General features: G+C 40.9%; 1 protein-coding gene across 4 annotated transcripts; it reads right to left on the reverse strand.

Annotated features, from left to right (window-relative positions):
• Positions 1 to 23,922: 23,922 nt before the first annotated feature.
• Positions 23,923 to 105,045, reverse strand: ATG4C (autophagy related 4C cysteine peptidase). 4 transcript variants are annotated; one of them, XM_074221269.1, is made up of 12 exons: positions 104,998 to 105,045; positions 93,814 to 93,974; positions 78,661 to 78,796; positions 76,471 to 76,554; positions 74,373 to 74,612; positions 70,659 to 70,986; positions 67,198 to 67,268; positions 55,553 to 55,689; positions 49,492 to 49,570; positions 48,751 to 48,827; positions 40,575 to 40,694; positions 23,934 to 25,404 (listed from the first exon to the last, which is right to left on the reverse strand). In XM_074221269.1, exons 3-12 carry the CDS (start codon positions 78,734 to 78,736, stop codon positions 25,237 to 25,239), a joined length of 1,380 nt encoding a protein of 459 aa, XP_074077370.1. In that variant the 5' UTR covers positions 78,737 to 78,796; positions 93,814 to 93,974; positions 104,998 to 105,045; the 3' UTR covers positions 23,934 to 25,236. The 4 variants fall into 4 exon arrangements, with proteins under 4 accessions (XP_074077372.1, XP_074077370.1, XP_074077371.1 ...); XM_074221270.1 differs by lacking the exon at positions 104,998 to 105,045 and adding an exon at positions 104,634 to 104,692; XM_074221268.1 differs by lacking the exon at positions 104,998 to 105,045 and adding an exon at positions 104,236 to 104,315.
• Between the last annotated feature and the right edge of the window lie 39,134 nt (positions 105,046 to 144,179).

Consider the following 144,179-nt stretch of genomic DNA (forward strand, 5'->3'; position numbering starts at 1 on the left):
TGTAGGCTTCACCAAACTGCCCAAGGAATCCCTGACCCAAAGAAGGTTAAAAAAAAAACCAAACCAACTCTTGCCTAATCAGTCACATGATAAGGATGCTAAAGAGCAGCAGACTCAGGTACTTCAATAGGTCCTCCAGGTAAGTGAAGGAGGCAGCCTGTGAACTAACTAGCTCTTTTTTTTTTTTTGCAAGGCAATGGGGTTAAGTGATTTGCCCAAGATCACATAGCTAGGTAATTATTAGGTTCTGGGGCTGGATTTGAACTCAGGTCCTCCTGATTCCAGGGCTGGTGCTCTATCCACTGTGCCACCTAGCTGCCCCCAACCATCTCTTCAGATATATCAATGGTAGGTAGCCACTACTCACGAGGGCATTCAGCTTTGCTTCTTATTTTCCTTATACTGCTCTACAGAGATCCAAGACTCTAAAAAGCAAACTAAGTGGCCAATGTCTGGGGGCTTTTTCCTAAATAGATTCGGCATCATTTTTCCCACTAATCATTGATCCAAATGCACGAGGTATCATGATCCCCAAAAAGGAAAAGAAGCATCTACCACTAAAGCTTCATTAGCATGAAACCCTTTCTGAAGGGAAAGACATTGAAAATCAAGCAAAATATAGGGTGACTTTCTTTTCAAATCATCTTAGATGTGTATAGTCAAATTACCTGCAATAGTCTTAACACCCTTCCCAAAGGGAACTGGATAATGTAATGGATGGAAAGACTGAGTTAGGCAGATCTAGTTTCAAATCCAACCTGAGACACTTGCTAACTGTACAACCCTAGGCAAGTCACTCAGAGCTTTTCTGCCTCTGTTTCTTCAACTGTAAAATGGGAGTAATAAAAGCACCCACCTCAAAGGGTCACTGGGAGGATCAGCACAGTGTTTAGCACATATCAGTGTTCCCTTGTTTCCTGTACTACATTGCTCCAATAGCTGTGATCTCATTAATGTGGATAATCCTCGTAACCCATTCATACCTACCCATTCTGTGAGTTTCATTCATGTTTTCTTATAAATCACCCACAGGTGTCAACCCAATGTACTGGGACCTTCATTTAATTCTCATGACAATTGTCTGGATAGCAATGATGCACGCAATTCACCATTAGTTCTCCCTCACTCTTGTACTGTGACAAGCCCAACTTCCTTCCCTATAAGCATTTCTCTGGTGGTGTCCTTAGACCACTCTTTCTGTGAGATTCAGCTGAAATGGGTTGCAGTTTAATCATGTCCATTGTGTTCCCTTCCATTGCCCTTTGGATACGCCCTTTCTTCAATTCTTCAGAAACTATTCCACAGATAGAGAACACAACCAAAACATTTTTGGTGTTGAAAAGACCAACCATCCAAAATAATTGATTTCTCTGAGCTAAGAGAAAAATGTATACAATGATTTGGGTGAACAGTTGGGTTCAAAGGCAAAGTGTACTCAGCATCCTCATCGCCCACCAGGATCAATCAAGCCACAGGCAGTGAATGAATTCCTACTATGAGGCAGAAACTAATGCTAGGTGTTGGAGATAAGAAAATCAGCTATAAAGCATTTATTAAGTGCCTACTATATATCATATCCTTTGGATACAATACAAAGGATCATCTTTAATCCAGAGAACGCTATCTCCATATGCTCATGGAGGAAAAAAAAAGAAAACAAATAACAAATGTTTTGAGTATGCTGTTCCCTAAATTTCAGAGGACTGGATGCCTGCATAGCTTTCTAACCATAAATAAAATATAATCTAAAAGTCTTTTTCCTTTTGGGTCTCAATTTGTTATAGGTAAAGCAAGCTGTTTTAAAGAAAACCAAAAAACATGAAAATCTACCCCATAGCATGTTCCAAAATATACAATCCATACCCAGCTCTTTGAAGCAAGGTAAGGAATAGCTGCTAACTCCAGGGCCCGGGACCTTGTCCAAAGCAAATTACAAACTATTACTGCTTTTCTGGAACATTGTAAGCTCTATCTAAATACTAGCTATAATTATTCATCTTTTTTATTATTATTGTCACTCAATAAGTTTGTTTATAGTGACCAGATTGACTTGTTTTCTTGAACAAATTTGATGCCCTATTTATTGAGTGACTCCACACAATGGCCAGAACACTTTGCTAGATGTGGCACTGGAGATAGTAAGTTTAGACACTGCCCTCATAAAGCTTTACCATCCACTGGGCAACAGATTAAAGAGAGTACAAAATAAGACACCATAATAAAAGCATCCAAATGAGCATGTCTTTCTTATGGCTATTTTCATAATCAAAATTTTATGTTCTTTTTTCTAGATTGGCATTTGTTTTCATAAATTATGTGAGGTTCTAGATCATATAATTCCATAGTTTTTAACCCCCTCTTTTTTCTATCAAGGACTCCTCCTAGAGGCTAGGGAAGGCCATGGATGCTTCTCATAGTCCTGTTTTTAAATACATGTGATTACAAAGGAAACAAACTATAATGAAATCCTCTTATTAAAATCAAGTCCACTGATGGAAGAGTTGATGTTCCGGTCCAATGCCTTCCTTTGATCAATGAAGAAACGAGTCTAGAGGGGAGACACCTAAGGACAACTTTAGACCCGGAAACCAGGTGTCTTGACTCCCAGCCCACTCCCACACCTTGACTTCTTTCCCCTCATCCCCTCCTGATGACTTTTTCTGGTTTCCCCATTCATTTTCCAATCTCATTTGGCCTTCTGAGATCACTTTCTAAAAATCTCAATTCATATTTGACTTCCACTAATTCCTGGTTTTTTCTCTTAATTCCTCTTCCTTGATTAGCCCCAGGTAACATAAGCATCTATTGGGAATTCCAAAAGAGTTCTCCACCCCTTCACACCCTCAGCATGCTTTAGTGGCTTGAGCATCTCCATAAGAAAAAGAGACGCTCATTGTTCTGGTAGACATCCATGAAAACTTAGCAGCTGCATGGCAGGAGTTCCTTGAATTCAGACTTCCAATACTAAAAGCCATGGGATCAGTCAATGTCAGAGTGTTTTGGCCATGAGAAAGGACTCAGGGGAGTGAAACAATTAGGATAGGCTTTTAGAGCTAAGCAACCCACTGCAGAAATGTCCCTCTCATTCAAGATATAAGGCTTTTTGACTTAGTAGGTGGGATCTGCATGAAAAAGTTATCGAATGCCAGTAAGAGCCATCCTTCCCCTCCTCTTTCCTTCCCTCTCCTCCAACCCCACTTCAGCCCATATTCCAAATGGGAAGAAATTTGAAGTGAGAGTCATGGACTCCAATTCTGCCACTGAATGAAGTTTCACCAGGCATTCCTCAACCACTGTTCTAGAGTCTTCTCTGCCCTACTAGTCTCTCTCCAGACCCCAGACTCTGACATCTGAAGCCCCCACTAGACCTTTCCATCCAAGCTGTGGCTGAACTTTCTTACCTGAAAGGTCTTCCTCAAATGGACTGTGGACTCCTGGAGAGCAGGCACTGTCTCCCTTTTTCTACTTGTAGCCAGGAGGTACTTTTTGTTTTTTCATTCATTTATTCATTCCTCCTACTGACTCATGAGCTTATGCCTTTTGGGGAGGGAGATTGCAAAGCAATGGGGTTAAATGACTTGCCTAAGGTCACACTGCTCTAAATTGCCACCTAGCTGCACCATGAGATTATTCCTAAAGCAAATTATTACTGAAATACCTGAATCTAGTACAATGCAGTCACATGACCTGATCTGTTTTACTTTAAATGACAAGACCAACATAGAGCAAAAAATGCTTATCAGCACTTTCTGTGATAGCAAAGAACTAGAGAAGAAGGCACCCATAGGTGGGGCAAGGCTGAACAAGCTGGGAGAAGGTGATGGAATATCCCTAAATGTTCTGAATAGAGAAGATTTGCATGAGAAGATTTGTATAAACTCTTGCAAAGTGAAAGGAATGGGACCAAGTGTCCATTATATGGAGCACTGACTAAAACAAAGTAAATAAAAAACCACAAAGAGGAAGGTAAATTCTGAAAAATAGCAATCCCAGAAATTGAATATGGAAACAATTCCCAAGAAATGCCACACCTCAAATTGGCTTGGGAGAGCTGATTGTTAAATTTTCAGTGTGATCCCATACACCTCAGAAGTCTGCAAATGCTACAAACCAAAGTTTTATTTATAGTCTTGGTGGCTATATATGTTTTGTTGGGGGGGGGGATTTTTGTGAGCAATAGGATTAAATGACTTGCCCAAGGTCACATAGCTATAGCTAGTGAGTGTCAAGTGACTGAGGCCGAATTTGACCCAAGTTCAAATCCAGGATCAGTGCTCTATCCACTGCACTACCTAGTTGCTCTGGTTATACAGACTTTTAAAATCAGTGAAAAAAATGCCTCCCCTTCCCAAATGAATAATCCCAAAATAAATAAATAGCACAAGAGTTTATGTGTCCAAATGAATCTGTTCTCCTTCAAATCTTAGACCACATCCCCCATCTAATCATGTTTCTACTTTCCAAATACTTCTGACCTTTTGGGGATTGCATCAGTAGGCACTGGAATATTCCAGTAATGACGAATCTATATCACTATAGGTTATACTTAAATGTCTTAGAAAGAGACTAAAGTCAAAAGGATGGAGACCTGCTGAACAGGTGGGGGAGAGATGCAAAAAGGTAGATTAAGGCTTGATATGCCAAGAAAAAATCTTTCCTAGAATAGAATAGACAGAACATTTTTCTTTTGATAAGGCTATAAGATTAGTAAATTTCATTGAATATTGGGAACTAGCATGATATTTTTGGAAATAATATTAGGAATTAGGAATAATTTAGAAATAATTTTAGGAAAAAATCCTAAATTTGGATTCAAAGGAACTGGATTCGGATCCTAACTGTGCTATTCACCATTATAACCTAAAGATAAATCACAGTTTCTCTGGGATTCCATTTCCTACTACATAATATAAGGGGGTCAGACTATGGTTCCTTACAGTTCTAAATAACAAAATCTCAAAGAAAGGACCCCATGAGTCAACAGCAAGTAAGGAAGAAAGGAAAAAAGAAAAGAAGAAAGGAAGGAAGGAAGGAAGGAAGGAAGGAAGGAAGGAAGGAAGGAAGGAAGGAAGGAAGGAAGGAAGGAAGGAGGGAAGGAGGGAAGGAAGGGAGGGAGGGAGGGAGGGAGGGAGGAAGGGAGGAAGGAAGGAAGGAAGGGAGGAAGGAAGGAAGGAAGGGAAGGAAGGAAGGAAGGAAGGAAGGAAGGAGGAAGGAAGGAAGGAAGGGGGAGGGAGGGAGGGAGGGAGGGAGGAAGGGGAAGGAAGGAAGGAAGGAAGGAAGGAAGGAAGGAAGGAAGGAAGGAAGGAAGGAAGGAAGGAAGGAAGGAAGGAAGGAAGAAGCTATGATAGTTCCCAAAATGTCCCTGGGAAAGTTGCTTAATCTCTCACCCTCAGTTTCCTAATCTACAAAATAAGATACTTTGTAGACTTGTTGGATAAAGTGAGCTAATATATGTAAAGCATTTTGCAAAACTTAAAAGGGGTATATAAATGTTGGCTATTATTATTATTATTAATACTAGTGGAACTTTTAAGGGTTTTTTGACACGGAAGAGGGAATGTATTTGTTTTGCTTGTTCAAAAGGCAGAACAAAAAAACAGTGGAAGGAAATTATAGGAAAGATTACTTTGGTTCAGCATTTGGAGTTTTCCAAAAAATAGAATTGTTTAGAATCCTCAAGAGCCCCTTCTCTCTGGAGGTCTACAAGCAAAGGTTGGATGCCCATTTGTCGGGGGTGTCCATAGAAGAGATTCTTGTACAAATATTGATTGGATCAGATGAAGTTTAAGATTTAGGAATCACCATTTTCAGGAATGTCTGAACCATGGCTGTATAAGGCCCATGGAATCCTTTGGTTTGACTCTGTCATAGCAACCATAGGTGGGACTCAGAATTCAAAAAATTCAGGAACTTTTTAGGAGCTAATTAAATTAAATATTGTGCTGTTGATGTCATAAATATCCAAATGGCCCTTTGCAGAAAAAAAAGATTAGATGATCTTCAAGTTGGCCATCAACGATGCCACTAAAACCAGGCGAGACTAGTGACAGGGATGGTCCTATGTGGCCAGTCCAATGTAGATTCAAACATGCAGCTTGAGGTATACATAACATACTACTAGTATGATCAGTGTTGTTTTTAGATCAAATTATACAGAGTTTGAAATTATAACAACCAGATCCAAGCTGAGAAGAGCCTCTTTAATGAGCATGACTAAAGAGCACTAAAATGCTAAGTACTGAAAAATCAAACCAAGCCCAAAACATCACCACCATGGTAAATGCGATCAGCTCCTTTTGTAAGCCCACTAGCCAGGCTCCATGATGAGATCAATGGGAGGATGTGTTTGTGTGTGTATATGTATGTCTAGGTTTGAGGGAAGAGGGAGGGATATTGCTAAGAATAAAAACCAGAAGGAAAAAAGGCAGAATATCTGGAAAAGAATTCTAGAAATGCTTGCCAATACACATGCAGACAACAGCCAGATACATACAGATAGCAACTAGATGGCACCATCAGATTTCAAGCAGTTTCACTTCAGAACCTTCCTGTTTATGGAGGGGATGAAAATCAGGTAGTGGAAAGCTGAGGAAAGTCGTTTAATTCTATTCAATATATATTTATTAAGTCTATTATGTTATAGACACTGTGCCAGGCTCTTGGCAGATACAAGACAGGTGGAGGGTAGGGATTATTGGAAGAGGTGGCTGAATGAACAGAATCCTGCCCTCATAGAACTTAGACTCTCCTGGGGTATATTATATGTAACAGATAAATTTCAAAGCTTATTCAAGGTAATGATCATAATAAATAACATTAATATAACATATCTCCCCACTCCAAGCCATCCTTCACTCAGTTGTCAAACTAGTCATCCTAAAGACTTGGTCTGATCATGTCACCTCCATAGCCAATAAACTCCAGTGGCTCCCTATTCCCTCTAGGAACAACTATAAAAATCCACTGTTTGGCTTTTAAAAACCCTTCAAAGTCTGATTACTTCCTATTTTTTTCCAGTCTTCCTCTACCTCAGTCTATTTCACCAGCCTCCTAGCTGTTTCTCATGCTTAACATTCCATCTTCCTGCTTTGGGAATTCTCACTGGCCATCACCATGCCTGGAATTTTCTCCCTCCTCATCTGCAACTTGGCTTCCTTCAAGACTTAAAGTCCAGCGCAGCTAGGTGGTGTTAGGGGTAGCTAGGTGGCGCAGTGAATAAAGCGCGGGCCCTGGAGTCAGGAGTACCTGGGTTCAAATCTGGTCTCAGACACTTGATAATTACCTAGATGTGTGGACTTAACACCATTTGCCTTGTAAAAAAAAAAAACCTAAAAGAAAAAAAAGACTTAAAGTCCTAGTTTTCACAAAAATGTTCCTCCTTACTCTTTTTCTCTGAGATTATCTCAAATTTCTTCATATATTTCTTGATGTTATAAATATCCAATATATTGCATAATAATAAATATCCAATCTATTGTATATAGTTGCTTGCATGTGCCCATACCCATTGGGGTGTGGATTCCTTCAGAGCAGGAACTGGGGTTTTTTTCTTTTTTTATATCCCTAGTGTGACCTGAAAATACAAGCAAGCAAGATAATCCCTGCCCTCAAGTAAATGATATATTATAGTAGAAACAACACATAAAGAGAAAGTGAAAAGAGAGAGAGAGCAGAAAAATGAAAGCCTGGTAAGAAGTCCAGAGAAGATCCAAACATGGGAGTGGGGTAGAGGAATGGACAATGGTCAGTTTAGACCATTCCCCAACATGGATGCTCTGGGAAGAACACACTCATGGGAGATGGGAGCTATAGTACAAAAGGATGCAACATGGGAGAAGGCAATTTAGGCACAGGTAATCCTGAAACCAAATCGGGTCACCCCAGAATCCCAGATTCCTAAACTAACCAAAAGGATCTGAGTTTGTAGATTTAGGTATATTTAGGGATTTTAAAGGGACTTACATAAAGGTGAGTCACTGCAGTCTTTTCATTATTAAATGCTCACTGTGATAAGCACTAAGGACAGAAATTCAAAAAACAACAAAACCAGTTCCTAACTTCAAGGTAATAATCATAATCCCCAACATGGATGCTCTGGAAAGAACACATTCATGAGAGAAGGGAGTTATAGTATGGAAGGATGCAATATGGGAGAAGGCAATTTAGGCACAAACATTCCTGAAAGTAAACCAGGTCACCCTGGAAACCCAGATTCCTAAGGCCTCCCTGCGTTCTATTCTAATAAGAAATGTTAATATTTATAGGGAAGTAACCACCAAGGCGGGAGTTTAGGATCTGGGAAGTTGCAGAATGGTGAATGGAGGCTTGGACAACGGATGAATTTCCTTTTCAGTTGAGTGTTGATTGAATGGTGGCCACGAAGGTGGCCGCTGAGCAAGATAGCAGGTCTGGGTTGGACTCAATAGGGACGACTTCTCATCAGTCAGAAATCCCAGCCTCAGGATGGTTGCTATGGGGGGGGGGGGTGGCAGCCTTCCTCTCTAGGCACATTTGTGTGAGGCTTTGGAAGAAGGTGCCATGAATCCAAAATGAGCGCCCGCTCCAATCTGGAGCTCTCGGAGCTCTCTTCCTGGATTACTGATCACCCCAGCCCCTCATGGCTAGGCTGCTGTATACACCTATATTAAATGTACATAAAAAGTATCTTAATCCAATTCTATCTCAACAGATTTAATTCTTAAATGCTACATATAATACTTGTTTAATCTCTCATTTTAAAAGTAGAAAAGGTTAGATTATAACATCAGGTTAGCTCTCTTTGAAGCAGGTAATAATTAAGTTGATTCACTGTTGCAATTACTGTCAAATCCCCCTTAATTACCCAAGATTTTATAGCAGCTTCATTATACGTCTCTGTAATGCATCGTGGCCCAAAGGAGAAGGGTTGCAGGAAATTCTGCATTGCATGTATAATTCTAACCTGCAGTTATAGCTTCCAGTGAAAGCGCTGGCACTAAATTTATCTTTTTTTGACATTTCCCCCTGTTACTTAAGCAGTTTAACTGGAGTAACATCACTAAAATATCTGCCTAACTTTGTAAGGGAGAATTGATCTCTTCATAGATATGAGATACAAAAATGAGATAGATTTAGGGTAAATTAGCAGCTAATTATTTCTGAAAATGTACTAAGTCAAATGTAATGATGAATCTCAAATGTGGGATTTAAAGAGAGATGGGGAAGGGGGGAGGTTAACCCACCCACAACAAAAATTGTACTGTTTTCTATTTCTATTTTACTAGATTAAAAATGAGTAGTTATTACTTTGTGACCAGCCAAATGGTTTTGAAAGCATTTTAGACAATCATGCTGAAATAATCCTTTATGTCATATACTCCCATTTCAGAAAATTATCCTCCCCCACACACACACACACACACCACTCCCACCCTTCCCTTTACAGTTGACTTCTGAACTAACTTCTCTGAAAAGCAACCAAAAAAAAAGGCAGTTTTACAGCTCCCCCGATTTCTGCTTATTTCCATTGGAAAAATCTTTACAAATCCAAGTCTGTAAATTGGACTTGCAACAGTTCAAAACAGATAACTGAATAAGGTCCTTCACAGATCCTGTTCTCACCAAAGAATGCATTCTCCCAAATGGATTAGATTCCGAAGGGGCTGCAATGTCAATAATCCTACTGAGCGCTGGGTTAACAGTTAAGGGGCAGGCTTTGTAAAGCTTACAGTTATTAAATTTCTCCAGAGACCGTGACTCATTAATCAAATATTCATACATCTCTGTAAATACACACGAAACAGAGAATACCCTCAGAACCCGGCATCCCCCCAGTACAAGCAGTCTTTCATAGAACCCTGACAGAATCTGGAGAACATGCTGTTATGGTTTGCATTTCTAATTCTCTATGTCCTCTTCAGTCCCATTTCCTAAAAACAGAACACAAGTGTTGGAGGGTTACAATTAAAATGGTTCCACTATTGCTTCATCCCATCTTTTTTTAAAAGAAGGACAGGGGACCAATTCTTCCACCCTCTGTTTACCATCTTGCCAGTAACTTTTTCCCATACAGCTGAAGGAAGTGAGGGTCAGCCTTCTATTAATACAAGAATTTGTGTTAGCATGAAAACAAGCCACTAGTCAGACTGAGCAAGCCAACTGTGGCGAGGCTCCATTACAGCTGGGAACTTGTTATATTTTATAAAGCTTTCAATCTGCTTTGTGCTCATGGGGTCTTATACCTATTATTGGGTGACAGAAGGTCCCCTCTTCACTAGACTCTGAACAAGGGCTAAAGGCCTAAGGAAGATCATTCAGCCTGGAAAGGAAAAGGAAAGCCAAGGAGTTGTGCCTCAGGTTCTCTGCTCAGGGCAGGATAATATGCTCTAGAGAAGGTGATGAGAAAAGAGGATTTCTTCAACAAATGTGCTGAACAAGGAGGTGGCTAAGTGGTGCAGTGGATAGAGCACCAGCCCTGGAGTCAGGAGTACCTGAGTTCAAATCCGGCCTCAGACACTTAATAATGACCTAGCTGTGTGGCCTTGGGCAAGCCACTTAACCCCATTGCCTCGCAAAAACCTAAAAGAAAATGTGCTGTACAAACATGTAGTCAACATGGGCACTGGTTCCCCTTTCCCTCCATAGCAGGAAGGAAAGCTACTTTAGATGGCCAGTCACAAGAAAGAAAGAAAATAAATCTATGTCAGTTGATGAAGGTTCAAAAAAGAAATCCTCATCAGAGTCATCTGCAAATGTTTCCAATAATTTGCATGGAAATATTTGGATATTGTACTTATAAAGACAACATCAATACACCTACACAGGGAGAGATATTTATATAAAAAAAATATAGATTTAGAGCTCAAAGGGATTTTAGGTCAGCTAGGTGCTGCAGGAGATAGAGTACTAGCTTGGAGTTAAGAGGACCTGAGTTCAAATCTAGCCTCAGACACTTGACTCTTACTAGCTGTGTGACCTTGGACATGTACCTTTACCCTGATTGTCATTTCCTGTCATCCTGATCCATGTCTGACTGGATACAAATGACTCTGGAGGAGAAAGTGAGGCTGGTGACAGCACAGCATCCCCTCACTCAAATCCAATTCACTTGTCAAATAACATCATAGATTTCTTCGAGAATGAAGGACAATCATCATCAGAAATCATTGAATTCATTCCCCTCATTAAGCTACTTATCTACTATGTCAGATATCCCCTAACCCCACATTTTACAGATAAGGAAACTGAGGTCCCATGATTTGCCTTAGACTACAAGATGTCATTAGAATGCATTGATCTGTAATCCGAAACCAGTTCATATTGTTTCTTCAGTATTTTTAAGCTTGCAGAACATAATATTCTCTAGACTCTCTCACTCAGTGTGTAGTTATTCTCACAGGAATAGTCATAAGATTGCAGGGTCATAGGATCAATAATGGGAAATGATTGGAAACATTTTGCAGGCTTACTCTGACAAGGGTTTTTTTGGAAACTTCATCAGTTGATGCAGATTTTTTTTTTCCTTGCTTTCTTGTGGCTGGCCATCTAAAGTAACTTTTCTTCCTGTTTTGGAGGGAAAGAGCTTGGAAATTATTGAATCCAATCCCCCAACCACTTCACATATGGCAAAACTGAGACCCATTGAGGGGATATATAAGCAGTAAGTGGGAAAGCTAGGATTCAAACCCAGGTTGCCTGACTCCAAATCCAACCCTCTTTCCATCACACTACACTGCTTCCAATCCTAAGAGTTTCTGTGGCTTTCATTAAACAGGGGGAAAAATTCACAAACAGAAATAAGTCTATATCAGGTCCTTTTACAGGGACCTGTGCAAAGCCAGTTTGGGAGGATTCTCTGAGTAAGCATGCGAAGACCTCCTCAACCTCATTATGACAGTGATTCTGCTACAGCACACCCCACTGACATGGAGTTAGGAGTCTGCCTCCTGAGCTCTGACGGTATCATAATTAATAGCTGCTGCCCCTCAGGCTGTTTGGAAGGGTTAGAACTGAAAAGGGAGGGATAAATAATTCCTTGCCCTTCTCCCTCTGGACTGTATTCAGAACAAGAGTGGCCCAGGAGGCTGTTGATGGGACTTTGTGTTGATTCATAATATGTTGATTCCATTTTTTTGTCCTAATTAAAACAAGACCTCTTTCATTCAAAAATGCTCACTCCTAGGAGGAGGGAAGGACACTGCCCCCCAACATGCTTGAAACAGGCACAGGATGCCCTCCACCCAAGAAGACAAGACCCTAGCAGAGGATAAACCAAGGAGCATACAGAACTTGAAGATCATGACCTTCTTTGGCATCCCTCTCTCCTCTCTTCTCCAGCTAAGCCAGTGGGGTCTTCACAATGCTTGTGTCCTGGACCTCTTTGCTATGAAGCCTATGGTCCCCTTCTCAGAAATAAGAAATTTAAATGAATAAAAAAAAAAAGACAAAGAATGATGAAAGGAACTGATTTTTATCAAAGGACTATTTACAAAATATATATTTTATTAAAAAGAAGATAAATTCATGGAACAAAGGTTAAGAATTTCTGATCTAAGGCAACTCATTTTATAGATGAGGAAAATGTTCCAAAGAGAAGGTCACACAGTTCAGGAATGGGAAAGCTAGGATTCAAACTGAGGTTTTTAAATCCTTAAAATAAAAATCAAAGAAGCAATAACCCTTTAAAAGCAATTTAAAATGGACATTTCTAAGTTGGAAATGTCCAGAAGAGGTTAGCAGAGTGATGAAAGGCCCTAAGTTTATGCCCTATAAGAAAACAGTGGAGCAAAATGGGTTTATTTGCTCTGGAGAAGAGACGCCAATGACACAAGATGGTGGCTTTTAATTATCTGGAAGGCCATGGAGGGATTAGACTTGTTCTGATTGACCTCAGAGGGCAGAAATGAGGAGCATTGAATGGTAGGACAAATTTAGGCCAAGTAGAAAATTGAGTTTAATACAATTAGAGCTGGTCTAAAGGTGAATGAGCTGTCTCAGTAGGCAATAGATTCCCCTTTCCTGGAAGAATATAAAGCAAAAGTCAGATAACTACTTCTCACATGGCTAGAATATTTTTTCAATTCTGCGTTTAACTAGATACCATTGTAGGCCTTCCTAATTCTAAAATTCTCTTTCTCCCTCCATCCAAATGACTTGTTTCCCCTTGGAAAGATAGAACAGTAGGGAGTATCGTGATTCATTCATCATCTTTATAGAAAACAATTTTTCTCTTCTCCTTCTTCCTTCTTCCTCTCCTCCTCTTCCTCATCTCCTGCCTCTCCCTCCTCATCATCCCCCCTCCTTAACAAACAAAAATAACTCACATTTATATAACACTTTCTGGAGTATCTTTTAACTGATCGACACAGAGTTAGCCATCAAATGAAATACAAGGATGCATAAGACACAGTTCTTGATCTCGATGAGATAATTATCTGGTAGAGCAGGAAAGGTGGGTACTGAAGTCAATGCTAATGAAAATCATATAATAATATAATTTCATAATGGAGTTAATAATATAATTATATTGTTTTTATAATAATATAATTACATATACTATAAATGCTAATAATAATGATATAAGAAAAGTATTAAGAGCTATGAGTTCAGACAAAAAAAGAAATCCCCTCTAACTTTGGGGACAGGAATATGAAATCAGGGAAGGCTTAAGGAGGAAATTAGGAGGACAGTAGTATTTGAACTGGACTCTTAAGGATGAGCATGATTTCATCAGGTAGAGGTAATAGGAAGGGTTGGGAAATGGAACAAGCACCTATTAAACACCTACTGCTTGTTAGTAAAAAATGTGGAGTCAATAGCTTCTCGGCCTTTTGGCTAAGATCAAGTGTAAAAAAATGTGGAGGCAAGAGAACAATGTTCATGTTTAGAGAATGGCAAGTCTGTTAGCATATCATGAGGATGTAAATATAAATAAGACTAGAATGATACTGCAGAGAGCCTTGATGTCAAAATAATATTTTATTTGATAGTCAACAGAGAGCCACTGAAGTATTTTTAACAGGAGAAAATATGGTCAGAGCTTCAAGAAGTATATATTGCCTTGAACATAACAGATGCTTAATAAATATTTGTTGAAAGGAAAATTATATGAAACTTTGTGCTAATGGATAGGATATAGGAGGGACTACAACAGGGAAAGGTCAGTCAATCAAGAAAACTCCTAGAAAGGAGTTGGGTCAGGCAGCAGCAGCAAGATAAGGGCTAAAGGAGACCTGAGTCTGTGAATAAGCACAGGAGAAGCTAGCTGATTGGTTGAAGATTGATACTGTTGTAGGGGAGGGGAAAGGGAACTAATAATTGATGGAACAGAGTTCTAAAAATCTGAGATTAAGAAATCAAATTCACAGCTCAAGAACTCTTCTTGTAAATGTTACCTTTCAGAAGAAACACTTAAAGAAGTAGATTAAAAGAGGAGAGGAGGGGCAGCTAGGTGGCGCAGTAGATAGAGTACCAGCCCTGGAGTCAGGAGGACCTGAGTTCAAATCCGACCTCAGACACTTAATAATTACCTAGCTGTGTGGCCTTGGGCAAGTCACTTAACCCCATTTGCTTTGCAAAAAAAAAAAAAGAGGAGAGGAGAGGAAGAGAGAAAATACTAAAAGATACCAAGATAGGATAAGGGTAGTTGAGGGTATTCACAGTTTAGTGAATATAGGAAACAAGTGTTTCCTATTCAGAATGAGTGAGGAACAGAGGATGAGATGGGGACCTCAAGAAAAAAAAAGAAGGCTTAAAATAAGAGAATTCAAGTAACAAAGTTTACTTCCATTGAGTTCCTCTTCCCAATGTTGGTAGTACTGGCACAACAGAAACTTTTAATTCACGTTTTCTAACCTGGATAACAGCCAACATTGATGCCATACATCCAGTGAGCACTCAAGATGCTGCTAACTGATGATGCCAGTTTTCTGATCGTTTTATTATCATGTCTCTCTATTAGATCTCCATTCTGAACTAGCTTTTCTCCTTAACATCTCCTGAACATAAATTCTCAATAGTCATGAATTTGGTTGGGCTGCTTTCCAACCTGGAAAATGATGCTGGGTTGAATTTCTTCTTTTAAGATCAACTCTTGAAATGTGACCCAGAATTTGGCCTTTGTTGAGAACACCCTGGGGCCTTGGGTTCTTCAAGGTATAAGAGTGAGGGGCATCAAAAGAAAATTTTTCTACTGAACTGATAATGCTCATTGTATCCCTTCCAAATAATCAGTTTCTAACCAATTTTTCCTGTCATGGTGAGGGAAGAAGTGAAATTTTACAACTGCAGCTGTGAATGTTTTGGACCATTGCTTGCCACCAATAATGTTGAAGAGGATTGTAAACGGAAAGAGAGGAAAATGCTAGCACAGAAACATATCTGCAATCCTGGCTCTAAATATAATATTTTTCAAAGTTTATAGGCTAGGAGAAAGTCTTTAAATAACTATGAAAACCACACAAAAGTGCTTAGGCTTTCTAAACTGACTTAGGATTCAAACTAAAATATGACAGGAATTTGTTTTCCAGGACCATTAGGCTGTGTCCAATTTCTCCCCATCTCCTATTTTACCTTTTTCAATCTGGGATCCTATGAAACATTGAGGAGAAAACTGAGATTTGGCCTAACGACCCACGTGAACAATAGTCTATAATCATCCCTGATTGTCAAGATTAAGCTACAGATGATGTCAAATGATAAATGTTTATTTGTCTATCATTTCTTTGAGACAGAAAGGTACTTTTCTTTTCATGGATGGTAATTTCCACTTTTGTGTCCAAATAACAGCCTGAATAAGGCATCATGAATAGCCTACTTCTATTTCTCCATTATTTTTATTCTCAATTTCCCCCTCACCTCATGTCTATTCCATTTTCACCTCTCTCATCTTTTTCTCCAGTTTTTGCAAGCCCTTCCTAGATAGCATATTTTGTTATTTTCTTCCTTTCTCCCTTCTAAAAGTTAGTCTAGTCTTTATAGGTGAGTCTAACTGCTATTATGTGTTTCATATCAAAGATACAGCACATCACGCACATTATCAGCAGTGAAATTGTGATAAACCAGTACAATTACACTTTTAGCTACATAGCATTTCTGAATAGCAAATAATAGGAAATAAAACCAGGAAATCGTATATGGCACCAGGCGCTATCCTAGGTGCTAGAGATACAAACATAAAAATGAAACAGTCCTTGTTTTTGAGGAGCCACATTCTACTGGGAAGAAACAATATACACAGAGTAGTCAATAGAAAATATACACAGAATCTTCCACACGGGTAAAACAGATAATAAGGCGAGATCTCTAAACAGCCAAGGCAGGGAAACGCTAGTGGTAAACAGTTTTCAGATAGACAGTGAGTTTATCTTTGGAGATTATGAGAAGAGTCTAAAAATGCTCAGAAAAATTGTTTCTTTAACTCTTAAAAAGAAAATTCACCATTTTTCATCTGAAAGGTAACATTTACAAGAAGAGTTCTTAAGATTTGAATTGGATTTCTTAATCTCAGATTTTTAAAACATCAATTATTAGTTCCCTTTCCCCTCCCCTCCAACAGTATCAACCTTCAACTAATCCACTAGCTTCTCCTGTGCTATCCACAGACTCAGGTCTCCTTTAGCCCTTGTCTTGATGCTGCTGCCTGACCCAACTCCTTTCTAGGAGTCTTCTTGACTGACTGACCTTTCCCTCTTGAGGTCCCTGTGCCATGTTTTTCTCTTTCAGTTGTTAAGCACCTTCACGTTAGGACTGCCCAATCCATTCATCTTTTGTTAACCTTTACAGAACTTGGGACTATTGGCAACAATCAATGGTAAACACGTTTCTTCTAAGGAAACAGTTGGAATTCATCTTCTTTCAAGTCATAAGATGCCAAAGAATACAGAAAAGAGACTTGGAATCAACTGAAATGGTGAGATTTCTTCTTTTAATTTTAAAACAATAAAAGCAGGATAAATTCTATAGTTTATAAATATATAGATTATATGTATCTGTATGCATATATATTTATATATGTGCATATACTTCTAGATGTATTTGCCCTTGTAAGATCTTAAGTCCTACAGGGAACAGAATATAGAAATGACCTTAATTTTTAACCCTCTGAAGTTCTCTTTTCAAGTACAGTTTTAATGGAATTGGTTAATGTAAAGACAGAAAAAATGAATACCTCCAGGAAAAAATTTTGATATTACTTATACTATAAAGGATCTTTTCATTCAGTCACTTGGCAAATGATCACTCTCCAGGTTGCCTGCTGGTGGTTAACACATGACAAAAGGGAATTTAAAGTATCAAATCTCATGAAGAAGCGAGAGGAAAAATCGTAACCATCCAAAAGTTCCATTAAGAATTTTAAAAATTCATTTCTGAAATGTTAATGTTCAGATCCTGAGTCTCACAATTGTTGCTTAAACTGAGGATTCTTCTAAAGTGATTTCTCACAGCACACCTGTCTCAGACGCCTGTCCTTTCCCACTTCCTTTGATTCCTAGCTGAAAGAGACCATCCATCAGTTTTACTGAGTTTACCCACTGTCAGATCCTGAAAGAAAAAAATCTAAGTTCAAAATAAAATCAAAACCCAGAATATACAGTATCTCTGAATCTAGTGATAGGAAGGAAAAACTACAGCCTCCCAGAGTGTGCCTTTATCATAATCTTCATTGTGACATTTGGTTGGCCCTCCATAGAGAAGTTGTCTAAAAGTATGAACCATTATCATTCAGGTTCATATTTCCTATAGACAGTGTTGTACTCTATTATATTCTAGAACCATCAGTTAGAATCACAGGATTGTGAATTTGGAGGTGGAAGAGACCAAAGATATCATCAGATTTAAACCTCCCAATTTACAGAAAAATCGAAGTTCAAGAAAGTATTACCTGAACTCATTTAGGGAGTTAGTAAGCTACAGAAGTAAGATTTGAAGCCTCCAATTACAAATCCTCCCCATTTTTCATTCTGTAACAATTATAGAAATCTCAACATTTCTGGCAAGGTAATAAATGTCTACGAATCTGGTAAAACAATATACTATATACTTCTTTTGGGGAAGAGGATAGGTTCTTAGATTATTGGGAATGGCACTGGGGGGGGGGAATAATCTTGTTTAGTTGTTTCAATTGTGTCCAACTCTTCACAATCCCATTTGGGGTTTTCTTGGCAAAGAGACTGGACTGGTTTGCCATTTCCTTCTCCAGCTCATTTTACAGTTGAGGAAACTGAAGCAGATAGGGTGAAGTACTTGGCCAGAGTCATATGGCTAATAGGTGTCTGAGACTGGATTTGAACTCAGGAAGAAGAGTCTTCTTGACTCCCAACCATCATGTATGCACCATGGTACCAACTAATGGGTACTGCTTTCATGTTAATCCATTAATTTTTAAATCAATAAGGGCAGCCTTATAAGATTGAAATAAATTGTAGTAAAAATGAAAAGCAGGAATTAGTGACAAGAAAGATGACCTCAAAGCCAGACCCAGTTTCAAGACATGCCCTATCTCACATACTAGCTGTGTGACCTTGGGCAAGTCATTTAACTTCTCCATGTTCTAGACATCTAAGAATATAAATAGGGGCAGCTAGGTGGCACAGTGAATAGAGCACCAGCCCTGGAGTCAGGAGGACCTGAGTACAAATCCGACTCAGACACTTAATAATTACCTAGCTGTGTGCCTTGGGCAAGCCACTTAACCCCATTGCCTTGCAAAAACTTAAAAAGAAGAAGAAAGAAGGAGGAGGAGGAGGAGGAGGAGGAGGAAGAGGAGAAGGAGAAGAAGAAGAAAGAAAGAAAGAAAGAAAGAAAGAAAGAAAGAAAGAAAGAAAGAAAGAAAGAAAGAAAGAAAGAAAGAAAGAAAGAAAGAAAGAAAGAAAGAATATAAGAATATAAACAGAGTAGGTGCTGACCTGCATAGGCAGAGGAAATTTCTCACTGCAAGGTCCCTGTGCCATGTTTTTCTCTTTCAGTTGTTAAGTACCTTCATGTTAGGACTGCCCAATCCATTCATCTTTTGTTAACTTTTATAAAGAACTATTATTTTGAAAGTCTAAAACAAATCTACAAACAGCTTAGCTCAGTTTCTAAAGACAAAAAGGTCTCAGTTTAAATGCAAAAGAAATGCAGCATGAACATTTCTACTAAATAGTGGCAAATTCTGAATTTTGAAATCAATAAGGGTAGTCATAAAAGTTTGAAGAAATTCAAGTATGTCCTAGATAGGGAGCTCAGTCGTTCAGTGGGTAGAATACTAGACTTGAGTCAGAAAAATCTGAGTTCTAAACCTGCCTTAGGCAGTTAGAGCAGTATGATCCAGGCAAGTCACAACCTCTATCTGCCTCAGTTTCCTCATCTAGAGAAGAGATAACACCAACATCAGAGGATTGTTGTATGATAACATGTGGAACACTTTGTAAATCTTAAAATTCTATATAAATACTATTAGACCAAAGAAATCAACAGGCCTATTATGTATAAACATGATTGTCCATTTGGATCTTCTTGGCTTTTCAATGGAATACATTTAATATTCTAGTTTTCAACCATCAAATCCATTTAATGCGATTAAAGTAAGGGTGGTAACTGCAGAGTATTTTGGGGATAAAAATTAAAAGAAAAAATAAACCCTATCCCTTAGGAAATTGTTTATCATCTTGCACAGGCCAGATGAATGCATCAGCCTCCATACTCATACGCTTCATTCATTGTCTATCCATCACTGTAACCAGAATCACTAAATTTGAGTTGGAAAGGACCTCAAAAGCCATCTTCTAGTCCTACCTATCACCTGGGAAAGAATTCCCTTTAATACATAAATACTGGACTGCTAGGTGGTGGTATAATGGCTAGAGCACCAGTCCTGGAATCAGGAGGATTGGAGTTTAAATCCACTCTCACACTTTCTAGCTATGTAATCCTGGGCAAATCACTTTACCCCCTATTTCCTCCAAAAATATAACAAACATATCCCCCAAAATGAGAGATCTCCTGGGAAGAGGAGCCTATACCCTCCAGAGGTATCCCATTCCACATTGGGGTGGCTCTCATTGTTCTAGGAACTTTTCCTTGATACAATGACTGTTTACCTCTCTGACACATCCTCCTCCTGCTCCTAGGTCTGCCTTCTGGGGTTCAACTTGAAAAAAATCTAATCTTCCCTTAGATCTTTTGAAATGGCTCTCATATTCTCCCTGAGTTCTTTGGGCTAAAACCCCAGTTTTAACCGATCTATATATGAAATAAAACACTCAGCCCTTCACCATAATGATTGCCCTTTTTTGTGGATACTCTTCCAAAAAGTGGCCCCAGAACTGAGCATATACCACAGTAACAGTCTGACCAGTCATTCACTCACCTCCTAAATCTTGAATTTTATACCTTAGGATGTCATGCAATACTTTAATTTTCTCGGTAACATAGCACACAATTAACTCATATTAAACTTGTTGTACACTAAAACTCCCATATATCTATCTTTTTCAGAAAAAAAGTATTGCCTGACCACATTCCTCTCATATAAATATAGATGAACATAATTTCCTGAACCCAGATGTGAACTTCACATTTATCCACACTGAATTTCATCTTATTAGACTCAGCCTGATGCTCGAGTCTGCCAAGATCATTTTTGGATCCTGACTCTCTCACCCAGTATATTAGCTTCCCTCCCAGCTTGGTGTCATCAGCAAATGAGATAACCATGCCATCCATGCCTTTATCTAAGCAATCGATAACATCATTAAACAGGACAAGGCCCAGAATAAATCCTTTTGGCACTCTCCCACTAGGCACCTTCAACGTTATCACGGCATCATTGGGATTCAACCAGTCTTAAGTCCACTTGACTGAACCATTCAACCTCCACGTGGCTGTCACCTTCTACAAGAATGTTTTTGCAGAGATAGTGTCAAATACTGTGCTACTGTGCTAGAAAGGACAAGGTAGGGAGCTGAAATAGAAAGTCACTGCAATGTTGTAGGAGATGAGTGATAAGGGCCTGGACCAGGAGTATGCTAGTAAACATTTAACAACTGGCTCTCTGAAAAGCAGGACAAACTTTAAAAACGTAATTTGCCTTATGATGAACATTTTCTTAAATCTAGTCAAACAACAGTACAGTTAACCAAGTCTTGGTTTATAAGTGTTGTTTTCCAAGGAGTAAGTAAATATTCATGCTGAAAACTTAACAAGTGGTTCAAGGGACAATTAGATGGTACAATGGATAGTGGACTCCAGCCCTGAAGTCAGGAGGACCTGAGTTCAAATCCAGCTTCATACACTTAATAATTATCTAGCTGTGTGACCCTGGGCAAGACACTTAACCTTGCTGCCTTGCAAAAAAAAAATGATCATTTTGGAATAATTGAGTGGTGCAGAGGATAGAGCCTTGACCCTGGAGTCAGAAGAACCCGAGTTCAAATCTGACCTCAGACACTTAATAGTAACTGCCTAGCTCTGTGACCTTGGGCAAGTCACTTAACCCCATTGCCTTGCAAGAACAAACAAACAAACAAAAAACCAATTGGCTCAGCTGATAAAAGTTGGCTGTTCAGAACTAAGGAAGCAGTTGCATGAGTGGAGGAAAGAGCCTAGAGATGTAGAAACAGCAAGATTTGGCCAATGACTGAATATTTAGAAAATTAAAGATAACACCAAGATTACAAACTTGGAAGGCTTAGAAAGGTTGAGCTTCTAACAGAAATAGGAAAATTTGGAGGAAGAAAGTATTTGGGGAGAAAGAACATGCTCCATTTTGGCCCTTTTGAGTCTGAAATGTTGATGGACAATTAATGATGAAAGATTGAATTCAGGGGAAGGATAAGAACCAGACACGTTGTTCTGAGAGTCAGTGGCTCGGTGATGATAATTTAACCCCTAAGAGTGGTTGAGTTCACCAAGAAAAAAAAATGGTAAGAGGGCCCAAGAAAGTTCCTTGGGAAACTCTCACCATTAGTGGGGCATGATAGGAATCATTAACCAGTAAGGAGACTGAGTAATAGTCAAAAAAAGAAGCAACAGAATCGTGGCCAGAGAGAAATTTCTCTCAGTCAGAGGACAGACAAGTGTCAAACGTAGTCGATTTGTAGAAAGGATGAGGCCTGAAAGTCATCAGATTTTGTAATGAAGCGATTATTGGGAATTATGGGAAGTCAGGCAAATGATGTCAGAAGTCATTGCAAAGGGTTGAGAAATAGGAAGAGAGGAAATGGTCAATAGTTTGACTGGAGAGGGGAAGAGACAATGGTAAAGGGATAAAAAAATCTATTTTTTAAAGATGTGGAGATGGGCATGTTTGGAGACAACGGGAAAGGAACTAGTAAATAGAGGTTAAAGATTAGAGAGAGTAACACTTTGCCAATTGAGATTACAATCTAGAGAAGACAGGAAGGGATTCAGGTTAAATGCCATTTTCCATTGGGCTGGATTCCTTTGGAAGGTCACCATTGCCAGGAAACTCATCATCCCACAAGATTGCATCCATCTTGGTCCCCATCCATAGTCAGTACCCTTAGAACTCTTGTCCCTTGCATTGGAAGGGGTCAAAGACCTCTTCCCAAAGCCTCCATTTATAAGGAGAGTACCCAGTCCAGCAGTCTCTTCCTCTCCCACCCACCTGTGCCTCTCCCTCTCCCTTTTCAGCTCCCTGGGAGTGGCCTCTTGTAGACTTCTACCCCTAGCTCTTAGCACAGTATCTGATATAGTAGGGAGTTCCTGCTTATTGTCAGACTGTCACATATAGAAGTCTTAGTCTGGGAAAGAAGGGACACTTCATTTTCATATGGGAAGAGGAGGGAAAGGGGTGGGACTCAGCTTTGAGGTAGGGGGCACAGATGCAGGTGCAGGCCAGGGATAGTGGTCCAGGAAGGAGTTGAGACTGCAGCAGAACCAAAAGTTTAATGTCACACAAACCTAGAGAGCAGCAGGGACAGGTGATCAATAGTGGCCAATGCAGTCTATATATTCAATCATCTATGGGATGATGTTGGAAAACTAGTGTCCTTAGGATATAAGTGAAAGAGTTTAGCTAAGTCTGCAAAGTTATCTTCTAAACCCCTATGCCAATTAATAACAAAATACTCTGAAACACTAGTGTTTTCTTCCTCTTTCTACTCCTAACCCTATGGTCATAGGCACTGAATAAGTCAGCCCCTAGAGAGCTACCTGTTTGATGAGTTTGTTGCTGAGGACAGTGACCAGGACAAGCTTTCAGGGGATGCCCATCTCTTAAAAAGAGCAACACACATCATTGATGACTCTAATCTCTATTAATCATGCTCAACTTCGGGTGTTATGCTTTACAAAGGGGTTTGATAAATGGAGTGTCCAGAATGGGGGAAACCAGAATTGCAAAGGACTTTGAGTCTATTCCAAATGAGAACACTGAAGGAAATGTGTTGATTGGCCTGGAAAAGAGAAGATTCAGGGTCAACATGATGACTGTCTTTGCATCTTGGAAAGGGATGTGTGAACAGGGATAAGTTTTCTTCAATGAAAGGCAACGGGAAGAAATGCAGGACCAAATTGAAGCTTCGTATCAGGAAAAACGTGAATAATTAGAGCAATCTAAAGTGGAATCATGTAATCTTTACAGCTGGAAGACCCCAAAATGACCATTTCATCCAATTCAATCCCCAGTACCTGATAAATGGTCACCAAGCTTTGACTTAAAGACATCACTCCCCCCACTGCCCCCCAGGAGGAAGAATGGGCGACTCCAAAGGGTGGCGGGCTCCAGCTCAAGGACGAGTTGGATAACCACTGGCTGGGTGGTGAGGACTTTTTGGGGGGTTAAATGAGAGAACTATCCTTGTCCTCCCAGCTCTGAAATTCTTTGGTCTAATTTTCTGTTGGTCGAAGGAACAATCTGGGATATTAGAATGTTTTCTTTATTGTAGTAAAAACCATCTTCACTCCAAAATGTTGCACGGGTCTTACTTAAAAACAATTTACCCCACATAGTTGGTGTTCCAGTTGTTGTAGACAAACAAGTCACCTTTATGAGATCGATGACTTCAGAGGACACACAAACGCCTTTGCAAATATGCCCCCTTTTCCACTGAGCCATGAAGCGCCATAAAAAAGTTAATATTTTGCTTATAGAGCAATAATACTATTTGCCTTTATTACAAATCAACAGGATTCATTTGAGAAATGATTCAAATGAAAGGACTAAAATAATCCCTACATTAAAACCAAAGCAAAGGCATTTAATGTTCTCACATCTTTATTAATGCATTTGTTTTACAATCCTGGCTCCATTATAGCTCTGGTACTTTTAAATCACAAATTTGCTCTTAGTGAAAGCATACTACTACTTAAGGAAGATTTACCTCGTAGGTAACCTCGGTGACGGAACGCTCGCACAAATGCTCGCTGATTTACAGCCTCAGCAGAGGGACCAGAGGATGGACGGCTCCCCAACAAGGATATTTACTGGCTTCCCCTTCCAGGTTTTCGGCCTACACTGGAATGCTACAACAGCACAAGTGGAGTCTTAATAAAATTACATGGTTGAGACAGGAAACAAACATCGTTCCCTTGTAATAATTGCCTTTATCTGGCTTGATTGGTTGCAGTTAATATTAATAACACCGGCTTTAAAAAATGTGGGGAAAGCCAATACTTCATCGTCACTTCTCATAAGAAGGCTCCATGTTAAGCTGAGGAGCGGCCATTCCGAAATCACACTGCCAAGGAGCATCTTAACTCACAATTCTGCCGATATAATTGTACCTGCTACAGTGAGGAACTGCTATCCAGACTGAACAAGGAACACCTGGATGGATCCTTTGGTTGTATTAACATGTAGAGGGGAAGGCGAGGTGGCATCAGGGGTTCATTGTCCAGTGTCGTCCATCAGCAAGACAAGCTGAAATCCCAGACGGTGTGTAGTAGCCTCGGGCTCCAGGATCACAGATGGGCAAAACAAAACCCCCAGGCTGCTCACAGTAAACAGGTCCCAGATCTATAGGACTGTGGGGGATTCTCTTGGAAAACACATCCACCACCCACCCAGCAATATTAGCCAGGACTGCCAGACTTTCATTAGCAACAAAGATTCTTTCAATCATTCACTTTCTGAAGTACATACATCTTTAAAAATGTATATTTTCAAATGCTCTTTTGTGAAAGAACGTAAAAAAATCACTAAAATATTTACAAAAATAGATCAGTTTCTGTGTTTTAAGTTTCTCTTATTTTTTTTCTTTATTTTCAAAGAAGTGTTCTGAGTAACTACAAATATTCTAATGCAAAATGTCCTCAAAGCAAGACGAACTCTTCTGTGCTAAATCTTTTCAATCTTTTCTTTTCTTCTTCTGAGAAAAGGTCATCTTCATTGGTTGGAGTAGAGGTAAAATCATAGTCTCTGGCATGACCCTTGACAAAAGTAAATAAAGGATATTTCTCTCTGGAGGAGGCTTTCAGTACCTGCAAAAAACACAGAGAACACACAAAATCAGACTTCATGGTGGCAAATCTCCTTGGAGCAGCCTCTCCCTTGGTACCACCTGCACGTACATTTCCCTGCTTACCAAAACCTCTGTGCCTGAGCCGGTTGAGTTCATTCCTTCCTCCTTTCCTAACTCAAGGCCACCCCCAGAGCTGCCCAAGGCCAAGGAGTCTTTCTTTCCAGGCTCAGATTTGAGCAGAAGCTGGGCTGACTCTATAAGCCCAGTTCTCAGTGGCCACATGTCTGCCTATGAGGGGGCACAGCCATTCCCTCTCCTTGGGTACCATGCTTGGGCCCTGGGGGCACTTTAATAAAGGGCACAGGACTATGAGGAGTCAGAAGAGCCAGGTCAATGTGTCCTTGGGGACAAGCTATTTTCAGATTCATCCCTCAGAGGAGAAAAACACACCTCAACTGCCTCCACCTGAGAATCATCTATCCTTAGAGCTGGAAGGGGAGGCACCTCACTCAACCCAAAAATGATCCAGGATCTTCCCTACATTCTCCCTGGCAAGCAGTCCTCTAGCCTTTGTTTAAAGACCTAAAATGAAGAGGGAGCCCTTTGTTTTCTCTTCAATTGGGAGCTTTTCATCAAATTACTCCTCCTGGTTCAGTCTTCTGGTGCCAGACAGAACCAGTCCTTCCTATGTCAGCCTTCGAATACTTAGGGAATGCTATTAGGGTCTCCCTCAGAAGGTCACTGGAAGGAAATCACTTTATAAATGAATGGTTTCTCTCCTTTGATAGCATTTCTTCTTCAAAGCCTGTGATAATCAAGTCAATTATAATTGAGAGGAGTCATGTTCATTGTGGCTAACAGTCAAGTGGAGTCATCCTAGACAGCCGCCTTCTATTGAAGCATGTGTCATTTGGACTGCAGATTTGAACTTCCCCGTATTCACAACTAAAGTAGCCTACCCACCTTGGAAATAGTCATTAACTGATTCAGCAGCTACTTCTAAGTTAAACCAAATTCCATTAAAAAAAAAATCAATCAACTTTCATGAGTACATGAGATAAGATTTGAATTAAGACTAACCTTCAAAGCCCAATTAACAATAAACACACTCTCTCCTCAAAGAAAGGTTCTGCATGGGTTCTCTATACAGGAGAAAAGAATATTCAACGCAAAAGAACTGTATAATGTGGCTGGGATCACTTCAATTGTAATTTGTTTAAAAAAAAAAAACAGTTCAACAGATAAAATGAAATCCCCTAAAATGACAACATGCAATGTATTGGATCCTCAACAATGTTTTAAAATTTTGTTTACTACTCCTTTTAAAGTTTAACTATGCATATGTATACTGCAACATACATATGTAACCTATAATTTGAAAAAAAACTAAACTTTGATGAGATCAATGAAATGCTAAGCTACCTAGATAGAAAGACCTATTTAGAAAACCATCAAGTGTTGTAAAATCAAACTTGAAATAAAAATCAGAATCTACAGTTTTCATAATACCTTTCTATTTTAGACTTTAATCGATATAATTACATCCTACCAAAAGAAAGAGGGAAGGGGGGGGAGTGAATAATCAGAGAGAAAGACCAAAAATGTGCAAAAGTTTGAAAAATAAGAGACTGGGGACAGAGGATGAAAGTCTTCATATCCAATCAGGGATTTTTCCCCTCCTGGTCCCTGATTCCAAGGCAATGCCTGGGATTCTGCCCAAAGTTATTGCCATTTTATGAACATTTGATGGCATTGATAAAAATCCAGTATCTAATGGGCAGGTATCCACATCATTTGTTCAGAAGCAGTTCAGGGAAAGCCAATAATAATCATGGCTTATGGGCCTTTTTTCAAGTTCAAGAAAAGTCTTTGGTTCCTGAGTCTTAATTTTTGAGACCAGGAGGCTTGGAGATGCCACACCCTGGGCAGAGTTTAGAAAGAGTTCTTTCCACCTAGTGCCCCTTGAAAAATTAAATTCGTTGCCCCATCCACCAAAAAAAAATATGGAAGGTAGAGGGACAGGACTTCATACTAGATAGAAAGGTAACCTCAGAGTCCCTGACACTGACTATGAACATGGACCCTTCACCTCTTAGCACCTTCCAGAATTCTCTTGGTCAGTCAGACACAGTTAGGGTACAGATACAGATAGATGGAAGGAATTCCCACTCTGCTCCAAAAATCCAGTAAGAGAACATGGTGCTTATCCAGTATGCTCCCTTGAATGCAGAGATCTGTTCCCCAAAAGCAGTCTTAGTTTTATAAATCAAATTGCATTTCCCTTTTGACCAACATCAGAATTTCCAAAAAGCTTCAATTCATTTTGGATTGATCTTCAATTGTCAAAGGATTCTAGTGTTCTTAGCTTTATGCTCCTTCATCTCCGTCAAACTTGGACACATGCTAACAGAACTTGCTATTACTGGAAATCTTTTTTTGTACTGCAAATAACCACCTTAGAATTCATCTATTTAACTTTTTCCTGTGCAATTTCTTAAAGAAGACAATACAGTACAAAGAGGACATAGGATTAGAGGTCAAAGGGCCTGGCTTCTGGGTCCACTTCCCCTCTACATGGCTTAAGGACAAATCTCTCCTAATTTCTCTGTGCCTCATTTTCCTCAATTAAATAATAAAGCCTGCTCTAATAGAATCGAGATTCTAGAGAGATAGTTAAAAAAAATCATATGTGATAGCCCATTATGGCCCTGTAGTATGAGGATGGCCTGTAAAGAACAAATGGATAGCATTCTAAGTTGGATAAATACAAACAACCCCACTACTGAAACAACAGTGTCTATCTGTACAAAGTGGCTCGCTTGGGGTGGGGACTGAGAGGAGGCAATAGGGAGACATGTGAAGGTGGGGGAGTTGGCCCTGCCTGCCCCTCCTGGGCACATCCTGCCTGACTCCACAGTACCAGTGCCCCCTCACCCAGATTAATTTCCCCCCATGGGGAGGGTGATTTGGCCTTGCCACTCCATCAAAGGGTTTGCTCAACATCTATGACAAGCTTCTGCAAGTCATACCCAATGATTCCAGCTTGCTCTACAAACTCCTCGCAATGATTGGCTAATGAAGGCTCCACAGGTCAGTTTTCTTCTCTAATATGATCCACAGACAACACCCCATCCAATACTCCATAGGGAAGATGTTCAGGGCCAGCCCCAGGGCTGGTTGGTGAGCAAATTAGACCTGACCTCTGAAGAGAACCAAGGCAGAACCAACTTTCCAAAGGGCCTCTGCAGCCTGGATTCCCAGCTTTTGTAAAAGTCGCCTCTGGGTGGAGACCCCAACTGAAAAGGAGCTTGGATAGGAGTCCAAAGTATCTGAATGAAACTGTCTCAATATGACTATGAATCCTATGAAGACTCTAGCTCCAAGAGCCTACAAGACTCTTCCCTGTCTCAGGATATCCGGATAGAAAGAGCTATTTAGAAAACCATCAAGTGTTGTAAAATCAAAATTGAAATAAAAATCAGAATATACAATTTTCATAATACCTTTCGATTTTAGACTTTAATCTAATCTATATAATTAGATCCTACCAAAAGAAAGAGGAAAGGGGGGGGGAAGTGAATAATTAGAGAGAAAAACCAGAAATGTACAAAAGTTTGAAAAATAAGAGACTGGGGACAGAGGATGAAAGTCCTCAAGTCTAATCATGGTGGCAAATCTCCTTGGAGCAGTCTCTTCCTTGGTACCACCTAAATCTCCCTTCTCTGGTTACCCACTTGGCCTCTGAATTCAAATGTAGATTGAAGCTCTGGGGGCAAGGCTGGCACTCGTGGCAGACACTCCCTTTCTCAAGCACTGGCCTCTCCTCAACCCTGTGAACCAACCAGACAAGACAAGCAGGAACCCTCCAGGTTTACCAGTTGATGAAGTTGACCTGTGGAAATCCTAGTTTAAAAGCATAGTGGGGTTCAGTGGATAGAGATGACTTAGTTTCAGAAGACTCCCATGAGCTTGGCCTGTTTCCTCACTTGAGGGGCAAATAGCTTGAGTAGACAGAGCTCCAGACTTCGAGACAGGGAACCATGCAGACATGGATTCAAATCCTGTCTCAAACTCCGAGCAGTTGTACACACCAATCCTGGGTAAATAATACTCCTCCATCCCAGTACTGTCATGATCAAACTAGATAGATGCACACAAAACTATATGTTGACTTTAAGGACCTCTATAAATATTAACCATCTGCAGCAGATTACAGGGAAGACATTTAACTTCTTGAGGCCTCAGGTCCCTCATCTGTAAAATGACAAGATTTGATAAGATGGCATCTTAAGGCCTTTCCAGATCAAAATCTATGAAAAATATTAATTGAAACCCAAAATAAGTGAAACTCAGATCAAGAGTCTCTATCGCAATCATGGAATGGTAAGGGATGACGATCTTCTGATTAAACATGATGTGCTCATTTTGCTACAAACCACTGGCAGCTCAGAGGTATTTTTCAGATCAAATATCAATAATTTCAGCACTCTGGAAATAGGATTTAAGCTTTTCACTTCTTTACTCTCTAGTTCTTTACTCCTAAAACTATCTTCATAATAATAGACTGTTTCAATAACAAACTTTAATGCTTTGTTTCTTAAATTTGTTATCAAATGATCCATTTTTGTCACACTGTCTTCATAAGATATCTTTGAACAACAGGACTGGCAAGTAAAATCTAAAGACCTCAAGATGAGGACTTGGGACCCCAGAAGTAAAATCCTCCATCCAGAGTCATACAGCTAGTTCACAGCTCACAGAACCACTCGGTTTTGTTCTGTCATCTCCAGACCACTGCACTGGCCTTTCCCCAATACCAGGCTTGCATCCACCCGAACCATATCCAGAGTGAAACCATCACACCAGACCCCGGTCACCTCAAAGCCATGTTGTTATTACCACCCACTTACCCTTTGGCCCCTGGCAATGTGGCTTTTTGCCTCAATCATTCTCCTGATATTCTTCTAGTCATCAAACTCTTAAATCACTGAAATCAATATGCTTTTCAGTCCTCACTCACAAGATTACATATAGGATTTTAGAGTTGGACAAGACCTTATAGAACAGCTAATCCTAAGAAAAGAAAATGGAAGACCATAAAGATGTCATTCTTTTTCAGAATTTTCTCAAAATTTCAAATAAAGCTAGGCAAAGGAGCCCCCCCACCAAGAGCCGAAATAATGCCTTCAGATGAGCAGACCCTTGGACATATCCTTAGAAAATGGGTTTGTGGCACAGGGCAGACAAAGGAAGGAAGTTATGTGAAGACAAGGGAGATGGGTCTAGCTCTGAAAGCCACAGTCAGAACCATCACTCAGGAGCCACAGCATCTCTGGGCAGGCTGAGTTATCCAAAGGAAGGTAAGAGAATAGAGAAAAGTCTGGGAAAAGGCTCTGGGCAACATGGCTGAGGAAGTTAACATTCTAGCCTTTAGCCTAGACAAGAGGACACTAGAGAACTCTATCTGTAGGAGTCTAGGGGGGTCATGTGTGCAGGGGGTCCCAGGAAACCCACCTGGCCTCCATATACAGATCTCTGTGGAATCAGAGTCTCGACAATGGCAGAGTCCAGAGGAGATCAAAATTGTTTTAAGTATTCAAATGGAGGCTGAGCCACCATATAGTCAGAATGCTTTTAATTCTTATATTGCATAAGAGATTACACTAAATGATCCAAGTTCCTTTTCAACTCTTAAGATCCATTGATTCAAAAATAAATCTTAGGACTCCAGAAACATAGTTCACATGTAACATTATTTAAACCCTGATCCATTCTATCACCAGGTGATTCTTCTCAAACTTTTGGTTTTTTATTTTTGATTATCTAATCTCAAATTAATGTACAAATTAGTAAATAATTATACATGCAAAGTAAAATTATTCTGTATTGTAAATTATGAATGCTAGTCTGGTAAAAATGTAAATTCTCATCAGTTAGCCCATGCCATTTGTTAAACATTTAATTTCTAGACTATGGGGTATGTACCTGGTCATTAACCTTAAGGACCTTATTATATAATGAAAGGCAAAGGACAAAAAAGGGAGAACTACTTAAGAGGCAGGAAATACTATCTTTGGGGTTGTGCTGCCCATGTGAAAACCCCTCCTGATGAGCTCCCTTTCCTGCTCTCAGCAACAAAATTCCTGTACATACGGAGTAGAGATTTGCTGAGATGGAACAAGAACAGGAAGGAGACAAGGAGCTGGGAGTGAAGACGGAAGGAGGCCAAGACAAAGGGAGGTGGCAGGAGAAGCATCCAATGTCACATGGAGCTTTGCTTTTTTGCATCCACGTCAAATCGACCCCATAAAACGTTCTCTTGGTTCGTCGTCTTTGTATCCTCTGGCACAAAGCAGGGAAAGGTCACCGAGTTGAGGAAGGGTACAGTTGTGAGGAGAGAGCTTCTAATCCAAACAGCAAAGTTCTCACTCCACTTTCCAAGGCAGAGAAATAACAAGGAAGGCCCTGGAGCCACAGGGTAGGGAGTCAACACCCTGGAAGAGACTCTGATATTCAGTTGAGGCTTTCTCCAGAGGAGAGTCGATTCCAGCCCATCCTGCACAACCCCTGACCAAAGGCCAGACTCCTGGGGGTCAGCCTTTAGACCCCCAATATTACATGGGTGCTGCTATAAGCTCTGGGCTGTCCTGGGGCATCCCACACTCTTGTTTCCATCATCATCATACAGCTGCTACTTCATCATCAGTCATACACTACATCCTAGAAATGACCCCTGAACAACTGTTGGGTGCCTTTTGGGGAATCCACAATTTTAATTTCTTGAAGATTATAGTATTACATGATTTACAGTATCACTGGAAAAAGACAGGTATTAAAAAGATGGATTTTGCCTATATCAGATTACTTGCTGTCTTGGGAAGGGAAAAAAGAAGAGGAGGGAGAAATTTCTACAAAAATGAATGTGTAAACTATCTCTAACATGCAATTGGGAAAAAAATTAAAAATAAATTTTAAAAATATGGGTTTCATTTTAAGGATAAATTTCATAATGTTGGGGGGAGAGGAGAGGAGAAGGAAAACAAACCAGAATTCACTATTTCTTCTCCAAAACACTTCAATCTTCTCAAATTTCCTCTTACAGCTGAAGACATTATCATCTCAATCGAACCAACTCAGCATTCTATTCAACTGATCACCTCTTGCTCTCCCCTTATAATCAAATAAATAGCAAATTTTATCATTTCTACCCTTACGAGCTCTTATACAATCCTATTTTCTCTACTCTCCACTCAGACACCTCCATTGTTCAGGGCCACATCTCCCCACATCTCTCCTCCAAAAAGAGGAGGGGTTGCCAAAGTGAGGACATCAGCTTCCTCCCTGCCCACCCCACTCACCCAAGAAGCTCCTGAGTAGGTCCCAGACCAAACCCACAGTCCCCTGGCTGGCAACCTCAATCCTCAGGAGCTTGGCTTGTCCCTGGCATTCAAGTCTTCCTCCACTCCCATGTCTGCCGTGGCCTTGGCTACCCTGCCTCCCTTCCTCGCCTCCACTATCTAGTCTCCTGACTTCCTTCGGGATCCATGTCAAACACCACCTTCATGGAAGCCTTTCCTCCCCTGCTGCTAGCACCTTCTGAGGCTTCCTTCCATCTACTCCGTGGGACCTGGTATGGGCCTCCATGGGGTCTCTGTGGTCTCCCTCATTAGAGGGTGAGCTCTTTGAGGGCAGGGGTTGTCTATACCTTTTCCTCCATCTCCTGCCCTTATCTCAGGCTGGCTACACAGTAAATAGCTATGGAAAGCCTTGGAGCATTTCTCAGGTGCTCACCATCCACCTACAGCAGTCACCTGAGAGAGAAGTACTCACAGACCAACTCAGAGAGCTGGCCAAGAAGGGGACAAAGGGAAGCTTCTGACCTGTACAGTTCTATAAGTCCCTGAGACTGGGAAGGGTGCTGACAAAGCCAGGAAGGTACCTAGGACAGGGAGGGACCCAAAGCAATACCATCACACTGGAAACACCTGTAGGAGCCACTGGGTCAGCCCTACCTCCTAAGAACTCCCTCTGGGGAACTCCAAAGAAACCCAATGAGAGAGCCTTCCAGAGGAGCCCTGCACTTAGGGAAGCCCCCATTGTTTCTTCCATACATCAAGCTAAAGTCTTCTTTTCTGACACATCCCACCCACCCAGTTCTGCCCTCAGGGCCAGTGGACTGTTCTCATGCTCCCCAAATCACCTCCTTTCCCCTAATCATCAAGCCCAATTCCTTCAACTTGCTCCTCTCCAAGGACAGTGGAGCCTCCTCCAGATGCTCTCCACCTTGTCAATCCAGAAGTCAGAACTGAGCACAAGAACCCAGAGCCCTGGGCCTTGAGTCAGGAAGATGGAATTCAAATCTGGCTGTGTGATCCTGGAAAAGTCATTTCTCCTCTACCCGCCTCCACTTTCTCAACTGTCAAAGGGGAATAATATGTAGTACCTGCCCATCAGCGTTGTCATGAGGATTAAATGAGATGTTTGTAGCATGCTCAGTTGAGCCTGACCCAGTGGGACCCCAGAACTTTTGTCTGTGGAGTATTCTTGGCGAAGATATTCAAGAGTTCTCCATTTCCTGCACCCCCATTTTACAGATGAGGATCTGAGATCAACACGAGTGAAGGAGCAAGTTAGTGACTGAGACCAGATCTGAATTCTGATCCTCCTGACTCCAAGTCAAGGGCTCCCCCTAAGCTCTCTATAAATGCTTCTTTTCTCACAGACACACACCCCCTGATCCTCATTAAATGTCACTGTATAAGATTCAGTTCACCTTTCCACTCTGGTTAATGTTGGTTCTCTGGGCCCTTCCTCTGTCAGAAACCTCTGGGACAACTCCTTGCTATTTTTCTTATCTTTGAGTCACCCCACTCAGAATTGGGTGACCCATGAGAAGCAAATAACTACCCCTTTACTCAAATCATGATTAAATATAACAAAGTTCATGACCGAGAACAGTCCTGAAGGTTCAGGTCAGACGCCCCAAGCTGGCATCAAACCATGAAATGTCTGTCACTCAGTGGAGTCAGCCTTTCCATCGAGCTTGAATCCACCTGAACACCCACACCTTCCATTTCCCACAAATGGCACCGACACTCTCCCAGAGTCCTCTAACTAGCAGCCAGGGACCCTGTCAAAAAAAGAGGGCTTGCTATGCATGATGACTTCTCAAGGGCACCACGCTGAGTTGATGATCTCACAGGGGATCCTTCAGGTGGTCACTGACCAGCCCAAGGTAATAGGGTCCAGATTCATTGGCTACAGCTTGCAAGCACGATTCTCCTTCCTCTTTGAAAGAGCAGGACAGGGGCGGCTAGGTGGCGTAGTGGATAAAGCACTGGCCCTGGAGTCAGGAGTACCTGGGTTCAAATCCAGTCTCAGACACTTAATCATTACCTAGCTGTGTGGCCTTGGGCAAGCCACTTAACCCCATTTGCCTTGCAAAAACCTAAAAAAAAAAAGAGAGAGAGAGAGAGAGAGAGAGGATGGCTGACCTTGGTCTTGTGCCTCCTCCCCTTCTTTCACAATCCCAAGGATAAGGCTATAAGTTTGGGCTGGCTAGGTTTTCTGTGTTCTCATTCATGTTAAGATTCAACTATTTGCTAACCACTTTGTTTGGCTGCCTTTAATAGTACAAGGATCCTTCTCAGAGAAAACAGAGTGAAATGGGGGGAATTCTATCTTCTCAAATACCAAAAGCTCTTACACCCAGAGGAGTGGCACTATCTGCTCCAGGAATGGCCTGTCTCTGTAAGTGCTGAGTTTCAACAATGGGGGCCTACATGAACAAACGCAACGACCACTCATCAGAGACTTGAGTGTAAAAGACCCCTGCCTAAAAGAGTCTAGCTCACGTGATCTCTGGGGTACTTTTCAACTCTAAGATCCTATGACCCTATGAACCACTTGAATCACAAAATTTCAGTTTTACAGGGTCAGGTTATTAACTGACAATGCATTTTTAGTGTCATTACCAAAATAATTCATTTTAATTTAACAATAATATTACTTAGAGGTAACTAGGTCCTGGAGTCAGGAGGACCTGAGTTCAAATCTGCCCTCAGAGTCTTAATACTTACCCATATGACCTTAGGCAATACTTGTGATTACCTTGCCAAAAACAAAAACCAAAGAGGCCCAAAATATATTATTACTTAGTAGAAGTTAGCTGATCATAGAAGAACAACAATTGCCTTCAATAAATGCCTTAATTTGTTTTCTGCCTATCTTAAATTTGCCTACAAAGAAGCATTAGCCCAAAGACAGTAAAAATAAGGCATTTTTGATTGGTATGATGCCAAGGAAGTAATTTAAAAGGTTCATTCCATTTAACCCAGAGATCACAAATAAAACATATACCTCAAGGAGAGGAATAATAAAAAGAAAAGCAGTCATATATACCAAATACTTATTACTGAATTTTTTAAATAGCAAAACTAGAAATAAAAAGATGCTCATTAATGGGAGAATGGCTAAGGAAAGTGTGATATGTGAATGAAATGAAATGTTGTTAGACATTTAAGAACTATAGCTAAATGAAAAAACCATTTATTAAGTCTTTACTACATGCAAAGCCCAGTAACAGAAATGCAGAGAAACACGGGAAGACTTGTTTGAACTGACACTGAATAAAGAGAATCACAAAATGAAAGACACAATGCCTAAAATGTAAATGGTAAGAACAACAATACCATGAAATTAGAATAACTGAGTTTGATCCCTAAAAAGATATATGAGAATGTGTCACTCTCACTCCTTTGCAGAGGGGGGAGGATGGGGAACAGTGTACAAAATGTCAAGCTTGACTGATATGCTATTTGGGCAGAAGCATTTTTAAAATTATTTTTTGGTAAGGGATGGCTCTTCTAAAAAGGGATAATTCAGAAATCAAGCAAAAAAAATGTAAAAGCAAAAAGTAAAACTAATTTTTAAAAAGTGATGTAATCCCAAGGCGAGGTGGAATGAGGGAATCTTTGCCCTCATCAGAGGTGGCTAGTAGAGGAAACAGCATATATACTCAATGGGGTATAGACATCTGTAGTAAGAAGGAGAGAAGGGGCACAGAGGGAAGGGGGGTGATGTGAGTGATGGAGGAGAGGATGGACCATGTGGGGAGAGTGGTCAAATATAACACATTTTCTTTTTTACTTCTTGCAAGGGGCTGGGATTGGATGGCCTGTCCGGGACCATAGGGCCGGGTGGATGCTGGGTAAGGGGTGGTATGTGGGTTCAGGGCCTCTTGGCCCCAGGGCTGGGGATCTGTCTGCTGCGCCACTCAGCTACCCTACAGCAGAGTCAGAGTGAAAGGAGAGAGAAAATATAGTTCATGGTAGTAGAGAAGTATGAATGGAGTTGCAATCAGCAATGGCAACAGTGGAAAAATATGGAAGTAACTTTTGTGATGGACTTATCCTAAAGAATGTGATTCACCCACGACAGAGTTTGTTGGTGTTGGAACAAAGACTGAAGCACATGTTTTATTATTATTATTTTCTGGGGGGAGCTGCAGGGCAAATGGGACTGGGTAGCCTGCCTGGGGCTGCACAGCTGGGTGATTGTTGGGTGTCTGAGGTCGGATTTGGACCTGGGTGCTCCTGACTCAGTAATCTGTCTGCCACCCAGCCGCCCCTACTATTATAATTACTATTTTATTTTATTTTGGATCTTTTTTTTTTGTTTTTTGTAGGGCAATGGGATTGGGGTGGCTTACATGGGGTCACACAACTGGGTGATTGTTGGGTATCTGGGGACAGATTTGGACTTGGGTACTCCTGGTTCCAGGGCTGGTGCTCTGTTCACTGCACCACCTGACCATACCTACAATTATTATTTTTTTGTTTTAATTTTAATTTTTTTCTCTTCCCTTTATCACTTATGTGGGTCTATATTTTCTTGGGGGGAGGGGGCATTACGTTTACTCTTAAACAAGAATATTTTAGTAATGTATAAAAAAACATTATTTGTACAAAATAAGAATAAATTAATTAAAGAAAAAAATAAAAAGTGATATAATCCAAAGCTTTCCCCTCTAGAAAGACCATAACTGCTGGCTTATTAAAGCCTCTTAGGCTATGGGCTTTATAGCATGATCTCTGAGTAAAAAAGGAGAGAACCAGAGTACACAGTTAATTCTCACATCGAGTTTCTTTTTTCTACCCAAGAAATTAAATAAAAGTCTGTTGTATGGTCTTGAAAACATCCACTATGCGTTTTGCTATATGTCACAGAATAACAGATAGGGTCATTGAACCCAACCCATCACTTTACAGATTAGGACATGGTAGCTGAGAGAACAGGAGGGATGTATGAGGGGCTTTCCCAGGAAAGACTCTTAGCCACCACACACAGAGCACTCTGCCAGTCTACCCCAGTTAAGGAGTGTTTCATAGATTTCAAAACTTTCGTACAAATATCATTTCATTTGATCCATAAAATTTCCTATGTGGTAGAGACAACAGAGATCATTAACCCCTTTTTAAAGGTGAACAAACTGAAGATAAGGCCTAGTAAGGGACAGGAGGACTCACACTCTTTGACCCAGGCCTTCTGAATCCAAGTCCAGGGCTCTTTTCATTTTGTGGTACATTTCTCAAGTGAGGTAGGGAGTTAAAGGAAAAAACACCTCTCTCTCTCTCTCTCTCTCTCTCTCTCTGTGTGTGTGTGTGTGTGTGTGTGTGTAGATCTATATATAGATATATATCTATATCTATCTATATCTATCCATCTGTATATATATATACATATATATATATATATATATATATAACTATATATAATATGTGTATGTTTGTCTTCTGAAAAAAAGCCAAGCCACACAGCACACAGGGTTGTTGTGACTTCACCCGCTTGCTTTCCGTGCCAAGGGCTGCAAAGATCCCTGTAAGATACTGAAAGCTGGAGTCTGTCCTGTGAAAGGCATCCTTTCCAGTGGCCCTCTATAGATACTGGCATCTTCACTGGCAGCAGAGAGGTGCCGCACTACCCAGAGCCCAGGGCCCGGAGTCCAGAAGGCTTGAGCTTCAATCCAGCCTCTGACACACATTAGTCATGGGACCCTGGACAAGTCCTTCCACTCTGCCTTATTTTCCTCATCTGTAGAGAGTAATAATAATGGCTCCTACCTCCTAGGGTTGTGGGGGGATAAAGTAGAAAATATTTGAAAAGCAATTTGAGAACATGAAGCACTATAGAAATGCTAACTTTGCAGCCCTGTTTGTAGTGGCAAAGAATTGGAAATTAAGTGAACGTCCTTCAATTGGAGAATGGCTTAACAAACTGTGGTATATGCATGTCATGGAACACTATTGTTCTATTAGAAACCAGGAGGGATGGGAATTCAGGGAAGCCTGGAAGTATTTGCATGAACTGATGCTGAGTGAGATGAGCAGAACCAGAAGAACATTGTACACCCTGATGGTAGCATGGGGGTGATGATCAACCTTGATGGACTTGCTCATTCCATCAGTGCAACCATCAGGAAAAATTAGGGGCTGTCTGCGATGGAGAATACCATCTGTATCCAGAGAAAGAACTGTGGAGTTTGAACAAAGACCAAGGACTATTACCTTTAATTTAGGGGGAAAAAAACTGATATCTTATTGTCTGATCTTGCTATCTCTTTTACTTTATTTTTCTTCCTTAAGGATATGATTTCTCTCTCATCACATTCAATTTGGATCAAGGCATACCATGAAAACAATGTAAAGATTGGCAAATTGCCTTCTGTGGGGGATGGGGAGAGGGAAGTAAGATTGGGGGGAAAATTGTAAAACTCAAAATAAATAAAACCTTTATAATTCAAAAAAAGAAAGAAAGAAAGTTAGCTCTGTTATCATCATTACCCTTATATAAGTGTTTCTGACTTAGCACTTGCTTTACAAGTTTATCAAGACCAAAAAGGCCCCATTCCATTGACTAATAGTTTTCAGTAGAGGCTCTATCTACTACTGTCAAATAGTAGACACCAGAACCAGGAAATTAGACATTTCAGTGTTCAATGCCTGCCATGTTCAAAAAAGAGAGACTGAAAAGGAAGACAACTGAAAAATGAAGCAGAAGAAAAAGTTCTCACATAGCTCATTTTCTCTTCTCCTCATTCATTTTTCTGTCATGATCCAGTTAAATTTCTTCTTTTACATGGCAGATCATGTAAACTAAACATAGCTTACAGGAAACTTTTGATTTAACTTTAATCATTTGATTTTTTTCATTGTTGAAAAATGGTGTTGCATCCTTGGAGTCATTTTGTCAGATTAAAAATTAATCAGCAATAAAAATTAGCCATAAGCTCCTGATCACTGTATCTAGCTCGAGTTTAGGAACATCATTGTGTTTTTTTTTTTCAAAAAGCCGGGCCCAGAACCTAGCTTAGAATGACAAGGGAGCCCACGGTTCTCCAGCCCTGGCCTGCTGAGCTAATCTCTGGATGTTCGGTCGCAGAAGCATTATCTATGGCCATTACAGTGTAGGAAATTTGCAGCAAGACTTAGAAAAAAACAGAAGAATGGACAAGTTTAAAGAGAACGAGAAGAAGTTAGGTAAACCTATTTCAAATATCCTTCAAATGAAATAAACAGATTGGATTCGGGAAGTTTACTGGAAGGTAACAATACTACTTAGTTCTGCAGAATCCAAAAATACCATTTTCTCTTTTAAAAATCAAAGAAGCACTTAGACTAACAAGAAATAATGCACAATTTTGGTTTGATCAAATCCTTCATTAATTTTTTCTTCTCCCCCTAAGGGATTGCCCTTTTAAAATCCTCTTCAAATAGAACATAATCTAATTGCTTGGAGAAGGTGGCAGCAGCAGGCAGGAGTACTCTTATTCAACAGTGCCACCTAGTGGTCCTGGTGCCAGCTGGTCACCCCAGGTGGCGGGACTGCTCCATTTGCTATTTCCAATTCACCAATTCAATCATATCGTTAATACATGTGTGTGCCCATGTTTGTGCATGTATTTGCATGCACACGTGTGCGTGTGTGTGTGTGTGTGTGTGTGTGTGGAGAGAGAGAGAGAGAGAGAGAGAGAGAGAGAGAGAGAGAAAGAGAGTTCAATAAGATAAAATTTCTCAAGTGCAGAGGTGGTCATCTTTTAATAAGTGACCCTTAAAAAGAACCCCATTTGCTGCTGTTGCGGCAGCATTTAGAACATGATTGCCCACATACCAAACAAAGGTTCATCGTTACCTTTGTGATTTCTTCCGAAGCTCGCTCAAAGTCTTGGGTGTTTCTACAGTAAAATCCTACTGTACAACTAGGATCCATTTTTCTGAATGACATCTTTTTGGGGGAAGGACAATGAAATGACTGCAATGAAAAAAAAAACCTTTAGGAGATTAAAGCAATCACGATTTTCTTTTTAGGGGCTCTGCATTATGGGAACCAGGATTTGGGATGGTTAACATGCCTGTGCTTCCCACTTCCCAGACTTAAATTCAAGAACACAAACATTTCTGTCCTGTCCTCTGCAAAGCACAGAACTACAGCACTGACATTGTCTGAATATTCATTCCTCACAAATCTGCTTCATTCATTATTAATTATTAGTGCCATTTTGGAGATAAGGCAAATGGATCCCCCCTCAAAAAAGTTTGCAGTCCTAAGCCTTTCCCTATTGCTACTGCTCAGCACCCTACTCCAGCTCTCGCCCCATTGCCTAGAAAACCCTTCTCCTCTCCCCTCCTTCCTCTCCCTTCTTTTTCCTCTCCCTCCTCCCCTTCTTCCTCTTCCTTCCCCTTCTCCTCTCCATCTTCTTCCTCCTTTCAATCCTCCCCCCTTCTTCCCTCTTTTCCTCATCTTCTTTCTCCCCAGATTCTTCCTCCACTTCCCATCAAGGAGAGCCTTGCTCACAGAACAAATCTAGGACAGGACAACCCAGAAGTCCTAGTGCAGTTTTCAGCATCAATAGTTGAAGGCTGCACTAAAATTTAGGGTATGCCCTGTATTGAAATCACAACCAAGTTAGTTGATGAGAGGTACAAACAAGATCCAATCACGATCCAAAGCCAGAAGATTGTAAAAGCCTTCACATCAAGCATAAAGGCAGACATAAAACAAAACCTCTTGACAGCACCTAATTTATTAATGGCTTTATTTAATGAGTCCACATGATATTCCTGGTCCTCAGGAAACCGACTCCTTTCCCTCAACCCCCAGTTCTCACACAAGGAAGGCCAAGCTCTTCCCCAGAGCTTACAAGCAGCTGAGAAAGTCCAGACCCTCTAAGAGAACCGCATCCCTTCAGGCTGCATCTCTTCTCTGCCCAGGCCCCAAGGGACGGGAGTCCATGGGAGACGGTTTTGGTGGGCAGTGGGCAATGGCATAGACTCTGCTTCTGCCCTGGACTGGGGCTGTGTAGGAGATCCTCTTTTAGGGGGTGCCGCAGCTTGGCAAGGGGACAACATTTGCTGCCTCAATTTCCTGAGTGTCAGACCCAAAAATCTGAATTTGGTTCTGACTCCATCAGTCTTCACTACACAGTCTTCTGTTCTGACTCTCTGAAATCATTCTGAACACTAAATGTTAAAGTATAGATAACGTTTCCTAAAAAAACCAAGTTCATTTCCCTTAACCGAGTCCAGAATGAACCTGGGCTGGATCTAAAGGCATAACTTCAAGGGGCAACAAGACCTCACCCACTTGGTGGGGACTGCTTAATATTAAAATGTTTGAATGCCTGGTTCTTGGCCAGCCCATAATAGAGGACTCTCTGGCCTACACTAGCTGGGGGGGGGGGGGGGGGGGCTCCTAAGGAGGGTCCTGAGCTCCACTACCTTTCTCAGTCTAACACTTATCACAAACACAAAGCGCTTCTTTGGGTTAAACTCCATCTGTTGTTTGTTAAGACTTTGGTCACATGCCTCACCAAAAGATGGCAACAGAGACCCATGCCAGCAGGAAGTTGCGTCAAGATGGCCTCTGGGCTGTTCAACCTGAGTCTGCTCTCCTGGAAGCCGAGAGGCTTCTCCAGAGGCCCAGGAAAGACTGGGGGGGTGGGGGGCTCCTCAGGGGAAGTGCTCTCACAGGTCCCATCATTCTTACTGTGAAAACTGCTAAAAGCCCAAGTCGAAAAGGTGAGTAGAATTCCCTTAAGAGCTCCACTCCACACTTCCACATTTACTTCCTGGCACCACCAACCTTTCGAAAGAAAATACCCAGCAGGGCAGCTAGGTAGCACAGCGGATAAAGCACCGGCCCTGGAGTCAGGAGTACCTGGGTTCAAATCCGGTCTCAGACACTTAATAATGACCTAGCTGTGTGGCCTTGGGCAAGCCACTTAACCCCATTTACCTTACAAAAAAAACTTTAAAAAATACCCAGCTTGGCATCAGTCTTTCTCACACCAAATCTGCCATGGACATCACCACCTGTACTACTCGCTGGAGGGCCAGTCCTCGGGCCTTTCCCTTGAATCATCTTTCCTGTCTACAGATTCCTGAAGAAGCCACCATTCATGGGGGGAGGCCAAGAAGACACGGGTCCAAGACCCTGGGCAATTACTGAACTTCCTGCTGCCTCCAAGAAAGTCCCTCTGAGTCTGATCTGCCAAGAAGGGGCCACCCCTCCCGAAGTGCCTCATGCCAAAGACATTGCCGGCCTTGACCCTCACTCTCTGCCAGGCAGGCAACGAGGCCTGACTTGCAACAGTCAACTGTCCTCAATGGTGTCTGACCACAAGGCAGCAATGAGAGGAGGGGGAGATGTCCAGTGTAAGGGACTCAGTGCAGAACCAGTTGGCAATGCCTGGTGCTCACCCTGTCTTAGCAAAGGGAGGTCTTCCTGGACAGTGGACCCCAGAGCAATGCCAGTGGAAGAAGGGAGGGAGGGAGGAGGGAGGAAGGGGTAAAAATGCCTGCCGGCTCTCCCTATTTCAGACTCCCCCTTTCACATCATCCACCTTGCAGACAACAGATCCATGGCCTGGCTTCTGATGCCCTGCCTTGGTCCAGGTTGCTGCTCATCCCTGGAATATTCAAGCAGATTCTGAACTCAAAGAGAAATGTACCAATTTATAATTCAGATTGATTTCTGCTTATTACAGGTCAAATCAGTTCTCAAAATATTGTCCAATCAACCATATAAAACACCACATTGTGTTTAAATACAACCCTACAGTAGTGGGCTGCCAACTTACATTGATAAATCAAGATGGATTAATACACTAACAGTTAGGTTCTAAAAGGTTTCCATTTTTAAATGCTTCTATCTCACATTTTAAGAGGACTAATGTCTATGATATAACCCCCTGCTGTAATGCTTTTTTTTTAATTGAAAAATTAATATTAAAAGTCACCCCGGATTTGAACAGCTTCTACAAAGAGGGACCTCGCCTGATTGTCCTTTTAAAAAAAGTCACCCTCCCATTCAAATAAGTATATTTTTATTACTATATTATACAACTGATTAGTAGGAAACTTTCTAAGAATCCTCTGGAAAGCAGGCCCATTTGCACGCCCCAAGCTGCAATGGTTTCAATTCTCTGGAATGTCGTTGACATTTATCATTTTTACTAGCTAGTGTGGGCATCTGCTTCCTCATCTACTTCTATCACAAGTGTCCGGCAATATTCACTCCCACTGTCCTTTGGAAAAGAATATTAATTCGATTAATGCAGCATCCTCAGGTTCACAACAAGTCCATGAAACAGGTAGTGGAAGGATGGTCCTCATCCTTGTATTGATGAAGAGGCTGAAGGCTCAGGGAAGGCAAGGTGACCACAGAAGTGACCACACAGCTGGAAGGGGAGAGTTGGCATGTAAACAAAAAGTCCCAGCTCCAGACTCATCAATGTTCAGCCCTGGAACTAAGGACTGGAGGAGATGACCATCCAGTTAGGGCACAGATGCAGGACAAGAAGTCACCTGCTCCCATATGTTCATCATCTCTCAGAACTTGGGGAAAACTCAGATGTTGCCACCTAAAGGACATGTGGTCCCCAACAATGGATCAGATGACTCAACACAGACTTGTCTACATCAGCGTTGCCCCTGCTCTGGTTCCCCACCACTGACTCCTCTTCACCAGCAGCCTTATGTCCCCAAGACTGGGTTCTCCCCAGAATTTTACACCCCTCCTCAGACCTTTCAGAGCTTCCTCTTCCCTTCAAGTCTGGTCTGGATGATCATAGGAACCAGGGAAGAGGGCACACCATGGGATGTAACCTGGTAACCTGAGCCTGCTCCCCGAAGGCACAGATGGCCCCAAAGATAGGAGTTTCTCTTCTGGACCCTCTTCCCTTCTCCTTTCTCTCCAGCTCTCAAGGATTTAAGGACCATCTCTGCACTGAGGATTCTGCCCCAATCTCTCTGCTGTCCTCCAATCTCACATCTCTTTAAAATGGATGTCCAGTAGACATTTTAAACTCACTACCTACAATGGAGGAATCATGACCTTTCTCTCTTAGCCCTCCCCCACTCCTACCAAGAAATCAACATCTGGATCAAAACTCACAGTCTGGCCCTAACCAAAAGACCAAAGTCAGGAGGGAGGCTAGTAGAACAAGCAAACAAATAAAAAAAAAAGAAATCCCTAACATAAAAATCTATTGTGGTGATGAGGAAGTTAAGACATCAACCCAGAAGAAGAGAACAGCTCCAAAACATCTGCAAGCAAACCCTCCAAGACAAACTCAATTGGGACACAAACTCAACTCATATTCCTACAAGAGATGAAGCAAGAGTTGTTTTGATGGTTTTTTTAAAAGAGCTAAAAAACTTATAAATGAAATGAGAAGACTGAAGAAAAGAAAAGGAATTAGAACTATGGAAGAAAGAATTAAAAAGCAAATTGACAGTTTAGTACTATAAAATACAAAACTTGACCCAAACAACTCCTTGTAAATTAGATAACCCAACAGAAGTTACAGATTCTATGAGAAAGGCAATATTAAAACAAAGTCAAAAGATTGAAAAAAATATATGTACATGTATATGTGTGTATGTATGTGTGTGTGTACATATAAATATTTTTTTAATTTAATTTATTTAAGGCAATGGGGTTAAGTGATTTGCCCAAAGTCACACAGCTAGGCAATTATTAAGTGGATTTGAACTCAGGGCCTCCTGACTCCAAGGCCGGTACTCTATCCTAGCTGCCCCACAATAATTGTACATATAATTTAAGAAATATTAAGCTACCTGAACACCATGATCAACAAAAGAGTCTGGATATTGCATTTCAAGAATCTTGGAACTAGAGGATAAAATAAAAATAGCAGCCGCTCCCTGAAAGAAATCCCAAAATGAAAACTCCCAGGAACATAACAGATGACATTCAGAGCTTCCAGGTTAAAGAAAAAAAAATACCACAAGCAGCCAAAAAGAAAGGATTCAAGTACCAACAAAAAAAAAAAAAATGGAACTTCAATGAAAACAGAAGATTTCTAAGCATTCCGGATGAAAAAGATCAGAGTGCATGGCAACTTTGAAGGACAAACACAGGAGTCAAGAGAAACACAAGAAAGTGAAGCAAAAGTAAGTAATCATAAAAGATTATGCAAAGATAAATGTTTATGAGATGATACATATGTCACCTCTGAACTCCATCTTTATTGGGGTTTAGAAGAAGACTAATATGATAGAGGGCCTAGGAGTGATGCGTTATTATGATCTCAGATGAAGAATGGAAGGGGAAAAGAAGAGAAATACACTTAGAGGGAGAACTTGTAGAAGGGAGAGGAAAGATGGGGAAAATAATCACCTAACTGCACAAAAGAATTATATACAATAAAGGAGGAAATGGTGTAGGGATTGGTGGATAGACTGAATCTAATTCATCTGAATTGGTCAAAGGAGAAAAATATACAAACACATTCACATAGTTAGGAAAAGAATACCTTTTTTATTTAAGACAGAAACAAATAAAAGGGGAGAAAAAAGAGTAAGCAGATTAAAGGAGGGAATAGCTCTAAAGAAAATTAACTCTAAAGGATATATAAAAATATTTATAACAATTCTTGGTGTGGTAGAAAACATTTGGAAACTGAGGAGGGGCCCATCAATCAGGAAACAGTCAAACAAGGAATGTAATATAATGGGATGGAATCTGGCATTGTAAGAAGTGAGTAAAGGGATGGTTTCAGAGAAATCTGGGAAGACATGAATGAACTGATAAACAGTTAGGTCAGCAGAACCAGAAGAACAATTTATATAATAACAATAATATTGGAAAGATGCACAACTTTAAAAGACTTTGGAACTCTGATCAATGGAATGATCAGATTCAAGAGGCTTCAGGATTAAACATGCTACTCACTCAGGGTGCAGACCAAGACCTATGTTTTTTGGACATGGCTATTGTAAGTTTCGCCTGAGAATACACATCTACAAAAGAGGTTTTGGGGTTGGGTTTTTTTTCCTGTCCTCAAGCTGGAGGTAAGATGGAACATGGGAGATAGAAAAGGTGAATTTCTTTTGATTAAAAAAAATTAATAAAAAAGAAAACAAAATTAAAACATCAAAACTCTGATCAATACAATAACCAGAACAGCCTCCAGAGAATTGTTAAGATTCTCTTCTCTTAAAGGAAAGTAGACCACAGCTATGTAAGTAGGCTCACAGTCTGACATGATTAAGATGCAAAATTGTTTCACTTCTTTCTCACAAGGGATGGTGCTGATGGGGTGGTAGGTTTTTTTCATATTTTTAGGTGGTTTTTTTTGCAAGGCAATGGGGTTAAATGGGGTTAATTGGCTTGCCAGGTCACACAGCTAGGTGATTATTAAGTGTCTGAGGTCAGATTTGAACTAGGTACTCCTGACTCCAGGGCTGGTGTTCTATACACCGCACCACCTAGATGCCCAGGGTGGTGGTTTTGAGGGTGAAAACAAGGCTTAAAAAAAAAAACCCAGGGCAGCTAGGTGACACGGTGGATAGAGTACCAGCCCTGGAGTCAGGAGGACCTGAGTTCAAATCTGCCCTCAGACACTTACTAATCACCTAGCTGTGTGGCCTTGGGCAAGCCACTTAACCCCATTGCCTTGCAAAAACCTAAGGAAAAAAAAAACACCTCATTTTTGAAAGAATAAAAGATGCTGTAGAAAACCCAACCAGTCAAGCACAAACCTCACCAAGCCATCAGCAACAAATATACCCTTTCTAGCTTCACACCAGGCCCCTGAAATTTATTAATCCATTCAGATAACATGGTTAAAAAGAATTTTAAAAAAACAAGCCACCTACTGGAGCCAGAATATAATGACTTCAGCAATGTAAACGGAGAGCAACCACAAAGCAGTCCAAAGAGAATGCTGCAAAATTTCCAAGAATAAGTTCAACTCTGAAAGTGATCTGAGAAGACACCGCTCTGTTGGTGGGAGAGATAGATCCCTAGCTTGTGGGATATTGCACACAGTTTTAGAATTTTTTAAATGTATTGATCAGTTTTGCTGACTTTTTTCCTCAAAAATGTTATTTGTTATATAAGTTGGTTTTCTGGGAGGAGGAACAGAAAAGGATGTTGGGGAAAATTCATTACTATTTTAAAAATTAATAAAATTTGTTTTAAAAAATGTTTTCAAATCCTAATAGTAGCCACTCTGAAGAGAACCATAACCATGTGCTTCATTTACATAAACTAAAATTTCTAATTCATGGTACTAGAGAGAATGATAGAGGCATTAAAAATACTAGAGAGCATGAATTCTTACTTTGGATTTCCTTTTTAAATATTTGGATAATCACTTCAATAGAATTGGTTTCCTTTGTGAATTTGATTTTATGCATCTAAAAATATTACTTGGCTTCTTGAGACTCCCCAACAAAGAAGTCCAGGTCACACAAAAAGACAAAGAACCCTTAGACTAGAGCAAACAACTAAAGCCAACAATTTAAAAACCTTGAAAATTCCTTTTAAGAAGAAATCAAATCATAATTAACATAGTATACTTAAAACTAGTGAAACTGACATGCCTGTCCCCCTCACACGGTACATTTTCCTCCCTCACTCTATCACCCCAGACCTTCCCCACTTTTTGCTCTCTTTATGTTTTTCCTTTTTTATTCCTCCTTAAATCTGCCTAATCCTGTAAGGTCTTTGGTACAACCCAGCTGTCTTCAAGAAAATTACTTGGAGTCTTGATCATTTGTATTAAGGGATTGGGGGGAGGTGGGGGAGCAGGGAGGTTCTGGTATCCACAAGAAAGAGACAGAGATAAATGAAGTCTTAAGCATATCATAAATTAAAATTCTGCACCAAGCATTTAACCTCTGGCCATTTTTGTTTATGATGGTCTTACAAGGAGTAAAACAGCACTTAGGAGAGGTAACCCTAATGCCATAGAAGCACCACTTCCTGGCACATTTCTAAATAATTAGCATTTGATTCATATGGAAGGAAAACAGGACCAACTCCTTAGCTGTAGTACCTCAAGAGGGAAATCCTTTATGCTGACGTCTACAAAAGACTGGCAGTAATGAGGGTCCATGTATATCAAACTGTCATCTACAAGGACAAAACAGAAGACAAGTGATTCACAAAACACCTTATTATTACACTGCTTACAATCCAATTTCTATGTAGAACAGTTTTTTTTAAGCCTCCTACAAGAACCAGCTTGCCAGACTGATATTCATTGGCTGAAACATAGGTTTTCACAGGACAGATTAACTTCTGCATAATCAAATATGCTTGTATAAGCAGAATTTTTATAAAGTGATGAGACTGTCACTTAATTTTTGGTGATAAAATTACTTTTACAAACACACAATTATATTCCAGAGTTTGTATATGAAAAATGTATTGCGCTACATTATCCTGACAGGGAGCTCGTAGTGCTTGTCATTTTAACATCAACCCGCACCACTAAAAACTGCTAAAAAGTGGATCCGTAAAGAACAACCATCAGACTGGAACGGCAACAGCTTCCAAAGTTTGGGAAAGCCATCAATTCTTCCTTGTTTATGCAACTACTGAAATTAAACATACATTTTACAGAATCCAATTACTTCATGGGGCAAATGACAAATGAGTGGGCTTGAGTGAGCTGATGAATTAATAAGGCTCTCGTTTTGCTAGTTTAATCATCTTGTTTCCAAGTGATCCCATATTAACTTACTGGGTTTTTAAAGAAAATTGTGAAGAAACATAATCTTATTAAATCACTAACCTTGAAATCCAGCGAAGTAATATGATTGCTTGGGTTTTCCACCAATGATGCCCACGCAATATTCAAGGCTTAAGATTCCCTGCCAATAAAAATTAATTTATATTTAATGAAAGTCAACAGAAAAATGGAAGTTAATTTTTAAGGTGACAAAGGTGTTTCTACCAAGGCTTTTAATAATGTTATGTTCATTTTGCAAATATTATTTACACTGAATTGTTTGAGGTAAAAAATCAAGACTGAAAAATAAAGGAATACATTTATTAAAAGAATTGGGGCCTATGACATTTTGTCCCACCTATCCCAAAAACCCAGAGACCCACAGGATCATTAAGACAGAACTAGAAGAGTCATTGGAGGCCACTGAACCCAATCTCTTCATTTTACATATGAAGAAACTGAGGTACAAAGAAGGTCTCACACCAGAATTCCCAGATCACATTGAGATCAAGAAAAGAGAATAAAAAATGTCAACACTTTCCAAGAGAGTATTTAGATTCTACATAACATCAATCAAAATAACAAGCTATTTCTTAGAATGGGAAGGACTAGATCAACTCATTTCAAAATTAAGAAATGATTATAAAAATGCTCTGGATCCTAAATTCTCTTCCATTAGGCAATTTCCCTAATTTTCCAGTATCAACATGTATAATGTTAGCATTTGATAAGAAACATGCTTGAAAATCATGAGTTAAAAATAAGTTGGGGAGGGGCAGCTAGGTGGCATAGTGGATAAAGCACCGGCCCTGGAGTCAGGAGTACCTGGGTTCAAATCCAGTCTCAGACACTTAATAATTATCTAGCTGTGTGGCCTTGGGCAAGCCACTTAACCCCATTTGCCTTGCAAAAAAAAAGAAAAAAACCTAAAAAAATAAGTTGGGGAAAACTGGATAGTCATATAATCATGTAGAACTATTTCTCAAACTATGTGACAAAATAAATGCTAACTGGGTAAGTGACTTTTTTTGTTTAATTCTTTTCATTTTAAACTGGAAAAAGGAAAGAAAGAAAATTATTAATCGAGTGGAAGATTTAGAGCAAAACCAATAACTTTAATTATCTAAAAAAAAGAATTTTGTCTAACATAAGGCATAAAACGAAAATAAAGGAAAGAGACTGGAGAAAAATATTTTCTGTAAATATAACAGATAATGCAAAATCTAAAATTAGGAATTTCTATCTTTCTTAGAATCTGAATACCCAGAAAGTAGGACAGGATAGGCATTTAATACCTGCTTGTTGACTATCTTTCTGTTTGGTAAATGTATTTCCAAAATTAATAAAATCACTCTGCAATAGAGTGATGTTCAAAGAACATGATAAGCTGTTTACAAAGGAAGCAAATGTTAGTCACAAGAAAAGGTACTTCTCATAACTCCTAGTAATCAGAAAATACAAAGCAAAGAGTTTATGTATGTAAGAATGACAAGAATAACAAAAAATTATAAAATTCAAAGTTACTAGGGCTATAGGGAAATAAGCATTTTGGGGGGGACTTAAGATTAGTGGTAAATATTTTGGGGAACACTAGGATAATATACAACACAAGGGACAAAATGGATTTTATCTTTTGGTCCTGAAATTCAGTCCTAGGACACAATCCTAAAATTACAAAGAAGAAAAAGAGTCCCCATCAGTACAAAAAATATTCTTAAACCTATTCATTTATAACAGGAAAAACCAGAAATAATAAATACAAAGTTATTTGTTCATAGATGCATACATACAGTAAAGTGACTGACTAAATACATTATGGTATATTATTGTAATAAAATGCGAGCAAAGAAATGTATAAATATGAGAAACATGGGAAGACTTTTATGAAAAGATGCAAGGTGAAATTAGCAAAACAGAAACCAGAAGCATGCTCTTTATATATTTTAAAAGAAATTAAGTTAAAGATAGGGGAACTTCTGACAGAATTGGAAAGATTTAGACTCACTGGGTTTTTTTAATTTTACTTTCAATTCGTTTAGCTTTGCTTTGTTCAAGGTTAAGAGTTCTATACAATATTATGTTTCTTTGATTACTATTATTAATATTTTGTTATCTATTTTTTATTATTTTATTTTAATGGTTAAGTTTCTAATAATTTTTAAATGACAGTATCAACTCAAAAGATTATGCACTATACCCTCTCTATATATAGTATTCCACCTAAGATCTTCCAGTTTACTATATAATAGATTCTTTTTTTTTGTTTTTGTTTTTTGCAAGGCAATGGAGCTAAGTGCCCAAGGTCACACAGATAATTATTAAGTGTCTGAGGCCAGATTTGAACTCAGATCCTCTTGACTCCACTGTGCCACCTAGTTGTCCCTATATGATTTTCTTTAAAATATCCATGAAGGCTTCCTATTATATAAAACAATCATACCATGTAAGAAGATCCTAATCCTCTAAAACTGGAGTCTCATCATTTTAAATGCCTGCAGTGTTATGAAAACCCAAGAAAACTAACCAGTCACCTAAACCACCATGTTCCAAGCAAAAGAGGCACCTTAATGTAAGAGGAATAAACATAAGTTTAATAGGTACTCAAAGTCCTTAACTAGCAACCAAATGAGTTTCCTTTAACAAGGCAAATATTTTAAAATCAGAGGAATCTTCCTTGTCATCACATAATTAAGATTACTAATAAATGAGATTTCAAATGTAGTAACATCTTAGAACTAGGTGGATTTTTAATAAGGTAACACATAAAATAGAACTGCTTCCTGTTACCTGCGTGGTTTGCCAGGAAGGATTCGCCGTTGCTGCCCACTCCCCGCCCATTTCTGCCCACTCCCTGCCCATAGCTGTTCACTCCCGGTTCTTCGCAACTTCCAGCAGATGAGCCCTTTTAATTCCTTCCTTCATTGGAGAGTGAGACAAGAGACTGTTCTTCTGGGCTGGGCCATGTTCTGCCTCTTTTTGCACGCCCACACTTAATACCTGCTTGTTGACTATCTTTCTATTTGGTAAATATCTTTCCAAAATTAATAAAAACACAGTAGGCATTTAATAAGTGGCTTGGTGCTTGGTTGAGGGAAGTCTAGTCTTCATTTTTCTTTCACACTCTGAATAGTGAGAATGTTCAATTCCCTCATAACAAGAGAAAACAAAGAAAATGGGCCCCCAAGTGCCTGGTGAACTCTCACAAAAGCCAACAGTTCTAAAAGATGAATGGGTAGGGTTTGGGCAGCCCCAGCCCCTCCTGCATCAGACCACGAAAAGGGTCTTGGTTTGCTTGGAGAAAGGCATACGAAGGAGGCCATTTGTGGAAACACCCCAGTTTGCTGTGTTCCTGCTGCTTTTTTTTTTTTTAGGTTTTTTCAAGGCAATGGGCTTGCCCAAGGCCACACAGCTAGGTAATCATGAAGTGTCTGAGGCTGGCTTTGAACTCAGGTCCTCCTGACTCCAGGGTCACTGAGCCACCCAGCTGCCCCCTTCCTGCTGCTTCTTAAGGACAAACTCGAACAGGAGCAAGTGCCAGATGAGAAGTTCACATGAGGTTCCAATCAGATCCCAATAGATCAATCAAGTGGAACAAGTCTGGGTTCAGCACTAGCATTTTAGCAGGACTGACCATATGGTGGCAGCCCCTTCCTTCAGGCCTGGACTGGACAAGAGGTCAGGGAGGTCCTTCCCTTCAGTGAGAGCTCTGCATGAGCTTCCACTCTTCTTTTCAGCGAGAGGAATGGGCTGGGAGACTGGAGCACTCCACTGAAGTGATGGGGAGCCAGGGGGCTTACCCAGAGCGTATTTGTATGGGAGGGCTGGGTGTGGGGGTAGGACGGGGAGAAGGGGACTGTGATCAGATCGAGGCTTTGGGAAGACCACCTTGGAGCAGAGGATGGGCTGCCCCCCAGCAGCTATTTCAATGATCCAGGCCTGAGGGGAGGAGGGCAGTCAGAGAAGAGGGGGCTGATGAACAGAAGTTCTGAAGCCCAAAGCAAAAGGCCTGGGAAATAGACTGTATGAGTGGGGGGAGGGAGAGGGACAGTCCAGAATGACAAATGAAGTTCAAGCCTGGATGACTTGAGGATGGGGGTCTCTTTGAAGGTGATAACAAAGTTAGAAAGAGAACAAGTTCAGTTGTGGACATGCAGAGTATAAGATGTCTATGGACCACCTGGTTCACAATACTACCCACACCAGCTGCTTATGAGCACAGACAGGGGTTTCTAGGATTTAACTCCAGATTCTAACTCTTTCCTGGTGGGAGAGAACCAGGGGACTCAGCTGAGATTCTTTCAAAATTTCCCCAAGAACACAGCCATACCCTAAGCCAGATCTCTCTAAGAAGCCCCCCCGGCATAGACACTGGGACAAAGTGTGCCTCAGGTCAGCTGACATTTAAACTACTTGGGTTTCAGCCCACAATTACTGGGCAATGCCCCCCGAAGCAGACCTAAACTTTCTCTTTGAAAGGTTTCCAGGATCCATCCTCCTACTTCTCAGAAAGTTACAACCATGAATCCAAAGGTACCTTTTGAGAGTCACCCAAGTAGAATAACACCTAGAGAAGCCCAGTCCGCAGCCCAGGGGTCCACAGTGACTGAAGACCAGACACACCACAAGAGGCTTGAGGCCATCCTCACAGAAGATTAACAGAAAGCCCAAGATAGGAGCCGTGCAGGAAGAAAAGCCTACCCGTAGGAGGGGAGCCCACCGGGAGACCACAGCACCCAAAGGAACATTCCCTTCACCACAGTGACCAAGTGAGGTGGGGTCAATATTATAGGGAAACAACAGGAAAAAAAGGGTGCGTAGCTACAGTCAAAATACTTCCTAAACAAGGCCAAAATACTGTTCTCTGAGCCTCCCCAGCTCTTAGAAAGATCTTGAGTTTTAAAAAGAGAGAACCTCACAAAGATTCATCAGGAGAGGAGGGAGAAGGTTTATGGCGTACGGGACTCCATCAGGGCTGCAATGGTGCACCAGGGCTGCCAGGAAAAATCACTCCACAGGTAGAAGAGAACTGGATCAAGTCTCTTGGTGGAGGGAGAAAAATTAAATGTGGCCCTTGGAAGGGCCAGCACCTTGCAGGTTGGGGCCTCAACTTGCCCCAGCCCAACACCCTGAGGCCAAGCGGGGTTAGGGGAGGACACTTCTGGACCTCAGGGAGGCAAGGCTGGGTCAAGCCCCCGCCAAGGGCCTTGACAACCTGAGAATTCTCCAGGAAGGGCTGCCCAAACCCCAGTGTGACCTCTGCACCCCAACTGGCCCTAGGTGAGGCTTTCATGGGAGATGGAATAGCTTTCAAGCAGATGTGTCAAACCCACCTCTCCAACCCTAGAAACAGACAAAAATGTCACAAAAGAAATAAAATGCAACAGAAGATAGATAATGTTCATCTGTGGTTTTTTGAGTCAATAGGCAGGGATCCCTACATATGGTTTGGTGGTCCCTGTTTTTACTTGAGTTGGACACTACAGCTTTAAACTATGAGTTTTAAAAACACAGTGAAAATTCAAAGCAATAACCCTGACTAATTAAAATTAAATGTAGCTTTTTTCAGATTTTTTCTTTACCCTTCCACTAAGCATTTTTCACAGCATTACTAGTTCAGATGGTAGCCAACCTCATCACTTCTACCTTTATAAAAAGCCCTTCTAATCTTCTCTTATTGACCTCATGGTAGCACCAGAAAACAAATCAATAATAAGAAAAAATAATTTGATGTCAACAGAAAAGTCTCTTTTTTCGATATTTGATCACTTTCGGGTGGTTTAATTTAATCTGAGTTATACACAAGGCATTTATCTACACCTTAAAAAGCCACAAAGGAAGGTGATCTGAATGTAATGAGAATTTATTTGTACTTATTGCTTCTCTTCAGGTAGCTCTGAAGAAACTAAAGTAGATATTTCCACTTTACCACAGAACACTGTGTGCTCTTCCATGACATCTGGGCTCATAATATTGAAATTTAAAATCTCTAAAGTCAAACATTACAACTTAGACCTATAAACTCATCACTACACATTTAATGGAAGGAAGACTGCCAATTAGGATTTTCTCATATTTACCACTATGGATGGCTGTTTTAAAAAATGATGGAACTCTTATGTCATACCTTTACAAATTCTAAGTAGTCCATGTTGGTTCTCTCCCCTCCAAGTCTAACAGGAACTAGTATAATAACCGCTTTGTCTTCGGTGTTCTCAGAGCCTGTAGAAATGCACTGCTTGTCAATGACATCAGCCTTGTACACTGGAAAAAACACAATTAGCACACATTAGACTTCCACACAAAGGACTCCGAGACCACTTGTCTCTGGACTTCTTTCCACCACCCGGCAAATGTCTCTCTATCCCCTGGGACAGTCCCAACAACATCTTAACCTCTTTTTAAGATAAATGCAACAGATCCTCAAGAGTCCTTTAAAGTTTCTTTGCTGGGCAAACACCTAGGTCAGTTGTCCTGGACTTCCAGAGCCTCATTGCTGATCACCCTCACCAGGTGAGCATCCTTCAGAACTGCCTACTCCCCCCCCCCACCCAACACCCCTCATCTTGGATCTGCTCCATGGAAACCTGCTCCTCAGCCTTTCCGGTTCCATATCCTCATTCAAATGGAGCCTGAGTCACATACTACAGCCTCTGGCTTCTACCACCTCACCTCACCTTCTCAGAGGTGCTCACTGGAGAGAACACAATAAAATGGGAAGAACACTGATTTGGAGTAAAGAAGGTCCTGGGCTCAATCCCTTCTCTGACCGCCCACTCTGGGTCTGAGGTCACTTATCTATGAAATGAAGGAGCCAGATGGCATGACTCCCAAAGCCCCTTCAAGTTTGCCATGTATGATATGATGATAGTTTCTTACCAAAGTCATTTACTCTGGCTTTCCAAGGACCTCCTAACTTCTACTACTCCATTCTCCCAATTCATTCCTGTCAAGTGAATTTCCATTTCTAAGAGGCTTCTATTATCTATATAAACTAGCATCCAACTAAGAAGACAAACTAACAGTTCTATTGGCATGTCCAACAAAGAGTGGCACATAAAAATACCACTGGCTTCCTCCAACTCCACTGACATTCTCAATTGACTCAGAACAAACAACAAGCATTGTTCCTATAAAATTCACAGGCCTTGATAGGAAAATCTTTAAAATATACTTCAAGTAAAAGAGTTTACTCAAATTCAAATTCAACAAACATTTATTAAGGAGGGAAGAAACAAATACTATCAAGCTTCTACTGTGCATCAGACCCTGCCCTAGTAAGCACTTTACAAATCACATCTCATTTAATGCTCACAACAATCTTTCAAGGTAAACAGTCAAACAGAGGAGGAAACCAAGTCAGATAGAGAGTAATAGAGTCTTAGTACTTACTTAAGTAAGACTCAAAATCAGGATTTGAACTCAGGTCTACAGACCATGCCATCATCTGTCTCTGCTAACTTATTATGTCAGGACCTGGGTTTCAAAAATGAAAAATGACCATCTATGGCCATTCAGGAATTGACCATCCAATATGAGGGTGAAACATACAAAAAGCTCTAAGTCACCTTAGAAAAGCCATTCCTCCCAGAACCTGGGAAGAGCAGTCTGAGCCAGAGGTGGATAATATGAAGATCCAGTGGGCCAGGAAGAAGGCCAGCTGCCAAGATGGGACTGCAAGATGGGAGGACATCCATGCCACTCATGGAGGACCATATACACAGCAGAGGGGCTAAGATCAGAAAAAGAGTGCATACTCCTTTTGAGATGGAAGGAAGAGGCTTATTCTACCAAAAGGGTTGGAAATGGTCAAGTCTTAGAGGCCACAAAGGTCAGAAGAGAGTTTGTACTTTATTTAGTAGGCAAAGAAAACCACCAAAAGGTTTCTGAGCAGAAGAATAAATGAAGTCTAATCAACTCATTAGAAAAATTATATTAACAAGCTGGAGAAAAATAGTGTACAAGTCTGAGAAACATGAGATGTAAACACTAAAGACCAATTATAAGGGGCTTAATAAAGTCAAATTGTTTTCTTCTTATATGGGAAAGTGTTATTTGTAACTTTTAAGAACACCATCATTACTGGAGTAGTTTGAAAGAGTATACAGACAAAAGACCTGGGGTTGAGTAGAGTATGATAAGATGATCCTAAAACGAAAATTGGGTAGGCAGAGGTAAGATGGAGCAATTATCTCATACAGAAAGGCTTGAATGGAAGAACAGTTACAGTGGAGACAGGAGGGGGTGGAGGATTCATACAGCTAGAACTTTAATCTCACCAGAACAACTAAATAAATCAAATACTGACAATATATCTAAAAGGGTAGATTAGTCTTAACAAAGTTAATTCTTAACTTACAAAGAAATAGGAGGGTTAGGGAAAAGGACAAGAGGACTTTTTAAAAGGTTTGCAATTCTATATCCAGAGAAAGAATTGTGGAGTTTGAACAAAGACCAAAGACTATTACCTTTAATTAAAAAAAAAAAAGTTATATAATTTGCTATCTCTCATACTTTATTTTTCTTCCTTAAGGATATGATTCCTCTCTCATCCCATTCAACTTAGATCAATGTATACCATGGAAACAATGTAAAGACTAACAGACTGCCTTCTGTGGGGGGGGGGGGGTGAGGGGAGGGAAGCAAGATTGGGGGGAAAATTGTAAAATTCAAAATAAATAAACAAATAACTTTAAAAAATAGAAAGTTAGGAGGGACTTTTAAGGGGTGTGGATTGAGGGGGAAGTGGTACAAGTAAATTAGAACTTTGAGGAGAGAACAGGGTAAAAAGAGAGAAAGAAAGATAAACAATGAGGAAACAGGATGGAGAGAAATATACAGCTAGTAATTATAACTTTGAATGTAATGGGACGAACTCATCCATAAAACAGAAATAGAGAGCAGAATGGATTAAAAACCAACAACAATATGTTGTTTATAAGAAACACATTTAAAAAGAAAAAGTAAAAACAAAGGGCTAAAGTAGAATTTATTATGCTTCAGCCAATGCAAAAAAAGTAAGAGTAGCTATCATAATCTCAGATAAAGCTAAATCTAAAATAGATTTAATTAAAAGAGATAAACAGGAAAACCAAATTTTACCATAATGAAAGGTGCCATAAATAAAGAAGTAATAGGGGGCGGAGCCAAAATGGCGATAAGAAGGGGTCAAGTCTTAGGAGCTCTCTGATAAAATTCATCAGCTAAGGACTCTAAACTTTCAAGAGACAGAACCCACAAAGGGACCCAGTGAGGCAGTTCTCCTACTCAAGGTAACCTGGAAAAGAGCAGAAAGGCTCTGCTCCCCGGGGTTGGAGGGGCGGCTGCCAGAGGGTTGGCCCACCAGAGCCAAAGAACCTCAGCCTCCCGGAGGCAGCCCCAGGGTGCTGGGGGTCTCAGCTCACAGTAGCGGGGGAGTCTCCTGAGCTGCACCCTGAGGAGCACCGGGCACAATGTGGGGGAACAGCGGGGGACCTCTGCCAGAGGGAGCATTTGGAGCCCAGCCCTCAGGGCACACAGCAAGCTGCATCTTCTTTCCCCAGCCCTGATCCAGGAAACAGAAGCAGGCGGAGCCGGTAAGCAGGAGCCCCCAGGGCATGAGCCCATTGAGCTGAGGGAGGGGAGTGAAGAGAGATTGCAGAGCTCTGTCCTCTGCCTCTGGAACAGGACTCTGGGGCTCTGACCACATTCAGATCCTGATCCCAGTCTAGGCCCCCCCATAGAACAGCAGCCCCCCCCACCTCAGCCCCTTGGCAGAGGGGGTCGCTTATGGTCATTCACAGACCAGGAGGGAGAACAGAGCCTCACACACTGAGACCCTTGTGGGAGTGTCCCAAAAGCTCAGGAAGCACCCCAAACCAGGCCCAGGCTGGGAAAATGAGCAAACAGAAAAACAAAAAGAAGACTATTGAGAAATATTTTGCAAGTGAGCCCAAGAAGGACCAAAATACTCAGTCTGAAGATGAGGAAGCACAAGCTCCTGCATCTAAAGACTCTAAGAAAAACAGAAATTGGGCTCAGGCTATGATAGAGCTCAAAAAAGACTTTCAAAATCAAATCAGGGAGTTGGAAGAAAAACTGGGAAAAGAAAGGAGAGAGATGCAGGAAAAACATGAAAATGAAGTCAGCAGCTTAGTCAAGGAAATCCAAAAAAAAGCTGAAGAAAATAGCATGCTAAAAACCAGCTTAGGTCAAATGGATAAAACAGTTCAAAAAGTTATTGAGGAGAAGAATGCCTTAAAAAGCAAAATTGGCCAGATGGAAAAAGAGATAAGAAAACTCTCTGAGGAGAACAAATCCTTCAGACAAAGAATAGAATTCAGGGAGATTGATGAATTTAACAGAAATCAGGAATCAATACTTCAAAACAAAAAAAATGAAAAATTAGAAGAAAATGTGAAATATCTCATTGAAAAAACAACTGATATGGAAAACAGACTTAGGAAAGATAATTTAAAAATTATTGGAATACCTGAAAGTCATGATCAGGAAAAGAGCCTTGACATCATTTTCAAAGAATTACTACAGGAAAATTGCCCTGATATTCTAGAAGCAGAGGGCAAAATAGAAATGGAGAGAATCTACCTATCCCCCCAAGAAAGAGATCCTACAAAACCAACCCCTAGGAATATTATAGCCAAGTTCCAGAACTCCCAAGTCAGAGAGAAAATATTACAAGCAGCCAGAAGGACACAATTCAAATATCGTGGAGCTGCAGTCAGGATCACACAGGACTTAGCAGCAGCTACATTGGAAGCTCGTAGGGCTTGGAATACAATATACCGGAAGGCAAGAGAGCTTAGAATGCAACCTAGAATCAACTACCCAGCAAGGCTGAATGTCCTCTTCCAGGGAAAAAGATGGACTTTCAATGAACCAGGGGAATTTCAAATGTTCCTTTTGGAATGGCCAGAGCTGAACAGAAGGTTTGATCTTCAGATACAGGACTCAGCTGAAGCATGGAGATTGGAGGAGAGGGGGAAGATATGAGGGACTTAATGAGGATGAACTGAATGTATTCCTGCATAGAAAAATGACACTGATAATACTCATATGAACCTTCTCAGTTAATAGAGCAGGTAGAGAGAGCTTTTATAGTTGAAGCACAGGAGAAAGCTGAATTTGAAGATAAAATATGGTGTAAAAATAGAGACAATAGAAAAAAAAGGGAAATGGAATGGGAGAAAGAAAAAGGAGAGGGGGAATAGTCCAAGATATTTCACATAAGATTTTTTTTATTACAATGAGTTATTGCAATGATATGGAAGGGGGGAGGCAAGGGGGAATGAGGGAAAATTTGCTCTCATCAGAGATGGCTAGGAGAGGAAATAGCAAATATACTTAACAGGGTATAGACATCTGGAGTAAGAAGGAGGGGGGAGCAGGGGGAAGGGGTGGGGATGTGAATAAAGGAGGAGAGGATGGACCATGGCTGACAGTGGTCAGATATAACACATTTTCTTTCTTACTTCTTGCAAGGGGCTGGGAATGGAAGGCCTGCCCAGGACCACAGGGCCAGGTGGATTCTGGGCCTAAGGGGTGGTATGGGGGCTCAGGGCTTCTTGGCCCCGGGACCAGGGATCTATCTGCTATGCCACTCAGTGACCCTACAGCAGAGTCAGAGTGAAAGGAGAGAGAAAATAGAGTACATGGTAGTGGAGAAATAAGAAAGAAGGGAGTTGCGATCAGCAATGGCAAAGGTGGAAAAATATGGAAATAACTTTTGTGATGGACTTATCATAAAGAATGAGATCCACCCAAGACAGAGTTGTTGGTGTTGGAACAAAGACTCAAGCACATTTTTTTGTTATGATTATTTGGGGGAGGGTGCAGGGCAAGTAGGGCTGGATGGCCTGCCTGGGGCCACATAGCGGGGTGATCTTTGGGTGTCTGGGGCCGGATTTGGACCCAGGTGCTCCTGGCTCAAGGGCCAATGCTCTGTCTGCTACCCAGCCACCCCTACTATTATTACTATTTTATTTTATTTTGGGGTCTTTTTTTTCTTTCTTTTTTTTTTTTTTTTTTTGCAGGGCAGTGGGGATCGGGTGGCTTGCATGTCACATGGCTGGGTGATTGTTGGGTTTATGAGGCTGGATATGGACTCGGGTGCTCATGGCTCCAGGGCTGGTGCTTCGTCCATTGCGCCACCTGGCCATACCTACAATTATTACTATTATTATTTTTTTATTTTAATTTTTTTCTCTCCCCTTTACTTTTTTCACCCAAACAAGTCTATCCATATTCATGGGGGAGGAGGGGTATTTTGTTTACTTGTAAACAAGAATATTTTATTAATGTAAAAAAAATTTGTACAAAATGAGAATAAAAAATAAATTTAAAAAATAAAGAAGTAATATAAATATTAAGCCTAAATGCACTAAAAGCTATTGCATTCAAATTTTTAAAGGAAAAGTTAAATGAATTACAGATAGAACTAGAAAGCAAAACTATAATAGTAGGAGACTTCAACCTTCCCCTCTCAGAACTGGTTAAATCTAGCCAAAAAAATAAAATAACTCCAGGAGATGAAAAAAAAAATCTTAGATAAACCTTGATGTGATAGATATCTGGAAAGAACTGAATGGGAATAGAAAGGAATATATCCTTTTCCCAGTGGTACATGGTAACTGAACAAAAATTAACCATAGGTTAGTGCATAAAAAAACTTTATAGGTAAAGGCAAGAAAACAGAAATATTAAATTTATCTTTTTTTCAGATCACAATGCAATAAAAATCATATTTAATAAGAGACCATGAAAATACATTAAAAATTAATTGAAGACTAAAAAAACCTAATCTTAAAGAATGAGTAAGTTAAAGAACAAATCATGGAAATAATAATTTCATTATAGAGATTAACAAACAATAACAAGACTACATACCAAAAGATATGGAATGTAGCAAAAAAGAACAATAAATGGAAAATTTATATATCTAAATGATTATATCAATGAAATAAAAAAGAGCAGACCAATAAATTGGATATGCAATTAAAAAACTAAGAAAAAGAAATTTAAAATCTCCAATTAATCATCAAATTTTAAATCCTAAAAAATTAAAGGTGAAATTAATAAAATTGAATATTAAGAAAACCATTGAATTAATAAATAAAACTAGGAGTTGGAAAAGAAGAAAATCACTAGTATCAAAAATGAAAAGGGTGAATATACCACAAATGAAGTTGAAATCAAAACAATTATAAGGGGTTATTTTGTTCATTTATATGACAATAAATTTAACAATTTAAGTGAAATGGAAGAATGCTTAGAAAAATATAAACTACTCAGATTAACAGAATATCTGTTAACAGAATATCTAAATAAACCTATTTTAGAAAAAGGAAACTGAACAGGTCACAAATAAACTTCATAAGAAAAAGTATGGATTTTCAAGAGAATTCTACTAAACATTTTAAAGATCAATTGATTCTAAAATAAATATATTATTTGGAATAATAAGCAAAGAAGGAATTCTACCAAACTCCTTTTAGGAAATAGATATGGTACTGATACTAAAAAGAACAAAAATGGAGAACAAAAATCATAGGCCAATTTCATTAATGAATATGGATACAAAAATTCTTAAAAAAAACTCACTAGAAGACTACAAGGCCAGAGCCTTGCTGCTGATATATTACAAAGATTATACATTGTGACCAAGTGGGATTTTTAATAGGAATGTAGGGATGGCTAAGACAAAGAAAACTATTAACATAATTGATTATATCAGTAATAAAAGTAATAAAAATGATAATTATATCAATAGATGCAGAAAAAGCTTTTTGACAAAATACAACACTCATCACTCTTAAAAACACTTGAAAGCATAGGTATAAATGAATTTTTCTTTTAAATGATAAGAAACATCTACCTAAAACCATCAGCAAGCATTACTTATAATGGAAATAAATAGAAGACTTCCCAATAAGATCAAGAGTGAAACAAAGATGCCCAATGTCACTAATATTTTCATACTGTATCAGAAATGTGAGTAATAGCAATAAGAGAAGTAAAAGAGATTAAAGGAATCCAAATGGGTAATGAGGTAATAAAACTATCACTTTTATAGAAGAAATGATATAGTTGGAAAATTCTAGAGATTCAACTAAAAAGTTAGTGGAAACAATAATTTTAGTAAAGTAGCAGGATATAAAATAAACCCACATAAATCATCAGTACTTCTTTATATTAACAATAAAAGAGGAGATCATAATAGACATCCCATTTAAAATAATTATAGACAGTATAAAATACCTGGGAGTAAACCTGCCAAGACAAACCCAGAACTATATGAACATAATTATAAAACACTTTATATACAAATAAAGACATTTAAATAACTAGATAAATATTGATTGTTCATGGGTAGGCAGAGCCAATATAATAAAAAGACAATTCTACCTAATCTACTTATTCAAAGCCATCCCAATTAAATTACCAAAAGATTATTTTATTGAGATAGAAAAAATAATTACAAAATTTATTGGAAAAACAAAAGGTCAAGAATTACCAAAGACATTAATGAAAAAAATGTAAAAGAAGGAAATTTAGCATTACCAGATCCTTTTTCATTTTTTTTAGTTTTTGCAAGGCAATTAGGGTTAAATGACTCAACCAAAGTAGTTAGGTAATTATTGTCTGAGATTGGATTTGAACTCAACTATCTGGATCAGTGGAACAGATTGGACATATAATACGCAATAGAAACTGATTGTAAGTAATCTTATATTTGACAAATGTAAAGATTCAAGTTTTGGGGATAAGAATTCATTATTTGGCAAAAACATTATTTGGGAAAGCTAGAAAAGTAGTTTGGAAGAAATTGAGTATAGACCAATATCTTATACATTTTACCAAGAAAAGGTCAAAATGAATACATGACCTAGATATAAAGGGAGATATCAAAAAAAAAAGATTAGAAGAACATGGAACATATTACTTACTAGACTTAATGGATAGGAAATAAATTTATGAATAAGCAAGAAATGGAAAGCATTGTGAGGTGTTAAAATGGATAATTTTTATTACATTAAATCTGAAAAGGTCTGTACAAATAAAACCAATGTAGTCAGGATGAGAATGAAAGCAGAAAACTGAGGAAAAATTCTAGACAGTTTCTCAGATAAAGGTCTCATAACTCCAATATATAGAGACCTTTGACAAATTTATAAGAATATGACTGATTCCCCAAATGAAAAATGGTGAAAGGATATGAACAGGCAGTTATTTAATGAAGAAATTAAAACTTAATATGGTCATATGAAAAATGCATTTATTATTACTGATTAGAGAAATGCAAATAAAAACAATTTTGAGATATCATCTCACATCTATTAGATTGGTTTTGGAGAGCAATCTGGAATTCTGCCCAAAGAGTTATAACACTGTGTATAACACCTTTAACCCAGCAATACCACTCCAATATTACATTTGTTTCCCAAGGTGATCAGGGGGAAAAGAGTAGAAACTTCTATGCTCTAAAATATTTCTAGCAACTCTCTTTGTGGCAGCAAAAAACTGGAAACTGAGGAGATGCCCTTCAGTTAGAGAATGGCTGAACAAGTTGTCATATGTGACTGTGATAGAATACTGTTGTACTGTAAGAAATGACGAGCAGATTAATTTTAAAAAACACATTAAGACTTGCCAGAAGTCATGAAGAGTGAAATGCATAGAACCAAGAGAATATTGTTTACAATAACAGCAATACTGTTCAAAGAACAACTGTGAGCAAATAAGTTATTTTCATTGTTACACATACTCAGATCAACTATTTAGGACCTATGAAAGAAGACATTATCTAGCTCCAGAGAAAGAAGTGGTAAACAGAAATATGCATAGTAGGGTTTTGCATATATAAACGTATCTATATCTAATGGTGGCCTTCTCTAGTATGGGGTGGAGAGGAAAGGAGACAAAAATGAAAATGCAAAGCAGAGAACAAAAGAAAACTCAGAAGGAAGCACAGAAAAGTAGAGTAGTTTTGAAAAATGATGTGTAGTATTTATTACGTAATTTTTCAAAAAAGTAATCCATGTAAAACAGAAATTTGTGGTTTCACATTGAATCCTCTGTGTTGTACTGTATATATGGAAATGTTTTTGTTCTTTTTACTTTTTGTACTTAAATTCAAAATGAATTTTAAAAAACAAATTGCCATCCACATCCAGAGGGAAAAAAAACATGGAATCTGAATGTTTACCATGTTCACATTTTTTAAATTTCTCCTGTTTTTCCTTCCTGTCTCAGTTTTCTTTCTTTCCCCTTAGTTGTAATTCCTTTTATATAAAATGACTAATATGTAAATATGTTAACTTTTACCAGATTGTTCACCTCTATTGGGGGGAGGGAGAGAAGGAAGAGAGGGTGGTAGAAAAATGGGTTAACTCAAAAATTTGAAAATGAATGAATGTTCAAAAACTACCACAGCATGTAATCAGAAAACCATATGCTTGCTAATCTTCCCTCAGTAATCAAAGGTCCATGATATACCTGAGAGAACCTAAAGAATCTCATTGCCTGAGTCTCTAAAAGAGAAGTTGAATAAAAAGCAATGACCAAAACTTTTCCCACACAATCACTAATGATTCCAATTAAGAAAAAACAAGGGAGTGTCTGAAGAGACAGAGGCTCAAATTTTAAGAGGACAGGAACAACAGCCAGAATGTGGCAGGGTCTTTGGGGGGAGGAGAGGAAGGGCATGAGGCCAACCAACTCCAGCACAAATCACATGAAAGGAGTCTTCTGCAGGATCAGGAGAGATCTTTCTGATTCTAACAAGGAAGGAGTCAGAGAGCTCCAGAATCAAGGAAGGAAATCACATTCGAAGCAGCATGAAGGAGGAGATAAAACACCCCGCCCCATGATGGGCTGCACTCCTGCATCTCTAGAATCCAGAACGGGGGAACCGACAGAACCGTGGGAGACTGCTCTGGGGAGACCGCCACAGCCATCATGTATCAGGAGAATATTCACAGACTAAACCACATCCACAGGAGGATGGCCAGGATGGTAAGGCCATACAAGGACTGGCTGAAACAACAAAGGGACTCACCTTGACCTCTGAATAACTATTTGAAGGATTATCACATAAAAGAGGAATAATCAGATTCCTTCTAGGTGGCAACCCAGAGCAAAATTAGGCACAATCAATCACTTCCTCAGGGTCATGTCTACTCTAAACATCAAAAAGTACATGAGAACTCAAATACTATCCGTGACAAAAAAAAATTTAACTTTTAGAATATTTAAATATATTGAAAGCATTAGTATTATTCTTGAGAGAAAAAAAAAACTACCTCTACATGGGTATCTGCAATTGGACATTTGTTTTTAATTTTCTCAGGAAACCAAGGTCTCTATTTCAAACTCAATAAAATTCCAAAATATTTTTATCTATTAATGATTAGTTAAAAAATAACACAGACAGCAAATAAGAAGCACAGAAATAGTCACAGATAGCAAGATTTTACTGCTAAGCCACATGACATAGTTCCTTGAAAGATGATGTGAGAATACTTTCTTTCCTAAAAATCATTATCTTAGTGAAGTTACCTTGAAAATTTTTTCCTAGATGTATAATAAATATTTTAATGTTCAGCTTTTATGAGAGAAATTAATGTTACAGTATTGACTTTTTTAATCAATAAAAATTTCCTGAATGTATCCTATGTGTGAGGTACAAAGACACAGCATCACTTCTCTCAAAGAGCTCACAAATCCTATTGGGAATATGTAAATTTGACAAAGGCTAGAATTAACTGTACAACTTACCTGTACAATCCTGAGCAACATAAATCGTTATTCCTTGTAAATCTGGGTGTCTTGCCTCTTCAACTGCTTTTCTATAAAATAAGAGCAAATATGTGATTCTCCTTTAAAATATTAAACAGAATTTTCAGTCAGTAACAAAAGCCCACTTGAACTCAACCAAACCCAAGTGAGCAATTCCCATAACCTCTCTCAGCCACAGTATCTTCACCAGTAAAGTCAGGATAATAATAGAACTTACCTCCCAGTATTGTCATAAAGGTCTAATAACCTATAAAACACATTGCATCATTTCAATTATCATTTAACTGGTTTAACTGATAAACAATTTAATGGATCATTCTAAATTATCACCCTAATGACTTCAATTCAACAAAAGCATTTTTTAAAGGTCCTACTACATACAGGGTAAACAATTTCAGAATTCATTTCAAGGGAGTTAAACTACATTAAACTTTTCAAAGAAAAACAGTAATGGATCCAATTTCACACATTAATAAGAATTCCTGCTGCTGAGACAGAGATGAGCATCATAGGCTGACCAGGACAGGACCTCTGGGAGGGGCTGCCCAGCTCAAAGGCTTTGGGTGTGGTCCAGGGATAGAGCAGGGCAGAGCCAGGACCCTGACCTTGGTGCTGAATTTTCTGGCCATAATAGCCCAAGAACCAAAGACAAATAAAAATGAGCTGCTGTGGTTCCTTTTCCAATACTGACAGTGACATAAAGGCAGAGAAGAGGTCAGAGTGTGAGAATCCTAGTTGATGCACCATCTATAAACTTTAACTTGCTTGTCATTCTCTAGAACAATTCAATCTAGAAAACATAAAGATATCCTGGATAACATCAGGAGAAATACTTTTTGGTACTAGAGCCAATCTCTCTCTATGGTTATTTTCTTTATGAATCTTGTCACAGCTCATATACCTTCAGTTGGAAACTCGCTTCTTCAGGTCATAAGAGTTCCTGAATAAATTTTTAAAATACGGCTTCTCCTTGTACTGTGCTTGTCCAATGATCAGTGAGTACAGGAAATGAATCACATTCATCTTGACATTCTCACTATAAACAAAATCAGAATGAGAAAGGAAAATGCAGCTAAATGGAAGGTCCAGATCATAGGTTCTCCTTAAAGAGGAGAGCAAAGAACCAAGCAGAGTGGGTTTTACAGTGTCCAAAGGCAACAAGAAATAACATTTCAATGATCACAGAAACTGGCAAGAAAAACCACCAAGAAAATAATGTCAGTATATATACAAACAGTAATAGCCCACATTTTACGTATGTGATGCTTTAAGGTTTGCAAAGTACTTTAAAAATATGTTCCCACTTAATTCATTTTACAGCTGGGGAAACTGAGGCAGATAATGTCTTGGGTCACACAGCTGTTAAGTGTTTAAGAATTACTGGTAGATAGGGGCGGCTAGGTGGCGTAGTGGATAAAGCACCAGCCTTGGAGTCAGGAGTACCTGGGTTCAAATCCGGTCTCAGACACTTAATAATTACCTAGCTGTGTGGCCTTGGGCAAGCCACTTAACCCCATTTGCCTTACAAAAAAAAAAACCTAAAAAAAAAAGAATTACTGGTAGAATAATTCTACAAAGAATTTCAAAAAGACCTTCCAAAGGAAATTAATATAAACTTTGATACCATACAAATATGGAAATAAAAAATATATCAGAAAGCATAGGTCAAGAATAATGAATGAGAGACTCAAAAGATGTGTGTACTAACCACAAGTCTCAGATTTATATATCAGGAATATAGATTTATTATTAACGAGGAAAGGTAAGAGGATGGGAAGAAGGGAGGAAAGAGAAGAAGAGAATGAGGCAAGGGAAGAAAGAACATAAGGGAAGGCAGGATGAAAGAAAAGGAAGAGATGGGGGGAGGAAGAAGAGTAGAAGGGAGAGGGGAAGAGGAAAAGGAGGGGGAAAGGAGGAAGAAAGGAGAGAAATCAAATTCATTAGTCCATCAGTCAGTTCACCTCAAGGTGAGGAGATGCCTAGCCAGCAAAGAGTAGAGTCTACCAATTGCTCTCAAGTTCTAAAGGCTTCAGCTTTGAGGCCAAGAATGTAAGGATGTGGGTGGCTGTAGCTGGAGGTGTGGCCTGAGGACGAGTCTTCTGACTAAGTTGGCCACAGGGCAATGAAATTCGGGGCCAAACCCAATCTCTCTCCAAGACCACTTGGGGAGCACCCATTCCAATAGCATCTTTGAGGTATGGAAGCAGAAAGGGAAATATGTCTCTATAGGGAGTGTATATCCATATTACAGTCTTTTCCCTGAGCTCTTTTAATAGAAACTGTATTTTTAAAAATTGCTTCAGGACCCTTATGATCTGAAGAGGCAAGTGTCCAACTGAAGAAGTACAAGCTCTGACAAGATTCACATGGGAAATAACTATCAGGAGAGCCTGGGTCAACTCCTCAAAAGTCTTTCTGGTGATGCAATTCTAAGAGATGGTCTATGCTCTTAAAATGAGAGGAAAGCCAAAAACATAGAAGGAGCATTAGGAATGACTCTTCTGATAAATCCTATGGCAATTTGGGAATAATAAATATCCCTTGATTATTATGCTGATGAAACAAAAACTAGACAACAGGAACCAATCCTGCCATTTTAATAGTTTGGTTTCTAAAATGTCTAAGTGTAGGAAGCCACGAGTCAAGATTTAAGAAAAATTTAAAATTGATCGATGTGTCTAACTGGAATAATTTACACCTGCACCTTGACCTCTTATACTTGGATGACATATTAATGATTCAGTTTATGACAATACTGGGACACGCACAGAACACCTAAGACCATAAAAAACAAAAAATCAAGTAGTATCCAAATAAATGGCACATAAAAAGACAAAGTATAGTGAAATTTGACTTTCGACTTTTTTCCGCCCACATTGAATGTCACAGACCCTTTACTTTTACTATGATATAATTATAATATTAATAGTCCCATACATTTACAGTTCACAAGAATTTGATGTGTGCAAAAAAATGCTGAAAACATCAATTTTAGCTCTGACATTTCATTACACTATCAGTACATTACAGCCCCCAGGTTACAGTATTAAAAAAAATCTATAATGTTATGCATGTTCCAAGGTTGAAAGAGTTGTTAGTTTTGAGAACATTTCAATAAGGTGCTCTATCGACTGAAAGTCTGAGCTTTAAAGAGACCTTGGCCATTTGTGACCAATAAGGGGGAAAGTGGCATGTCTCAGTAAATAAACTGAGTGGGGTATGAGTTGGCAGGCAGGCTAGGCTGAAATTCTACTGAGTATTTCCTGCTTTGTAAAAGAAAAAGAATTTATAGTAATGTTAAAAATTAAAAACTCAACCACATCTGGAGAAAAATTCTTAACATCCTCTCCCCCTCCCTCTCTCTGTCTTTCCTCCCCCCTTGTTCTCTCAGTCTGACTGACAGCTATGGCATGGGATGAGAATTTTTAAGAGAACATCACCTTAAAATGTGGGCAACAACAGCCGGGCCATACCAATCGCCAGCTGTTTTTCCAGACTTCTTCCCATATTCAATTAGCTGATGCAAGCCAAAGCAGGCCGGTGGAGAGTCACCGAACCACGAGACAATCTTCCTGTGGCAGGTCTCATTTTTGCCTTCATCATCCAAGTCCCTCCTGCATGTTTCTTTAAGAACGGACGCTGGGACTTTGGGGGCTCTTTCTCCCGTTAGGGAGGCTTCAAATGACGCAGTGAGTTTTTTCACAGTGTGAGAAGTCCAGGATTCAGAATCAGAGTTTTCAAAGTCCAATGCATCTGGCCAGGTCCAGGCTAGAGGAGTTTTAAGACAAGGTGTTCATTGGTCTTAAACAATCAAATTTTAACAAACAAACTTTAATTTTAACATTCATACCCTTCCTGGCCTCAAGGCTGAAGCCTTGAGTAGACCACAATTTTCAAATTATATTTGCAACCCTCTCTAGCTATTTCTATCAAAAATCAAAGCAAATTTAGCAAGTGGGTATAACAACTGCAAATAGCAAAACAATCCTAAAAGAATGAGATTTTTCTGTAACTTAAAGATCAAATTTGAGGCTTTTTTTTCCTATAAGGTTTTCTTTTTCCAGAAAAAAATGATAGAAGCCTCACAATGTGGTACAGTTGAAGGACAGCCTGGCCAGGCCTGAGGCCAACTGAGCTTTGGCCACATGTGTCCCAACTCCACCCTGATGTTTGACCTTGAGAGAGTCCTGACCTCCCTGTGTCTCAGTAGGGAAGAAGCCTATTCAGGGAATTCACAAGGCCCATGAACTTGGAGGGGGGAAAAATGTCATCTTTATTCTCCTTAAATCTCTAGATAACATTTAGCATTTCCTTCTATTCACTCAAAGTACAACGCTGAATCCAGGCCCAAAGGTTTCACCAAACTACCAAAGGGCCCAGGCCATGGAGAAGGTGAAGCACCCCAGACTAAAAGCTCCCTGGCAGTGACCACGTTCTCTGACTCTCATCCTTGGGAAGGGGGGACCTCTCTACTTCTTCAGTCAAACTCCAAGGGGAAAGTCTGGTCCTGGCTTCAGAAGACAGAAGATGCCTCCCCCTTCTCAGCCAAGAGAGACCAACCTGCAATGTGGGGGTAATATTACCCAAGCTGTCAGATCCACTCACTTCAGGAAGAGATGAGTAGGGGAAGAGGCTTAAAGAAGTGACTGAAGGATAGAAAACACTTTCAAGAAACCCTAAGACACACAGTGAGCTGCATGGCCAAGACAGGAACTTCACAGAGCATCAGACAGCAGAGGCCAAGGAGGTCTTCCAACTGTGAGGACAAACAGGGGATGGAAAGCTGTCCTACAGACAGGTTGAGAACTGCTCCCCTTTCTACAAAGAACCCCCTTCTTTCTTAGTGTCCCTGAAACAACTAGCCCCATGTTCAGGGTGACAGCATCCCTACTTCCAACCCACCAGGGGTCCTTGGCCTGTTGACTCTGCTTTCCCTTGCCGTCTGCCCTCCAAACAATAAATGGATCCTCTTCTGCAAGGCCTCCATGCCCATACTCACAGCTGGTCAGGACAGGCTGGAGCAGAGCAGCAAACCCAAGCTTCTCTGCAGTCCACAAAATGAGTCACAGAATCAGAAAGAAGCAAAGAGCTTAAGGGGCCTTAAGAAATCATGTGGGATTGGTTCTCCATCACACAGGACTACACTGAACTACCTCAGAAAAATAAAAAGATTTTCAAAGAAAATGATTTTACCACTTCCTTTCCTAAGCTATTGCATTATTTTAAAACACTTCTATTAGTAAAATGATAGGAAATATTCTTATACTGAAGTCTATGTATATTCACAACCATAATTTATACACACACATGTTAAAAGTTTGAAAACTCAGGTCCCCAGTACATGCTTTGGTAAATAAATATTGGAGCAACATAATCAGATAATGGAGTTAACCTAAAAAAAAATTTAACTGAACACATGACTAACCCATGAATTTTCTCAAAGTTTAATGGTAAAAGAACAAAAAGATTAGTATTAGAGGAAAGAATTATGAAATAAATCAAATCAAAATGTACCCCATTATTTAGGTAGGAAAGATTCTAAACTAGCCAAAATATTACCAAAAAACAACTTTCAAGTTAAACATCCCCATGACAGCTTGTCACTACAATTCATATAGGCTTTCCAAATCCTGATGATGAATAGCAATTTAATCATGAAAAGGATAATGAGTAAAAGCATCTTTACATACAATTAACAAGAAAGATGACTCACTTAAGAGTCAATGTATTCCCAAAGCAACAAGGCTCAAACACCAATGGAGGACAGAAACAGGAGAGACTGCCCTGCAGGATGGCTCCCTCATCATCATCATACTGCCTTTTCTCTACAGTTTAGACTTAGGAGTGGGTGAAAGGGCCTGTCCACTATCCCACAGCCAGGATGGTTAGAGGCAGGACTTGAATCCAGGTCTTTCTGTTTCTGCAGCCAGGTATCTCTGGCCACTCTCACAAAGGCCCTCTTTAAAAAAAAATAGAGGGGCGGCTAGGTGGCGCAGTGGATGAAGCACCAGCCTTGGAGTCAGGAGTACCTGGGTTCAAATCCGGTCTCAGACACTTAGTAATTACCTAGCTGTGTGGACTTGGGCAAGCCACTTAACCCCATTTGCCTTGAAAAAACCTAAAAAGAAAAAAAAAGAAAAAAATGGAAAATAGCTGGTTGGGAAAGCAAGCTGAGTGAACAAAGCTCAAAGGACCTTTCCTGCCCGTGACCAGGAAAGACAGAACATAAGTAGTGGAAGAAAAGGAAACTTCCAGAAAATGTACAATCTGAAGAGACATGGTTGACCAGGCAGGAAGGATGGCAGACCTGAGGGCCACACCTGAGTCACCGAAGAAGACCCCAGCACAGGGCAAAGGACAGAAGATGGGGATGGGCAGCTATCGGCACAGCGTGAAGTGGGAACACGTGTCTGTCCCAGATACAAGGAAGGACTGGAAAAGAGCTGGCATCAGCTGAATGCCAGTGGGTGCCAAAGGAAGAACTCGTGACCAGCAGGTGATGAACTTCAATTACACAACAAGAGGATAATGGAAAATGTGGCAAAGTCTAAGTGCTCTCCCAGCCCCTAGAAACAGGGGTCGTCAGAGGGAAAGGGGGCCAGATTTAACTAGGGGGCCTGGGCTGGGCTGGAACCTCAGAGCCTACCCAACCAAAGGTGAACGTATGAACTGAAAGAAGCCGAACCAGGAAAATCATACACCCAGGGATGAGAGAAAGACAAAGAAGAAAAGAGGAAAGGAGGGGAGGGAAGGGAGAGGAGGGGAGGGAAGGGAGAGGTGGGGAGGGGAAGGGAGAGGTTGGGGTGGAGGGTGAAGGAGAGGTGGGGAGAGGGGTAAGGGAGTGGCAAGGGATAAGAAATACTGTATATACCATTAGAAGTGGTCATTGTTTCCACTAGTTCTGCTAAAAAAAAAAAAAGTTCTTTAGTACCGGAAAACTCTTGGGGAAGGGGAGGGTTAACCAGAAATACAGGGAAATTTTTTAAAAGGCTTAGATAAAAAAATTTTAGGAGGAAGGCAGTAGGGAGGAGGAATGCTACACATTAATCATCCTGGAGCAAGGCAGTCCTTGCCACAGGTTTGAGAGATGGGAATGGTCTGGGGGGGGGGGGGGTGACAAGAGAACAGGAACAATGGAAAGGGGGTGACTTTACCTCGGCCAAGGAAATGGAGAATGAGGCCCTGCGCCAAGAGCATCTGGCCTGTCCTCAGCGTGCAGCCCCAGCCACAGTCCGTGGTCAAGGTGGAGCCCTCCAACTGGGGAAACTCTTCCCGGTAGGTCAGCCATATCCTAGAAATGAAATCTCTCCGGAATTCTTCAACGTTCCCAGAAATGATGACATGGTCCTTTTCTACTGGCCATTTCGATCGGACAGGCGCCGTTTCATTTTCTTCTGTAAGACAAAAACATAAGGCTCATGCTCCATCCAGGTGACCAGCCTGTGAGGAAGACCACTGAAACCCAACCCTAGGCAGCAGACCCCTGCCCAGCTGACACCAAGTGGCTGTGGAATACCAGACAAGCCCTCCTACACCAAACTGTGGCAAGGACCCCAGGAGACTCTAAACAAAAGCACCTGGTAAACTGTTCCATAAACAGAAACATAATTATGAATTTCTTTCTCATTAGCAATCATGACGATGGGTGTGCTTCATTTTCTATATCACCAACTCTAAGACAACATGGGTCACTGGTGGGCCATCTGTAAATGGAATAGAGGAAGCTTCAATGGCTCAAACTCAAAATTTACAGACCAATCAGGGTAGGCTAGAGCACAAGAGGAGAATGCCACAGCCCCCATGTGTTCATTGCCATTCTTTGGTTTCTAAGAGGAGGGGCTGCACCGGAGCTCCTCTGGAAGAGTCTCCTAAGGGGCAGGTATCTTTTATCTCCTGTGTTCCAGGATGCTGCCACAGGAAGGGCTGTGGCAATCTAATCCCCATGACCCAGCTTGTCATGCCACATCTTCTAATTTCCACCAAAAGGCTCTTCCTGGCCCCTCTCTGGATGGTGTCTCTCTCTCTCTCTCTCTCTCTCTCTGCAGTTTTTGCAGCACAGTCCCTTGACTGACTACACTCATCCCCCACAAGAACATCATCCTGGGGTCAAGGACCCCTCTGTTTCTGCATCTGGCCCCTTTGGGGCTTGGCTATTAGGCCCAAAGAAGGCACCTCATTGATGGTGCTGCTTTTGTCCCTTCACTTGCCTCCACCTCTAGGAATCCCTCTCTCCATTTCCAGTTCCCACAGGGTGGTTCTCTGGGTATCCTCCTTGAGCCCTGCCCAGTTTCCCATGGGCTCCCTGGTTTTCACTGCAAGTCCCCAGCACCTAGCTCCCAATCTGGCCCATGGCAGGACTTCATCAATCTGTCCATTTAAATTGTTAAATTCAACAACACAAAACCTTCTTGGTGGAATCATGGCAACATAAAGGAGGTCAGTGAAACCAAAGGCTAGCCAGACTCAAAATGCGGACTGCTCAGAAACATGCAGCTGGATGGGTGCCCGTCTCATGAGACCCCCCCCCAACATGTCTCTCTTGAGGAAGGACTCCAGATGGAGAATAGCCTGAGTCCAGAATGGAGGAGTAGGACATCTGGCTTGGGAAATCTCAAGATACTTCCAATGACTCCCAATGGCCTGCCAGCACAAAAGCCTTCTTCTCAAATCCCAGCCCTCCTCTGGCTAACCATTGGAGCTCTGGGAAGATGGGCAGCGAGAGACCGGGAGGTGGCCATCAAGAGGTCCTTGGTGATCCTGGAGTTTCTGTGGGACAATGAGACTAGAACCCACACAGCAAAGACTCAAGAAGGCTGTCCTTGTGCCAAGAGCTTCCTCTGCATCTAGCAGACCTAAGACAGGATCTTCTCCTTCCCTCTGAGCCCTAACACCAGAGGACCCACACACACACTCTTGCCCCCACCCAGTTTCTCCTGTGCCACCCTCCCTATCAGACTGGCAGCTCCTTGAAGGCAGGCTTGGCCTTTCTTTTCCATTTCCAACATGCAGCACAGCCCTGGCCCACTCCTCATTTCTGAAGGGGCCAAAGAAACCAGGCCTGGCTCTGCCTTATACTGAGGTGGAGAGAAAAGAGAACACTCATGAAGTGGGAGCAAAGGAGAGAGCGCAGTACAAACACTGCAGCAGGTGGGCCAAACTCAAATCATGGAACAGGGAAAATGAGAGATGCCAATATTCACTGAATTTCCAGAAAAAAACCTTCAAAGTTGTTTACAGATTTTGGACTCTCACCTTCAGATTTGAAATGATAACATTTCCCCAGAAGTAACACTGGTGAATTCCTGCTGAAATATGTCTTTGTCTTCAACACCCAACCTAAAGGAGAGAGAGAGAGAGAGAGAGAGAGAGAGAGAGAGAGAGAGAGAGAATGAACGCTTGGTCATGAAAACAGGCCAAGTCAAAAATCACCAAAGTATTTTCTCTGCCAACTCCAGGATGCTGACAATTATCACTCTATGTGTGAGGAGGAGGGAAAATATCTGAACTCAAATCAAAACAAAGCTCTTTTGTGTTCACTCATTTTCACTACAATCTAGTGTTCCAAAGAAAGCCCCATTGTATTAACACAGAAAATGGCAGAAGGGGCACGAGACTGCAAATTCTCCACTCTACAGCATTCCCCATGAAGCCATACCCTCTTTTCTTTCCAAATGCTTTGTGCCTTCGCTGCTCATGACTTGTCAGCCCCAGTCCCGCCTGCCCACCCCACCTGACCACCCCTTCTGACTGCCCCATTTGACTTCCCAGACCAACTGCCCTACCTGACCGCTGGGCTGCCCTGCCTGACCAGCGCCCTCCACCTCCTCTGGACAACCTCACTGCCACTAAACTGAACTGGGGAGATCAGGTGACCATGCTGAACAGGTGTTTCTTCACCTCAAGGTAGCCCTTTGACTTCTCCCACTGACCCCTCAATTACCACCCCCAGACAAATTTCCAAACATCCCCTTCTCCCTTCAGGCCTCCTAGGAATTCCTTCTCCCCCTTTGCTCAAACAATCGACAGGTGCTTATGAAATTCTGATATCTTCTCCAAGTCACCCCCACGCTTTTTCCAAGGTTCTCTAATGAGGAGGGGCCACCAGGAGCCACCCTCCATGTCCGGCAGCTGACTGGCCTCTCTCTAACCCTAACCTTCCCTCCCCCCCACCCCCAGCTCCTTCCCTATTTCCTAGAAATATGCTGAAGCCCCTCAAATCTCCTCACTTCCCCCTCTTCCAACTAAATTTGCTTTCCTCTCTGTTGCCTCCTCCTCTTCCCTCCTACTCCTCAGCTCAGTCTCTGAGTGACCAAGGAGCTCTTAAATGCCAGACCTGAAGCTCTTTCCTGGGGTCCCACTAGATGCCACTGCCCACCCTGGCCACCCTCTCCTGTGGACAACTCTCTGCTCCTTGGCCTGGTTCTCCTCTGACCTGTCTGATGTCAGCTCCCCTCCATCTCCTCACTGGCTCTTCACCCTCCCTTCCCCAGGCCCCCCTCTCTCCTGGTTCTCTTCTTTAGTCTCCACAGGTTGAACTCTCATCTCCAAGCAGATGGTCCACAGAGCCCCTCATCCAGGGCTATCTCTCCCCTGCTTTTCAGTCCACATTTCAAACTCAACAGAACCCAGGCTGAGACTGAGTGCTCCCCCAAGCCACTGCTCCTCTAAACTTCCCAAGAGCTGCCCAAGGCACCCTTCATGGACCCTCCAGGGTGGCCACAGCTGTCATTATTCATCATCTGCCAAGGCTTGTTACCTGCACCTCCACAACCTCTGCTCTTTCCTCCCTCTGTCGCCCCTTTGCCTCCTCACTGGTCTCCCTGCCTTCAAGTCTTCACCCTCCCCTCCACTCCATCGTCCCACAGAGCTTCTAAAGGATCTTTCCAAAGGGTCCTGTCCCCCACCCAAGGTGCCCCTTTCTTGGCTAAAAGCATCTAGACCTTTCCATCTTTCAGCTGCTCCTGCCACAGCCTGGACTTAAGGTAGAATCTGTACAGTGCTAGACAAAGATCAGCTCTTCACTTTACCTCCCAGCTCTTTCCTTAAGAATTGACTCAATGAGAAAACAGCCATCCACTCCGAGGGTCCATGTCAGAGGAACCCCCTGCAATACTCCCTCCCTGGGGAATGCACAGAGGAGAAGGCAGATGCAAAGCATCTCTAACCTGAAGTGGAGCTGGGTCAAGCTGCAGCCCTCGACACTTTCCACCACATCTTCTAAACAATTATTACCTCATTTGATTCTCACAGCAAACCCATGAGGCTGCTGCTATTACAATCCTCATTTTACAGATGGGGAAATTGAGGACAGGAGGGCTGATGTGTCTGTGGAAAGGTTCGAGCTCACTCCTTTCCACCGGCTGACTTGTCCAGTGACATTACAATTGTGTAAAGATGGTTGTTTGGCGTCAGTGATTTCACAATAATGATAATGACACTTACTGTATTTCATGTTGTTCCAGGCTGACATAAATTTTGTTTTGAGCTTGTCGACTTCATCTGTCCCCGTGGCTTCCATAGTCAGTGGGAGACAAAGCCATCCCTCAGTCACATTCTTTGGTGAAGCGTGCTTGGCTTCCTTTACAGATACACAAACACAAGGAATCACAAATGGTCATCAACATCTCTATTCAACATAAACCCATGTACACGTGTGTGCTCCAAACACACAAACAAGGGGGACAGCTAGAGCACCAGCCCTGGAGTCAGGAGGACCTGAGTTCAAATCCAGACTCAGACACTTAATAATTGCCTAGCTGTGTGGCCTTGGGCTAGTCACTTAACCCTACTGCCTAGCAAAAACTAAAACGAAAAAATAAAAAATCAAGTACAGTAAATGATGCCAACTTGTCTCATGATACTTAAATGGGAAGCACAACTAGGAAAGGGGCTTTCAAAAGCTTCAATTTATAGAAACAGAAAATGATCAGATGTTCTATGAATATTTAAGTAACAAAAACATTTAATTCAAAATACACAACTATAAAATTATCACATAAAGGCAAACCAAAAATCTCTTCCAATCGCTCTCAACTGCACAACAAACCTGGCAAAAGTATACCTCCCCCACTCTGGGGCTCATGAGCTTCCCTCAATTTTATTTAGAGAAGGCTAGTAGAATCCTCATAAAAATAGGATATTTTCACAATTGAACCATTTATATATATATATATATATATATATATATATATATATATATACATACATTTATGAAATAGATTATGATTTTCATATGAATTTGAAACATTTTTTTTAATTGAGACATTTCCTCCCATTCCCAAACTCTCCATCACTGAAAGAGACAAACAATGTGGAGCAACAGATCCACCCGCATAACACCATAGGATCTGCAGCTTGGAAGCAAGACCTCTTGGAGTTTTCCAAGGCAAATCAGAGTCAAAATCAAGAGTGAGGGATATATTCTGAAGGGAAAATAAATTATATCTGAAAATACTTGCAGTTAGTTGAAATAGTACATAGTTTACTTTCCATGGAAAGAATATTTCACAGAACATTAACCTTTTAAGTTATAAAGATCTCCTCAAAGGTATTGATAAAATTATTCTTATAACAATACATTCTATTTTTCAATGTGCATTGTAAGTACAAAATGCTACTAATTATGCTTTTTGTTTTGACATAAAGTTCCTTCCTCTTAGCCTTAAAATAAGCCGTCCATTTTGTAATAAAGTTCATTCAGGTCAGGTTGAGAATGTTAGTAGTAGCAGCCCAGGCTTTGCTCTCTTCCAATGCATATTTTCAAAGAAAGCTATTTTACTTAGTGGTCAAGGAAAAAGGAAGAAGTGGGGGGAGGGAAGCAAAGAACTGATTCGGAGAAATCATCCTATAAATACTCAATTTTCCACTTACATGACTTTTCATGACCAGGATAATTACATAATGACTCATACTACACAAATATTAGAGGACACTGATAAATTATAATAATTACTAGAGAACTTCTTGTTTGCAAAATGCTTTAGATACATTAACTCATTTCACAAGAACTCTGTGAGATAGTATGATTGCTGTTTCTATTTTACAGATAAGAAATCTGAAGCAGAGAGATTAAAAGACTTGGATCACAGAGCTAAATGAGTGAGACTGGACTCTGTTGTTCTTTTAAAGTCAGGAGCCAGGGCCAGCACCTGAACTTCACTACTGAGAAAACTCCTCTAGCAGTGCACTCCACCTAGAGACTTACCTGTGTGCGAAGTGCCCCTCCAGGCTGCCCCGGCCTGAGGTGCCACAGGCAGGCAGGGGCAGAGGCTGCCAACCTGCTCTATCCTACCCTGTGAGTGCCTTCAGGGGGCTATAGTGTAAAAGCTTTATCACTAAGGAGCTTCAGGATTCAGATGGAGAACGTAAGCACTGGAAATGTAACCCAAAATGCAAACCATCAGCTCTACAATCTACCACAGGTTATGGTCTCAAAGATCATGAGTGAATATGTGGTTTGGAACTGTGTGGGAAAACCATCTTTCCAGACAAATGTTACAAATTTTGTTTCGAGTTCCAGACTAGCCCACAAACATCTATTTAAGTCATCTTAGAAAACAATACTCCTATAATGCTAGCAAGTAAATCACACAGGATAATGATAAACTCTGAGATAGTTTTGCTTCCTTTTGTGAATGCTGACAACATGAGAAAAAACAATTTTAACTGGAGGAAGATGAAAAGATGGATGAGATATTTAGAAAGATTCTGAATATAATTTCTGGTTACTTTCAAGAATATTAGAGAATATCATTGGTTCTTTGCCACATCTAATTTCATTTTTAAAATGTTTTCTTCCATATCAAAACAACACGGCAGGTGTTTGTCAGACATTCTGCTAAAAGGAAGATGGTTAGGAGAATGTATAAATGCCAGAAAAATGACAGCTGGCATTATTTCTAGCCTAAAATTGCCTGAAAGAGGAAAACCAGAGACTGAAACTTGGAGTGAGGCAGTTCTCCCAAGTGGCTCCAAACAGCACCATCAGCTCAGGCCCCTCTCTGGCTGCGGTACAGAAAGAAGGTGGGCAAGAGGGGCGGTAGGGAGGGAGGGAGGGGAGGCCAGAAAGGAGGCAGGGAACGAATGACCACTAATATAGACAGGAAGTTCACAACCTGAGGGTTCCTATATGGCACAGTGGAATCGGTCTGACTCATCTTCCTAAATTCAAATCTGGCTTCAGACTCACTAGCTATGTGACCCCTGGGCAAGTCACTTCAACCTGCTTGCCTCATTTAAAATGAGCTAAAGAAAAAAAATGGCAAACCATCCTAATATCTCTGCCAAGAAAAGCCCAAATGAGGTCAGTCAGAGATGACTGGAAAAATGACCGAATAATATATACATATGTATGTATATGTATAAATAGGTTATACATATGTGACTATATACACAAATAAATGTTAATTGTTTATATATAGCTTTTATACCATACTTTATCAGAACAACTTGCTACAAAAAAAACAAGGATGTTTTTTGCCATTCGACCACTTCCCTTCTCATTCTAGATTCACTCACTTTGTGCAGAAGCTTCTCAGTTCCATAGAAGCAGGTATCTATTTATCTTCTATAATTGCCTCTAACCTTTAATTAAGATTAAATCTCTCACACAGCTGTAAGGTATGTTCCTCTTCTTTTATTTTTCAACTGTGAGTTTTAATATTAAGGTTATTTATGCATTTAGAACATAATGTGGAATATAATGTTAAGTTTTAATCCAAATAAGTGATCTAATTTCTCAGTTTTCTCAATAATTTTACTCAATGTTTAATACAAATGTGTAGGTACAATATTAACCTGACTGTTCACCACTGAGGGGAGGGGGGTGGGAAGAGAGGGCGGAAGGAAATTCTGTAACAAAAATAAAATATCAACAAAAACAATTTTACTCAAATAGGGTTTCTTTCCCAAATAACTTTTGTTTCGTGCTTCATTAAACACTGGGTTGTAAAGTTCCAGTGTTTCTGACTCTCCATAGTCCAGTCTGGTCCATTGATCTAAGTTCTATTTTTTTAAGATACTACCTAGTCTAGTCTGGTCCTTTGATCTTCCTCTGCTTTTTAAGTAATACCAAATGGTTTTGATGACTTTTGCTTTATAATATAGTTTGAGATCTGGAAGTGCTGTTTGTTCCACTTTCATCCCTACCTCTTTTCATTATTTCCTTTGATATTTTAGATCTCTTGTTTTCTCAAGGAACTTTTTTATTATTTTAGTAAGTTCAAGTATCACTTTATGATTTAAAAGTATATATTAACCATGGTGGTGTTACTGTTTTTATTATACTGATATAATCAAACCATCAACATTTAAAATTCTTTCAGTCATTTATTTTTTAGGAGTTATTTTTTAATTGAATCGATAAAAGTATTGTTTTAGTGGATTCTCAAATATTTTATTTATTTTCTAGTTAATTGGAATGGGATTTTCCTTTCTGTTATTGCCTCGTGATTTTATCATTTTGAAATATTGTTGATTTGGGGGGAGGAGGAGGCCATCAGGGTTAAGTGACTTGGCCTGGGTCACACAGATAGTAAGGATCTGAGGTCAAATTTGAACTCAGGGCCTCAAGGGTCAGTGCTCTATCCACTGTACCACCTGGCTGCCCCAACGCTGATGATTTTTGTAGATTTTGTAGTTTGCAACTTATTGAAGCTATTGTCTCAATGTCTTTTTTTTTGATTCCCTAAGATTTTCTAAATTAACCATCATATAGTCAGCAAACAAGGATAGTTTTTTCTTCACTTTACCTCTTTGCACTTTTAATTTCTTTCTGTTATTTTATTGCTATTGATAGCATTTCCAGGACTATATCAAGTAATAGTGGAGAGGGTGGGCAACTCTGTGCTTTACTTCTATGTGAATTTTACTTCTATATGGAATCTATGTGGTACTAGAAAAGGTTCTAGTTTTTTTTCTCAATATGATTCATGGCTTCAGTTTTGAATACTTTCTATGATTTTTTTTAAAAGTCCCTCTATACCTACATGCTGAATTTTGTTAAAGGCTTTTCTGTATCTATTGAGACAATTCTGTACTTTCAGACATTTTTCTTCTTAATGCTGAATATGTTGAATATATATAATGTTGAACTATCCTGGGATAAATCACTATAGTCTTGATTTTGAATCAATATTCATTAATAATATTAGTCTATAGTTCTCTGCTTCGTCCCTCCTTGATTTGGCTATCTTTGTCTCATAAGAGGATTCTAGTGGATTTCCTAATTTTTGAGAATAACTTTTACAGCACTGGAACAAAATGTTCTTCACAAGTTTATAGAAACTTTGTTTCCCCACTCCAGTAGCCCTTTATAGCTAGTTCCATTTCCTTTTCTGAGGTTGGATTACATAAGACTTCTGCTTAGTCTTCTGTTGAAGACAGAGGTATTCCCCTCATTTGTGTTCTCAATTTTGTGAATAACTGCTGTAGTAGGTTTTGATCATTCTTTTTATTTCTCATTGTTGTGTTAATTCAGTCATTTTCTTGATCTTATTTTTGTCCTTAAAAATACTGGTTAACAATATATCAACTTCATTAGTCTTTGCAGAGAATCAGTTTTCTGGTTTTCCGAATTCCTGTGTTTCTTTGATTTCCAATGAATTTCTTCTATCATTTCTAACATCTTCAATTTAATGTTTATTTTAGGTCTACTTGTTAGTTTTCTAATTTTTTAGGTTTTTTTGTTGTTTTTGTTTTTGCAAGGCAGTGGGGTTAAGTGGCTTGCCCAAGGCCACACAGCCAGGTAATTATTAAGTGTCTGAGACCAGATTTGAACTCAGGTACTTCTGACTCCAAGGCCAGTGTTTTATCCACTTCACCACCTAGCCACCCTAGTTTTCTAATTTTTAAAATGCATATCCACTTCATTAATTTCCTTTTTCTATTTTGTTAATATTTGTTTATAGATATATGCTTTTTTATCTCTTGGGCCTTTTTTAACTACAACTTCAAAATTCTATATGCTGTCTCATCACTGTCATTTTTTTTATCATTTTCTTAACATAATTATTCCTATACATTATTTTTTGACTCATTCATTAATTTGGATTTCATTGTTAAGTTTTCATTTGGGTCTGTCTTTTGTTTATATTCCCTGAATCAATTACTATTTTTATATTCCCTGAATCAATTACTATTTTTAATTATGTTATGGGCTGTAATGGAAATGTTTATACTATTTCTGTCTTTTAAATTTGCTTGCACTATTGCTGATCCCTAATGCACTTTCATTTTCTGTAAAAGTTTCACATGATGCTAAGCTATATATTCTTTAACACTTCCATTTAGAAAATACCGTCTTTTAGCTCTAGCTTCTTCACTAATTTGTTCAATTCCATATTTTTCCTTTTGTTTCACTTTCTCTTAGACTTATCTAAAACAGAGAGGGACACCGAAACTTTCTACCACTATTACATTACTCTTTCTGTCTTCTGTTGTTCATTTAATTTTATCTTTATAAATTTAGATGTGAAGGCATTTAATATTAGTATTCCTATTCATCTGCTGTCTACCATTTATTTTAGCAAAAAGATGTTTCCCGTTTATCCCTTTTAGATAGAAATATGTGTTTTGTCTGATACCATTAATTGTAACTCTCACTTTTTTGGATTCACCTGATGCATAATAAATTTTTCCCACTCTTTATTTTTATTCTACATACAAAGGGGTTTTTTTTGTTTTGTTTTTAGTTACTTGTAGAAAATAGAATATAGAGTTTTATATTCTTTTTTTTTAAGTTTTTTGCAAGGCAAATGGGGTTAAGTGGCTTGCCCAAGGCCACACAGCTAGGTAATTATTAAGTGTCTGAGGCCGCATTTGAACTCAGGTACTTCTGACTCCAGGGCCAGTGCTCTATCCACTGTGCCACCTAGCTGCCCCAGGTTTTATATTTTTATTTAATTTTTTTTCATTTTATTGAATTGTTAAGTCCATTAACATTTAAAGATAATCATAGCTGGGTTTATATTTTCCTCCACTTGACTCAAATATCAGATTTTTCCTTTTTCCTCTAAAACCATAGTACATTGTCTCTCCAGTTATTTTAATTTACTCTGATTAAGGCAAACCTATTTCCATGATTCCCTTCCCTTCACTCTCAAATCCCATTCGTCTTTTCTTAGTTTTCTATTTTGATTATCTTATGAGTTCATATTTCTTTCTTCTTTTTGTCCAACTATCTAATGGTTCCTCTTTTTTTTCCTCCTCCCAGGAAAGTAGCCATGTAAAAGATCCCTTCTTCTCTTCCCCTTCAACTCATTATCCTCATTAAGTTTTTCTTAATCTAATTCTCTAGCTTTTCCTAAAGAAGGACTCCTTTCCCTTCCATTTCACCCCATTCTCCTCATTCTCTTTTCTGTCTAGACTTTTATTCCTTGAGTTGTGATCACTATACTTAGTTATCCCTTCTTTATTCTCTGAATTCCTCATAGAATTAAAGCTCCTGAGGTAACAATTTTGAGGTACCACTTCTTCTAAACCATTTCCATGATACTCTCCCATAGATTTTGTTTCTGGGTCTCTCTTTCTGTTTTGATTACCTCTTAGAAATGCAATTCTTGCAGGTAATAGAGAGGACATAGTCTTAGGACAGGAATTTTCCTACATACCATGACTATGGTTTTCATTATCATCAGTTTTTCCCCATTTACCATATTGTTTCCTCTCTAGGTCCATGCCTACCCACTCTACTAAAGGTCAGCTGCCCCAGGACCTCTGAGGTAGCCTCCAGAAGCATGTAAGCCCTGAAAAGCCCATCCATTGTTAGGGTCCCACCCCCTTGAGAGAAGATCTCTCTCCAGGGGAGCAGTCATCAGAGGTAGCCTCCCTCCTATCACTGAACTGAGTGTCCGCTTTCTCTCTTTCTGTTTCTATCCCTCCTTTGTCTCCTTGCCCATCTTCCTGTAGGTTCTCTTCTTCCCTACACTGTTAGACTTTGGCTTCCTTAAGCTATCTCACAAATTCTTCTCTCTCCCTTCTTCCCCTCTCTTCTTTTATGTTCCCTCTCACAAAAGTACCAACTCCCCTGTAGGAAGGGGCTTCGTTCACAATGGTTCAGGCCTGTTTCTACTCTAGCTCTTCTGGTTGATTTTTGTTTTCCCCCGTTGTCTCCTTGTGGACTTCTCTAAAGAGCTCTCTTAAAGGTCTCTGGTTTGGTGAGGGCCTCCATTGCTGCAGGAAAAACATTCAAAGTCTACTGTCCCCTAGCTGGTCCCATCTTTCTAAATTTCTAAAGTCTTTTTCCCCAACATATACTCTCCAATCCAATGATGCCAGTCCTCAGGTTGTCCCAAAAACAGACCCTTCATCCCTTGGACCTGGGCATTTTCACTGGCCACCCTCCATGTCGGGGATGCTTTCCTTCCTCTGCTCCAGCTACTGACTTCCTTGGTTTTCTTTAAGACCCAACTAACTAATGAATATGGATGCAAAAATTTTAAATAAAATATAAGCAAAGAGGGGCGGCTAGGTGGCGTAGTGGATAAAGCACCGGCCTTGGAATCAGGAGTACCTGGGTTCAAATCCAGTCTCAGACACTTAATAATTACCTAGCTGTGTGGCCTTGGGCAAGCCACTTAACCTCATTTGCCTTGCAAAAAAAACTAAAAAAAAAAAAAACCTTAAAATATAAGCAAAGAGATTACAGCAAATTATCACCAGGATAATAAATTGTGACAAGGTAGGATGTATACCTGAATGCTGGACTGATTCAATATTTGGAAAACTATTAGCGTAATTAATCATATGTTCTAATATGGAAATACGTTTAACATGGTTGTGCATGTATAACTTATATAAAATCACTCACTGTCAAGGGGAAAGAAGAAGGTTGGAGAAAAATGTGGAACTCAAAACCTTACAAAAAGTGAATGTGGAAAACTAGCTTTACATGTAATTAGAAAAAATAAAATTAAAAGAATTATTAAAAATTAAAAACTTTAAAAGAGGAAATTCAACTGTAAACCATTTAACATACTAAAACTATCTAGAAAATAAAATATAAACATCTTAAAAAATAATAATTGACTATATAGAAAATAAAACTATTAGAAATCATACGATTATTTCAGTAGTTGCTGGAAAAGCTTTTGACAAAATATAGCATCCATTCCTATTAAAAACACAGGAAGAAATGAATTTTTCCTTAAAATGATAAGCAGCATCTCTCCATCAGAAAGCATTATATGCAATGGGATAAAACTAGAAGCCTCCCCAATAACATCAATGGTGAAACAAGAATTTCTGTTACCACCATTCTTATTTAATATTGTACTAGAAATATTAGCTTTAGCAATAGGAGAAGAAATTAAAGAAATTAGAATAGGCAGTGAGGAAACAAAACTTTCACTCTTTGCAGATGATATGATGGTATACTTAGAAAATCCTAGAGAATCCACTAAAAAACTACTTGAAACAATTAACAACTTTAGGAAAGTTACTAATATAAAATAAACCCACATAAATCATGAGCATTCCTAAACATTACTCACAAAGTCTAGCAGCAAGAGGTAGAAGGAGTAATTCCATTCAAAATAACTATAGATTAACAAAAAATATTTGGACGTCTACCTGCTGAGACAAATCTAGGTATTATATAAATAAAATTATAAAATGCTTTTCACACAAATAAGGCCAGATCTAAACAACTGGAAAAATATTAGTTGCTCATGGGTAGGCCAAATTAATATAATATAAAAGACAATTTTACCTAAATTAATCTACTTATTCAATGTCATACCAAACTACTCAAAAATTATTTTATAGAACTAGAAAAAAATAACAAAATTCATCTGAAGAAAACAGAAGTTAGTGAATATCAAGGGAATTATATAAAAAAAAAAGATGCAAAAGAAGGCCTTGGGCAAGCCTCTTAACCCCATTGCCTTGAAAAATCTAAAAAAAAAATGAATGATGATGATGAACATAAATATTCATAGCAGCTCTTTTTGTAGTAGTAAAGATTTGGAAATTGAGGGGATGTCCATCCATTGGAGAATGGATAAACAAACTGTGACATATGTATGTGATGGAACACTATTGTGCTATAAGAAATCATGAGGGACAAGATATCAAAAAAGTTTGGAAAGACTTGCATGAATTGATGCTGAGTGAGAGGAGCAGAACCAGAAGAACATTATACACCTTATCAACAACAATCTTGATGGACTTGCTCACCTCAGCAGTACAATGATCAAAGACAATTTTAGAAGACTTGTGATGGAAAATACCACCCATATCCAGAGAAAGAACTGTGGAGTTTAAATGAAGACCAAAGATATTATCTTCAATTTAAAAAAAAAAAAGAATGCTGAAAATTATCTTTATATATAATTGGAAACATAAATTTAAAAATTATTTTCAAAAAAAAAGACCCAACTAGATCAATGTATACCATGGAAACAATGTAAAGACTAATGACTGCCTTCTGTGGGGAGTGGGGGGGCAGGGAAGTAAGATTAGGGGAAAAATTGTTAAATTCAAAATAAATAGAATCTTTCTTTAAAAAAAAGTAAAAATATGGGGCAGCTAGGTAGCGTAGTGGATAGAACACTGACCCTGGAGTCAGGAGTACCTAAGTTCAAATCCAGCCTCAGACACTTAATAATTACCTAGCTGTGTGACCTTGGGCACTGAACCCCATTGCCTAGCAAAAACCTTTAAAAAAATAAAAATAAAAAAGACCCAACTAAAATTCCAGGAAGCCTTGCCTAACTCTTAATGCCAATGCTTTCCCTCTTTTAATTATTTCCTTTTTATCCTATATATAAACTGTTTTGTATATATTTCTTTGCTTGTTGTCTGTAAGCTCCTTGTGGGCAGGCATTGTCTTTTTTCTACCTTTGTATCCCTAGAGCTTGACACAGAGTCTGGTCCAAATTAAGTATTAAATACATATTTATTAAATTAAATTAAAGTGAATTAGTTACCTCTCTTGTATTCCATTGTTTAGGGTGTTTGAAAAGCAAATTATTTAAGTTTTATGTTCTTTCTAGGAAGACTTCAAATGCCTTTTTTGTATTAATGTATATCTATGTCAGACACTTTTCATTTACTAGCTGCATGGCCTTGGTAAATCGTATAAATTGGCATACCTCACATCCAGGACCATCTACAATTGTCCTGATCCATATCTGGTCACTGAACCCAGATGGCTCTGGAGGAGACAATGAGCTTGGTGACTTAGGCCATTCCCCCTCACTCAAATCCAATTCATGTACTTGTCATGGCCTCACCTCCCCTGATGTCATGGCCTTCTTCAAGAATGAAGGACATTATCATCTTTGTCATTAATGGTCTGGTTCAGGTTTATCGCCGATCTCCAGAACATTATCTTGGGTGCAGAAGAGTCTTGTGCTCTCCAAGCTTTCATTCCCTTATATGGGAGTCTTTCTCTGGATCAACTACAAGATTGGCTGGCTATATGTAGAACTGTTCGATTTAACCACTTTCTGTTTAAGTTTGCAATGCAGGGCTTCGGATTATTTTGGAGGCAAATCTGGATTCTTTTGATTAGCACTGTTTTCTATGTTCAGAAATTCTGAGAAATCTTCTTGTATTTTTTCTTCCATTGCAGCATTCAGGTTTTTGACCTGATGTGTTCTTCTGGGAGTCCCACAGTCTTTAACATCTCTGTCTCATGTCTGTGAGATCAATGTTTTGTTAGTATAGGGATCTTGTTTTAACATTCTTTTTTTTGCTTCTCTTCTTTGAGAGTACCCTTCATATTGATATATTTGCATTCCCAATTATTATTCTCTCTTTTTTTTGTTTCTTTAGTGAGACTTACTAGAGTGGATTTAAGTTATTCTATTCTACTGAATAATTCTGTTATGCAGATCACAAATTCTGGTTTTACAATTCTTATTTCTCTTTTAAACCATTCAGAAACATCCCAATGTGGTTCCAAGTTTGTCCTCTGCTTTATACGTTGCTATATTGCAACATATATTCAAACATGTGTGGACTGTATCCAGATAAGGAGCTGTGGAGTTTGAACAAAGTACAAGGACTATTCCCTTTAATTCGGAAAAAAAAAACCCAGATGTCTTATTGTCTGATCTGGTTACCTCTGAGAATTCTGTTCTCTTTAAGGATATGATTTCTCTCTCATCACACCCAATTTGGATCGAGGGACAACATGGAAACAAAGTAAAGACTGACGGAGAGCTATCTGTGGGGTGGGGGTGGGGGGAGGGAAGCAAGATTGGGGGAAAACTGTAAAACTCAAATAATATCTTTAATAAAAATTAAAATTAAAAAAAAAACATGTGTGGAGTCTTTTAGCTGATCTGAAGGTCCTATTCCCTTCTGTTATTAGCATTTTCCCTAATGATTTTTCTATGTTCGGTGTCTTTAAATGAATTTTCTATCTCCTGAAATCTTTGTAAGCTCCTGGATGGCAGGATTATTTTTTGTCTCTTGTTTGTATTCCTAGCAGTTACCTTGGGAGGTGAGGGGCGCGGGAGGGGGAAAAAGAGAAGAGCAAGGAGAAGGGAGAATTGAGTTCTGTGCAGATCTGCTGGACTACCGTGGGTGGTGGGTAAGAAATTACTGTGTGTCTTAGGGGCTAGAGATAAACCTTCTCTGCTGTTAACAGTCATTCAACTGTTACCTCATTATGGTTTTAATGTTCTAGACCAAGGAAGAGGCTGAAATTGCTTTATCTCCTATATAAATTCTATTTTGGAGCTTTGAGAGATCATGAGCATCAAAGAAAATGTCGAGTCCTACATTATATTAATTATGTGACTGATCATCAATCTCAAACAAATTCTTTTAGATATTTTATGCACATTTGACTGTGCAAAGTAAGAGAGCCACAATGGTTTACACTGCAAACTTTATGTAAATCTATAATATTTCCACCTTAAAAGCCAAACTAAGGAAGTCCAGCAGCTATTCAGTACTAACCAGTTCTCTTGCAATAAGATTCCAACTTCAACTCAGTCTAAGAAGACTAAGTGAAACTGCCCACTTTAACTCTTCTGAAACCCTTAAGGCTAGGAGTAAATGACTTTGAACTTGGTTTGAACTCAACACTAAGTCAACAAAAACAGAAAACTACAGTAGTTTTTAAAAGAATATTTCCCATTATTTAAGTATACCACATTATGACTAAATACAAATTATGACACTAAAACTTTTATTAAGAAAATTTTTCTGGAGTCAGGAGTACCTGAGTTCAAATCTAGCCTCAGACACTTAATAATTACCTAAATGTGTGGCCTTGGGCAAGCCACTTAACCCCATTTGCCTTGCAAAAACCTAAAAAAAAAAAAAATTTTTTTCATGACCAAATTGCATTCCGTTTCTAAACAAGCTATGAACCTGAGTTCAAATCCGGCCTCAGACACATGATAATTACTCAGCTGTGTGACCTTGGGCATGACACTTAACCCCATTGCCTTGCAAAAAACCATAAAAATAAATAAAAATTAAAAAGCAAACTGTGGAAAAATAAAAATTGCTGAGACAAAGGGGGTTCCTTCCCTCTTTTTGAGGACAAAAAACATTGTATTCTCATAACATTTAAAGATATCCAGTGCAATGGTTGTCATGTGTAAAACTCGAGTTCCTCAATTAAGTTTCCCATTAAAGATCTAGTCAAAAGAAAGTACTCAGAATTCTTGATGATCCACCATTTTTGTTTCATGTTAGAATAGATGAGGCAGAATCTGGAAGGAGTCACTGCTGTAACCCACACACTTAGTCTACCCCAACAGTTGTCACCCTTATAGATCACAAAGTGAAGGGATGATCTGATCATTATCTACTGAACTTCTATCTCTTAGCATCTAAATCATCTGGTTTGACTTCATAAACTGACCAAACTGATTTCATAATTGTCAAAGCTTTTTCATTTTTCCTTATGTAGACCTAAAGTAACATCAAAAGAATGTTTTGATCTCCAAATTACTCCTTAGGACGCATTTACTGTACCAGTATTCTTCACAATTTCGGAGACACTTTTGTCTTAACAAAAATTAAAAGCTCAAAAATGTTTTTGCATGCTTCCAAAAATCTTACCAACTAAAAGGTTAATCTCTAGCCCCTAAGACACACAGTAAAATCTTACCAACTAAAAAACTTACCAAATGAAATATCACATTTTTCTCCTCCTTCTTGACTGGACAGAGCCACATTTGCATTTCAACACATCAGTTTAGAAATAGCAGATAATACAGTTAGAGATGAGCAAACTGGATTCTCTTCTACCTCATCACTGATAGATAAGGCAACCAGTTTAGTGCTGATCCCTCAAACCTAATCATTAGTGGACTGGGTAACAGAATCCACTACAGGCAGGAATCTTTCTGGAAGTCAGAGATTTTCAGTTGGAAAATTTGATACAGAAATAATTGCTTGAGTCCAAGGTGTATTTTTTACAAAATCATTAAGAGAGTTAATAAATTTTGAACTGATCGATGTAAAGAATATTCAAGGTGCTGTCCTTAATGAGCAGGGGAAATCAGTTTTTTTTTTTTCCTTCTGATTATAGGAACATTTTTCCAGTTAGGATTTTCTAGGCTCTCCTCCTCACAGCTCCCTTGGGCTCAAGTCCGGGAGCCCTAATTCTACCAATGAAGACTTCTGGGACCTCCCAGATGGGATTCTGTGGCCAGATGAAATAGAAATATTGATTCAGAACTTCGAATGTGCTTTTAGCTCCCATGAAACAGACTCTGAATTCTGCCACAAAGTCTTCCATCTGGCAGCACTCTTTCTGCATTCTTGCATTTTTAGTAACCATTGTCAATTTTCTCCTGACCTTAAAGCCTTCAACCCCATGGCTGACTGTTTCAGAAGTGTCAGTTGCCTTCTTTTTCCATTCTGATTCAGGGAGTATCCTTTTACAATCTTCTGATCTGTTCTTTTTTTAAATTTTATTTATTTAAAGCAATGGGGTTAAGTGACTTGCCCAAAGTCACACAGCTAGGTAATTATTAAGTAACTGAGGCCAAATTTGGACTCAGGTCCTCCTGATTCCTGGGCCAGTGCTCTATTATCCACTGTATCACCTAGCTACCCCCTGGCCTGTTTTTTTTATCAACTAAAACAGATTATCTAAAAGTTTTCAGGCCAGATCCCTTTCTGACTCTCTCGCAGACCCACCCTGAAAAAAACTGTACATCAAAGCATGGGGGGGCTGGAGGGGAATTTACAGGGGCAAGAGCCCCCACTGCCATTCCTTTCTTTTCTCCTCTACAGCAAATAAGCAATTGGCAAACTGCAGCTGGCCTTGGTAGGAGGGGCTGATGACTGGGAGTCTGGGGTGGGGGGGAAGAAAGAGGACAAGACAGACTCTCAAGAAAAGGGAAATGTTGGTTAGAACCCGACAGATACCATCTCTGGCAGTTCTAGCAGGCAGGAGGGTTAAGGGTCCAGAGAATGAAAGTCTGGCCATGCCTGTATTTAAATGCTTGGTTAGCTGAACAGGAGGCCTCAGGCTTGGGGCCCAGGAGTTCTGAATGAGGCAAAAGTAAAAAATGGCCCCAAATGACAGAACAAAGGCCTAAGAACCCCAAGATTTTTTGGCAGCCCATTCTTTGCATGGAATCTTTCCCCCACAATGAACAAGATCCCACAGTCACTAACCAAAGAGCAGAGGTCTGTGCATACAGTCAGTTCTAAAGATGTGACCGGAAGGCACCCAACAGAAGAGTCCAGAGAGATCCGGATCCACACCCTGCCCCAGCACTGGATGGCTGCATGACTATGGGCCAATCATTTCTCTCTCAGAACCTTGACTTCTCCACCTGAAAAACAGAGATAACAAAAAAAGAACCTGAAAACGCTATTTAGAAAAGACCAAGAGACCATGAAAAAGGATAAAAACATCATTTATAAAAAGTATTCATAGCAGCCTTGTTTGTGGTGGCAAAGAATTGGAAATTGAGAGGAATGGCTGAACAGACTGAAGTCTATGTATGTTCATGGAACAATACTGATTTATTAGAAACCAGGAGTGATGAGAGTTCAGAGGAAGCCTAGAAGGATTTTCATGAACTGATGCTGAGCACGATGAGCAGAACCAGAAGAACATTGTACACCCTAATAGCAACATGGGGCGATGATCAACCTTGATGGACTCACTCATTCCATCAGTGCAACAATCAGGAACAATCTGGGGCTATCTGTATCCAGAGAAAGAATTGTGGAGTTTGAACAAAGACCAAAGGCTATTACCTTAAAATTAGAAGGGAAAAAAAAAAACTTATCTTATTCTGTAATTTTGCTATCTCTTATACTTGGTTTTTTTTCCTTAAGGATATGATTTCTCTCTCATCACGTTCAACTTAGATAAATGTATATCATGGAAACAATATAAAGACTAATAGACTGAAAAAAAAGACTAATAGACTGCCTTCTGTGGGGGGTGGGGGGAGGGAAATGAGATTAGGGGGAAATTGTAAAATTCAAAATAAATAAATATATTTAAATTTTAAAAAGAAAGAGAAAAAAGACCCAGGAGCCCAAGGTGCAGGGTGGCTTGATGAGAAGGCACCTTGTGCAGGCTGGGTGATGGCAAGAGGAGCTTTTCTACAATATCACATGGCAGTTAAGGCAGAGAGTTAAAGACCCCATCCCGGGAAAGACCCAAGCCTAGCAGAGGGCAGACTTCAGGCTGCCTGCCACAAGCTTCTCAGTACTGGATGAAAGGATTAGTCATCAGTGATAAAAGTTTTTCGAGCCATCCACCATCACCAATAAGGTTCTCTAGCTTTCAGCACGGCGTCATTCCACCAACTTCACTGATCCGCGTATCGCAATGATTCCTCTTCTCAATCACTCTCCCCCAGGTCCTCAAGGGCCATCCTATTACCAGCTAGCCCAGTGGTCTGAGATCCTCCATTCTGGACCTGGGCCAATGGCCCCACCATAGGCAGCCTGCCAGTCCCCCCCATGAGGACTCCTAGTCCCCGGGCTGCTGTCAGACTTCCTGAGGAATCCCAATGACAGCCTAGCACTCCTGGTGGCTCCCATGCCAACTCTCCTGCCCAGAGTCCTTCTCCTGCCCCAATGCACTTTGACAACTGGAGAAAAGCCCCAGGATACCCTGGCTAGGAACCCCACAAGAGGAGGCACTAGGGGCAGTGGTCCACCCAAGCCAGGAGCCTAATCTCCACGCCAGGGAGAATAAAGCCTCGACACTTTCCACAACCGGGAACCCCAGCAGGGAGGAACCCAGAAATCAAAGAGAACAAAAGGCGTTTCAGTCCTGCACTATTTCAGACAGAGACTGAGATGTAGCCATCTCCAGGTCCTGTCCATCTTCTTTCAGAGGACAGGCATCAATCCACTGGGGCCAGAGGAGCACGAGCCTGGACTCAAGGATTTATGATCTCCAAGCTTTGCTTGGCGGACTGGGTTCCAGGGTGCTGAGGGATACAGAAGGACCTCCAGCTCTGTCAACCACTGCTTCTGGCCTTTACCAACCCGGTATGAGGTCTAGGGTCGGGTCCTAGCTCAGAGAGCCAACCGTGCTGATGCCCTGCCCAGTGTGCCCCATGCCCCATGCAGCTGAGCCATCACCATGAAATGAGCCATCCCTAGATCACTGGATCCAGAGAGGGGGAAGGGGGGATGGGGGACACACGCCCTGACCTTCTTTGAGGACTCTGGGTCAACCACATTTAAAGTCCAATGCTTCCTCAAGAACTTTGCATGGCTCAAGACAAGGGAGATCAGAAAGTGATGGGTCACAAGGTCAGCAGACTCCTTGTCAAGCTGTGCAGCATGGTGCCGGCGCTGGGGGCAGGGCCACGCTGGCGGCCTGGGAGGCCCTGAATGGCCAGGATGTGGCGCAGCGCCACCTGAGACAGAGGCTCACAAGGTCTCTTCCAAAGCCAAGATCTGGGATTCTGAGATCCCAGGATCAGAATATTTTAACACTACAAGAAGCTGAACCAGCTCTCCACATCCCTGCTTCTAACCTCTCTGACTCGAGTGCAACCGGCTCCCTCCAGGCTCCCTTGGGGCATGCTCCATGGGAACACTGGTATTTACAGAAGAGACTCACACAAGAGGAGATCACGAGGAGGCCTAAAGAGAGCCTCAATGACCAGGCCTTGAGGGAAGGGGTCTAGGGTGGTCCCACAAACCTTCAAGGGCTCCCCAAGTGCCAGTTCATTCTGATTCTGAGGCCTGGAGGGGGGAGAGGGGCAGCTCAGCCAAGTCCCAAGTGAGTCTGGCCCAGACAGGGGGCATTAGGCAGCAGGGCTGCATTCTGAGAAATGACCCAAACTCCCCCAAGGCTGCTGGCTACCCCATGAGGCCAATGGCCCAGCCCTTGTAGAGTCTCCTTAAACCCTTGGCTTGGGTGCTTCCTGAGGTATTCTGTCAATGCTAGCTAACTTCTGCATAATGCTATGCTTCCTGTTAGTTCTCCTAAAATGACCTCGGCAAGCTTGAGAGTGCTGATGGAGAAAGCCTGTGCATGTCTCATGGCCCTGGACAAACCTGCAGGTGAGATCCTACCGTCCTGCCCTCCTTCCAGACTGAAGCCACCTGATCCTTGGGCCACCTGGGGGACAGTGGAGAGAAGCCACTGGCTCACCCCCAAATGGCACAAACTCACTCCGGCTCATCCAACTCTCAGGGCTGCCCGGAGCAGAGCCCTCATAACCCTCAAGGCACCATGGAAATAAACTCAGATGAAGGCTCCATGAAACTTCTCCACGTTTCCCTGGTGTGAGCAAGATGAAGAAGCCCACGCTCCGGTCAAGTCCCCACTCTTGGCACCCTCCTGCAGTGTGGCTCTCCCACACGTCAGAGGCCATCCCTCGAGAGCTGGCAGGGATCTCCAATCCCCCAGGGTACAGGCGGGGCATGCTCTGTGAAGTAAAGGCCTGGAGGGGACCTTGTCATCAGCCTAGTATACCTCCAGCCGTGAATTCACCACCTAGCAAATTAGATAAGTTTTTTGCCCCATAACTTCTACCCATTAGTCCTGGGTCTGAGGACAACTCTACTTTTAATCTATTTAACACCTCTTCAAATATTTGAAGACAACAGATCTCTTCTGAAGGCCTTTGTGAGGCCAAACATCTTCAGCCTTACTTTTGCCTCCACCATTATTTGGACCCAGGTCAGGGTCACCCACACTTAAGTGATCCAGTGAATAGAGCACTGGGCCTTGCTTTAGGAAGACCCACAATCCAATCGAGTCTCAGACACTGGCTGGGATGGTAGGTCTTAAACCATCTGCCTCAGTTTCCTCAACTGTAAAATGAGGTTAGCAGCTCCCTCAGAGGGTTATTGTGGGTATTAAATTCTTCTTACAAAGGCTCCACTTTGTTAACGGGGAGCTACCATCCCCTCCTTTGTTCTGACTCTTCTCTTATACCCCAACCCAACCCTTCTCATCCTACACGCTACATCTTCTCATTTTAGTCTTTATTCTAAGTAGGTATCAATTTTTCTGCTTGCTTTAACAAATTTGTGGTCTGAGAATTCACATGCATCTGATCTGAAAATGCCCCCAAATCAGGAACCACTTGTTTCTCATCTATATAAATGGAATCCACTTTCTTTTGTGGTATTTGAGGGGAATTTTCCACCTCCACCATGTTCTCATTGATGTGGCTGAACTGGGTGAAGGAAAGACAATGGAGGGGTCCTGCCTTGTGTGGGAAAATATGGGGTCATGAAGAGGGCTCAGCTCAGCTTCCCAGAAAACAAACATATCTAGATTCCAGCTCTGCCAACCTTAAATTACTACAGAAATGTTAGCTATCATTTATTACTCTCCACTTGAAAAGGAAAGTGTTATATATCTTACAGCAAGATAAATGTGAATTATTATTACCAGGCTTTGCTACTGTGAAATAATTAAAAATTACTTTAAAAAACATGAATTTAGGGGCAGCTAGGTGGCACAATGGATAGAGTACCAGCCCTGGAGTCCAGAGGACCTGAGTTCAAATCCTGCCTCAGGCACTTAATCATTACCTAGCTGTGTGACCCTGGGCAAGTCACTTAACCCCACTGTCATGCAAAAAAAAAAAAAACACCTGAACTTGTCAAAGATAATTTACTCTCTCTTTACTAGACTAAGTTGACTATAGAGCATTTCAGTCAAGTTTTGAAGAAAAGTCAGATACTATTCTTAAGTTCCCACAAGATTGGGAAGACTTAAATGTATGGTAGCAAAATCAATGGTTGGCTTTATAACCACAGAAGCTCCTAACTGGGAGGGACCTTCTAAGCTGCTCCACTGGGGTGAGGAAGAAAATAATAATTTTTAATTTAAAAATTAAAGAAATTAAGCTTTACTGGTATGGAATACATTGATTGACAGTGGCTTCCTCATGCAGTCCAGAAATGAGAATCACATTCATCACAGGGCATAGGAATTGTCCTGACCGGAGACATTTCAGGAGAATTGACTTCCTCAAGTGTATTGATAGGTTCTATTATCTCATTATCTCCTCTTAGGTAAACTTGGCCTCACAGAATGGACAAGGAGCTTAAACAGTCACCTGAAAAGAACCCCATGGATCAAAAAAGGCCTGAGCAAAAGCTGAATCTCCAACAAATCTTCAAAGGCCTGAGACCCCCTCCATTGTCCTTACTTGGTCTTCTCCTCCTGCCAGTTCCCACAATCTCCACATCAGCCACATTATCCAGGTACAGTCTGATCACACAGAATAGGAAGGAACAAACTTGTCTCTCTGGACCTCGGCTTTGCTTTGGTTTCAGGGAGGGCTTGACCAGCCCAGGGAGGACCAGCAGGGCTCCAGACCCATCCAGTCCATTCATTATTCAATGTGGTCTGAGGATCCTGGAGCACAAAGGGTCCGGCATGACCTATGGCTCATTCTTCTACGAGTGTTGGAGGCTGCTCTCTCACACCTCTGACTCATATGAACCTCCAGCCCGATCTTCCTTATTTCATACTCATAAGGATGGCATTTTTTAAAGAAATGTTTATTTAAGGCAATGGGATTAAGTGACTTGCCCAAGGTCACACAGTTAGGCAATTATTAAGTGTCTGAGGTCGGATTTGAACTCAAGTACTTCTGACTCCAGGGCTGGCAGTCTATCCACTGCGCCACCTAGCTGCCCTATAAAGTTGATTTTTTTAAGGCAGATATTCATACATTAGCATTTAGTTCCATCACCTTCACTCACAACCATTCATCCAGTCAAAGTCTTTTGGATCCTGACCTGTTAATACATCAGCTGGCATTTCCATCCCATATTGTATCATCCAAAAACATGCTAAGCAGACCATGGAGGCCTCTATCAAAACCCTTGATAAGAAGGTTGAATAAAACATCTTTCATGCTATGATCCCAGTATGGTTTAGTCCTGTGGTTCTCAAAATATGGTCAAAGAATCCCAGGAATACCCAAAACCCTTTCAAAACTAGTTTCATAATGGTACCAGGATGTTTGCATTTCTAATATGGTCAATATAAATAATTATAAGCTCTCTGTGGGGGTCCTCAATCATTAAGGATGTAAAGGGGTCCTGGGACCCCAAAGCTGGAGCATTGCAGCCGATCTAGTCACAATTTCTGCTCTGCTGAAATAAAGATAAAGTGGACGGCAGCATTCCCCAATCTACAAAGTCAGGACATGAGGTAATAACCACCCTGTGATGAAGCCCCTTTGGCTTTAGAGATTCCCTTTTCTATGATTCTTCAGTGCCATCCTCTCAGAGCAGGGAAAGGGTATCTGCCCATCCGGCTCCCTGACAGAGTTCAGAATCCATGCCCTTTCTTCTCCTGTGACCCCAGGCTCCTCTGAGCCGAGGCACTCTTCCAGGGCTCTTCTCACCTCATCAGTCTGGTCTGCCAGTTCTGAAGGTCCCCGGGACCCCGGCCTCCCAAGGGCAGCTGGGGACAGCAGATTCCTTCTTGAGTGGAGGGAGGCCCAGCCCACTGCAGCCTGCTAATTTGTCTCTCCTATAAAATGCAGAAAATGACAGCCCCACAAGAGTAGCCTTAAGGAGTAATGAGGATAATTATAAAGCCTTTTAATAAAGGACTATTAACTAAATGATCAGTAATGAAAATAAACGGTCTGATTCTATTTTGAAAATTCGGTGTCTTCAAGACACTATCCCCAAACCTGCAGTTGTATCCCCCATTTCCCTCAGATAGGATAAAGAAGGGGAGGGTGCCCAAACAACCAACAGTCCCTGGCGAGCCAAAGTCAACAACTCCAACTTCAAATTGCAACATCTGTTCTATTTCCTTGCCCGTCTACAAACCATTTTTAAAGAAAACAACTACACATATGACATTCGCTGAAAAGGAGCCAGAAGCAAGCACAATCCACACCAGATCCAACCAGCACCCCAATCCCCCCACACAGAAGAACGTGATCTGGCACCCTCAATTCAGATCTCTGTAGAGGCTAAGGGGCCGAGGCCCCTCTCAAACAAATGAAAGCCATCTTGGGCATCTCCCACCATCCTTAACCCACACGAGGCTGACAAAGAAAAGGCAGCTCCCATCGTTTTAACAGCAGGTTCTGACTTTTCTTGGTCCAGATGTAAAGATGTCGCCAAAATGGGGAACATTCCTGTATATGAATTTTACCTCTGACTCCTTTGTACCCTACAGTCTTAAAGCTCTGGCACAGGCTCTGAAACCTAGGAACCCTGGCCAGGACCTCACAGTCTGCATGTGCCACAGACAGAATGGGCTTCCTGACAGGTGTCTGGCTCTCCTCTTGGGACACTGGCATTGAGATACCTGGCACAATCCCTGAAACACACCAACAGCTTATTCTGGGACCACCGTCCCCTGGGCCTACCTCCTCAGAGCCTCTTCAACAGAGTCCTAAAATTCTCCTCTGACCTCCCAATCTCCTGGTGCCTCAGCCTCCAGGCTGGGCCTCTGGCCTCCACAGCCTCCTTTGGCCCAACTTCCATGCCATCCCAGATTCATCTTCTTGACGTCCCACCGGATCTGTTGTGTGACTGCTCAGAAACCAGCCAAGGCTTCCCACTTTCTCTGACCCTGCTTCCAAATACCCCTGCAGGGAGAAGTTCCCTGGTCTCCAAGCATCTTCAGCACCAACCTCTGTCTATGTCATCATCTCTACGCCAGTCTCTCAGACTGAGTGGCCCAGTCCTCCTCCAAGCCTGTGCGATGCCAATCCTCAGGATCTGCAGATTCCAAGATTTGTCTACTCATTAAGATGTCATTGTAAGCCTGGTAGCAAGACCCAAAATGCCTTCACAGTCTGCAGAAATGTACAGAACCCAGAACAATGGGAGGGGCCTGGCATGGTGATGCCAGCTGAGATCTCTCCATGTCACCATGCACAGCTATGGTTTTTTTTTAAATTTTATTTACTTAAGGCAATGGGGTTGACTTGCCCAAGATCAGTTGGCAAGTGTCTGAGTCAAGATTTGAACTCAGGTCCTCCTGACTCCAGGGCTGGTGCTCTATCCACTGCACCACCTAGCTGCCTCCTCAGCCATGTTACTGTAAGCAAGTGGCCTTCCTCTGCACCATTCAGAGTAGGGTTTTTTTGGCATTTTTGTACTTATTTTTTGGTGACTGCTATTTAAAAATGGGCCCCAAGTATCATGTGGCTAAGCCCAGACGACTGTGAGGTGTCTTATGGAAAAAACACGCTTTCAATAGGCTTATTCAGGCAGGAGTCAGAGCCCTGTTGGCCATGAGCTCAACAACAGAGGGAACTCCCAAGAAAAAGAAGAGGACACTCACTGATGTGGATGTGAGGCCCAAGGAAACATTGGCCCCCGGGGGGCTCACAGGAAGCTGACCTGTAATTCTTCAGGAGCAAAGGTTCACTGTTGACTATGACTCAGGACTCACTGTAGGAGCCATATCTGCCTTGAATGACCAGGCTTGCCTACACCCTCCCCCACGAAGTCCCTAAATCCTGCCTTGTGGGAGTAAGGACTGCATCACTTGATGCTTTCATGCCACACTGTCACATTGTCTTCACTCCAAATCACATCAGCCACCAAAGCCCCAGAAAGGAATGTGAGTTCTTCAACATCAGAAAGGCCAGAGATTTTACGACCAGAAATGACACTAAGGAAGACACCCGAGCCCTCTTGTGTCACTGAGCCCTAAGGATGTGGTCCAGTGACTCCCTGAGATATGCCTCAGCCCAGAGACTGGCAGTGTTCCACCAGATTCTCAGAGATTAGGGCCTGGCTTCTAGACACAGTGACTCACAAATCACAGGCATTTGAAAAATATTTGGTGAATGAATGAATGAATGAATGACAGAAACCCAGAAAAGAACCACAAAGAATGGAGCTACCCTCTCTCTCAATGTAAAATAAACATTATTTCTTAATAACTACATTTTTCTAATGAAGTCACGATACATTGGCATTCCATGTATCAAACAGGACTGAATCAACTTAATAATCAGCATATTCCTAATTGCATATTATGCTGCAAGAATAAGGATCTGCAATTTTTCAGCTCATGAAATGATAATGGATAACAGGCAGGATTTAATTAATAAAGGAGTGTTGATTAAGGAGTTTTAAAGGAATGACTAATTTTACAAAAGAGCTGAAGATGGTGGGGTCTATTTGTACAAAAGATTAAGGCAGACGCAGATGTTGAGTTGAAAGAACCTCAGGGATGATCTTGGTTTACTGATGGGGAAACCGAGGCTACAGGCAGTCACTTTGTGACTCTGGGCAGGTCACTGAGTGTTCTCATCTGTGAAATGGAGATAAAAGCCCCAACTACTTCTCAGGGTCCAAGGGGACGATGGATGGAAGTCATCCCTCGGACAACCTTGAGCCCTCTAGAAATGCTCATGCTGTCCGGCTGCGCTCATTGTCACTACCATGATGCTGGCGATGCTGGCGATGCTGGCAATGCTGGCGATGACTACCACCCAAGGGCAGAGGCCTAGGAAGACCCTCGAGTTGAGATAAGTCCTGCGCACAGAGGAGACTTGGGAGGGTGGTGGCGAGGAGGGACACGCCAGGGAAAGGCCCAGAGGAGAGCAGAAGCCCAGGCTCCTCCTCCACCACCGTGGGCCGGGACGGGGCCGTGCCCGGGGCGTGCCAGAGCCGTGCCTGGAGCCCTGCCCGGAGCCATGCCTGGAGCTGTGCCAGAGCCGTGCCCAGAGCCCTGCCGGAGCTGTGCCAGAGCCGTTCCCGGAGCCCTGCCCGGAGCCGTGCCCAGAGCCCTGCCGGAGCTGTGCCAGAGCCATTCCCGGAGCCCTGCCCGGAGCCGTGCCCAGAGCCCTGCCGGAGCTGTGCCAGAGCCGTGCCCGGAGCCCTGCCTGGAGCCATGCCCGGAGCCGTGCCCAGAGCCCTGCCGGAGCTTTGCCAGGGCCGTGCCCAGAGCCCTGACCACATCTCTGCCCGGAGCCGTGCCCACGGCCTGCCTGGGGCTGTGCCCGGAGCCCTGCCAGAGCCGTGCCCGGAGCCCTGCCCGCGGCCTGCCCAGGGCTGTGCCCGGAGCCCTGCCCGGAGCTGTGCCCGAGCCGTGCCCGCGTCTCTGCCCGGAGCCGTGCCCGCGGCCTGCCCGGGGCTGTGCCCGGAGCCCTGCCCGGAGCTGTGCCCGCGTCTCTGCCCGGAGCCGTGCCCGCGGCCTGCCCGGGGCTGTGCCCGGAGCCCTGTCCGGAGCCGTGCCCGGAGCCCTGCCCGCGGCCGTGCCCGGAGCCGTGCCTGGAGCTGTGCCCACGTCTCTGCCCGGAGCCCTGCCCGCGGCCTGCCCGGGGCTGTGCCCGGAGCCCTGCCCGGAGCCCTGCCAGAGCCGTGCCCGGAGCCGTGCCCGCGGCCTGCCCGGGGCTGTGCCCGGAGCCGTGCCCGCGTCTCTGCCCACGTCTCTGCCCGGGGCGCCCCACAGTCAGGGCGCGGGCAGTCAGCCGGGCCGAGCCGCCCCTTCCCCTCCTCCGGCTGGCTCGGGGCCTCCCCGGGGCCTCAGTTTCCCCCTCGGTCAGAGGGACGGACACGCGTGCACAAGCGCCCGGCCCTCCGCCCCGGGGACGCCGCGGCTGCCGGGCGGGGGCCAGGCCGGGCCCGGGGAGGAGGGGCGGGAGCGGCACTCACCCGCCGGCGCCGCCGCCTTCCGCGGCTTCGCTCCGAGCCGCCGCCGCCGCCTTCCGAGCCGCCGTAGGCAGAAGGGCCCGCCCCCGGCCTGGCCCCGCCCCCGGCCTGGCCCCGCCCCCTCCGGAACGCCTTCACCTGCGCCTTCCGAGCCGCCGTAGGCAGACGGGCCCGCCCCCCGAGCTTCGCTCCGCCCCCGGGCCTGGCTCCGCCCCCTCCGGACCTCCTTCACCTGCGCCTTCCGAGCCGCCGTAGGCAGAAGGCCCCGCCCCGGGGCCTGGCTCCGCCCCCTCCGGACCTCCTTCACCTGCGCCTTCCGAGCCGCCGTAGGCAGAAGGGCCCGCCCCCCGGGCCTCGCTCCGCCCCCCGGGCCTGGCTCCGCCCCACCTGACCTCCCTCACCAACGCCTTCCGAGCCGCCGTAGGCAGACGGGCCCTCCCTGCCTGGCTGCCCAGGACAAGAGCGAGCCCATGTCGCCAGCACCTTTCAGGCCACCATAGTCAAAGGGTCACGCCTTTTCCGGCGTCTCACCGCCCCCCCCCCCAGCCTCGCCCCGCCCCCTCTCCCCTCTCGACAGACATGATGACGCCCTTCCCGGCAACACTTCCCCTTCCGGTGCTAGCTAGCGGACGCGCTTCTCCGGCTGTTGCCACGACAACCGCCCCACCCACAACCGTCCTTCCCTCCAAGGGCCCGAGCCATCCCCCGGCAGGATTTCCTGCAATCTTTGCTCCTAAGGAGCGACGACAGAAGCCTGTTTCTCACGGTGAACGAGGAAGCAGCCTGTCATCAGATTCCACCCTGACCGCGAAGGTTCTCTCCAACGCGGGCTAAACCAGGACTCCAAGACCCAGCAGGCAGTGCGCCCTGACTTCAAGTCCCAGCATGCCCCATTCACGGCCGCTGCTGCGCCTGCACCAGCGGACAGCAAAGGCATGCCGGGAGACCTAGGTCAGCCGCGCCGCGTAGGGACTACAAGGTCCAGCATGCACAGCGACCGGGCTTCGCCCTCTCCCCGGGGAGCTCTGGAAGGAGTCAGGGGGATGGGGAGTAGCAGACAAGGGCTATGGGAGCAGTGGGGGATTGGCCTTGACCTTGCACGTTTGTGACGACTGTTTAGTTCTTCCCATAGAGGGAGGGAGTGGGATATTCCCTCTATAATAGTATTAATTATTAATAATATAATGTATTATTCCTGGGGCTGCTAGGTGGTGCAGTGGATAGGGCACTGGCCCTGGAATCAGGAGGACCTGAATTCAAAGCCAGCCTCAGACACTTAATAATGACCTAGCCATGTGGCCTTGGGCAAGTCACTTAATTCCATTGCCTTGCAAAAATCTTTTAAAAAGTTATTGTTCCTAGGCAAGTCCTCTCACGGTTAAAAATCATTAAAACAAAGGCAGACTATCCCTCTTAGACGACTACAAGAAACAGGGGGAGAGACCTTGCATTCCAAGCCAGGCACCCTCCCTCCCGAGTCTGCTGGGGGGGGGGGGGATGGACTGTTTTCAGAGAGACCTTGCATTTTTAGTGAGTCACCCATCTGATGATAAAACTGCCTTACCTGGGAGACCAGGAGCCTGTTGCCATGAGAAAAACCTTGCATTCCCAGCAAGCTCCGCCGGGCCTCTCCTGTGATGATAAGTAGCCGGACTAGTGACAGGACTTCAATAAGGGAGTTCCAATCCAGAAGGTCATTCTCACCCTCTGCAGGGCGAAGTCATATGTTATGAAAGCCTTTCATTCTTTTCTTTGTTGCTGGGGTGGATTTTCACACCAGAGGGGCGAGGAGGGGGTGGGTGAGGCCATGCACACTTGCTTGACTGTCCTTTGGGGGCGGCTCCTTGATCTTCACGCCTTTGGGAGATTGGGAGGGCGCCCTTTTCTTGAGAAAAGCCAAAATAAACCCTTTTTTGCTCAGAGGAGTCTCTCTATTTCTTAGTGGATCTTTATCCCACGCACGAGGGCGGGAGAACTCCACTCTCCTCCTTGCCCCTGGCCTAGCAGTCCTGCTTCAGAGTCGAGGCCGCAGGCCTCCCTCGGGGGGCTGCGGGGAGCACCAGGAGCCCCAGTCCCAGGGCCTGGCGTCATCCCGAGGCCCCCCCGGGACTGAGCCTCATCCCGTCAGGGCCGCTCCATGCCGGGGCTGGTGCCGGGGCTGGTGCCGGGCCCGGGCCGAGGGAGGGCGGAGAAGCGGCCGGGCCGGGCCGGGCCCCGAGCGGGGCAGCCTGGGCCGGGCCGGGCCGGGCCGGGCCCCGAGCCGCGTCCTGCCCACGTGTGCCGCCTGGCCCAGCGGTGTTGCCCTCGGGCACTGTGCTTGTCCAGCTTGTTGCCCAGTGGGCAGGAGGACCCGGGTGATGACAGCCGGCCCGGACGCAGCTCTTGTACCACACTGAGCTGTCGTGGACACGTGTGTGCAAACATATCTATTTCATGAATAAATAGCAGGAAACAAAGAAATCTCATGACACTGCAAAGGGAAATCGCAATGCTCATATATAAATTCATAGGCATAGATATAGTCGAAAATCAATATCCAAAAGCGCACAAAAGTTCTCATCTCAAACAGTATTTTAAATTAGAGGCGTTATGAATGAAATGCTCTGGAGACAGAGTTTCTGAGTAATTAATTTATTAATTAGACTAGCTAATGGTTAGCGCTCACTCTTGTAACCAAAGAGACACTCAATGCCTTAAACAACTTGCTGAAAGGGAATGCCCCTGACAGAAGACATTAACCCCATGGGTGGACGTTTAAATGAGGTGGGCTAAAAGTCTGGCTCGATCATGATACTACTTCCAACACATTAGAAAGAGGAATCCATCTCCACCCAGATCCACTCCATGAACAAGGTCACCCTAAATTCCCAAGGAGGGCTGCAAACACACGAGTTTATTCCTTATTTCCAAGAATTCATCTAATTTACATTCTGTTTGCATTCTAAACAGAGAAAGGTTTCCTACTTGGCGGGATCCTGCCCAAGATGGAGGAGCCCTGGAGTAAGGCAACCTCATTCACCAGAAATGACTCTCAGCCTTCGAAAACTGATTTTTCTCTGGGGGCTGGGCCCTCAATGAGGAAATAAAAAACCTAGATCCTAATGAACAATTCTTTATTACTATAATAGAAAAATAATTATTTCTCTCAGGATTTCCAAGGGAAACAAAAAGGCCCTTTTCCCATCTACATTCTAGGATGCTACCAGATTCTTTACCTCCCACACTGTTTCAGCAGTCACCTCTGGCTGACTGCTTCATCTCTGAGGCACAAGTTAGTGGCGGCCCCCTCCAGATCCCCACACTGCACTGTACAGCTGAGATGTCCTATTCTCCAGCACTAGCCTCCAAGCTGGTACAGCAGATAGAGTGCTGGGCCTGGAGTGAGGAAGACCCGAGGTCAAATCCAGTCTCAGACACTAGCTGCATGATCCTGGACATATCACTTAACTCTATTTGCCTCAGTTTACTCATCAATAAAATAAGCTAGGGAAGGAAATAACAGATCACTCCATTATCTTTGCCAAAAAATCCCAAATAAGGTCATGATGAAACAGATACTTTAACTACTAAACAACAGTCCCCCTATATCTCCCACCACCACCACTCACACATATACAGTAAAATACTGAAAGGGATGCTGTACTTCGAAAGAGGAAAATGAGATAGCAATTGCCACAGGTGACCCTGGATAAGTCTCTCAACAGATCTGAGTGCCAAACACATCTACCTCTAAAATAGGGTTGTCATTGAGGTCCAACAGATGTCAGATGGGCAAAGAAAACGTTTTTGACTTTGGTCAAATCTGCCTCTGAACAGGCAGGAAGCAAGGACAATAGCTTGCTGGCTTACCCACTTGTCTACCTGTGAGAATTAAAATGACTTGAGATTTTAAAACAGAAACTTCCAGAGCTACTTGGCAATTATTAGGCAAATGGCCTTTACCTCTTTGTAGTTAAACCTTCAAAAATGGAAAATGAGAAGTATATAAGTGAACGTGAGATCTTTGAACAAGGGTCCTAAGCTCTGGACTAGGAAGAGGAAGGAATCAATAAGCATCAAGTATAGTGTAGCAGACACTAGGGTTATAAAGACAAGAGCAAAATGGCCTTATTCTCCAAGATTTGACATTTTAATAAAATCAACAGGCACATATATTGGAGAAACTTGGATTTACCTGACCTTCCCAAAAAAGAAATTCCATGGTTTCCATCAGTTCAATGGGGGGGGGGGGGGGGGGTCCAGAGTCAGAGAATGAGGAAGACCCTATTCGATTTCTTTGTCATATGTTAAGAATTATTTGAACCCCTGGCCATCACAGAGCCTCTTAATCAGAACACAAAGATGTCATTTGTGTTTGTGGACACATTGGCAGGCTTCCTGCGATACTGCCAAGGCTACTACAGTAGCCTGGGGTGGGGGGAGTTGAAAGAAGGGGAGATTTACCCAAACTATGAGAGGTTAGTGGGCAGTGCTCAGAGGAGGCCTCTGATTATGCATAGAGGATCTTTACCAAGCCAAGGGGCTAGTTGCCATTGATCCAGTAGCAGTGGTCTTCTGGTCTTGTTCTCAGGAACAGGCCTCTGATGGTTAGATAAACATACAAGACATGTACAAAGCAGATTCGAGGTACCTGAAGAAATATGGGCAACTGGGGGTGGCTAGGTGGCACAGTGGATAGAGCACCAGCCCTGAAGTCAGGCGTACCTGGGTTCAAATCCGGCCTCAAACACTTAATAATTACCTAGTTGTGTGGCCTTGGGCAAGCCACTTAACCCCAATGCCTTGCAAAAAACTAATATATATATATATATATATATATATATATATATATATACATATATATATACATATATATATACATATATACATGTATATATATACATGTATATATGTATATATATATGTATATATATATATATATATATATATATATATATATATATATATATATATATATGTGGGCACCTGAGATCAGACTGGAAAGGTGCAAAGGGAGCAGGAGGACATTAGGTTATTCCTCTGAGAGAATAAGACAGGGCAAGCTTCTCCTGCTGCCAAGACAAAACTTTTTCTTACTCTTCTAAGAGAACTGAGCTCTCCTAGGTCTGGGGGAGTTGGGGGCCTGGCAGACCCTGAGCCAAAACTGGAGCCAGTAGAGGCTCCGGCAAAGCAGTATTTAGAAATGAATGTGTATCCAGCTGGGCAGCATCTGGAGGAATCCAGTGGGGAGTAGAAGCCGCAGGGTCTAATGTCAGTAGAAGACAGCAGAGGTCCCATGGCCTTGGGGATGTGAATGAACATTCCCCCGTGGTTGTCCCTCCCCAGGTGCATCTGGCTCATGAAAATGCCTCTCAGCATTCTCTCTTGGTGTACTTACTCTGCCCCCTGGAACTGGGTGAATTTGTTAGAGAATGAAGTCTAAATTTTCAGAGGAAAATGTTGCTAGAAAATATTTTTACTGGTTATCTCAAGAAATGGCTCCTTGGGGCAGCTAGGTGACACAGTGGATAGATCACAGACCCTGGAGTCAGGAGGACCTGAGTTCAAATCCAGCCTCAGACAATAATTACCCAGCTGTGTGGCCTTGGGCAAGCCACTTAACCCCATTTGCCAGGCAAAAGAAAAAGAAAAAAAAAAAACCTAAAAAAAAAAAAGAAATGACTTCATTTGGAACTGATTGTATTCTCCAGTAAATGAAGAGGTAGAACTGTCCCCAGGGTTAGGGGATGGAGAGCCACCTTGGTCATCAAACAGGGGGGAGCTGTCCTTGGTATGACAGCTAAGGACGTGCCCAGGTGCTAAGTGTCCCTCAAAAGTTACCAACCTCAAGAATCCTAATTTCACAAGGGAGGTCTCCATACTTCTGACTTGCTATCTGTGAGAGAAAGAACCACCTTTCATGTGTCCTTCATAAAGACTTAGCTTCCTATAAAGACAAATTTGAAACCTTTATCCTATGAATTTTAATAGCCTATAAACTTTTCTCGCATTTATAACTCTCTTACTGTGAAAATCACTGCTCCCTCTGATGTTGCACCACCTCAAATGTTGTATTTTGAATAGACCAATTAACCAGCTTAAGGAGAGTCTGCCAATAACTAATGATTCACTATAAACAAATATTTAATTAACCATAATATCCTAGACTCAATCCATTAAAGGTAAGAGAATTTGTTGCTTGGAAATACATTTTACACATAATATCATTTATTTCAAGAAACTCTTTTCCTAAATGAATTTAGATCTCCCAGTTGTGAGTACTCCTCCATTCATGTACATTTATTGTGTATATATTTTACTGCATTTTATTTGTCTTTAATATAATGTATCTCCTTGGTACAGGTTTTCTTAAACCTTTTAATATCATGGAACCTTTTGGCATTCTAGTAAAGCGCATGAACCCTTTCTCAGAATTATTTTTTTTATTTTGTTTTGTTTTAGTATTTTTTTTTACAAGGCAATGGGGTTAAGTGACTTGCCCAAGGCCACACAGCTAATTATTAAATGTCTGAGGCCAGATTTGAACTCAAGTACTCCTGACTCCAGAGCCAGTGCTCTATCTGCTGCTCCACCTAGCCGCCCCAGAATTATTTTTTAAAGGCATAAAATACTTAGGATTATAAAGAAAATGAATTGTATTGAAATTGTTATTTATATACATATACCATATATAAATTTTCTTTTTATGATATATAAATTTGTCTGGATTTTATGACATATAAAATCCAGACAAATTTATATATAAAATATATTTTATATATAATATCATAATTATTATATTATAAAAAGCAGGTAAGTGGCACAGTGGATAAAGTGCCAGACCTGGAGTTAAGAAGACTTATCTCCCTGAGTTTAAATCTGGCTCAGACCCATACTAGCTGTATGACCCTGGACAAGTCACTTAACCATTTTTATAGCTTTGTAAAGATGGAGAAGGAAATGACAAACCATTCTAGTGTTTTTTCCAAGAAAATCTTAAATGCAATCACAAAGAGTGAAACAACTAAACAAGAATAACAATATATATTTTACAACACATGTAAAATCTATATAAATGAAGAGGGAGTGAGAGGAAGAGAGACAGAAAGAGGGAGGGTGAGAGGAAAGGAGGGAGAGAACTCATGGAGGAAATCTTGTCCTAGTAGAGTTTAAGCTCCTTGGGGTCAAGAGCTGCCTCACTTGTGCATTTGTACTCACACTGCCCAGTACTTGGGTTGTTGTCTGTCCTTTGACCTTTTTTTTTTTAGGTTTTTGCAAGGCAAATGGGGGTAAGTGGCTTGCCCAAGGCCACACAGCTAGGTAATTATTAAGTGTCTGAGACTGGATTTGAACCCAGGTACTCCTGACTCCAGGGCCGGTGCTCTAGCCCCTGCCCTTTGATCTTGAAGAGGACCATGGTATCAGGAAAGTGATACCATGACTTGCAAGTAAATTGGATTTAAGTGAGGGAGTGCTGTGCAGCGTCACCAGCCTCACTCTCCTCCAGGTCAAACACACAGTCAATAAATGCCTATTGATTAATTGAAGTTAATGATGGAGTTAATGATGATGATCTATATATTGCCTGTTCATAATTGGTTCCCTATTGTCCCCTCCCCTCCCCACCTCCCTCACTATTAAGACCAGAGCTCCTCCAGTACAAGAAATGTTTTTTTCTTCCTCTAACACATAATAGAACTTAATAAAGATTTGTTGATTTGACTTTTGAATCCAGAGCAACTATGATCAAAAAGTTAAAAAAAAGTCTATAGGGCTCCCCCACCACCCAAGGGAGGACCCTTATTTCTCTAAAATCAAAAGAAGAGCATAAAGACAGAAGAGGAAGAAGATGGACAGGGCAGAAGACCTATGACCTCAAGTCTGGACCTGAAGAGTAGGCCAAAGAATAGAAAAAGATGTCGTTTAGGAAGGCTGTGATACAAGCTTCAGGTGAAAGGGTTACCTGGGGCCCTATGCCAGTGTGAGCAGGCCCCCATGGTCAGTATCCTACCTTCTCTAGGGCAATACAAAGAAAGAATATCACTTTACCATTAATCAGCAAGAGAGTTTAGTTTGTAATTTTCCCCAGTAGATGGCATGCTACTCCAATGACCATCACTATGGTCCTATCTGCCTTGACTCATGGGCAAAATAACCCAGCTTGGTGCATGCCCACTTGGCATAGCCCTGCCAAGTCCCTCAGCTTCAAAGAATTAGGTAAAGAGAAATACTCCTAACCGGGTTCTGAATGATTCTAGGGTAAGTTGTGAAATGTGGCCAAGGAGTATTAAAGTATGGAAATCTCCATGGTTCTAGCCCCATGCCTCCTCTAGGAAACTTTCTGTTCTTGACTGATCATATAAGTGACTCATAGGCAGTTAAATTTTCTGTGTTGTTTTATTAAGCATAATAAAAAATGACAACAAAACTGTAAAATACTCTATATTATGTAGCATTCACCCAACCATCTCCTAACTTCCCCCTGCTCACCCTCCTGATCCTTTGACAGGAGAGAAGGGTGAAGGAATGCCATTCTACCTGTTCCCATAGGTCATGGGAGAGACTAAGGAAAGGACTGCATACCAAAGACCCAAGCTAAATACTATATAGAGTAGCTATAGCAAATCAAGAATAGCATTTGAGACATTCAAAAATTCATAGGAGACACAATCCAAGAAAGTGGCCCGGAATGAAAGCCTCATTCTCATAAGTCTACATGGAAATTCCCCAAAGTTTATGCAAAAGAAACTAGAGGTCCTAACAAGAGGCAAGTTTCTTTGAGATCCTATGGGATCAGATCAATGACTCAGGATAACCTTATATATTAAGAAAACAAAAGGAAATCCAGGAACCATAGGGAAAATGGTGGGGAACATTTGGGTCATTGACATCCTTTCTCTCTAGAGATGTAATCAACCACTCTCATAATAATTAGCTCATTTTGGGGGCAAAGAGCCAAAAAGGGGAAAAAAGTATTAAACAAGGATAAATTGTTTATATTCAAATGCAAGATGGTACCTCTGTCCCCTCTGAACTCTCTCATCACCAGGATTTATAGAGAGAATCAAATTACACAAGGTCTGGGAGTGGTCCTATTATGTCTTGATAATCTTAAGGGAAAAAAAATTGAAAGAAAAGGCAAAAGAATTTTACCTAGGGAGGAGAAGAATCCAGTGTGCTAATAGACATCTATACAAACAAGGAAGAGAAGGTAAAAGGGAGTAGTTGTTACTGAAACTTCAGTCTCATCTGAACTGGTCAAAAGAAGGAAGAATAAGCAAACATGTATGTGCACACACACACACACACACACACACCACATACACAAACACTGTCAGGTTCAAAAATCCATTCTACTTAGGAAAATGGAAGGAAAAAGGGAGAAGGGTTGGGAGAATTAGAGAGAGGGCATATTAAGGGAAGAATTCTTTCTAATCAAAATTAATTTTAAGCATATCCTTGAGCATAGGAGGCAGGCTCTCAAGGCTCCAGACTCTCAGGAGATAACCCAGTAAATAAGAGTCCTGGGACTAGAGTCAAGAAGACGAGTTCAAATCCAGCCTTAGACATTTACTAGCTATGTTTCCGTGACCAAGTCACTTCACTTATCTGCCTCAGTTTCCTCAACTGTAAAATGTAACCCGTTTAGTTGGGTTTTGTGAAGATGAGTATCAAATGAGTTGATGTTTCTGGCTCATAGAAGGCAATATAAATGTTTCCTTGATTCATCCCAGACCCAGCCCTCTTTCGGCTCCACCCTGATGGCGACATCGGTAAGATTAACATTGCATAACTGTGACAGATGGATTGGAGAGAGGAGGAAATGGAACCTGAATGAACAGTTAGGAGGCTGTTGCAATGACCCACTTGACATAACTAAGAGTGTGGTAGTGTAGTGGAGAGGATGGGATGGATGCAAGTTGAGACAGCAACATGCAGTGGAAAGGATGCTGAGTCACTGAACCTGAATTCAAAGTCACCTGACCTTCCTGTGCCTCAATTTCCTCATCTGTAAAATGAGAGAGCTGGATTAGGTGGCCCCCAGCTATAATCTCTGATGCTCTGATTCTCCTGTAGCAGAGACTGACTTGATCTCAAGGGGTCATTACATATGATCTCTTGTTCCTATGGGGAACCAGCAGAGAACTGACATCCCTGGACCCAGGAATCCATTTGGGAACTTTGGGTCTTTCTTGTGATCATGTGTGACTCAAGGCTTTGACATGACAAAGAATATGATTCAGCAGATGCTCAAAAGGAAAAGATACCAGTATCGGGTCTCTCTTCTGGCAGTAAATTATGTCTGACCTGTCTCAGGGCACCTCCAGGGAAAAGGCAGTGTAGTTTTCCGTGAGACCTTGACAAAATGGCAGTTAAAGGACATGTCCTGCCTAGGTAAGCCTGAGCCCAGGTCGGGCTGCCCCTCTCGTGTTTGTTTTTTCCCTGAACTGAGGTGAATAAGTATCTCTTCCAAAAAGGATATATCCAGGTTTGGAGTCGACCAGATAAGACAGGAAGATCCTGTCTTCCATAAGATCAGAACTGAAAAGCAGAAAAGGAAACAGTCCCTGGCAATTACTCCAGTGCCATGAGAGAGGACTTCCACTGACTGGTCCACTGGAATTTATTTGTATGGGGCAAAGTCAAGGTGAAATATAGAATGCCTAATAAGCCGTCCCACAGATTCTTTTGAGTTGATGAGGTTTAAATAGCAACCTCCTTGAAGATTATAACGGCAATTAAAAATTGAATTATTGAATCTTGTATTAGTCAAATGCCTACTGTAGTTGGCATTCCTTTTATGTGTAGGAAATAAATACCTAATTTTTATTGTACAAACCTTTCTTCTCCCTTTGAAGGGAAATCCTAGACGTAATCCTAACCCTAGGCTTTAAATAAATTGTCCCAGGGGTGTGAAAGTGGTGATTTGACAAGCCAGAGATTGTGAGAGAAGAAATCCTAGACCAATTTTCTTTAGAGGCCAGGCACTCCAGTGCTGAAAATGGTCCAGATGACCTATATCAGTCCAGAGCAGATGGTTTCCTTAGTGGTGATGGAGTGGACACAGTATCCCAAGCCCTCTGGGTTCAGCAGCTGTTCTTTAATGTTATAACCTCATTGCTTCTTTAGGGGATATCCGACCGCAAGTAAGTTGCCTGTCCTTTCCGGACCTTTGTTTCCTCATTTAGAAAATAAGGGAGTCAACCTAAATGATCTCTGAGGTCCCTTCCAGCTCTAAATCCTAGGACCTTGACCTATCTTTCTATTCTCCCAGATTCTTTACTTGGTCCAACCTGCCTTTTGTTGCTTCTGCTCACTACCTAGCATTGATGTCTGCCTATGACATGCTCTCACTATACCCGTGTCTTACTACATTAAATATTTCCTGACTCCCTTTTCATTTGTTTTTATGCCCTAGTCCCCTGACAGCCCTTTGATCAGATTTCTTGGTATTTATCTCTTGGTGATTGAGACCAATTACTTGCTAGCTCTTTTCTCAAATATCACATCTGTGTCACATCTGTGCAATAATGCCCGTCTCATTTTGTCACCGATGACACCTTTCAGTCTAACCTTGCTCACCCCATTACTAGTAGAGAAGGTCCCTGGGACCTTCCCCTTAACCTTAGCCAGTCTTGATCATCCAACACAACTTGTGGTAGAATATTGTCATGGGATTGAAGACCTCATGGTAAAGTACTCTTTGGGCTCCTAGAAGGAGACTGTGTCACAAATGGAGGCAAGTCTTCCTGCTTACTTAATTAGAATAATTAGATAATCAGAAACTAACAAGGAAAAGAAAAAAGGAAAAAGGAAATAATCCTGATAAAAAAAAAGATATGGTGGGGCAGCTAGGTGGCACAGTGGATAGAGCACCAGCCCTGGAGTCAGGATTCCCTGAATTCAAATTTGACCTCAGACACTTAATAATTACTTAGCTGTGTGGCCTTGAGCAAGTCACTTAACCCCACTGTCTTGCAAAAAAAAAAGAAATGGCATAAATTAAACATGAATATTTAAATGCTATTAAAACTCAAAATTGGAAAATTGAAAACAGAAAACACATCAGCACTATCCATAATTTTTTTCATCAATGAGTTTAAGCAATGAAGGGTAATTAATTGCCTTAGCAAGGAGACAAAATGAGTCCAAAAAGTGTTTTAGTAAAGGTGATACAAGTAGAAAAGTAAACTTGTCTATAAAACTTATGAAGAAACATAATGGTTGAAAATAAGCAATATAATTCCATAAAGCAGAGAGAAACAATAAAGGATAAAAATCATTTTAAAGAAAGCTTGATAAGATAGCCACCTAAGCCCAATCATCTCAATGGGCATTCAAGGGTAAGTATGCAAGTATTACAAATGGAAGAATGGAAAATATCTGTTAAAAGTCATTTCAAGGGGCGGTTAGGTGGCACAGTGGATAGAGCACCAGCCCTGGAGTTAGGAGTACCTGAGTTCAAATCCAACCTCAGACGCTTAATAATGACCTAGCTGTGTGGCCTTGGGCAAGTCACTTAACCCCGTTTGCCTTGCAAAAACCTAAAAAAAAAAAGTCATTTCAACAAACTGTTTTCTGGGGGCAACTAGACGATGCAGTGGATAGAATACGGGTCCTGGAGTCAGGAGGACTTGAGTTCAAATTCTGCTAAATATTTTTATTGAGTGACAAGTCACTTAATTTCTGTTAGTCTCAATTTCTTTATTTATAAAATGACCAAATTGGCCTTGATGGTCTCTAAGGTCCTTTCTACATCTAAATCTATGATTCTAGGATCCCATAAGGCCATATTTTCTTGTTTTTCTTTTTAATCATATTTTCATATTACCATTTTATGCTGGGTGCTACTTGAAAGAAAGACATAGAACAGAGGGTCATAAGAAAGAAATGGTAGACACAAACAGGATACAAAATATAGTCAAACAAGGAATTCTGAAGAAAAACGATGCCACAAAGAAAATGTTCAATAGGGGAAGATGGACTAATCTGGCAGTAGGACAATGAAAGCGCCCTACTATTACCCTCACTATGCTGGGAAAAAGTGAGGAAATTTTCCAGCAAGTGGGGAAAACTCCCTGAAGTGAACTTTTAGAAGACCATGATGAGAGTCCTGCAGGAAGTGTAGATATGAATGGGCTTCTGTCTGCATCACTGGAGGGAACTCCTGATTAAATGAAACCAGAATTTCAGTGGGGATATTTGAGAATGTTAGAGGGAGTTTTTACCAGTTTCACTCAGAAAAGCACTTGGGAGGGCATGGTTTATTTTGTTTCTGCCACTTTTCAATGCTTTAAAAGGAGGAACTTCCTGTTATCTTCTGTCATCCTGCTCCACAGTACTTCACAGATATATTTGTGTCCATATTCCATGTGCCTTGCCTCCTGCCCCTTTGCCTGGTGTATGATGGCCATAGCTAAGAATAAAATCCATTATTGGAATAATTTAGAAAGAAATTTATTAACTCATTCAGCAAAGGACAGAGCAAAACTAATTTGGCTCATTCCACTCAAAGGTCTGCATATTATGCATCATATAGTTGTTTGTCCTTTATTCTCAAAAAAAACCTGGCATCACGGAGGTGATGTCATGACATGTATGTAAATTGGAGTGGGGGGAGGGGGGCTATGCAAAGTCCCCAGCCTCACTTTCTCTTCCAGAGCCATCTGGGTCCAGTGGCTGGATACCCGGGAGATGGCCCTGGATGCTTAGACCTCGTATCCACGGCTACACATCATATAAAATTTAAACAAAGGAACAAGGAAATAGTAACTGGCCAGTGTGGAGGCAGTGTCCCAGTAAGTAGATTGAGATGTATAACAGAAACAATCTCCTATTACATGCCTTGCAACAATCTTGGCTCAGATTGGGTTTCTGGCCAGCATAACCTAGGTCCTGAGTTAAACACTAAATTAATCTGGTCTCTGAGTAGCCGGTCTGGTTTCTCAGTCACATAGGGTTCAAACAATACCATAAAGTTTTCCCACACTGGCTAATGAAGTTTCTGGACTATTTTGGCTTCCTTCACTGTGGGAACTGTTTAATATCACTTTGACTTTTCCAGGAAGTAGGGATACTCATTATCAGTGTTGTTGCTCTTCAGTCAGTTCAGTTGTGTCTGATTTTTCATGACTCCAGTTTTCTTGGCAGATACTGGAGAGTTTTGCCATTTCCTTCTCCCCCTCATTTTACAGATGAGGAAACTGAGGAAAGTGACTTGCTCAGGGTCATGCAGCTAGTAAATGTCTGAGGTTTGGTGCTGTGTCTACTGGGCCAACTAGCTGACCATCCTTGTATTCCATGCGTTTGATTGCATTTTAAAAATCAAAAGTGTCAGATGACTCAAAGGCAATGGAAACTCATCCAAACTCATCAGATGGCAGTGTACTCCTCACAATTGCCTGGACTTAGAAAGGGGCATCATACTGAGGAAATGCATGCTTGGAAACGTAGGAGGGCTGATCATCATGGGGGACAGTCAAGTGGAGACAGAGAAGAACAACAGAAGAATAGCCAGAATGATCTTCTGTTTTCCACCAAAACAAACAAACAAACAAACTAGAAAAAGACTCATAATTCACTTGATAGATCCTCTGTGGAAGATAGATCAAATGACATGAAGAAGATGGGTTGTTCAAGATAAGAAGGCAGGGACTGGTTATGATACTTACCCATATCAATGATACATATCCACAGAATTATTTAAATAGCTTTTGTCTATAGCAAAAAAGCTGTTACAAATATGCATAAGGACATTCAACACAGAGAATACTGAACTTGGGAATAAAGAAATCTGGGGTTCTGGTTCCAATTCTGTTATATGACCTTGGAGATGGTAGGCCTCTTCTCTGGACCTCAGTTTCCTTATCTGTACAATGAGGGTATTAGATTAGACTCTAAGCAAATTATTAGATTAATGTTCTCTAAGGTTCTATTTCTTTCTGACAAGGGGAACATAATACTTTATCAGAGGAAAGCTGTAGATTCCATAGATCACCATCAACCTTGGCAGATAAATTTCAGTCCTCTTGGGAAATGGTGTTAGGGAGAGAAGAGAGAAGAGATGGACTTTTAGCTCAGTGATCACAAATTCCAATTACATGTTAGTAATACAAAGAGATTAATCCTTCAGGCTTAAAACAATCTAAATCCTTGTTTTCTTTATAAAGATTAGTTCACCTAGTTAGAGGGGAGGGATTGCTAAGACATGTGTGTATACATAGGATGTATATTATAATTCTTCTATGTCTTATAGTTTAAAGAATTGTCTGAGAAACCAAAAGGTTAAGGGAACTTGTCCAGGGTTCTGAGGCCAATGTCAGAACAGGATTTGAAACAAGTTGTTATGACTGCAAAATCAACCTATTCACTAGGCATGGTGCCTATTCTCTATTTCTATTGTTATTATTGAGATTGAAGATGATGATGACAGTAACGACAATTATAATAGCTATCATTTACATAGTGTTTTACATAAATAACAGGACTTTCTATGGCATTTGTTATTTTCATTTAGGTGAGTTTTGATGGAAAGGTCAGGAAAGGGGATTGTTCCAGGGCTAGGAATCTTAGAATTGTGTCCATGCCAGTTTTTACAGTCAGACCAGTCTCATTGCCCAATGGAAGGAAGCAATCTTCTACCTAGTCCAAGTTCAATGGTAGTTGTCTCTTCAGTGATGCCACATTTCGATGTGAACTTGGTGGAACTAATGCCTCACAGGAATCATGTTAAGTCTGAGTCCACTTCCCCAGAGACTAAGTGCTATGGAAGAGAATGTCTCTCTTAGGTATTGGGGGAGAGGGAGAAATTTGTATTTCTGTTCTTTATCTTTAAATAAATATAACTCGGGGAGGCTAGGTGGTGTAGTGGATAAAGCACCGGCCCTGGAGTCAGGAGTACCTGGGTTCAAACCCGGTCTCAGACACTTAATAATTACCTAGCTGTGTGGCCTTGAGCAAGTCACTTAACCCCACTGTCTTGCAAAAACCTAAATAAAGAAATAAACAAACAAATAAATAAATAGATATAACTCGATAAACATTAATGGACAATCAATGGTTAAAGGGAACATGGGTGCTGAACACTGGTCATTAATAATAAATAGAATACATCTGGAATGAGGTCTTGATCACATAGCAGTAAAAAGTGAAACTTCAGTCTCTCAGAGGTCATCCCTAGAACTCTAACAATGAGATATGGCAGCTCAATTCTGGGACAGTAAGCTCAGAGAGTATTCACGGCACAAATAGGAACTCATTTTTTGCAATGCTTAGGTTAACTTCTTCAATCTAAATGATCTCATTTAAACTTCATAATAGGCTCATAAAGTAGGAACCACAAGTATTATTACCCTTATAATTTTTCACATATTAAACAAATTCAGAAAAGTTGACTGTCTTTCCCATAGCTCATAATTAGACAAGAATAAACACAGGTCTCCTCTGGCTTCCAGTTTGGTACTCTTGTGCCTTATTCCATGCAGTCAATCTTTCAAATATTTTTCTGAACAAGGGTTGATGGAGTTTCACACAATGTAGCTTGAGAATAGGGAGAAGAGTCTACAAGAAACCCTATCCACCATAAACTTAAGATCACTGCTCTAATCAATTGTTTTTCTTCCACATGAGTAGAAAGATTTTTTTCTGATTCTCTGAAACCATTCTCTATTCATCTCACCTTGAACAAGAATTCCCAATTCCCCTAAATGCTAATGCCCTTCTTTTGATTATTTCCCATTCATCGTGTGTGTGTGTGTGTGTGTGTGTGTGTGTGTGTGTGTGTATGTGTGTTTACATATCTGTGTACAGATTGCTTTCCCTATAAGTCTCTGAGCTCCTTAAGGGCAGGAATTGTTTCTTGGCCCATATATTTAGCACAAGGCCTAATACATAACAGGAAGTTAATAAACATATATTGACTATAATTTTTTAAAATACTAATATTCTTCTAGCATTATTGTCTGGTTGTGAATCACTGAAGATGATTCTCTAAAAAACTAACATTAAGTGGCATTCATTGGTCAATGGAAAAGGTATGGTTAGCATAAGCAGCTTGAAATGTTGCCAGGGAAAAATGCAGTTGGCTAAAGGCTTAGACAGAACATGAAAGAATTCATGTAAAAGATCACCTCTGGCCCAGAACAAATTTTAGGGACAAAAAAGGTTTATTTAAGTATTGCTGTGACTAGCAGAAGCTAAGAGAAAGAAAAACTAAAGGCAAGAAATCACTGTTCCCAAAGTAACCTAAACAACCTAAGTAATCTAAGAATGAGCAGGATATGAGAGGTTACCTGGGGGATCATGCTCCCCAAGAATAGACTGGCTTCCCAATGGAAGACAAGCCATCAGAGGATAAGTAGTAAAGAAGGGCATTCAGGTGCGAGAGGTTATTTGGGGGTCATGTTCCCCAAAGTGGGTTGCTGTCTCAAAGAAAGAATGAGCAACTCAACTGAGGAATGGATGAAAATTTAAAGAGGTAATTTAGGTATATGTAGATGAAGGTTGGTAGCTCAAAGAATGTAGATGAAGGGGTAGGTTGAAGAGGGGTGGTAGGTCAAAGACTTAATCCTTTCAAGCTAAGGCAGGGATCCATTGGTTTGTTATTAGGACCTTGTTTTGTGCCTGGGTGGGGGTAGAGTTATACCAGGAACCATAGCCAATGTATTCTACTAAAAGTTCACTGACCTTAGCTCATAATTTGGACAATAGGCTGGAGGAGGCGGAGCTCAGTGTTAATGTAAGGACATGGTCAGTGCAGAAGGGATAGATTATAAAACATTTTCTGTCCAGTTTTTCCCCTCTTTCACTAATTTATGAGAAATTAGTTGCCACCTTAAATAGTGCAGTCTTCAAGACCTGAGTACTTACTACTTGTGTAACCTGGAGTAAATTGTTTAACCTCTATCTGTCTCCCTGAGTTTCCTTTATCAGAAACACTGACTATAAAAATTGTTTCCCAGATTTCTGCATTCCTTCTAATCTTGGTTGTATTGGTTTTGTTTGTGTAAAAATTTTTCCATTTAATGTAATCAAAATTATTCATTTTACATTTTATTTTTATCTCTTCCTTGGTCATCAATTCTCTTTCTCTTCATAGATCTGACTTATGGAATCATTTTTTATGTTTAAATCATATGCTCATTTTTGAAGACAGGAGGAAATGGACTGTGGGGAACAGGGGCTTGAAGATTGATCTATGGAGGTTCATTTTTGTGAGGAACTCACCAATCTCTATCTCAGGGAGTTAATAAAGGCTTAGACTTTAACTCATAGGTTGCTCAGACAGTTTACAAGTTACTACAAAAAGTTCACAAGTTTTATAAAATGTTCACAAGTTAGGTTCTTTGAAGAAACAATAATTTAGAGAGTTTCGACAGAAGTAAGAAGAGGATGGGAGAGTTTGGGGTATCATTCTCCCCTCAGAATGGGCTGTCTTCCAAAGGCAGAGGAGCTCTATTTTGGAGTAAGCTGAGCTTTTAAGAAGGACGTAGGGAGACATGGGAATTGGGGAGAGATATGACTATGGGGGGCAGCTCAAGGAACAGAGACTGAAGTAAAGAGAATATGTAGATGAGGGGGTGGTAGGTCAAAAAATTAATACTTTCAGGCTAAGGCAGGGATCCATTGTTTTATTGACAGGGATTTGCCTTTTGCCTGGGTGGGCAAAGTACTTTACTAAAAAAAACTTCATTACTCTGTCTCATAGCTTGGACAATGGGATGGGGGTAGGGATAATATGGTTAGTACAGAGGGTACAGATTAATAACTGTAAAACATATTGCTCTGTCCAATATTTTCCCTACTTCATTTTGACCTTATCTTTGTGTAGGGAGTATAGGTTTATGTCTAGTTTCTGCCATACTATTTTCCAGTTTTCCAGTTTTGAGTTCTTATACTGGAAGCTGGAGTCTTTTGTCTACCTCAGTTTCCTTAACTGTTAAAAAAAAGGTAATTATTGTTTGTCTTTCATTCTCTACAAGCACCAAGTTGTAAAATAAGAATGACAAGAGCATCTGCCTCCCCAGAGTTATTGGGAGGATCAAATGAGATATATTTATAAAGTACTTAGAATTTTAAAATTGAAAATTGATTTTTAATTCTGTTTTAAAACTTAATCAAACTGGAATGATTTAATACTCTCACTGTTCCTAATGAATCTAAAAATCCTTATCCTAGTAACTTCATCCTTTACTTATATTCAAGAGAAGCTTGCCTAAAAATCAAGCTTTTGATTTGTAGTTACCTACATCCATTACTCAGGTTCTCCAGTTGTTTTGAGTCCATTATGTTATTTTGAATTCCATTACTTTAATTTATATCTCTACCTTGGGGCTGCTAGGTGTCATTGGAAGACTCATGAATTCAGATATGATCACAGATATTTAATAGTTGTATGACCCTGGACAAGTCACTTAATTGATTATCACCTGTGAATTACTTCCATCTCCAAGGAAGTAATGGTGAGGAGTTGAAGTAACTCTTAAACAAAATCCTCATTAAAATGTCTTCTAATGAAATTGTTTTACCTTTGGAGCGGAGTATATGGGGTGTTCAGGGAACAATAGCACCTTTGTAGCCCTTTTCGGGGCTATTCACCTACCCTTCTGGTTCACTAGTCAATCAATTCTCACCTGTGGCTCAAAGAAGCTGTGAAGATAGGAAACTGTGACTCAGGATTAAGGATTGCTGTGGGTTCATTTTGGGTGACAAAATCACCAGACTCTTATTCAGTCAGTTAAGAAAAGGCATAGATTTTAAATCACAGGTTACTGCAAAAGTTCACAGGTTACAAGGTCAAGGAAGTGAGTTTTTAGAAGTAGTGAAGTTTAAGCAAAGAAGAAGTAGCTACAAACTAGACTGGTGAGAACATCAAGGACAGTTAAGGAGAAAGAGATAGAGGCGTAAGACTTGTCTTGATTTAGATAATCGTAGATCTGACCACATGGAGTTGGGATCACATGGGATAACAGTCAGGATGGAGAAGAGGATGGACAGAACTCTTAGAGGGGGCCTAGCACATCTCTGTGCAGGGAGGAATCTGGGAGTGAGGGGTCAAGGAGTGTCCCACCTGGACCTGACTGGAGTCAGATATACCCCTTGTAAGGCTGAGTCAGACAGGTGGAGGAGAGTAGAGGGAAGGCGTTGAGCTTACTTTCTATTATCTTAGTGAATTTACATTAGAGAAGAGGGTTAAACTGAATAATAGGGAAGGAGGCAGAGGCCCAGAGATAACATCAGACAAGCACAGATTCCTTAATATTACAGGAAAGGCTAAACAAATATTTCTCCAATATTTCTCATTCAATATCTGTGGCATGTGAAGTAGTCACAACCCAGTAGACCAGCCTAGCAGATGACTAAACCAGGCTGAGGGAAACTGAGGCTTCAAAGCCATTGGTGAGCTAGAAGGAGGTCCCCAAGCATGTGGAGACACCAAGGTCATCTCCTGCACCCAGGCCATTGCCTTTTGTCTTGTGGCTGACAACTCTGGAAGAGTGAAGCTGATGACTTTGTACAGCTCTGCCTCATTTAAATGTAATTCTGGACAGTTTAAGACATCACCCATGAAGTCATTGGTCTTTTTTGAAAATGAAGAATGAACAACGAAAACCTTTGTAGGGGAGGTCCAAATGATAGCAGAAGGAAGTCCAGCCTAGCTTGAAAGATTCTGTCAACTATCATTCAGGGTTTTGGGTCATTGAGAAAGACCATTGACCCAATTTATTGGTTGCTGCTTCCTTACATAATAAATTGGTCATACTCAGAATCTCATCTCTCAAGTTACCTTAATTTTCTAACATAATAACACAGTGCCAAAAACACAGTAATTATTTAGCAAATGCTTGGCTTTTTTTCAAATGAGAGTACATCACAAATGAATAAATGAAAATGAAGATAATAAAAGCTAACAATTATACAGATTGTAAGTTTTGCAGAGCACTTTACAAAGTTATCTCATTTGACCTTCACAGAGTCTTGTAAATAGTGCTATTATTAGTCATTTTATTGATTTAAAAAAAAAGGGAGGCAGGACAATTTAAGGGACCAGAGACATGACATGTATAATGGATCAAGAGCTGGACTTGGTGTCCCCAAACCTAAGTTCAATTGGACCCTATAGGTGAAAGCTATAAAGTCTCATTTAGAAGTCCCAGAAAACACAGCCTGTGTGTGTGTGTGTGTGTGTGTGTGTGTGTGTGTGTGTGTGTGTGTTTTGGAATCATTCTTAAATACTTGGGAAAGCCTGCATGTTAATTGTCAGAGGCTGAAAACAATAACTGTATTATTTTATTATAGCGTTGTATTCATCTTTCAAGGTGAGAACTAGAATATAGATTCTATTATAATCTACCTGGCCTGTTCCCTAGTGTGCTAGCTTTGTGAAGCAAAGTGACTTTGCTAGTATTACAATCTTACCTTCAAAATGATCTCCTAACTGACACTTTCGAAGACCTCTTTGTGCACCATTACCTACCTTATTGGAGATAACATCATATAGGATTTGTGTCAACCTCATTATAAATCTCAGGAGGCAAAGGGATGATCAGCAGAGACCTCCCTTGGCATGATTATGAGCATGCTAATAACTATGCTAATCCTACATTACACTCCTGATTATTATGCAGATCACTCTCTCTGACTCCAGACCTGATTTATACTGAAAGGGTTTTGCAGGCTCAGCCCCACAGGATTTCAAAAGATGAGAATAATTAGATCTTCTCTCCTTTCCTGAAATAGTCTCCAAATTGGAAGAGACTCCAATGATGTTGAGTGAAATACATTTAGAGCCGGAAAGGAGCTGAGAGGTCAACCAGCCCAACCCATTCATTTTACAAGGGAGATCAATGAAGTTCAGAGAGGTTAATTAACTTCTCCAAGATTCTACTGGTAGAAAGTGGAAGAACTGAGATCTGAACCCAGGTCTCTTGATGATAAACAGAAGCACTCTTTCCACCTCACCTACAATTATTTAATGAAAAATCTTGTATTGGTCCCAGAAACTGCAAGCACCTTCTAGTGTTCTCACTCAGTTCTTCCCCATATCTGCAGAGCTGTCTCCACATGTGATTTTGCTATCAGGCTATTGATATTGGTAATTCTGAAAGCTTTTACCTACACTATTTGTTCCTGTTGTCTACTCTTTGTAACCCCATTTGGGGGTTTTCTTGGCAAAGATATAACAATGGCTTGCCATTTTCTTCTCTAGCTCATGTTCCAAATGGGGAACTGAGGTAAACAAGATTAAGTGATTTATCTAGGGTCATACAGTAAGCATCTGAGGTCAAATTTGAATGCAGGTCTTCTTGGCTCCAGGCCCAGTGCTTCCTTACACTATAATGGCACTTAAACTAATAGTAAGAGAGACGATAAAATTAAAATGCAAAATGACACAGACATTTTTGGAATTGGACAATGTGGAAGTTTGTTTTACTGGAAAATACATATTTGTTATGAGGTTTTGATTTTTTTATTGTTCAATCAGAGGAAGGAACGAGAGGGGGAGATAAATGTTTGTAAAAATAATTTCATTTTTTATTGAAATGTTATTTTATCTCTCCAATAGTAGTTTTTCAACATTCATCCATTTGCAAATTTATGAGATCCATATTTTTCTACCACTCTCCCTTCCTTCCCTTTCTCTCCATGGTGGTGAACAGTCTGGTAAAAGTTGTATAGGGTCATTCGTGTTTAACATAAAATAATTTCTTTTAAAAGAGAAGGAAAGTAGCAATCAGGAAAAAAAATTAATTAATGATGACACTGGCTCCCAGATAATGCTGCATCGAGTTAAAGAATGCTTGGTTCTTTCATGGAGAGGACAAACATTCTCTTCTCAAAGGTCTTTTTTTCTCTCTCTAGGCTTTAGACCTCCTTGCAACACTGGATTTCCTTGAAATTCTCTTGGTTCTAGGTTTTCATGCCATTGCCTTTTTCTAGATATCCTCCCACCTGCTCAACCTTTGTTCCTTAGTTTCCCTTTGCTGGTTCTTCATTGTTGATAGGCACTTGGCTGTCTTCCAAGGGTCTCCTTCTTCAGCCCTCTCCTCTTCTTTCTCTACCATATTTCCTAATGATCTCATGAGATCAATGATCCTCTCTATCCTGATAACTTTATCTAGCCTCCCTTTCTCTGCTGAAGTGGTCCCATGCCTCCAAGTTTAGACATCTCAAACTGGATATCCCAAGGGCATCAATGTCCTCAGTGTGCTCAATGTCCAATGGTTCAAAATGTCCAAAATAGAGTTCATTGTCTTTCATTCAAAACCTGCTTTGTTTGACTTCATAGAACAGGTCAAAGCAAAGGTCTGGATCTGGGAATTTCCAAGAAATCATTACTTAGGGAGCTGATACAAACAGAAGCTTTATTGTCAAGTGGTGCAGCAAGTGGGCAAACCAAAGCATATACATATAGACAAGATGACAACATATTCAGATAGAGGTTTGTCCTCAGGGAGACAAGGAATTCAAACAGCACAAAGTGGAGTGGTATCAGGAAAGAAACACTGAAGCCCAAAGTGTGGGTTCACATAGCAAAATTACATTCCCTAAGAATGGTCTTAGTTGAGAACAGGTAATTTTTGCCAGATGTGGAAGGGGGTATTCCTAATCAGACCCAGATGTGGTAGAGAAGTTCTCAAGGTCATTTATGATGTTAGACTTATGAGAGGCCCAGATAGGGGAATTTCTTTTTTAATTATTTATTTAGTGTTTTATTTTTCCCAATTACAAGTGAAAATAATTTTCAACATTCATTTTTAAAATTTTGACTTTAAAGATTCTTTCCCTCCCCCACTCCCTCATTGAGAAGAAAAGCAATTTAATATTGATTACGCATATATAGTCAAGCAAAACATTTTTACATTAAACATGTTGTAAAAGAAAACATGGACCAAAAAACCCCCCAATAAAAATGAAGTTAAAAATGTGTTTAATCTATATTCAGACTCCATTAGTTCTTTCTCTGGTGATATATAGCATTTTCATAATAAGTCCTTCAGAGTTGTCTTGGATCATTGTATTGCTGAGTTGTATAGTTAAGTCATTCATCGTTGATCCTCTTAACAATATTGCCATTGCTATGTACAATGTTCTCCTGTTTATGCTCATTTACTTTCACCAGTTCATCCAAGTCTTTCCAAGTTTTTCCTGAGAGTATCCTGCTCATCATTTCTTAAAGCATAGTATTCTTCCGCAATCATATTGTTCAGCAACTCCCTAGTTGATGGGCACCCCCTTAATTTCCAATTCTTTGCCATCAGAAAAGAGCTGCTATAAATAATTTTGTGTATATAGGTCCTTTTCCTTTTTAAATAAATATCTTTTAGGATTTTGATCTTATTCTAGTATTTCTGGGTTGAAGGGCATGCATATCACTTTGGGGACATAGCTACAAATTGCTCTACAGACTGGTTGAATCAGCTCACAACTCTACAACCAGAGTTTTGATGTTTTAATTTTCCCTTCCAGTGTTGTCATTTTGTGGGGAGAGCTTCTTTATCAAGATCACAACTTGAGGAGCAGCTAGGTGGCATGATGGATAGAGCACCAACCCTGGAGACAGGAGGATCTGAGTTCAAATCCAGACTCAGACACATAATACCTAGCTATGTGACCTTAAGCAAGTCACTTAACCCTATTGCCTTGCCAAAAAAAAAAAAGATCACAACTTGGGGGAAGGATCTTATGTTAATTATGAAAGGTAGCAGAAAAGAAGACCGGCTCACCCCATGAAGTTGGGTTCAAATCCATAAACATTCATTGAATGCTTACCACATGTCAGTTAATGTGCTAAGTGCTGGGGATACATAGGAAAGCAAAAATCATGAGTTTTCTCAACAAAGAACTCCCATTTCAACAAACAAAACAATATGGAACAGTGATATGCCTGTGAAACATACACTGAAAATGAAAGGCAAGCTCAATGGGAAGGTATAGCAGTTATGGGGTAGACAGACTGGGAAAGATCTCCTGAAGGAGGGAAGGAATTTTATTTTTTATTAATTTATTTATTTTTCCAATTTTATGTAAAGAAAGCTTGTTTTTGTTTTTTTAATTGATATTTTATTTTTCCAATTCCATGTTGTGCAAGTTTTTCAACATTCATCCACAAACATATGCATATTTTTAAGTTATATAATTCCCTTCCAACTCTTCCTTCCCACCCCGCCTCCCCTCAGTAGCGAACAGTCAAGTGAACATTGTATATACAGAACTGTGTTTAACATGTTTACAGATTAGTCACTTTCAGCATGAGGAATTAGGATTTAGGGAAAAGAAAAAAACATGAAATAAAGAAATATATAAGGGAAATTTTTAAAAAGTGAATGTAGTGTTCATTCAGATTCTGTAGGATTTTTTTGTTTTAATTTGTTTTTCTTCCTCTGGATGGGGATAGCATTGTCCATAGCCAGTCTCCTAGGGTTGTCCTAGCTCTCTGAACTGCTGGGAGGAGCTGCATCCATCAAGGCTGATCAATTCACAATGTTGTTGTTAATGTGTACACTGTTCTCTTGGTTCTGCTCCCTATGCTCAGCATCAGGTCTTGAAAGTCATTCCAAGCTTCTCTAGAGTCCAATCATTTAGGATTTCTTATAGAATTCCATAATATTTATATTCCATAACTTATTCTACCATTTCCCTACTGATGGGCATCCCATCAATTTCTAATTCTTTGCCACTACAAAGAGAGTTGCTATGAATATTTTGGAACATGTGGGACTTTTTGTATTTTTTATGATTTCTTCTCAATATAGGTCTAATATTGGAATTGCAGGGTCAAAGGGTAGTATTAGTTTTATTGCTCTATGAGAATAGTTTCATATTGCTGTCCAGAATGATTGGTTCAGTTCACCTCTCCAACATTGATCATTTCCCCTTTTTGTCATCTTAGCCAGTCTGATAGGTGTGAGGTGATACCTCATAGTTGCTTTAATTTGCATTTCTTTAATCAGTAATGACTTGGGGCATTTTTTCACATGATTATATATAGCTTTAATTTCTTCATTGAAAACTGTCTCTTCAAATCCTTTAACCATCTTCCAATTGGGAATGTGTAAAGATAGCTTTTTAATGTTTATTTTTTGTAAAGTTTTCTCCTTTCTCAGATATGTTATTCATGCACAACCATGTTACACATATTTCCATATTAGTTATGTTGTGAAAAGAGAATCAGAATAAAAAGGAAAAAACCTTAAGAAAGAAAAGACAAAAAAAAATTTTTAAGTGAAAATAGTGGTATTTTTTGATCTGCATTCAGTCTCCACAGTTCTTTCTCTGGTTTTCCCTCACAGTTCTTTTAGAATTATCTTTGATCACTGTATTGTTGAGAACATCTAAGTCTATCATATTGATCATTGCACAATGTTACTGTTACTATGTACAATGTTCTGGTTCTGCTCACTTTCCTTAGTATCAGTTCATGTAAGTCTTTTCAGGCTTTTCTGATATCCACTTGCTCATTATTTCTTATAGGACAATAGTATTCCATCGCATCCATATACCACAGTTTATTCAGTCATTCCCCAATTGATGGGCATCCCCTCAATTTCCAATTCTTTGTCACCGCAGAAAGAACTGCTATGAATATTTTTGTATATGTGGTCTTTCCCCCTTTTTTGATCTCTTTGGGATACAGACTTAGTTGTGGTGTTGCTGGATCAAAGGGTAGGAACAGTTTTAATAGCCCTTTTAGAATAACTCCAAATTATTCTCCAGAATGGTTGAATCAGTCTGGGAGGACTGGTTGGCTTCTTAAAGGGGCCCAAAGAAATCAAGAAGCTGAGGGGACAGAACACTCCAGCCATGAGAGCAGCCAATGAAAAGTCCTAAAATAAAACACTGGTTGTCATATTCAAGGAGCAAAAAGTGGCCAATGACTCTGGATATTAGTTTATTGAAGACTGGGAAGTTGGAAGGATCTAGGTTACGGAAAACTTAAAACCAAATAGAGCATGTTGTAACTGATTCTAATTGATCCTGAAGGGATTTGCTAGTGATCAATGATTAGGGCACTTTTCTAGACTGTCCTACCACTGGGAACTCACTTGCCTTCAGTCCCCTCCAGGACCTGTTTCAGGCTTTCTGGACAGCAAAACCATACCTCTGCTGCTTTCTCATAATGGCATGGCCCTCAAGGACTGGTTCAGAGGCAAGTAACATGAACAGAGACAGCTGGGTCTGCTTTTGGTTCTGCCCTTGATTTGCTGTGTGACCCAGGCCAAGCAATTACCTATCTGGGACCAGTTCCTCTTCTGTGAAATGAGAGTAAGTATTTGTGTGAGATGTTAGATTGAATGAGATTAAGTAAGTAAAGATCATTGGTAGTCCAAAGGGGCCGTGTCAGTGATGGTGTGTGGTGGGAACAAGAATCTGACAATAGCACCTATGTTCTCATGATTTTTGGAAACAGAAAAACAGCTACTTCAGGAAAATTTGTATGTGACCAGGGAGTATCTTTTGGCACTAAGCCTTCTTTGTTCTGTTTCTATATAGTATCTAGATTATTGTTAGATTGAGTTACAGTGCAGAGATCTACCATACTCCACCAGTACTGATCTTATCAATAAGCTTCTCCAACACAATGTTAGCATGCACTGCCCCTCTTTGTTTGGTATCTCAGTACCCTTCTGAGAGGTGAGACTGTCCTTCTGAATGTCTGCCGCCCTTCAGGGGGTGGCTTTTGCTCAGATCCCATGTCTGCTCTATCTCTGAGGTCCTGCAGGAATTTTGATGGGTTTGAATTTTAGGGGATCTTCCATTCTAATATACTATGATGTGGTGGGACATACTGAGCAGGACCCCAAGTGAGCCAGACACGCCCCCTCTTCCACTTTCCAAATCTGCTATGGGCCCTGCTGTGAGGGGAGCACGCATAACTAGGTCCCAAGAGGGAAGGTTACGTATAACCAAGATTCTCACCACCAGGAGTACCCCCAACTTTCTGTCCACACAAAAGCTTCTACTAGGGGAACATTATAAGGAAGGGTTGCACAGAACCCTCAGGGCTAGAAAGAACAACGAGATCATCAAGTTCAACCCTACCCCCAGATCCCATTTTACAAATGGGGAAACAGGAAAGGGAAACACAGAAAGGGAACCAGTCCTTGCTTCATCCTATTCTCCCTCTTTCACTATCCTAGCTAGCACTTTCACTAGCTTTCACTAGTTTAGTTAGCACTTTCCCAGCAAAGTTTATGTATTAATTTTTTTGGAGAGACAATGGAGTTCAGTGACTTGCCCAAGGCCACACAGCTAGATAATTATTAAGTGTCTGAGACTAGATTTGAACTCAGGTAGGTACTCCTGATTCCAGGGCCATTCTCTATCCACTGCACCACTTAGCTGCCTCCTAGTTAGCACTTTCACTATCCTAGGTAACACTTTCACTATCTTAGCTAGCACCTTCACTACCCTAGCTATACCTTAGCTAGCACCTTCCTTTCTTAGCTAGCACCTTCACTAGTTTAGTTAACACTTTCACTAGCCTTCAGTAGTTTCTGAGAAGATGAGCTGACCCCACCATCCTTTTCGCAGCTGCTTCCTAAGACACTTGACAGGGGAGGAGGGAATTGGAAATAGGGAAAGAGACTTAGACCAGGTCACATTCCCATCCTTCCCTCTACCCTGGGTACCAGCTCCCTAGCCCTTAGGAATGTGTTAACATGACTAGCTCTCTACCCACCACCATGGCCACAATGCCTGTACCTGGAGCAGAGACTAGGACTGAACTTGGCACTAACTGGGACTAAGATGGACCTTCCTGCTTTACTGCAGCCCTGGGGACAGCTCTTCCTAGGGCTGATTTTCACTTCAGAAATGACTCATTCACATATATTATCATGTCTCTTTACTAATAAAGGTAAATGCGAAAAATAATGAAATGAAGGAGTGGATTGGATTACCTTTGGGGTTGTTCCCTTTGAGCTTGGGATCCAAGAATGCCATGATACATCTTGGCTTAAAATCCTGCCTTTGATAGAAGTTTTGTCCTTATAGAACAGAAAAGTCTCCTCAACTTCATCATCCTCTTCTTAACAAAAGCATGTTTCTACCTAATAGGGCTGCTTTGAAGCTTAATCAAAGTGAGGTCTACAAATTCCAAAAGCCTCATGATGCATAATGTCATCCACCTCCAGAAAAAGAATCAATGATGTCTGGATGGAGATTGAAGCAAGTTATTTTTACTTGCTTATTTCTTGGTTTCTTTTTCTTTTTGTTCTGTTTCTTTTATCACAGTGTGACTAATAAGGAAATATGTTTTACCTGATTACACAAAGATAATCTATATCAAATCACATAGGGAGGGAATAGAGGAAGAACAGGAGAATAATTAGAACTTTAATTAGAATTCAAATTTTATTTTAAAAGTGAATGTTAAAATTATCTTTAAATGTAATTGAAAAAGATAAGATACTATTTTTTAAAAAATGGTCTGCAATATGCTTTGCAAACTTGAAAATAATATTGACATTGGGCAGCTAGGTGGCACAGCAGATAGAGCACCAGCCCTGGAGTCAGGAGGACTTGAGTTCAGACACTTATTACCTGTCTGTATGACCTTGGACAAGTCATTTAACCCCATCACCTTGTCAAAAAAAACCCAAATTATATTGGCATTTCAGTTATTATCATTAGAAAGATGGAGCAATGACTATAAACTATAGGAAAGCAGGTTTAGACTCAGGAAAACCTCCCATTAGAGTAACCTCACATTAGAGTAAAATGTGTCACCTGGAGAAGTTCTCCATTAACCAGTAATCTTCCACCTGAGGCTGGGTACCACTTGTTCAAGATGTCACAGAAGAAATTCTGGCCCAGGGGTACATGAGAATAAAGGCCTCAAGAGATACCTTGCTACTTGAGGCTGTGATGATTCAACCAGACACTGAAGAACCTGGCTTCAGTCTAAAACCCTTTCTTCTACTTGATACCAAGCGTTACATGTCAGTATCTTAGATGAAATTTGGTAATGGAACCTAAGAGAGAATCCAGATCACACTGAACTCTAGTCTAATCAGTTTTCCAGGGGTACAGCAGATGGCACTCTTTTTTTTTAAGGTTTTTGCAAGGCAATGGGGTTAAGTGGCTTGCCCAAGGCCACACAGCTAGGTAATTATTAAGTGTCTGAGACCAGATTTGAACCCAGGTACTCTTGACTCCAGGGCCAGTGCTTTATCCACTGCGCCACCTAGCTGCCCCTAGATGGCACTCTTAATTTGCAATTTAGGCCCTTTTCTGAGTTGACTTTTTTGCCCTACTAAGTTCCCTTCCCTCTCCCCCCCACATTCCCCATTCAGAGTCTTGAATGATGAGGCTGAAAAGGTGCTCCAGAACTCATGAGATCAGAGTTCCAGAAATAAAAGGGAACATAAGAGGCACCTAGTCGAAACCCTTCATTTTACAAAGGAAACGGACCTAGAGAGGTTTAGTCCTCCAAACATTCCCCTTGCATTTCTGTGGCCTTGAATCCACCTTTTCCTCGGTAGCTCTGGTTTGTTCTTTCCATGAATGAAGACACTGCCACTAGTCACTACTATCCTAGTGACACTGTTGGGATCAATGAAAAACTTTAAATCCTCCAGTTCTCTGAAAGTTAAGGTTCTCACCCAACCTCTAACCCACTCCCTAACTTCAGCCCTGATCTGTTACTTCTCAAGGATTTGGTTGGAAAACTCTCTCCTGATGCAACATGAAACTTTCCAGATTTTCTGTGAATAAATGAGGAAAAGATTAGCAATCCTCAAAAGAGAGGTTGTAAGGACCTAATGAATTAACATATATAAAGAGACTTGAAAACTTGCCAGACTACGACATCTCCCTGGGTTTGCCTCCAGTCTGTCCAATGACTTCCAGTTTCCTCTGCTGGCTTTTCAGGCTAATCACCCCAACTCCTACCAACTGTGATTATCCCAAACAGTTCTGTCCTTGGAAATTTCTTCTTCTCCCTCTTTCCTATCTTGCAGGTTGAACTTATCAGATACCATGGTTTCAATTTTCCTCTCTTCGAGGGTTATTTTCAGATATATAGCCTTATTTTCTCTACTGAACTCCAGTCAAACATCTCCATCTCAACATTTAGAACTGAATATATCCTGTAGACATCTTTAACTCCAAACTGAACTGAGCTTCTTCTCCTTCCCTCTGGCCTTCCCCATTTCCAACCTTCCATATAATTTTGAAGATGACAACCATCCTCCCAGATACTCTGGCCTAAAAGTTCAACATTATGTTGAACTCTTCACTCTCACTCACCTCACAAATTCGATTCATTGCCAGATCAAGCCTTCACTAACTTCTCATCATCTCTCATTTAGGCTTCTCCCTTTTCTATACCCATGCAACCACTACCCTGGTTCAGGCACCCATAGGTGCCTTAGGTTATTGCATTAGCCTTCTAAACTGTTCTTTCTGCCCAAAATCTCTTCCCACTCCAATTTATCCTCTAATAAGATGCCAAAGTAATTTTTCCAAAACATAGGTCTGACCATGTCACTGTCTCCCCTCACTGAATTCCAATGGCTTCCTATTACCTCCAGGATCAAATATCAAGTCCTCTATATGTCATTTAAAGTTCTACCCATCTTCCAGTCTTCCATTCTTCTCCTGCTGCCCACTCTAGGAGACAGTCAGACATATAGATCTCTTTATGGTTCCTCACATCCTTACATTTTGCATCTTAACTCCAAGATTTTTCACTGCTTCTCCCTCCAGACCTAAAATGCCATTCCCTCCTCACCTCTATCTCTTAGATTTCCTGGTTTCCTGTAAGATTCATTTCACATATCTTCCATCCCCAAGAGACCTTTCCCAGACCACCAGCAGCTAGTATATTCTGCTCTGGGTATATCAGGAAATGCAGATTAGAGAGGGAAATCCTTTCCTAAAGCTCTCTTAATTCTTTGATTTTTTTGAGGAAAAAAAACACAGAAAACCACATTTCTTTTTAACTTTCATATCTTTTATATCTCCAAATATATCAGACAGGAACATTTTATAAGTAAATTATGTTACAGTTAAATTCCAATTAGTGCAAAAGATGAGTCCCATAGAATGGTCATGTGTATTTGAAGTTACAAGTATGCAAAATATAGTAACAGAAGATATGTAGGCAAATTCAAATAATGTGACCACTTCATAGCATTCTTTATTTACACTCATTTGACCTAGGTGTATATCCAATGCATTTTGTATTTTTAAATTAATAAATTATTTTAGGAATGTGAAGAACACTAAATAATAGAAAAATGATTGCATATAGAAGGTGAGACCCTTGAGAACAGTGCCTAATACAAAATATATTATTAATAAGTGGTTGTTGAACCATTTAACAGCCATTTCTTAGGCACTGTTGGGTGCAAGAAGTTTCCCTCTGGACCTCTGTCTGGACCTCTGGACCTCTTCCTGACTTCCTTTAAAACCTTCCTGGAATGGTCCTTCCTTCTGGAGACCTTCCAGGTTCCCCCAAATTTCTCCTCTCAGGTGCTGCCATTTACTCTATACCTCTCCTCATCAATGCTGTCTATCCCCTTAGATTAAATCTATGAGTTCCTTGAGGGAATGAATGAGTTTTGGATTTCCAGCTAGCCTCAGTTCTTAGAGCAATAATTAAGACCTAGTATGTAATTAGTAAATGTTTGTCTAGTGATTGAATCAGAGACCTCATTCCTTCAATAAGCCCACATTTAAAGAGGACAAAGGACTTGGTTTTCCCTTAACACTTAAGTCAGCCCTTTCCCCAGAAGAGAAATCCCATCTATTAAAGGTGTGAATTCAGTGGTTCACACTTAGCTACAAGAGAGTATTTAAGACAAGACCATTGAGGAGTTCCATCTATATCCCAGTGACTCTGAGTAGTGAGATCTGGAAGCTTTGTGGAGGTTAGGGAAGGTGATCCTGAAGCAACAGAGCATCCTGGAGATACTTATTGTCTCACTTGAAGCTATTCAGTGTGTTGTTCCCAATTTTACTAAGTAAGAGATCATCCAAGTCCAGGTTTCAAGCCGAGAAGAAGGCAGCAGAGGGAAGAAAGCAACAAAGTAGGAAAAGGTGGCAGAGCTGGTGCAATAAGTGAGGAAATGGAAACGATAGAAGTGGAGAGGGTAGAGAAGGTGGAAGTGGAAAAGGGGGTGGTAGGGCTGGTGGTGCTGGTAGTACTGGTAGTGGCCATGCTACTGTGGATGATCTTTAGGGTGTCTATCACTGGTATCACTGGCAGAACTGAAGTCAGAATCTGAGTTTAAATCAAAGAGGAAAAGAAGGAATTGACCAGAAGAAACTTTCAGAAAGAAACTAAAACCTAGAGTTTTCATCTTAGATGAGTCTGAGGAGGAGGGTGACTATAAAGAGGAAAAAGAAGAGTGGAAGGAGGGAGTGGAGGATTAAAGAAGGCTCAATAGCCCCCAACCTGTTTCTGCCAACACATGGAAGACTGCTGGGGGGAATGGATCAGTCAGAGGAGAAGCTCTTGCCACTATTACTTGCAAAACCACCCAGGCCAGAGCCTCAGCTCTCCTAAGACCTCAGATCCCTGGAACCCCGGGCTCCCAGACTGTGGATGGTCCAGTACAAGTTCAGGGAAGAAGGGGACACTGCCTCTGACCCAGTGAGGAAGTTCTTGGCCCTCTGGCTCACAGAGCCCTCTGCAGATCGAGGCAGCCTCCAGGACTAGCGTGTGATACAGCAGACCCTCAACAGTCAGACCAGCCTGTACCAGGGTTTCCAGTGACCATCAAGGAAACAAGGATGTGGGCAAAATGTTGGTCAAGAAGACTCCGGAGCTGCAACCCAGAGCTGGAAGGGGGGCCCTCTACAAGGATGACACAGGCCCGATGACAGTCTTCCTCAAGACTACTCCACCTCATCAGAGACCTGGGCAGCTACTGTGCCAAGAGGTAGAGAGTCACCATCTCCCCACCCCATCCCTGAAGCTCTTTGATACTCAGAAGATTCAATCCCTTGGAGGCCAGGTTTCTGCTGTCTCAAGGTCTCCCCACTTCTCCAAGCTCCACAAGGTCCAGGAGCAGCTGTTGACTGCCTCCAGCATGGAGCCAGGAGACAAGGTGGGGTGAGGGCCAGGGAGTTCATCACTCAGCACCTTTCTGTATGGGGACTGTCATGGCAGGCCTGGATGCGTGTCCTGAAACCAGGAGGTTAACCCTAAGGACACATGCTAAGCCGTGGCCCTGAACAGCTGGCAGAATAGTATCTGAGATCAGGGTTGTGGATGACCTTACTCAATCCTCTACCTCTTTTGACAAATCGTCCTCCTCCACTCTGAAAGTTCCTAGATACCAGGGCCTATTTGACTGTAAATTCCCCCACCTCCTGCTCAGAGGAGCTTTCCCTTCTCCTTGGTTGCCAGGGGGCCCAGGGGCCAATGGGAACCCTCCTTCTACTCCAACCACTGGCGTCCTGGAATCTTTCTCCCTCCTTTCCCTCCCCCACCAATTTTTTTGCTTATTTCTTTGGAGCTATTTTTCTTTTTTTTTTTAGTCTGATTTTAAATGTCAAATATATTTGGTGTTGCCATAAACATACTAGAACAGGTTGCGATTGTACATCAAATCAAATAAACCGAACTTTGTTTTAAAATTATTTATGTATTCTTCATTCCTTCATTCTATTCAATTTTGGGTTACACTTTGATTTCTGCCTTAGAGAAGGCCAACATTTAATTTATATACATACACACATATACATACATATACACACCACACACACACACACACACATACACGGAACCATACAATCCAATACAGAGTTCTATCTATCAGTTGTTTCTCTGGAGAATTATAGTATTTTCCTTCAAGAGTCCTCATACTTGATCTTGCTTTGAAAATTCATATTCTCAGAATCTCAGTCATTCACCATCACTCTTCTCACAATATACCTATCTATGGAGGGGCAGCTAGGGAGAGCAGTGGCTGGAATACTGACCTTGGAGGCAGAAGGAAGGGAGTTCAAAATTGTTCTGGCCCACATCTGACTCCTGGGCCCAGATGGCTCCAGAGGAGACAGTGAAGTTGGTGACTAAGCACAGCCCCCCTACTCAAATTCTATTCATGTGCTTATCATAGCATCAGCTCCCCTGATGTCATGCTCTCCTTTGAGAACAAAGGACAAACAACATCATCACACAATATGACTGTTAATTATACAGCTTTCCTTGATTCTGCTCCTTTCACTCTGCCTCATTTCATGTAAGTTTTTCCCTGTTTTTCTTTTATTTAGGTTTTTTTTAGGCTTTTTTTTGCAAGGCAAATGGGATTAAATGACTTGCCCAAGGCCACACAGCTAGGTCATTATTAAGTGTCTGAGGCTGGATTTGAACTCAGGTACTCCTGACTCCAGGGCCGGTGCTCTATCCACTGTACCACCTAGCCACCCCTTTCCCTGTTTTTCTAAAAATCAACCTCTTCATTTTTTAGCAGCACACTAGAATTCTATCCTGATTATATGCTACTTATTCATCCATGCTCTAAGTGATTCCCATTCCCAGTTCTTTGTTATCACAAAGAGAGCTGCCATAAATATTTTAGAACATATATTTTCCTTTTCCTCTGATCTCCTTTAGAAATAGACCTAATGGTGTTATTGCATGGTCAAAGGCTATAGGTAGTTTAATAACGCTTTGGGCGTAATTCCAGGTTGCCCTCCAGAATGGTTGGATCAGTTCACAGTTTTAACAGTGTATTAGTTGTTCCACTTTTTCCACAATCTCTCCAACATGTCATTTTCTCCTATTATTTTAGCCAATTTGGTAGGTGTGAGATGAGAACCCCAAATTGTTTTAATTTGAATATCTCAAATCGATTACTTTGAGCATTTTTATGTGACTATATTTAGCATTAATTTCTCCTCTCAGGAACTTTCTATTGATATTATTTGACCATTTGTCAATTGGGGAATGAATCCTATTATAAATTTGACTCTGATAAATCATAAAAAAGGGAAAAGACCCCTCATGTACCAAAATATTTATAGCAGTTCTTTTGTGGTCACAAAGAATAAGAAATGAAGGAAATGCCCATCAATCGGGTAATGGTTAAACAAGTGGTATATGAATGTAATAGAATACCATTGTTCTATTAGAAATGATGAGTGGATGGACTTCAGAAAAACCTGAAAAGACTTAGATGAGGGTACAGAGTGAAGTGAGTAGAACCAAGAGAACACTATACCTATTAATACTAACATTGTATGATGAACAACTATAATATACAGCTCTTTTCAGCAAGACAGTGATTAAAGGAATATCTAAAAGACTTGTGATGGAAAAAAGAACTATGGAGTCTGAATGTAGATCAAAGGTCACTTTTTATTTGTTTTTTCTTTCTCATGGTTTTTCCCCTTTTGTTTGAATTCTTCTTTCATAACAAGGAAGTAAGGAATATGGAAGAATCTGGAAATACATATTTAACAGGATTGCACATAACCTTTATCAGATTGCTTGCTATCTTGGGGAGGAGGGAGGGAAGAGAGGGAATAAGAAATTTTACAAAAATGAATGTTGCAAGCTATATGTAATTGAGGAAAATGCTATTAAGATAATTAAGAAAGAAAGAAAGAAAGAAAGAAAGAAAGAAAGAAAGAAAGAAAGAAAGAAAGAAAGAAAGAAAGAAAGAAAACTTGGGTAAATAGGGTTAAGTGGCTTGCCCAAACACTCTATCCACTGTACTACTACTTGCCCTAAATCAAGAAAACATTTCCATATACATTAGAGAAGAAGACATATCTACCTACATGTGAACATGTCTTCCTCAAAAGAACATCAGTTTCTCCAGGGCAAGTCTTTTCTTTTTTGTGTCTCCAGAGTTCAGGACTATGCCTGGCTTTTATTTTTATTTTATTTTATTTATTTAAGGCAATGGGGTTAAGTGACTTGCCCAAGGTCACACAGCTAGGCAATTTTTTTTTTAGGTGTCTGGGGCCAGATTTGAACTTAGGTCCTCCTGGCCCCAGGGCCAGTGCTCTATTCACTGTGCCATCCAACTGCCCCTATGCCTAGCTTTTATGAAGGAGCTTTAAAAACATTTATCTCAGGGGTGGTTAGGTGGCATAGTGGATAAAGCACTGGCCTTGGAGTCAGGAGTACCTGGGTTCAAATCCAGTCTCAGACACTTAATAATTACCTAGCTGTGTGGTGTTGGGCAAGCCACTTAACCCCATTTGCCTTGCAAAAACCTAAAAAAAATGTTTATTTTATGGTATTGTTTTGTAATTGGCTTTATCTCTTGCTTAGTTGAGACTACGTATATCTGTTTATGATCTGCTTCTCAAAGTCATGTATCTATCTAATAGTCTATAGTATTCTAAGAGGTATTGTGACATTAGTTTGTCGATATTCTTCATAATCAAATAAGACCTTTACATGTATGATGGCATGACTTGCCCATTATGTTGATTATAGTGAGGGGAATGTTGTATAAAGACATCCTTCTCACTGCCTTTTCCAGAACAATCATCACCTCACAGTCCGATCTAGCAGGAAACACAACTTCTGTTGATGATTTGGATGCTATGAGAGTCCTTGGCCCTTTGAATGTGGGTCCCTTCCATTTCAAGGAGGTTTTGAATGTGAGTTCCTCCCATACCATGGAGCTTCAGCAATGCTAGGCAGGACACCAATATGGGGATTTTTGTTGATGACTGTCACACCAAGATATAGCTAACCTGTCTTTCAATGGTTTTATCTCCAGTAATTGATTAATTGATTAATGATTCTACTCAATTCTGCAATCATATCACCCCCCCCATCCATAAGACTTTGGTTTCCCACAAACTTCCCCAAGGGTCATGGAATAAAAACCACTGCACCTATAGTCAGCATCATTTATGGTCAGAACTGTGATGATATCTGATCATCTTCAAAATTCTGACTTTCATTCTTGATTAATGAAAACTTTCTTTGCAAATGCTTTTGCTCCGGTCCATCTTGTAGAGTCCAAGAATTTTACCTCTGTTGACACAATAGGAATGCCCCTCTTCTCTCCACACCTACCACGTCTCTTAATCATGGTCCCATTTCTGAAAACCAACAAAACAGAACCGGATTTATATTCCATTATTCTTATTTGGGGTATCCAGGCAACTTGGACCTGCCTTGAACACTCTAAAATTAGAGTTATTTTGATGTTAAGAAGTAGAAATTAAGCAGAGGAGCTAGTGGCAAATGACAAAAGGTCAGGAATTTGGAGCTCTCTCAAAAGGGAGACTCTTGATCCTCCAATTAGAGAAGGAGAAGCAGGTAAAGGTGCTGATAAGAGGAGGGGCGAGGGCAACTTTGGTTACATTAATTGAATTGAAAACTGCACAGGCAAAATTAATGCACCTAGCATAAAAAGGGAAGTGGTTGAATATGTGTATTTTTAAATATATTTCACTAATGACCATTTACCACTAGATAAGTGATCAAAGACAAAGAGCAAAGAGTTCTTAAAAGGGGACCAGCGAAGTATTCATAACCCAAATCACTGATCAAAAGAGAAATGTAAATCAAAGTTTCACACATGGGAGAGTAGCAGTGATGATTCCCATCCCCACTCCCAAATGGCAAAAGTCAATTTTGGAGAGTCATGGAATGATAATGCATCAGTCATGGGACAATAAAATGGAGCAAACTTTTTGAAAAGCAATTTGGAATTATGCAAATCAAATGACTAAAAGGAATATACTCTTTTGGGGGGGGGTACCAGAGACTCCAACTCAGGGCTTATCCTCCAAGGAAGCTACCATTAAGAGGAAAGTCCCCACATACTCTCTAAATGACAGAAAGTAGTATTTTTTTGTGATAACACAGATTTAGAACTAAAGTAGATACCTATCAGCTAGGGAATGTCTAAATAGACTGTAGTACATGAATGTTACAGAATATTACTCTGACGTAAAAGATCATAAATGTGGGAATACAGAGAAACATGGAGAGAAGCCTGAATTGGTGCAGACAGAGAAAAGTGCAGACAGAAGAGAACAATATATACAGAACAATAACAATGGATATAGAAAGAATGATGCACCACAAGATCAAAAGTGTAACAAAATTGAAAGATCAAGCACGATTGGAATGGATTATTTCAGGCTTAAAATTTCTATTGCCTTCCCACAATGCAGCCTAATATATATAATAGGCTCCTAATAAAAGCTTGAAGATCCATTGCTTGGTGGATCAATAAAGAAGTGACTCAGAGATTATCTTACTATCCACTGTTCAATGAATAAAACATTTATTAAATGCTGTGTCCAAAGCCCTGAGGGGATACAAAGAGAGAAACCATACAGTCCCCGGTCTTAAGGAACTCACATTTTAAGGACTGAAATTTATTGATGCTGAAAAAAAGTCCTTTAATCAGTCATCCTTGATGAATTATTAGAATTGGAAGAAATCATTCTCTCACAGTGACTGTGCTGCAGAGGGTACCAGGCTGAATTTGAATTCAGAACCCCTTAGTTTCACTCCTGGCTCCATCATTTCTTAGTTCTAGGACCTTGGCAACAAAGAGGAGGTGGCTAGGAAGTGAAATTCCTGCAAGATAAGGCAAATCTCAACTGTCAGGATCAGAGAAAACTGGGTGAGATAAAGGTGATGTATTGACACAAGAATACATGAAGGTAAAAAGAACAAAATTTGGCAAAAAGCTGACATTGTTATCTTTTTTCTCCTCATTTGTCATTAATAATGGTAGCTTTATTGAGCAGTATAGTCAATAATAATACCAACTAATATTTATACAGAGCACCTACGATGTACCAGTCACAGCACTTCACAAACATTATCTAAGTAGGACCTATGATTACATAAGCATATTGGGATGATCGAGGAAGATCCTTAGGTTGGGATCCTGGGTGACTTGGAGGTGGTGTTGACCACAACTGTGATAGGGAAGTTTATAATCTAGGAAAAGTTGAGGAAAGGGGAAGATAAGGGGTTCAGGCATGGTCATGCTGACTTCATGATGTCATCTATGATCATC

Source organism: Macrotis lagotis, chromosome 2 (genome assembly GCF_037893015.1).
Source record: "Macrotis lagotis isolate mMagLag1 chromosome 2, bilby.v1.9.chrom.fasta, whole genome shotgun sequence".
Lineage (NCBI taxonomy): Eukaryota > Metazoa > Chordata > Mammalia > Peramelemorphia > Peramelidae > Macrotis > Macrotis lagotis.

Bases quoted from the DNA above. Each gene is read 5' to 3' on its own strand.
- ATG4C (XM_074221269.1), bottom strand. From the start codon at position 78,736: ATGGAAGCCACGGGGACAGATGAAGTCGACAAGCTCAAAACAAAATTT. The intron at 67,269-70,658 runs GTGATGTTCTCT...CTTATTTTATAG, and splicing joins GTTGTTGCCCACATTTTAAG to AAAAGCAGTTGAAGAGGCAA. The intron at 49,571-55,552 runs GTATGACATAAG...TTTTATTGGCAG, and splicing joins ACTACTTAGAATTTGTAAAG to GGAATCTTAAGCCTTGAATA.